Here is a 144,179-nt window from a genome sequence, read left to right as displayed (position 1 = left end):
AAGACAGGTAGGTGGACAGAGGAGGTGGGGTGGGTCTGTTGATACAAAAAATGTAATCAAATCCTTAGCAAGTAGTGACATAGGATAAGAATATATTGAATCCTTGAAGAAGTTAAGAAACTGCCAGGTAAAAAGACCTTGTACAGGCCTCCAAGTAGTATGTAGGATGCAAGGTACAAAGACGACTGGAGATAAAAAAAGCATGCAAGAAAGATAATGTTGCAGGAGTCACAGAGGACTTTTATATAGGCAGATAGACTGGGAAAATCATGTTGACGCTGATTTATTTTGAAAAGAAGTAATTTGTAGAATGCCTACAAGATGGCTTTTGGAGCGGTTTGTGGTTGAGTCCACAAGGAAAAAGGCGATCTGGATTTAGTTGAAACATTTGAATAGGGAACTTCAGACAAATGAGCTCTTGGGAATGGTGATAGAATTCACCCTATAAAGGGGAGAAGCTAAGATCAGATGTTTCAATATTACAATTGAGTAAGTGTAACTAGAGAGGCATAACAGAAGAGCTGGCCAATGTTGTCTGGAAGGGGACCCTAACATGATTATGGTAGAGCAGCAGTGACAAGAGTTTCTGGGAGTAATTGAAAAGTAATTGTCACTCTTCTCTGTGGAAGACACCAGCAACATGCCAGAAGTTTACGGTAAGAAGTCAGTGTAGTCAATGTTGTAGAATACACCTTCTGGTGTTACTTTGACATGTCTTCAGAGATGTCAAAGTGAGGACGTAGGGTGTTTTGGGCCTTATAATCATCAGATACCCTCACCCGGGTGACCCAGCCTGGGGTGATCAGCCCCCGACTTGTGTCCATGTGGTGCACTAATCTATGGATCCCCCTCCAGATCCACAGCAACTGCGAGGCCTTTTCAGCAGCCTCCAGAATGTTCTCAGTGGCTCTTCTGCACTGCAGTCCTTTGACCGCAAGGAGTTTAAGAGTCCACTGTAATGAATGGCCGGCAAAGCTCCAGCACCCAGCTCCAACTGGCTCACAGCAAGCTCTCCAGCCATTGCTCCAGCATTCTGCAACAAGATCTGTGTATTTAGCCCTCTTGTGCTCGTTGGCCTCTTCAATCCAGTCTTCCCAGGGCACAGCAAGTTCCAGCAGGACCACTTGCTTTGTAGACTCCGATATTAACACTATGTCCGGGCAGAACGGAGTAGCTGCGATGATCTCTGGGAACTTGAGCTGCCTCCCTAGGTAGAATTTGAGCTGCCAGTCTCGTGCAGTGGCAAGAAGCCCTCCCGAGGAGCTAGGCCGATATTGAGCCTTCTCCCGTGATCTAATAAAGGTGATGGACTGTTAGGGAGCGTGCTGCTTTTTGCTGTCTTGAATCGCTGTGCTGATTGCGTCCGCCATAGACAGGGCGTGGTCATGGTGCCAGTGGTATCGCCCTTCCCCCAACGCCTTCGGGCAGCAACTGAGGATATGCTCCAAAGTGCTCCTCTTCTGGCACAGTTGGTACACTGGAGTGTTTGCCATGTCCCACCTGTGCAGGTTGGCCAGGCTTGGGAGAACGTCATAGACTGATTGGATGAGAAACTTGATGGTAATGGCTTGGCTCTCCAGAGCTCTGTCCAGGTGAACTCGAGGTTCCGCACGCTCCCATCTAGTCCAGGCGCCTTGTTCGTACATGCCGACCATCTTGCTGTATCGTTCTTCCTCTACTTCTGCTCGTATCTCGTCCTGAACCAATTGACACTTCTCCTTTTCGTGGGTTTTGTCATAGCGTGGCTTTGGAAAACAGCCCTGTCCTGCCCGCCCCACCGCCCACCAAAATGTTGGGCCGCAGCCGAGCCTCCGCTCTGTCACCAGCTTCCTGTGCCTGCCACTTCCTTCCGGTCTTTATGTGGATTCCTGCCGAAGCGACTTTAACATTAGAGGAGTCTCGGTACATCATAACCTCCCTGGCTTGAGTGACTGAATTCCTCTGATAGGCCACTGATGGGGAGCTGCAGCTTGGTGGAATGCCCAGATGGGGCAACACTGCTTAAGGTCCGGGGGAGCCCCAACCACCTCCGGAGAAACCGACTGATGGCCTTCTCTCGAGCCTCCACTGTTGACATCGGCACCTCGTAGACTAGAAGGGGTCAGAGTGGCCTTGGAAAGACTTTGTGTTGGTACATCCAGCCTTTGAATTTTCCTGGAAGCCCCAATTTGTCAATCGCGGTGAGCCAGGTTATCAAGTCGCTCCTGGTTTGTTGAAGTGTGGCTGTGTCCTTCAGGGAAGTGTCGAAGATCTGGCCCAGGCTCGACTGGTTTTTCTGTCACCGTTGGAATCTGGATCCCTCCCAGGGTAAAGCGGAACCGGTTGGCCACTCTTCCCTTCTTCAGGGCCAGGGACCTGAACTTGGCTGATTTAAAGCTCATTCTTGCCCAAAATCACAAATAAAACTCAACTCTAAGGAAGGGAGGGAAACAAAGACAGAATGTTATAGGCCAGTTGGCCTGACTTCTGTGGTTAGGAAGCTGCTATTAAGGCCAAAATCAGCATGGTTTCTTATCTAAAAAAAACTGTGTTGAAATATTTTGAGGAAGTAACAGGGAAGATAGACAATAGAGAGTGAGTAGATATTGTAAGCTTGGATTTTCAAAAGGACTTTGACAAGCTGCTGCACATCAGTCTGTTAAACAGACTGAGGAGCCAGTCGTATTGCAGGAAAGGTACAGCCATGGATAATTGGCTGATTGGCAGCAGGCAATGAATTGGAATACGGGGGGATTTTTCTAGTTGGTGGCTTAATTGTTTTATGGTCAACTATGTTTACTACATATTGGCATGAAAGATGTTAGCTCAGCTGACTGATCTTGAACAGACCCAATTTAAGAGCAATCTGGTGCCAAGCAAATTTGCACCATTGCACCAACCTTTCACTCCTCAGTACTGCAATGATATCATGAGTTTGAGATGATTGGCCTCCAAGAACCACAACCATTTCCATCATGCAACTTATGACTAATGCTATTGTTCACTCTGTTACATATTGACATCAATTTTACAGTGATATCACATTGAATTCAGTCTCGATTTCACCTCAACTCTAGCTTGTTGATCCAAGTATGAACCATGGCTCTGATGATGTCCAAATCTGAGTATTCTTGATGAAATCCAAACTGGGCAATGATGCGCAATTTACTGGTAAGAAATGCTTGATTCCTTATATTGACGATGACATGTCCTATTACTTTGCTGATAATTAACAGTTAAATGATTGGGCAATAATAGCTAACTGGATTGTTCTCACAAACAAGAGAAAAACTGCAGATGCAACACACACAAAATTCTGGAGGAATTCAGCAGGCCAAACAGCATCTACAGAAAAGAGTACAATCGACGTTTCAGGCCGGGACCCTTCAGCAGGACGGACATACAAACAAGAGAAAATCTGCAGATGCTGGAAATGCAAATAACACACACAAAATGCTGGGGGAACTTAGCAGGGCATGCAGCATCTACGGAAAAAGAGTACAGTTGACGTTGCAGTCTGATCCTTCAACAGGACCTGCTGAGTTCCTCCAGCATTTTGTATGTGTTAACTGGGTTGTTCTGATGTTTTTGAATGTGGACAATTTTGTGCATTGTAGGGAAGAAAGCAGTATTTCACATTTTATGCCTCAAGTGAAGATAGCAATATTGCAAATTCAATTTAACAGCTTGGCTAAAAGCACAGCTATTTCTGGAATATACAGTAGGTCTTCAATACTACAGCTGGAATGTATTCTGATCCTGCAGCCTTTGCTATATTCAGTACTCTCAATCATTTAATAATATTATGTTGTGAATCAGGTTGCCAAGAAATTGGCTTCTGTGATGGTGGGGACATCAGGAGGAAATTAAGGTGCATCATCTATCCAGGATTTTTGTCTGAACACGATTGTGAATAGAGTGGGTGCAAGTTAAATGGGACATATCGGGACCAGTACATTTTGGCCCAATTAGCCAAAGTTTCATAGAAATAGATCAAAAAATATAAAAAGACCAACTATCTTTTAAATGAGTAACAAATTGTGTAGTTAAATGAAATGCAGAACAAATTGGAACACTCAATTCTACTACAGTACTCTGAAATTGTATTAGATCCTGATTGTTATCAATAGAGGAATTCATCCAGTGTACCTGTAAGCTGCCAAGTTGCTTTCATTGACTGTAAATGAGCAACTTCAGCACAAACACCTAGTGTAGATAATGGACTGCCTTCATACTATGCTATTTACTACTACATCCTCCAAATCTTCATTTTCATTGTAACATTCAAGATGATTGTTGATACCTTCAAATTCTTCATAGTTCCTTACTTGATGAAGTAGTGAAACCATTTCACTTTCACTCCCAGCCTTTTCTGGCATCTCTGGCATCTCCTAAATGCTTGAAACCATGGTCAGCAAAGCAGTTCTGAGCTGTCTGTATATTTCTTGCTAACTATCAGTGACAAAAATATCACTGCTTTTTGAATAGCTGATGCTATTTAAAAACAGTTCACTTTAAGCATGGTGTAGTGTCTAACAGCCACACACGTGCATGTGTCTGACGCTAGTTACAAACTGTTTGACAACAGTCTCCCGCGTAAGTGGTGCAGTGTCCCAAATAAACTAGGAACCCCAGCTATTTTCTTGATTGGTTTTTGTTCTTTAAGAGTTATCCCAAATAAGCGGCCACCCCAATTCACTGATGGCCCAATTAACCAGAATACACTGTTCTTGGAATTGCTTCATCGTTGCATGTACCAAGATAAATTGAGAAGCTTGTCATGCTTGCATAGTTCATACAGATCAAATTATCACACACAATACATTGGGGCAGAATAAGGTAAAACAAAAACAATGAAGAGTAAAGGGCAACAGCTACAAAGAACGAGCAGTACTAGTAAATAATAAGGTACAAGATCACAATGAGGAATATTGGAAGGTCAGGAGTCTGCCTTATTGTACGAGGGAACCATTCAATAGTCTTACAACAGCAGGCTAGAAGCTGTCATTGAATCTTGTGGTAGATACTTCAAAAGCATTTGTATCTTCGGCATGATGGGAGAAAGTAGAAGAGAAAATGTGGGTGGGTGGGTGGGGTCTTTGATATGCTGGTTGCTTTACTGAAGCAGTGAGAAGAATAGACGGAGTCCACGGAAAGAAGGCTGGTTTTTGTGATGCGCTGAGCTGTGAGCATGACTGACTGCACCTTTCTGCAGTCACACACACAGCAGTTGCCGTACCAAGCCATCGTGCATCCAAGTATGATGCTTTCTATCATGCATTGATAAAATCTGGTGAGTGTCCAACAGGATATGCCAAGTTTCTTCAGCTTCCTGAGGAATTAGAAACACTGATGGGCCTTCTTTGGTGTAATACCTACATGTTCAGACTCGGACAGGATATTGGTGACGTTCACTTCTAGGAACATTAAGTTCTCAACTGTTAACCTCAACACAGTTGATGTAGACAGGAGCATGTGCACTGTCCCCTTTCCTGAAATCAATCACCAGTTCTTTTGTTTTGCTGATATTGAGGGAAAGGTTGTTGTCATAGCATCATGTTACTAAGCTCAATATTTTAACCTATATTCAAAGTAAATTTATTATCAAAGTACATATATCACCAGACATTAATTTTCTTGCTGATATTCTTAGTAAATACAAATAAATACAATAGAATCAATGGAAGACAGCACCCAACAAGATGGATAAATGCCAATATGCAAGAGACAAACTTTAAATACAAAAAGAGAGAGAAAAAATAATTAAGCAATAAATACTGAGAACTTGAGATGCAGAGCCCTTGAAAGTGAGTCCATACATTGTAGGAACAGCTCAGCGTTGAGATGAGTGAAGTTATTCCCTCTGGTTCAAGAGCTTGACGGTTGAGGGGTCATCACTGTTCCTGAATCTGGTGGTTTGAGTCCCGAGACCTCCTTCCTGATGGCAGCAGCAAGAAGAGAGCATGGCCTGGATGCTGCTTTCCTGCGACAGCAGGACTGGACATTTTATATACAATGACTCATTGTCATATGGGATATAGCCCACTGCAGTGGTATCATCTGCAAACTTGTAGATAGAATTAGAGTAGAACAAGGCCACACAATCATGAGTGCACAGAGTGGAGGCTGAGTATGCAATATTGTGGGAGCACCAGTGTTTAGACTAATTGTGGTGGAGATGTTGCTGCAAATCCTTACTGATTGCCCTCCGTTGGTCAGGAAGTCAAGGATCCTGTTGCACAGGGAGCTGTTGACTCCCGGGTCTCAGTATGGTGATGAGTTTGCTTGGAATTATAGCATTGAAGGTGAAGCTGTAGTCAATAAACAACAGTCTCACTTCAATTGTTTTTGCCTGTTTAATTGTTCAATATCATTCATGACTAAATGTGTATGGGCTGCAGAGCTTTGATTTGATTTGTTGGTTTCAAGTTGTTTATCACATGTTGTTTATGCACAAATGTAGTTCTATGTCGCTACTTGACTATTCTGCTATCTCATCATCTCTAGGTATGCTTGGTTCTGCCCTTACCATAACTTCTGCACTCCTTACAGAACCAGTGTTAACCTCTTGGCTAGATAATAATGATGGAGTGCAGATATGAAATGTTGGGCCACATTATCACCTTGTAACAATGTACATTTCCATTAATGATTCATTTTGAACTTCCTGATCTCTTCTATCGATCCCATTCAGCTTGTTGTGACATATCCACACATCATGTTCCCTACCTAGCCCTCCACTACACAACAGTGCCCCTATCTTAGGAGCCACATTCCAAAGCAAATAGACATCAGAAACGAAAGTCAGCGTCTCATTCAGTGCACCACCACAACCTTTGACCATCTCAGTGAAAGAGTATTTGAGGATCAACACCACAAACCAAACAGTAGTGATTCCTATCCTTCTGAGATGCTGGCTCCCTACAGAAGACACTTCCAAGTGATAAATCCTCTGCTATCTCCAGAAAAATCTTCTAAAGCCACTAGCATATAACACAAGCCAACATTAACATCCATTCCCACACTAACATCGCTCGCATCAAAACTCTGACTAGACTTAATCATCTCCTATGTGTGTGCCACACTATGGATTAGCTGACACCAGGCACCTGTAACTGGCACCAAGATCAGCAGATTACCAATAGGTAAAGAAATTGATCCAAGAATGATCTCAAGGCTTCAAACTTCAACTTCCACACTGACTTGTGAATCATCCTCAACCTCAAAGCACTGTCGAAGGGGGAAGAAGTAATTACAGGCTGAGTACTCCTTATCCAAAATGCTTGGTGCCAGAAGCATTTCAGATATTTTTTTTTTAAAAAAAAACAGATTTTGAAATATATTACGAGATAGACTGGGATCACCATTTCCAACTCTGAATTTATGTGCCATTGGTAAGCAGTCTTTCTCTTACATTTGTTCATCACACATACATATATGTACTTAACAGTTAATATGGAGGAGCAGCAGGAGGAGGAGGACCATAGTCCTCCATACACCTACCATCCAGGTAACTATCCATGACACTATGACACTTCCCCTCACTAGTACCACCACCCCTGCTCCTCTATTCCCTCCTGCTCTGTGGCATCTAAAACAATGGAAACCTGGAGTATTGAGCTGCCAGTCCTGCCCCTTCTGCAACCAAGTCTCTCTAATGACTACAATTTCATAATTCCATCTGTAGAATCCATGCTGAGCTCACCTGCCTTTCCTATGATACTTCTTGCATCAAAATATATGCAGCTCATGACATTTGTCACATCATGATCGACCTTTTGATTCTTGACTTTGTCTGAGCTCTTAACATCTGTCTCCAAAACCTCGCCACTAACTGTTCTGGCACTCTGGTTCCCATCCCCCTGTAACTCCAGTTTAAACTCCACCGTACAGCACTAGGATGTTAGTTTCCCTTCCAGTTCAGGTGCAAACTGTCTGTTCTGTGCAGGTTCCATCTTCCCTGGAACACAGCCCAATAATCCAAAAATCTTACACCCTCCCTCCAACCCCAATTCCTTAGCTACATATTACAATGTATAATCTTCCCATTTCTGGCCTCACTAGCACATGGTATGGGTGGCAATCCTGAGATCACAACCCTTGAGGTCCTGCCCTTTAACAGCACCTAACCCCCTGAACTCACTTTGCAGAACCTTGTCACTCTTCCTAACAGTCAATGGTGCCTACATGGGCCACGACCTCTGACTGTGAACCCTCCCACTTAAGAATGCCAATACTCAATCAGAGATGTCCCAGAGCCTGGCAACCGGGAGGCAAAACACCATTCAGGAATCTCACAGCCAAAAAAATAAGTTTAGATCAGATACCCCTGAAAGGTCAATGGCCTAATTCACTAGCACAGAAATGAGAAAGAGCCCTCTATCAGACTTATTGCAAACAAACATCAAATTGTCAAGAGTTTGATTCTTATAAAGTAGGAACTTAAAGGGCAGAAATTAGCAGCTTTCAAGGGAACAATGACAGGCGTGTGACCTGGGACAACGTATCTTGGAAACCATTTGCAGTTGAAGAGAACTGCAGATGTGAGTAACATTTAAAATTAAAAGGAAACAGTGTTAAAGGAAATATTATTCGGATATTTAAGAGCAATAAATAGATGCGTTCCTTTTTAAGCCGTGTTTAATATTACCTTACCTAGTCATTTTTTAATGAATTTAGGAAAGGCAAGTGAGGATTATGAGTCATAGGACCAATTACATGTGGGTAATTTAATAATAATAATTAATCCGGAGGGGACTGGTGATCGGAGCAGTGGTGCCTTTTAAACACTCTGCTTAAATTCAATGGAAAGGAAAATTGACAGCATGTGAAATAGACATCACATTTGATTTAGTTTCCCACCAGTTCAGTTAGGTTCAACTTTTCCATAGGTTTATTTATAGTTGAAGCAAATAAGTTACAAATGTGTTAACCTGAGCCCAAGTTAAAATCATAACTTCATTTACAAAAAAGAACATAATTCTCAGTATGTGAGATACATTAAAATGCACTGGTATAATAAGACGCAATATGTTCACTCAAAGCCATTTTTCATGTTGAAAATATTCTGTTGGGCTACTAAGTTTTAATGGAACACATTACTAAGCAATAAGCAGATACATGTGTGTGCTATGTACATCAAAATATTAAAGTGATTAAGATAAAGAGAAGTAGGCGTTAATTACCGGAAAAAAAACAAAATGACAACCATCTACAAAACCACAGGGCTAGGAATTATCACTGCTTATTCTTCATCTCTGATGCTGTACAAATTTCCTTTGATGATTTTATTCATTGTCTCTAGATTCATTCAGTTTAACACATTTGTGCATTTAATTTACACAATAAAGTACAACTATTGCTGATGGAAATCAAGGAATCAGTGATTACATCACCCATAATTTTCTCCATTTGAAACAAGTTAATGAATAACAGAATGCTGATAGTTGTCAACCACTTCATGGAAAATGGAACAAACTCAATTTAAGTTTTAAAAGCCTTTACCAATTGTCTTTTCCAAGTACAAATGACCTACTTACAACTTCTATGCCAAAAAACAAGCAATTGTGGTAAACTACATCTTTTCTCTTTAACTATTTGCAGGCAAATTGAAAATCAGTAGCTTCTTTGGCCAGAAATGTCTTTATAGCTGCCCCAACACGCCTGCTGTGCAAAACAAACTAACTGTTGAGTTTTCTCCCCCTCAACATTATAGCACCTACAATCTCTTGTATCTCCTCTGCTGTTACTTCAATTCAATTGGTGGACCATACTGTTAATTCAAGTGGTTGATGCTCTCTTGGTTAGAAAAGATAATATATGTACAACAATCTGCTGGAAGAACTCAGCAGGCTGAGCATCCATGGGGTAGAGGAATTGTCATGTTTCAGGAAGCTTAAATTTCATACTGACGTAGCATTTTAAAGTTCCAGCAGTTCACTTATTGGAAGTACTGCAGTTTAAAGTTCAGAGAAAATTTATCATCAGAGTCACCACATACAGCCCAGAGATTCATTTTCTTGCACGTATACTCAGTAAGTCCAATAACCACAACAGGATCTATAAAATATTGTACCCAACAGGGCATACAACCAGTGTGCAAAAGTCAACAAGCTGCAAATACAAAAGAAGAAATAATAATAATAATCAACAAATATCGAGGACATGAGACGAAGAGCCCTTGAAAGTGAGTCTATAGGTTGTAGGAACAGGTCAGTGATGGTACAAGTGAAGATGAGTGACATTATCCCCTCTGATTCAAGAGCCAATGGTTGAGATGCTGCCTGACCTGATGAGTATCTTCAGTGTTTTCTATTTTTATTTCACTTATCTGCATCAGTTGAAAAGCTTTAAAGTGAATGGAGCTTTCCCTAAAATGTAATATTGCTCTTCTGGTGAAAACTGTCCATTAACGAATCAAACACTTCAAAATAATGTTTGGTACATATAGCACAAGGAATTTACATTAAAAAGGTGCACTTATTTAGTACTGACAATTCAAACACATGATATCAAACATGGAGGATCACCATGTTTTATCATAGAGTCGGGCAGCTTCCATGGAGGAAAGTGTACAGCTGATGTTTCAAGCTGAGACCCTTCATCAGGACTGGAAAGAAAGGTTGCAGCAGCCAGAATGAAAGGATGGGGAGGGGGAAGAGCATGAGCTGGCAAGAGGGGGGGGGGGGGAAGGTAGGTAGGTTTGGAAATTGTCGTTAAAATATGGAGGTGGAAGGTGAAGGAGGCAAACAGCTAAACAAGAGGACAGTAGGTCACAGACTAGAGGAAGGAGATGTGGAACAGGAGGGAGGAAGGAGACGGCAGATCATGAGAGTGGGAGAGGAAAAGGGGTGAATCTGTGTTGGTTCTCAGTAATGCTGAGAAGGCTGCAACAGAAATGCAATAAATGACACCAACAGATTCTCATGTGAAGTGGTGTCTCACTTAAAAGGACTGCTGAGGGCCCCGGAATGTGGTGAGGAAGAATCATAGGGGCAGGTGTAACATTTAGCAAGTTTATCCCTGCAAAGTGATCAGGCAAGGGAGTTGTGGGGAGTGCCACCCCTGTGGAAAGAGGAAAAGGATGAGATTTAGCACTAGTACAGATGCTAAACTTAGATAATACAGCAGTGGCTGCTACACCTTCCAGGTGATAGTGCCTCACATGTGAATCCATCAGTGTCATTCAATGCATTTGGTGCCCATGGTGCAGCCTCCTCTGCAGTGAGATCTGATGCAGATTGAAGGATCACTTCCTTAAGCACGTTCACTTTATCCACCATAACAGCCAGAATCTTCTATTGGCAAGCCATTTTAATTCCATTTCCCATATCCACCCTTACATATCTATCCATGGTCAAGTTGATGCAGATTAGAGGAACACTACCTTAAGTTCCCTCTTGACAGACTCGAACACAACGGCATTAACATTAATTTCTCTAATGTCTATTCCATCTCCACTCCTTTTGTTTCCACTCACTTTAGTGGCCCTTTCACCCCTGTTCTCCTTCTATCCATATGACCCATACCTTCCTCCTGTTCCCATTTCCTTCACTTTATTCCACTGACAATTGTTCTCTATTAGATTGTACCTTGTTCAGCTTTTTGCCTCTTTCACCTATTACCTCCATGCTTCCTCTTCTCACCTGGATTCACCTACCTGCTCATGCTCCTCCCCCTATTCCCACCCTTTAACTCTGGCTTCTGCCCTCACTCTTTCCAGTCCTGGTCTGAAAACTCAGCTGTCCTTTTCCCTCCATTGATGCTGTAAGTGCTGCTGAGTTTTGTGTGCTGATCCAGATTTAAGCATCTTTCTAAGCACTGTCCAAGCCATAGTTATGAACATAGTTATGGACTGTTTGATCTGCTTCCGTCTGGTAGGCGCTTCAGATCCCTCCAGACTAAGACTAATAGGCACTGGAGAAGTTTTTTCCCTACTGCGGTCACTTTGCTGAACAGTTAACTGCCGGCTAACTATTACTTGGATTGCACTACCTGTATGTATAATCTATATTTTCATTTATATTTATCATCATTATTGTTATGAGCAGAGAGACAACATCTGCCGGAAGTAAATTCCTTGTATGTGCATAGGTACTTGGCGATTAAAGTCTGATTCTGATTCTGATGGCTATGAAAGTAGTGTATATTTTTAATGTCAGTGTTTTGTCAGCAATTCCAGCCATTAGCAATAAATAAGATAACAAAGATCTTTTAAAAAAAGGTTCCAAACATAAACCAGTAAATTATAGGCCAGTGAGTCTAACATCAGTTGTGGGGAAGCTTGATGAGCCTAAGCCACTCTAAACAATGGCACACTCACCTTGTCTACTTATGCTACTGGTGCCAAAGCTCAGCAAGACTTCTCTGAATGCCCGCTGTGCTTGCACCTGTGCAATTTTCATTAGCCTTTTCTAACAAATCCCTCTTGCAGACTGGTGACTCCTCTGCTCAGCAAGCGCTGAGCAAGTTATGCCTTCCTGATTGAAAGCTACCTCCTTTTACGCACTCCCTGACGTCGAATGTCCAGGTCAGTAATGGACTCCAAAATCTTCCCAGTCACTGAAGTCAAGCTAACCGGCCTATAATTTCCTTTCTTCTGCCTCCCTCCCTTCTTAGAGTGGAGTGACATTTTTGATTTTCCAGTCCTCTGAACCATTCCAGAATCTAGTAATTCTTGCCTTCACAATCTCTTCAGTTTACCTCTTTCACAACCCTGGTGCAGTATAATCCATCTGGTTTAGGTGACTACCTGCACTTGAAGGCCTCTCAGCTTCCTAAACACCTTCTTAGTAATAGTGGCTACACGTCTGCCCCGGATACCCTCGAATTTCTGGCATATAAGACCCACAATGACCGATAAATTACTTTTTCAGCTTGTCCGCCATTTCTTTGCTTCCCGTCACTACCTTTCCAGCGCCATCTTCCAGCGGTCCGACGTCCACTCTTGCTTCTCTTTTACTCTTTATCTGAAATAAACGTTTGGCATTCTTTTTTATTGGCTAGCTTACTTTCATATTTCACCTTTTCTCTTATTGCTTTTTTTTTTAAAGTTGCCTTTGTTGGTTTTAAAGAGCTTTTCAATCCTCTAGCCTCCACTAATTTTTGCTAAATTGTATGCCATCTTTATTGATTCACACTATATGATGTGAAGAATTCATTTAGTGCATTCTATGGCAGACAAAGACAGATAACAACCCAAGCTCTAGTACTGAAAGCCTGTGCTCCAGGTCTAGCAAAGCCTTGTGTATGCTTTTTTTCTCCCCCAGTAGCTACACCACTGGCATCTTTTCTAACACAAGGGAAATGGTCCCAGTATGGCCCACTCACAAAATTCAGGACAAATCCAGTCTGCAGATTACAACTCAATCCATCTAATCTCAATTAACAGCAAAGTATTAAAGGTATAATCATGAAGCACTTTCTAGAAAACAACTCAGTGATGCGCATAATGGGTTTCCCCAGGAACACCAGGCTCCAGACTTAATCACAGCTTTGATCCAAACATATTACATGTTTCCTTATGACACAGGAGACCCTCTGCCATTGGATTCATGCTAATACTCACAGCAATCAAATCCATACGATTTTCCCACTTATGTCCTTAAAATCTATTGTCTCATATTCCCTTCTCCCACCAAGTACAACAGACAAGTTACATTAGCCAATTAGCCTACCAACCAGCACACCTTTGGAACATGGGAAGAAACAGAGCAAGCAGGGGAAATGTGCAAGATCACAAGGAGAATGTGCAACCTACATAAACAGTGCCCAAGATCAAAACTGATCTCAAGTTACAGGAACTATAAGACAGCTGACTACTGCAGCACCAAATATGGAACAAAGGACTGAGCTCTGTGGTGATGTGAAACTGACTGCCTTTGCCATCAAGGGACAGTTTGACTGATTATGGTATCAAGTTCTGGTAACACTGAAGTCAGAGGACATCAAAACCTGGCACAGAGGAAGGTTGTTATGGTTGGCACAAGTCAATCATCCCAATCAATTAAAAAAAATACTCAAGGCAATATTCTAGAATCAACCATAGCAACTCCTTCATCTATTCTTCTTTCTGTTTTAAGGTCAGAAATTAGAATGATTGCTAATGATTACAAAATTATAAATTCTGTTTGCAATTTTCATTTGCAAATGAAACAGCCCATGTCTATCGACCTGCAGTAAGACCTAAACAACATTCATGATTAGACTAATAAACGGTAAGTAATATTTATGCCACCAAAGTGCCAGGAATGACCATCTCTGGCAGGAGAGTCTAAACACTCATCTTTCATATTCAATGACATTCCCATTTCTAAATCCCCACTATCAACACTCATTGATGAGAAACTAAACTGGCCCAACCACATAAATTCATTAGCCACAAGAGCAGATAAGATATTGGACATCTTGCAGCACATGTCTTCTCCTAACGTCATAAGATTTTTCACCGTACATGAGGCACCATTTAGTAGAATAATGGAATACTCTATTTACCTGGCCAAGTGCTTGAATCTATCCACAACAAAACAACGTCATGAATTGACTGGCGCACTTCCATCACCATACACATCCATTCATTCCCTGCACTACCGGTGCTTAGCGGCTGCATCATTCACACATAGCACAGTTCTGACAATTACTTGCCTAGAATACTCCCAAAACAATTCCCAAACCCAAGATCTTCATCACCAAGGACAAGGGTAGCAGGTGAATGGGAACACCACTTGGTTCCTCTCCAAGTCACATAACACATTGATACAGAAAAATATCTCACAATTCCTTCATCCTCCATAACCTTAAATCAGGAAATGCCCCCAACAGCATTGTAAGAGTATATTCATTTGAAGGATTCAACTGGTTTAAGAAAGGAACTCATCAGGAATCACCTTGTTATCCATTCACTAAATCACAGGAAGGACGTAGCAGCAAAATAAAAAATGCAAAAGAGATTCACTACCATTCCATCTAGAATGAGGGCTTAGGTTTCAAGAGATTGGATGGGCTGGGCTCATTCTCACTAGAATGTCAGGAGCATATGGGTGACCTTAAAGAGGTTTATAAAATTATGAGATGCATAGATAGGTCAAATAGTCACAATCTCTTCGCCAGGATAGGTGAACCTACAACTAAACAACAGAGCCTAATGCAGACAAATAGAATTAATGTAGATAGTCAATCAAGTTAGTTTGGATGAGATGAGTTTTTATGCTGTACATTTCTATGATGCTACAAGGTTGATACCAGATTATTGTAAAGTTACCAGAAAAGAATGAGTGTGTGCCCTCCAGTGACACCTGTAGTACAGAGGTACAGTAAATACTTTCACCAGAAATCTATAGGCAGCCATAATTCAATCTCAATTAATGTCACCTCACCTTAACACCACCCTACCTTCATACAGTGGATTCCAGTTAATTGGGGCAGCTGCTTATTTGAGACAACTCTTAAAGAACAATAACAAACTGAGTAAATTGCCAGTATTCTCTCAGTTTATTTGGGACACTGTGCCGAACATTTTTTAAACTAGTATCAAGTCATGTGGCCATAAGACACAACTTGCTTAGAGCAAACAATTTTTAAGTAGCAACATTTGCTGTGTTCAAAAACCAGTGATTTTTGTCACTGAAAGTTGGTGAGTAATAAACTGTATGGCAATTCAGAACAGTTTTGCTCACTGCAGTTTCAAGCATTCAGGCTTGAAGATGTCAGAAATGGCTGGGTATGAAAATGAATTCATTTCACTACTTCAATAAGTTAGGAACGTGAAGAATTTGAAGGCATCAGCAACAATCTTGAATGTTACAATTATAATGAAGATTTGGAGGATACAGTCAGCAAAAGCACAGTGTGAAGGAAACCCAATATCTGCACTAGTTTAAAAACACAAACATGAGGAAATCTGCAGATGCTGAAAATTCAAGCAACACACACAAAATCCTGGTGGAACGCAGCAGGTCAGGCAGCATCTACAGGAAGAAGTACGGTTGATGTTTCCGACCGAGTGCCATCTGCACTAGTTGTCTGCACTGATTTTGTTAATTTACAGTTAAAAGAACACATCATCATACACTGAATGAATTCATCCATTGATAACTATTAGGAATTAATACAGTTTTATACTGCTACAGTAGTTTGGGTAGTATTCTAATTTATTCTGTATTTTATTTAAATACATAATTTGTTACTCAGGTAAACAGTAGTTTGCCCTTTTTATACATTTTAACTATTTCTACGAAACCCTAGACAGCCATATCTAGATATCCCTCTGATCAAACCCTTTAAATATAATGTGCTTCAAAGATTAACCATGCCCCCAAAATATCATTCCCCATTGCTCTCGCCCTGTGGACAAACCATCCGAATATCATAAAGCAATATTAACCACCCTGAACCCCATTAACTCCCTGCTTAAATATCAACCCCTACTGAACAACAGCATTCCCGATCAGTCCACCTCTCTCCATTTAACTTGAACAACAACCCAGGACTAACATGTCTGCTTGAACATCAACCTACCCCAGTCATCTCCATTCCCTCCCTGAACATCACCTTCTGCTGAACATCTCCCTGAACATCGGCCTCTACTATTTGAAACCCACTGAACATCATTTCATTGAATATCAATTCCCCCTCCATATCACTTCACACCTAAACATTAACTTATAAACATTACCTCTCATTGACCAATTGCCACTGAACTCAGAGCACTGCCCTCTCTAAAGTGCTGTAACATCAACTAGACAGTCAGCCAAACTTCATTCAAAAATGACACGAAAGTCAGGGAATAACCTCCTAGCTCTTTGGTTTTATTGCAGACTCAATGACATGACATAGTGAATAAAGAGTGAAACTGAAAAACAACAAAATACAGTGCAATTATCATATTGTTCTAGTCACACAAGTAAATATTAGAGATAAGTAAGAACTTAGTTAAGTTTCTTGCAGGTAAATACAAGATTCCAGCAGTTAAATACCACAGGTAAATATTATGTGTAAAACATTAGTATCTAGGTGAGTGTCTAATAAACACAAAAATAACATTCTATTTCATCAAAATCTTAATGATACCTGCAGATTAACTTCTAAACAATATAACATCAACTTACAAGCAATGCTTCAGTTGGGGAAACAGCACATTAACTTTAGATAGATACTTCTTTCACTCCTAACATAAACCTCTGGCCTCTTCTTCTTTTGACTTTTAATGGCACTTGGCAGTCCAACCTAAAAGTGTATTACTGCCATCAGCCGGACTTGGACTGTGGTGTAGAGAACTGGGAAATAAAAACCTCTACTAGTTCTTTATAAAATGAAAACTAAATTAATCAAAGGAGCCCTATAGATTGTAATTAATGAAAGACAATATAGTGAATTAAATTAAAATCACTTCCATAACGTAGTAAAGTTTTAAAATTAAAACTGTCAACCCCCAAAGCTAGTAGTGCGGCCTGCGTTTGTTTTCTTTCAACCTTCTATGTTTCACATTGTAAAAGAATGTGTTCATCATCATAATGATGACAAAGCTTACACACCCCAGAGTGATGTTTTCCAACAAGATACAAGGAATAATTAAGCATGGTATGCCCAATTCCAAGTCGAGTCAATAATTCCTTCCTTGTCTTATTCCCTTCTCCCATCAATCCAGTAGTTTTATGTAAGCTGTAAAGGAGTTTCCCCTTATGCCCATTATCCCACATCTTGCCATAATTCCCTAATTCTTAGACCCACCAACCCCTTAGCTTCTGATTTACTAAATGGAAGGCCTATATCCATAGATAAACCTTAACAGCTTTTTTGGCCAATCAACCCACTCATTCCTCTCAACACCTCTATGTGCAGGCACCCATAAGACGACATGAATACCAATAAAGTTTGAAGAGCTTCCAGCAGTAAATCCGACCTACTACTAGAATGATCTGTTTTAAGATTGGTCAAAACTGAAAAAGAATCTCAACAAATTATACCTTTGCAAGGACAGATTTCCTCCACCCACTGTAAGCCCAAAAATGATGGCAACCATCTCTGCACTATATACTGATAAATGGTTAGTAAGATATTTCTTTATTGCTACCTGTAACTCAGGCACAAAAACAGCCACACTGACATCCTTTGTTAAATTATCTTTTGATCCTTCCAGTAAAAATGATTAACATAGCTCAATAATTTTCTTTAACATATCGATGAACCAACAAATCATGCAACTTAAAATCAGCTAAAGTAGTTGGGGGAAAAAACACAGCGATTACCAAAAAAGCTACAGTGGATCACATCCAGCAAACCCATATTCCTAGCGTGGTATGAACCCAACCACCTAAGGATATGTAATACCCACAGAGAGTACCCACATAGACACCCAAGTATATTTAATGTCCCTTTGCATTTGTTAATTCTCTTACCTATATGGTGCTTCCATGTCAGTTTATTATCCAGCCACATATCAAAAAGTCTTACCACTGACACTTCAAGAGTTTGATTCCATAATTTTAAATTAAGTGCAGGTCTATTGATCCTTTTTGTAAAACATTAATGTGTTTTAGCTACTGAAAGCTTAAAACCCCATTTACTTGCCAACTGTTCAACCTTATTAATCACTAATTGCATCCTATATACAGTTAAATTGAAATTTCTACCTGATCTATAACGCTCCATCGTCTGAAAAAACTGATTTACCCACCCCAGTACCTATCTCAGAGAAAATATCATCATAATATTAAATAATAGAGCTACAAGTACTGACTTATGGGGTCCCATTCTCTATCTCATAGAAGCTCAAATATACCTTGCCTACCCTTACCTGCATAAACCATCCAAATAAAAAACTCAAATTATGTAGTCTTCTCTCACTCCTAATTTCCATAATTTAATTAAAAGACCTTCCCTCTATAACATATTATATGCTTTTTCTAAATCAAAAAATACAGCTATTTTTTATTTATCTGGGCTTTCCTAATATCATCTTCCAAACATCAAACTATTATTCTACACTTCCAAAATCTGCTCTGGTAAAACACTATATCACCTCTTTTTTCCAAAGTATAATTCAACCGCTTTATTACCATATGTTCCAAAAGTTTACAAAAATGGGACATTAATGATATTGGTCTATAACTAGAAGGAACCAATGGGGGTTTTCCAGATTTCAGAATAGGCACTACTACTGCCATTTTCCATGAGGAGGGAAGATGGCCTAAAGTCCAGATACGAATCAAAAATGTTATTACCTGAAAAGAGTTGTCGGCCATATGTTTAAACATACAATAACAAATATCATCCTTTCCTGGAGCCATCTGACCTGTACTATTAATAGCTTTCTTAAATTCACACAAAGAAAACTCCACATCATTAATACTATCATTGCTACAGCTGGCTTTCAACACACCAGGTTTTATCCCTACAGTGTTTAGCCTCTTCACTTAAATTATCTTGACTATGAATTACAGCAAATGGTGGAGCCAGTAACTCAACCTTCTCTAGTGCAATAACAATTGTATTACCTTCTTTTATCAATATTGGAATGTTATTAGCTCTATGAATTCCCCTCCCCCTCCCATTTTTAATCATTCCCCAAAACATCTCCAGGTTTAATATCCCTTCTAATTCTATCACAATATGACCTCCAGTAAACCTTTTCGCAACCTTTACCAGTTTCCTCACCACGGCCTAAGCCCTTATAAGGTCACTCAGAGAGTGATAGTTCTCATCTTTCCTAAACGCCTTATTACTCACCCTAATTTCTGGTGCACACTCCTCAGCCAACCATGGTACAGTCTTTCTTCTATTAATAGGAATCACTTCCAATACAGTTGGATGAATAATAACCTTCCATTGCATAAATCCATATCATCTTCAACATTCAGGCCTGACAGATGTTCATCATATAAAACCTTAAACTTCTCCCAAATAGCACCTCCTAAAAGTGGCCTCTTGTCCCTTATACAAATCCAAACCCAAGCTTATAAATATAGGAAAACGATTGCACTCCAATGTTTCCTTTCCCATGATATCTCACTCACTCACTCCAGCCAGAATGTTTGAAACTAAAGTTAAATCTTTGGCAGTTTGAGAACTATTATGACCATTAAATCTCACACCCTTCCCATCATTAAGATACACAAGATGTGAAATATCTAGAAATTCTACAATTAAACCATCCATCATTCTTCAAAGAACCCCACAGAGAACTATGTGCAATAAAATCCCCGTATCATGTAACACAGAGTAAGCTAGGGCTACATATATTTCCAACAAATCAATTGAAAGCCTTCCACAAGGGTCGTAAAAAATTACCACCTTAATGCCTCTACCTGTTGAATCAAATACTTCTACCACAAGTGCCTCATATACTTCATTTACATCCACACCTCTCTGTCCTATCCCTTTCCTTATAAAGCTTGCAATACCGCCCCCTCTATCAACTAGTCTATCACACCTAATTGCAATACAATCCTACAAGGAAAAACTTAAATATGGCAACAACCAGGTTTCCTGAATACATAAAATATCAGGTGGATTTGATAAATCATAATTAAACTTCTTGAAGTCTTGACCATTAGAAATCAGGCTTCTTGCATTCCACTGCAATATTCTTTTACTCATTATGTTCCTTAACAAGGAGACTGAAATTCAGACACCTCACCCATCAGAGCTTCATTTACAGCCTCCCACACAACACCAACTATACCCAGATACTTTTCAGCAGCTTTCTCAGCACAACTAGATGTCTGAGCAGTACAATTCACCACATCCATTATAAGCATCACAAACTTCATTTTATCAACTAGTGAAGTATCTTTAGTAAGAGAAGTATGATGCCAACATCTAGCCCCTGACTTCACATTCTGTTCTCTGACTGGTAATACTTCATCAACGTTCAGTTTAACTTTTTGCAAGGCCTCTGCATAAGACACACTTAACTGTACTTTAACCTGTTGAACTTCAGCTGCCTTCTTAAGCACTTCACATCCTCGATAAGCTGCACTCTGTTCTCCTCTGCAATTACGACATTTAAACCTTACACCTTCACAATCTTCATACTTATGTTCCACACCACACGTACTACATCTTAGTTTCTCATGACATACTGCTGCAACATGCTGAAGTCTCTTAAATTTGTAAAATCTAAGTGGTAGTGGAATATAAACTTGTACATTATAACTAACATACCTCAAACTAACTTTTATCAGGGAGCTTCACTTCATCAAAACATCAATATAAAAAAACTATCCATCCTTTCCCCATTTCTGACTACTTGCAATCTCTTTGCCTCCTTAACCTTGCCTCCCAATAAATGAGATTTAACCTCTTCTATCAAAGTTTCCACAGGAATACCCATTATAACACCCGTAATACCTCTATTTTCATTGGGCAACATAGACACTATATTTTTGCTCAGTAAAGTCTTCAATCATGCCTTCTAACACTATTTCTTATCCTTACAAATGATTAACACATCACTTTCTTTTAACATACGAGCACAATTTACATTCCCTAGGGCCAATTTCAACTCTGCTGTTAATTTAATGGGATTGATAGAAGAAGAAGGCTATTTCGGGTCAAATTTAAACAATACCTTGAAGTCTTCCTACCTTTTTTTCAAAATATCCCACCATTCCTCTCCATCACTTGAAATCATTCCAATATTATGTTTCTTTTTCCAGTTTCCAGATCTCAATTCAACTTCATTCCAAACTCCTCCAATCAACCCACACTCACCTTATTTATGGTTCCTTTTCCAGATCCTCTCCCCTACCAGTGAATGTGCTTTTATACTTAATACTGCCTGATGTCGCAGGAAGTGACCTAATACAGATCTGAAACTGCTCATTAAAATAAAAGTTGAATGTGCTTAACATAAATCAATTGTCTGAAATGCAGAAAAATCAGTCATTTCGAGCATTGCTTTCCTCAGTCTGATCAACCTCCGCCAAACATCAATGCCTGTACCAGCCCACACCCCACCCTCTCTCCCAAATGAATAGCAGTGTCCACTTACCTTCAATCAGTTTAGCTTTGGTTCACCAATGCCATGACCATTAACCCCCCCCCCCCTTATGCTTAACATCCTGAACATCACTTCAGTGAACTCAGCCTTGTAAACATCAACCCTCTCTAAATTCACACCCTTCTGAACATCACATCCCACTGAATATCACCTTCCCTTGAACATTCATTCCAACTTATTCTCTTGCACATTACTCCACTTTGAACATCACTCCACTGCAAGACAGCCTTCAATGTCACCTTCATGAACATTAAACTCTTAACATCATCTCCATTGACCATGAACTTCCTCCCCAAATATAATCCCACTTCCAAGTATCACCACCTTAAATGTCACTTAAATATGAAGGTGTTACATTTGAATGCACGCAGTATATGGAATAAGGTAGATGAACTTGTAGCACAGTTACAGATGGTCATGTATTATGTTGTGGGCATCACTGAATCGTGGCTGAAAGAAAATTATAAAATTATTGCACCCCCTCATTATTTTTTATTGATAAAAAATGAAATCAAATCATTAGAAAGCGGTGACACAGGATAAGAAGGCTTAGGATCTTTGTGGTTCAAGTTAATAAATTGCAAGGGCAAAAAGACCTCCAAACACTAGTAAGGATGTGGTCTACAAATTATCAAGTCAAGTCGCTTTTATTGTCATTTCAACCATAACTGCTGGTACAGTACACAGTAAAAACGAAACAACGTTCCTCCAGGACCCTGCTGCTACATGAAACAACACAAAACTACATTAGACTTCAAACCTACACGGGACTACATAAAGTGCACAAAACAGTGCAAGACAGTACAATAATTAATAAACAAGACAATAGGCACAGTAAAGGGCAAATTACAATATAATAATAAATGATATAAATGTAAACAATGTTTTAGCAGGAATCGAGAAAGAAGTGAGCAAAAATTGCAAAGGGACTGGAGTGTGTGTGTGTGTGTGTGTGTGTGTGTGTGTGTGTGTGTGTGTGTGTGTGTGTGTGTGTGTGTGTGTGTGTGTGTGTGTGTGTGTGTGTGTGTGTGTGTGTGTGTGTGTGTGTGTGTGTGTGTGTGTTTTGGGGGAAGAAACTGTTACACAGTCTGGTTGTGAGAGCCCAAATGCTTTGGTACCTTTTGCCAGATGGCAGGAGGGAGAAGGGTTTGTGTGAGGGGTGTGTGGGGTCCTTCACAATGGTGTTAGCTCTGCAGCATGTGGTGTAATGGGATTTAGAAAGTACATGTCAAAAGGGCAGTGTAACAATAGTCATGGGGGATTTTAATTTGCAGATAGAATGGTGAAATCAGGTTGGTGCTGGATCCCAAGAGGGGTAATTTGTAGAATTGCCTATGAGATGACTATTTAGAGCAACTTGTAATTGAGCCCACTAGCAGATCAGCTATTCTAGATTTGGTATTGTGCAATGAACAGGAATTGATTAGAAAGATTTAGGTAAAGGAACCCTTAGGGGCCAGTGATCATAATATCTTAAAATCCACCCTGAAATCTGAGTAGGAGAAGCAGTCAGATGTATCAGTATTACAGTGGAGGAAAGGGAATTACAAAGACTTGAGAGAGGAGTTGGCCAGAATTGGTTGGAAGGGAACACTGGCAGGGATGACGGCAGAACAGCAAAGGCTGGAATTTCTGGGAGCAATTTGGAAGGAGCAGGATAAATAGATCCCAGAGAAGAAATATTCTAAAGGCAGGATGGTGCAACCATGCCTGACAAGAAAAGTTAAAGCCAACAAAGCCAAAGAGAGGGCATATAATATACCAATAACTAGTGAGAAGTTAGAGGATTGGGAAGCTTTTAAAAACCAGAGGGCAACTAATAAGGTCATAAAGAAAGAAAAAATGGAATACGAAGGTAAGACAGCCAATAATGTTAAAGAGGATATAAAAAGTTTCTCCAGATATATAAAGTGTAGTAGAGAGAGGAGAGAAGATATTGGACCACTGGAAAATGATGCTGGAGAGGTAGTAAAAGTGGGACAAGAAAATGGCAGATGAAATGAATAAGTATTTTGGATCAGTCTTCACTGTGGAAGACACTAGGAGTATGCCGGAAGTTTGAGAGTGTCAGGAGGCAGAAGTGAGGGAAGTTGCTATTATGAGGGAGAAGCTGTTTAGGAAACTGAAAGATCTGAAAGTAGATAAGTCACTTGGAACAGATGGTCTACATCTTAGAGTTCTGAAAGAGTTGGCTGAAGGGAGCGCAGAGGCATTAGTGATGATCTCTCAATAATCAATGGATTCTGGAATGGTTTCAGTAGACTGGAAAATTGAAAATGCCACTCCACTCTTCAAGAAGGGCAAGAAGTAGAAGAAAGGAAATTATAGGCAAGTTAGTCTGACATCAGTGGGGCTGGGAAGATGTTGGAGTTGATTGTTAAGTATGTTGTTTCAGAGTACTTTGTAGCTCATGACAGAATAGGCTATAGTCGGTCAACAAATGGGCTGTGGTTTCCTTAAGGAAAACTCTTGCCTGACAAAGATGTTAGAATTCTTTGAATAAATAACAAGCAGGGTAAACAATCGAAAATTGGAGAATAGTGTGCTTTGGATTTTCAGAAGGCCTTTGACAAGGTGCCACACATGAAGCTGCTTAACAAGTTAAGAGCCCATAGTATTACAGGAAAGATACTAGCAGAGTTAGAGGATTGGCTGATTGGCAGGAGGCAAAGAGTGGGTATAAAGGGTACTTATTCTGGTTGGCTGCTGGTGACTAGTGGTGTTCCACAGGGCTCTGTGTTGGAAGTCCTTCTTTTTATGTTGTATCAATGATTTGGTTGACAGAATTGATGGCTTTGTGACCAAGATTGCAGACAATATGAAGATAGGTGGTGGGGCTGGTAGTTTTGAGGAAGTAGAGATGCTGCAGAAGGACTTAGACAGATGAGGAGAATGCGCAAAGAAGTGGCAGATGGAATCCAATGTCGGGAAGTGTATGTTCATGCACTTTGATAGAAGAAGACTCAATAGAGATAAAATTCAAAAATCTGAGGTACAAAGGGACTTGGGAGTCATTGTGCAGGATTCCCTAAAGGTTAATTTGCAAGTTGAGTAGGTGGTGAGGAAGGCAAATGCAATGTTAGCATTCATTTCAAGAGGACTAGAATATAAAAACAAGGATGTAATGTTGAGGCTTTATAAGGCATGGTGAGGCCTCACTTGGAGTATTGTGAGCAGCTTTGAGCCCCTTATCTCAGGATGCGCAGACAGTGGAGACGGTTCAAAGAAGGTGCACAAAAATTATTCTGGAATTGAAAGGCTTGTCATATGAAGAGCGTTTGATGCCACGGGGCTGTATTCACTGGAATTCAGAAGAATGAGGTGGGGAATGAGGGCAAACTAGCCCATAATATAAAGCAGGATATTTTCAGTTATATAAGGAATAAAAAGGTGAGAGTTTATATTGGAGCACTGGAAAATTATGCTGGTGAGGTAGTAATGGGGGACAAAGAAATGGCGGATGAACTTAATAAGTACTTTGCTTCAGCCTTTAATGTGGAAGACACTAGTTGTATGCCAGAGGTCCGTGAGTGTCAGGGAGCAGGAATGAGCATCACTGCTCTTACAAAGGAAAAAGTACTAGGCAGACACAAAGGTCTTAAGTTGGATAAGTCACCTGGACCAGATGGACGACATCCCAGAGTCCTGAGAGAGGTTGCTGAAGAGATAACGGATGCATTAGTCATGATTTTTCAAGAATCACTTGATCCTGGCATGGTCCAAGAGGACTGGAAAATTGCAAATGCCACACCACTCTTTAAGAGAGGAAATGATAGGCCAGTTAGCCTTTCAGTGGTTGGGAAAGTGTTGGTCCATTATTAAGGACATGGTTTCAGGTAAGATATGAGGCTGCTTAACAAAATAAAATCCTATGGTATTACAGGAAATACACTGGCAAGTATAGAAGAATGGCTGACAGGCAGGAGGCAGCAAGTGGGAATAAAAGGGGCCTTCTTTGTGGAAAAGTTTGCAGATGATACAAAGATAGGTTGAGGGGTAGGTAGTGCTGAGGAAGCAATACGATTGCAGCAGGACTTAGATAAATTGGAAGAATGGGCAAAAAAGTGGCAGTGTTGGGAAATATATGATAATACATTTTGATAAAAGGAATAATACTGCAGATTATTATCTAAATGGGGAGAAGGTTCAAAAATCAGAGGTGAAAAGGGACTTAGGAGTCCTCATGCAAGACTCTCAGAATGTTAATTCACAGGTTGAGTCTGTGGTAAAGAAGGCAGATGCAATGTTGGCATTTACTTCAAGGGGAATAGAAATTAAATCAAAGATAATGCTGAAGCTTTATAAGACACCAGTCAGGCCACACTTGGAGTATTGTCAACAGTTTTGGGCCTCACATCTCAGAAAGGATGTGTTGTCATTGGAGAGAGTCCAGAGGAGGTTCACAAGGATGATTCCAGGAATGAAGGGGTTAACACATAAGGGACATTTGTCAGCTTTGGGCCTGTACTCACTGGAATTTAGAAGAATGTGTGGAGATCTCATTGAAAGATGTTTCCTCTGGTGGGGGTATCCAGAACTAGACGGCACAACCTCAAAATTGAGGGGCAACCCTTTAGAACAGAAGTAAGGAGGAATTTTTTTTAGCCAGAGAGTGGTGAATCTGTGGAATGCTCTGCTACAGACTGCAATAGTGGCCACGTCCATGGGTATATTCAAAGCGGAAGTTGATAGATTACTGATCAGTCAGAGCATCAAAGGATATGGTGAGAGGGCAGGTATATAGGGTTGAATGTGATCTAGGATCAGCCATAATGAAATGGCAGAGCAGACTCGATGGGCTGAATGGCCTTATACTGCTTCTATGCCTTACAGACGTGCAAGGTGCATGATATTCAATAAGTCATTAATGTTCAGAGGAGGTGATGTTTAAAGGGATGCTGTTTGGGGATGTTTACAAGGAGTTATTTTCAAGTGGGCTAATTATTCATATTTAAGGGAGCTAACTTTCAGGAGAACTGATGTTCAAATGGTAGAGAGTGGATTGACATTTGGTTGATGGGTGATGATGTTTATAGTAGTTGATTTTGAAAGTAGCTTGAGTGGATGAGATGGGGCATAGGTTTATGTCAGTGTGTTGATAATCATGATCTGGGGTGAAGGCGTTTGAGGCAGATGATTTTATTGGGGGGGGGGGGTGTTGAGAAGTTCATCACTACAGGGTTGGTGATGTTTCAGAAGTTCAGGGTCGTATTCAAATGGAGATTAATGTTTGTGCGTAGGCGACGTCCAAGAATGTTGATGTAAGCGTGACAGAGTGAGATTAATAAAAAAGAGGCGGTAGTCGAAGAAGGTGCTCACGGGTCTAATAGGGTGGGTAAAGTAATCAAAAGTAGCTGATAGTCCCTCAGACCCTTCCACCTCTCAGTCCATAGCGCGTAATCCAATCTTGGGCTCAACACCAGTTCCCTTCGGCCCTCCTGCAAAGTAGGTGCCCCTTCACCTACCACGGGAATGTATACAATAACAACACTCACCCATTCCTTCACCCACCCCTCCCCCCAACCCAACTTTTCTTCTGCAGCTCTCGGCGGTAAATATTCCCTCGGAGAAGTAATCATTACCTCATTGTCTCAGATGGACAACGGGAAAGATGGGTGAGAGAGAGAGCTGGGGTGGAGGAAGCATCTACCCACGGCAACAGCTAGCAGCCCGTAACTCACCAACTCCAGCTCACTGTGAGTTGTCCCCGGTCGAGCGTCAAGTGTGCCCAGAATATGCACTCCTACCGCGCGCTCCCGCCGCCCCACACCTACACACACAGCCGCGAGCTCCCACCCCATCCCACGCGCTCAGATACCCCACCACAGCCCGCGCGCTCCCGCCGCCCCACACCTACACACACAGCCGCGAGCTCCGACCCCATCCCACGCGCTCAGATACCCCACCACAGCCCGCGCGCTCCCGCCGCCCCACACCTACACACACAGCCGCGAGCTCCCACCCCATCCCACGCGCTCAGATACCCCACCACAGCCCGCGCGCTCCCGCCGCCCCACACCTACACACACAGCCGCGAGCTCCCACCCCATCCCACGCGCTCAGATACCCCACCACAGCCCGCGCGCTCCCGCCGCCCCACACCTACACACACAGCCGCGAGCTCCGACCCCATCCCACGCGCTCAGATACCCCACCACAGCCCGCGCGCTCCCGCCGCCCCACACCTACACACACAGCCGCGAGCTCCCACCAGACGTCGCCCCCCGCGCGCTCCGACCCCACAGTTAGTTTGCGGTTTATGTGTGTAATTAATTTAGATGATTTTGTAGAGATCTGTTTTCACTTTGACAGGAAAGAGACTTTATCTGTGGATCAGTGTCGAAAAAGCCAAATTTAATCCACTGTGGTTCAATGTTGTAAAGCAATACAACGTGAAAACTTACGGGACCGGGATGGGGGTTGAATACTTTCAACGGGCACTGTAAGTACTTAATTGACCCTTGTGTAATTGTAAAACACTTTCATTTTCCATTCTTCAATCCACATGTACAAATACAACCCAAACCTTTCGATAACCACTTTCCACATTCCCAACTGTGTAAGCCTTCTATTTACCATTCATTCACTAGAGCTCATTAGTTCCTTCATTCACTCACCCCACCCCCAGAGCATTTGCATTTCCTTACAATGTGTCTTCATTCACTATTGTCCCTAGTTGGTATTGTATCCCTTGAGCTCATGCACTGGGAGCAAAGATGCCCACACATCTGCCCACTTGGCCATCTCCTGTCCCGAGCCGCGACAAGACTGCAAGTCCCACATTAGCCTTATTAGTCACTTCAGAACTTACAAGTCATCGTCAATCCCCAATACATAACTTTCCATTCACCATTCTCCTCAAAGTATAAACTTTCCATTTACCATAATCCCTTGTGCAGAAAACTGCTATTCAGCCATTCCATCACTTCTATGCATCTGAATGAAAAAAAATCTTATTTGCCTTTCCCATATCTCACATTCACTCTGGTCAAAGCCATAACACCTAGGATTTCACCTGGAAATTTCTCACTTTTATGAGGAAAAGCATTGTGTTACTGTAAAGAAAAGCATTGTAGGACTTTGGAATTAATTGTTCTACTCCACGAAAAAGCTAAAGAGCTTGTGGGATCTCCTCCGACAATTTCCAAAATTAATCGTGTAAATTTTATTTACTGTAACACTAAGTGGTTTGCCTCTTCAACCGCGACATATTAAACTATTCCAGTTCAGTCAGAAAGTTGTGTTAATTGAGAAACTCCTTGTCTAAAGGCTGTGATCAACTGTCCACAAGAGGTTTTAAATGAACACAACGCTGGAAGAACCCAGCAGGTCAGGCAGCATCCGTGAGAAAAGAGTAGCCAACGTTTCGGGACCCTCCAATGAAGGGTCTCGACCCGAAACGTTGGCTACTCTTTTCTCACGGATGCTGCCTAACCTGCTGGGTTCTTCCAGCGTTGTGTTCGTATTCTTTGATCCACAGCATCTGCAGTTGTATTTTTGAGGTTTTAAATGGACAGGCACTAGACAAACCGAACGGTTCCGTGGGATATGTGTAACGAGACGCCCCCTAACTGCGCCAGCTGCCGGGATTTGGACGCTAAAAACCAAACCCCGGAGCACGAATAGCTGACGCGGCCCCTTTAAGGGTTCAGGGCAGTCCCGCTGATTGGTAATCGTGCTTCGAGTTCCAAGAATTGAGTATTTAAGGAACAGCTGAACTGTGGTTTGATACTCATTTGCAAGTCTGGTAGTGATATCGTCTAGCACTTGTTTTGTGCTCAGAGCCAGTTTAATACCGTGTCTCAAACCCTGCTTCGGATACCCCAGCATTTGGGTCCAAACCTTCCTGATCAATGACTCTCATCACAACATGTTCATGCATTTGATGACATCTTGTCTGACATATTTCTCAATTCTATTCCTCTGTCTTTTATTTCTCTTTATAGAATTATCTAACAACAGATTATCAACGTCAGGTGAAAAGAGATTCTTTCAGATAGCATCTATAGATTTCTTGTGGGAGGTGGTTCCACAGTTTGATTATCCTTTGTCTGAAACGCTTCTCAATTCTTAATGACTTGGTTCTGATTTTAAGCCTTAACATCAAAAATAGGAAAATGTCCTTTGGGCCCTCCCACCTCCTCCAACATTTAGTATTGTCTACTTTTCTACCAGTCCCCCTTTGCCCTGGTGTCTAAAAATCTACCGATTTGCACCTGGGATATACTGAGGATCCATTAATCTATAGGGCAGACATTTCCAAACACAAACTAATGGCGGATAAGCGTTCCGTAAAAGTTGAAAGTTAATGACAAATGAGGAAATTTGTCCATCCCTGAAAATCAAAATTCGAAGTTCAACCACACATGCAAGATGCTGGAGGAACTCAGCTGCTCAGGCAGTACCTATGGAAAAGAGTACAGTTGAGGTTTCAGGCCGAGACCCTTGAGCAGGACTGGAGAAAAAAATGCTGAGGAGTAGATTTTAAAGGTAGGGGGAGGGGAGAGAGAAATGCAAGGTGATAGGTGAAATCTGAAGGGAGAAGGATGAAGTAAAGAGCTGGGAAGTTGATTGGTGAAAGAGATACAGAGCTGGAGAAAGGGGAGTGTAATAGAAGAGGACCGAAGACCATGGAAGAAAGAAAAGGGGGAGGAACACAAGAGGGAGGCAATGGGCAGGCAAGGAGATAAGGTGAGAGAGGAAAAAGAGGATGGGAATTGGTGTACTGAGGAGGTGTATTATCGGAAGTTTGAGAAATCAATGTTCGTGCCATCAGGTTGGAGGCTCCCCAGATGGAATATAAGGTGTTGTTCCTCCAACCTGAGTGTGGCCTCATCACAACAGTGGAAGAAGCCATGGATTGACATATCGGAATGGGAATGGGAAGGGGAATTAAAATGGGTGGCCACTGGGTGATCCCGCTTTTTCTGGAGGATGAAGCGTAGGTGCTTGGTCGACATTTTGAGCTGAGTCTCTTCATCAGGACTGGAGAAGAAAAGGTGAAGGGTAGATTTAAAAAGTGGGGGGAGGAGGAGAGAAAGAAATTCTAGGTGATTGGTGAAGCCTAAAGGGAGAGGGATGAAGTAAAGAGCTGGGAATATACAGGATATACAGTTGGCCACACCAGGAGCACCGGACACAGTGTATGACCCAATAGACTCACAGGTGAAGTGTTACCTCACCTGGAAGGACTGTTTGGGGCCTTGAGTGGTATTAGGGAAGGAGGTGTAGCACTTGTACCGCTTGCAAGGCTAAATGCCAGGAGGGAGATCAGTGGGGAGGGACGAATAGACAAGGGAGTCATATAGGGAGCAATCCCTGCTGATAGCAGAAAGTGTGGTAAAGGGGAGAGGGAATGATGTGCTTGGTGGTGGGACCCTGTTTGAGGTGGCAGAAGTTGCGGAGAATTATGTGCTGGACATTTAGGCTAGTGGGTGATAGGTGAGGACAGGAGGATCCCTATTCCTCGTAGGGTGGTGGGAGGATGGGGTGAGAGCAGACATACATGAAATAGAAGAGATGTGACTGAGGGCAATATAGATGGTGGAGGAAGTGAAGCCCCCTTCTCTGAAGAAGGAGGACATCTCCTTCATTCTGGAATGAAAAGCCTCATCCTGAGAGCAAAAGTGGCGGAGACAAAGGAATTGAGAGACACAGATGGTGTTTTTACAAGTACCAGGGTGGGAGGAGGTATAGTCCAGGTAGCTATGGGAGTCAGTAGATAAACTGTCTCCAGAGAAAGAGACAGAGATCAAGAAAGGTGTAGGAGGTGTCAGAAATGGACCAGGTAAATTTGAGGGCAGGGTGGGAGTTGGAGGCAAAGTGGATGAAGGAAGCATCACCAATGCAGTCGTCGATGTAGCAAAGGAAAAGAACGGGATGGTCACCAGTGGAAGGTTGGAACATAGACTGTTCCACATAGCCGACAAACAGGCAGGCATTGCTGGGACCCATGCATGTGCCCGCGGCTACACCTTCTGTTTGAAGGAAGTGGGAGGAGCCAAAGAAGAAATTATTTAGAATAAGAACAAGTTCCACAAGGCAGAGGAGAGTGGTTGTGAAGAGAAACAAGTTGGGCCTGGTGTTTAGAAATAAACAGAAAGCTTTGAGGCCTTCCTGGTGGGGGACGGAGGTGTATAGGGACTGGACATTCATGGTAAAAATAAGATGATGGGGGCCTGGGAACCTGAAATCATTGAAAAGATCCTGACAATGTGAAGTGTCACAGATGAAGGTAGGAAGGGACTGAACTAGCGGGCTAAAACAGAGTTGAGGTATACAGATATGAGTTCAATGGGACAGGAACAAGCTGAAACGATGGGTCAAAGTAGATTTTATTATCAAAGTACATATATGTCTCTAGATTCAACTTTGAGATTCATTTTCCTGTGGCCATACTCAACAAATCTATAGAACAGTAACTATAAAGGGATCGATGAAAGGTCAAGCAGAGTGCAAAAGACAACAAACTGTGCAGATGCAAATGTAAATAAATAGCAATAAATAATGAGATAATGAGATAGAGTCCTTAAAGTGAGATCATTGGTTGTGGGAACATCTCAATGGATAGACAAGTGAGTATAGTTATCCCATTTTGTTCAAGAGCCTGATGGTTGAGAGGTAGTAACTGTTCTTGAACCTGGTGGCGTGAGTCCTGAGGCTCTAGTACATTCTATCAATGGCAGCAGCTAGAAAAGTGCGTGGCCTGGGTTTTCAGGACCTCCAATGATGCTGCTGCTATACTATGGCAGTATTTCATGTAGATGTACTTAGTGGTTGGGAAGGATTTACTGGTGATGTACTGCACTGGTCCAAATTCACTACCTTTTGAAGGCTTTTCCATTCCAAGGCATTGGTGTTTCCATACCAATCCATGATGCAGCCAGTCAATACACTCACCACTACACATCAAAAGAAGTTTGTTGAAGTTTTAAATGTCGCGCCGAATTGTCACAGACTCCAAAGCAACTAGAGGCGCTGCTGTGCTTTCTTTGCAACTGCACTTATATGCCGGGTCCAGGAGAGACGAAGTCTTGTGAGATGTAATTAAGCTTTGGGACAACAAATAGGGTGAACCTGTGACTGACGAACAGGCAGAAAACAAACATCAAAAGACCCAGTTTGGAGTAAGCTTGCATTTATTGGTTATCCTGGTGTCCCTGAGAACATATGTTGAGGTATTTCTTTGAGTTGCAGTAGTTCATACAATAAAGTCACTTACATACTAGTAGGAAAGGAATTTGCTCTAGATGCAATGAACCATGGGAATGTATTTCCAAAATCTGGATATTTTACGATTTGTAACCTGGAGATAATAGTATTCCCATGCGCTTGCTGCTTTTGACTAACAGTGGTGAGTAGGGTTTGGAATGTATGATTTGAACATTTTATAGAAAATATCAGTTCTGTTAATAATATGAATACTGCAGGTCTTCCCTGTTTAACTCATATGAATTTTCATGGATTTTAATTGACATTTAAGGTGAATACACAGAGATTAAATGAAATAAAAATGATGAAATTCACTGATCTGGGGCATCATGACTTTGTAATATTGGATGAAAAGTATATTGTTCAGACTCCTTAATAAATCTGAGGAAAGTTGTTTCGTTCAGTTGTACATATGTACAGCCAGATGACAATACGCGGGAATTTGAACTTAATGTAATTAAAGGTGAATGAATAAATGTACTAAGAAGCATTATTTTGTGAGTGAAGCAGCATCTAATGAAAGACCAAGGTAGGGTTATTATTTCAGATCACTCCTTTGTTGTAACCTCTGCTATGGTAATGAACCACAGAGATCTGTAAAGTTATGAATTCAGTCTCTGCAGTGACACCACTGGATTAGAAAGAGAAAACCAGTCAATGTTTTCAAACTTCTTAGTCATGAGACCAGATGATTTGCCCTATAAAATTTGAATAAAGATGGAATAGGCTTGGAACAGATGACTACATATGACCTGCTCCGTCCAGATTTTAGATTTAAAATGTTCATTTTACAAGGGTTTGGGGATCTAACCCAATACGTCAGATCATTCAGGACATGAGAAAGGAAAGTGGAAAGATTGGATGAGAAGCATTGTAAACCTAACATAAGAAGATAGAAACACATTTGAACAGAATTATGCACCGAGGGAAAGCATAAAATTACTAAATAGAATTTAGCAACTGTTTGTATTATAAATATTTCAGAAGGTGAATATCTTGCAAATAAAATTATATTTATCTTATGATTCAGTAAACACAAAGAATACATTAGTGCAAATAAATTACATTCAAACGAAAATATTACATTAACTTTTCTGTAAATGTGAAGTAACGGCATCAGTCTGATGGGAACACATAAAAACTAAATGGCAACCCAGTGATTTCAGAACAGATGCTTACAGGTTTTTATATGTGAGGACTGCCCGGTGCTCCAAATGTCAATACAGAAGAGAATATTATTTTACAGAGTTGAATTGATCTTCACAGAGAGTATTATATTATTGTGACAAAAGTACCTATGTCACCCAAGATCCGTCCTGAGGTCCAGACCTGCTCCTGTTAAGTATTTATGCACCCTATGGAGTCATTGGTGCCATAACTCTTATGATTAAAGTCCTTTCTCGGTATCTTGTCATGAAGTAAGTACAATAGCATATAGTTACTATTGTACTATTACTAATAGTGCTGGATTGGGGCACAAATAGGAAGGTCCCAGGATGTAGAGGATAGCTTTTCTGCCAATTTTTTTTCACCTTAAACTTTCAGTCTCTCTCTTTGGAGCCTGTCCGTATCCACTAATTTATGCACCCGGATAGGGAACTGCTAACATGTGCCACTCTTGTTGGGTGCCTTCATTCTCCCCCTAATTATGTAACAGACTTGAGGAACATTACTTCACTTAACAGTGCAATGTAACATTTGTTTACATAATATTTTACCTCTTATGAAAAGAGGTTTCATTAGATAATTCCAAATTAGGAATATTGCATCTGAACATCAGACAATGGACATACAACATGTCCAGTAACCCATCTCTTGCTGATTGAAACATTGTACCGCGGGACTAAATGCTCTTATATAAATAGTGTAGTGAGCTGTAAGCATTATCCCCTCTCCCAACCAAATGAATCAACCAAGTCTACAGCAGGAGAGATACATAACAATAAATAATTTGCACCCGTACCATTGATAGTCCTTGAGTTGTATAGAAGTTATTCCTCCAGAATTCAAAACCCTGAGGTTTGTTAAAGTGCTGCCTGTTGTACAATCGGAGAGAATCTAACTTTATATCAGAAATGCTCCAAAATACGTCTGATCACTATCCAGTGAGACATTATTCTGCTTCAGACCGTGGATTGTGGCTTGAATCCAGCTCTTGTGTGTCATGTAGACTAGTGTGCTAGACTCATCAAACGCACCCTCTGCTTCCTGCAACAGCTTCGTCTCCATGCTCAATAATTGATTGCAGTCATTCCTTCCTGTGCAATGCTTGAGTTCTAACTTGACTTGCGAAGTGTTTCTGCAATGATTCAGGATGGTGCATCTCACTTTCAGTTTGGTGTATACATAGTACATCCCATCCTTGGTGCTGTGTAACTCTTGATCTTCTAAATAGAAGCCAGCACCCAGGTAGCTACCTGGCAGCCCCTCGGCGGCTAACCATTTTACAGTGTGGTTGTAACCTATAGACAGAAACAAAACAGCCATTAAATTACTGCAAGTGAATTTGCTGCAGATTCAAATACAAATACTGTATATTAGCACCATTTCTAAATGCTATAAACTTTGGGTGAAAGCTTCACGGGGCTTCCTCACTCCAAGGCTTGTGAAAGTGCTAATGAACGACTACAATATAAAGCCAGCCTCGGAAGCTCGAGTGCTTGACTAATCTGTGAAAGTAGCGCAACTAGTAGGGATGAAATTGCGGTTTCCCCCTGTTGCCTGTAAAGAGTTTATACATACACCCCATGACTCCTCCGGGTGCTCCGGTTTTCTATGTTACTGTTTCATTACAATTTATTTTAACAAATGCGATAGACTCCTCAGATCAATAAAACTAGCGTCACGCACTGGGCATGGTGCTGAGCAAAACTGATGGAAATTCTTCAGATTTCAGGCATGTGATGGGCGAGTTATGAGTGTGATGTCAGCAATATTCAGTATAAGAACTGAGAGCTGGGGTAGGATGAGGAAGGAGCTGTAATCGTGGAAACTACAGCACAAAAGGAATTATTTGGTAATGTCTTTGACCAACTGGAATCATGTAACGCTTCCGCTACAGTTATATACTCTATTTACAGGTCTTATCAAATCCCCGTACATCTACTAGTGTTAAAACTTTCCCTGTCCGTAACATTATCAGCATGAAAAAAACCCTCTATTGACAATCATTAATATCGTCTAGCTTCCTCTACTTTGTCCCGTGAACTCCATCTAAAGAGCCGCCTTCGTTCTCTTAAACACCCCCATGTCTAGCCCCCGTTACGCATACAGACAAGGTAATTTTATAGATAATTAAAAATATGCTTACCAACTTCTGGTAACAGCCGGGCGGCATACTGCTAAATAAACAAAAACAAAAGGAGAATGTGATTAGATATTGGAATTTCAGAAATTCGTAAAGAAATACATTAGATCTGAGTTTAAACTTTATGACTGTGTTCATCTCGGTGTGTGCAAATTCCCACGGGTATGTTTCGGTCATCTGAATTCACCCCCACCCCCACCCCCGTGAGCGTCCATGTAAATCAGTGTCGCGGACGATGCTGACTCTAGCCCAACTGCCCATTTGAGTGAGTGAGCCTGCACTGGAAGCTGATGTACCCAACCCATAAATCCTGGAGTTGCACTCCATCCGAATAGCTTTGGATCCACCGTTCGGTCTGGAGCAGTGCAGACCGCGTCTAAGAGTTCGCAGCGTGACAACTACGCAAGGTTTTCGCGGAGACACAGAAAGCGTGAGATCTTACTTTGTCTTTGACGTCTGTGGAAAGCTTGGGATAGACGAAGAGGCAAAAGGCGCAGAGAAGACCGACGATGGTGATGAAGAGCAGGAGTACAGAAACGAAGACGGCTACGAGTAGGCGGCGCTGGCACTGGGGATTGCACTGGCTCGATTCTTGGGGCTGCTTAGACGGCCAGCTGCTGTGGGTCGGGATCACTGTCACTTCTCTCAGATCCTCCTGGTGAGGCATTTTTTGCAAGCTCCTTTCACTCTGCTCGGATGTGCTCTCGAACAGGCACCGTGTGTTCTGCGACCAGTGCATCGGCTGAGCCTTTTTATGTTTCCCTCACTCGGGGAAGTTTCCGTGATGACAGAGCCCGTGAGCCGGACTTCCCCAGCACCTAGAGGTCGCTAGATTCAGAAGTCTCTAGGATTCACCCTACACAGTCAGGAGAGGAAACGTGGGTGGAGGAAAGGGACGTGTCAGTGGAACCCAGCGACAGTTGGAAGGGAGGGAAGAGAGTTAAGAGTGGGAAAAGGAAAAAAAAATAACCCAATAGCAGAAGAGCGTGGAAACGTAACGGGCTGTAAAAGGAACGGAGAAATCATCAGGCATGTGAATTAATGAGTAATTAATGAAAACAAAGTGATCCAAAATTGGATGTGACCCATGGGTAAAGGGAGAGAGTTACATAAAACGAACAGAAAAAGGGGGCAGGAGGTGATAAAAAAGGAATGTAAGCAGAGTGCTGGAAATCACTTGGGAGATTTCGAAATAGAATAAAAAACCTAGGCTCAGAGTGAAACCCGTCAACGTAGAAACAAGACTACAGACGAAGATAAACCTGGGATCATTGAGCATAGAGTGAGGCAACAGAAGAGAAGAGGGAGTACAGACTCGAGATGGAAATTATAAACTTCAAGTAAAATAACGACAGATAAAATACATAAAGAGAAGCAATGTGTAAAGGTATTGGATGAGCGTTTATGTCTCTCTATCCCTGTCTGCTGTTTATTTTCACCGTCCATCTCCTCCGATATTGGAACTACTGCCCGCGACGTTGTTACAGTAACTTGAAGAGGTCTATTGAAGTTAAAGCGGCTGTCAAATACACGGGAGATGTTGTAGATGATGGAACACACGCACACAATGCTAGAGGTACTCAGCAGGTCAGTAACATCCATGGAGGAAATAAACTGTCTACATTTTAGGCAGAGACCTTTTATCAGGGCTGCTCAATCATCAGGACATTATTATCTTTGGACGCTTCATTAGGACATCACATCCGTCAAATACGGGCAGATCATTTCAAATTATTTGAGATGTCAGCTGTATAACCAGCGCCGAAAGAAACAACCCAAGACAATATTATATTCAACTGTAAATATTAGAAACTGCAACTTGTAGACTTACCTGTCTGTCTCCAACTCCCTGACTTTAATTCATTTTTTTATTACTAGGCTTCTATATCTTCCTGTTCATTTTCTCTGCCCTTTTATCTCCAGATCTCATTGACCATATCATTTCTCTTTAATTTTTATATTTATATTTTTCTGTGCATCTTTGCAATTTCTCTCTGTTATTATCCTTTTCTTTCTCTTTCTGTCTGTGATTTAACATTTGGCCAGATCTGTTCATCTTTGTGTTATCTTTGACATGCCATTTACTAGACAGTTTCCCATAGAAACATGAGTACAGATCTGAAATATGAACAAAATGATGCGGAAATACTCAGTGGACAGCTACAGCATCAAGATTAAAGTTAATATATCATCAGAAAACCCATCGGTATCCTGAGGGGAAGCATCAGCCTAAAATGTTGACTATTTCCTCTTCATCATCTGCGTATCTCCACCATTTCTTTTCTTAGAAGTTCACCTTATGCCCTTCATTATTCCATTATTTCCTCTATAGGTTCATCCTATATAATTCTGTCAATTTGTCTTTCCAACTCTGTCGCTTCCTGCACTGTTGTTACTATACGTGCAGTACAAATAGCGAAGAAACTCAGTTGGGTTTCTGGAAATCAGAAAATCCCTGAACGCCTTGCAGAAAAGGGATACTGGAAGTCCCAGAGAAACAGGAAGGGCTGCTTGTTTTTAGATTTAAATTAGAATGATGTCACAGCTGTCGAAAAACAACTCTGGTTTTACTTACAGTTTTTCCTCATTTTGTGGTTTCATTACAAAAGTAGGATGCAACTTCAACAATGTGAAAAGGGAAAGGTAGACATATTTCAGAGAGAGTCTACACATCCTCTTGGATTTTAGTGGCTGTTTGATAAGGTTCTGCATAGTGGACTGGTCTAGAAGGTTAGAACTCATGTGGTCCAGGGTGAGAAGGAAAACTAGAAACAAATTTAGCTTGGTGGTAGGACCCTGAGTTTGTTTGTGGTGGGTTGCTTTTCAGATTGCTCCAGCAACATGCCATCTACTGCAAGGATAAGTGCTGGGTCCTTTATTGATTGTCATATATATTAATGATTTAGAAGTGAGTATAGGTGGGCGTATTTATCACCCAAATTGGTGGTGCTATGGACAGTCCCAGTTCAAGTTTAAGTTTTCACTGGACAACAAATTTTTTCAAAAGTGTTGCTTCCTCAGAATTTTTTTTTGTTTATGATAGACTGCTTGAAGATGAACACAAATATAACTTCAGACTACTTGTATCATGTAGGAATTTGTAGAAACAACAAATTAACTTTTATTGAATATAATGTGTTTAATTGCATAATGGTGCTGATGCTTTGCAATAGTTCAACTAAGTTAAAAATATTTTGTTAATGATTTTCATTTGTACTCAGTGTCTGAGGCTTCTCGCTTAAGTGTCTGACAATAATTCGCCAGCATTGATGGATTCCAGTTGCCCTGGTATCTTTTCTCCATGACTGCAATGTCCTGGTGAAACCTTTCACCGTGCTCATCGCTGACAGCACCAAGATTTGCAGGGAAGAAGTCTAAATGGGAATGCAGAAAATGAATCTTTAGTGATATGTTGCACTTCATGGTTTTATATGCTTGAAGCATGCTTTCAACCAACTGCATGTAGTTTGGTGCTCTGTAGATGGAGAGAAAAATTTCAACAACTTCCTTGAACGCCTTCCATGTGATTTTCTCTGGTCCCACTAGAAATTCTTCAAATTGCCTGTCATTGATGAGCTGTTTGATTTGTGGACCAACAAAAATGCTTTCCTTAATCAGTTATTCTGGGAAGCATCTGTCTGAAATATCAAAATCCTTCATAGAAATTCTTGTGCCTGGTGATAGCAAATTCCATCCTTACAGTTCTGAACCCAATAATTATTACGAAAACCTGTCCTGCCATGCAGCAGCCGTGCCACCTATGCATGCCCAAGCATGCCTGGACAAGATAGGAAACTTTCCAGCTTACATTGTAGGCAACATTTTAATTGACTTGCATTATGAATTGAAATAATAAACTTAAGTTTATTAAAAAATGGTGCATGATAGGGAAATTTCATGGTGATTTTCATGATCAGTAGCCCAAAATTCATAAGATACACCTAAAGGTATTCAGGAAGCAAGATCTTTGTCATTCAGTGTTATCATTCAACCATACATAAATACTTTTGAATACAGCCAAACAAAACAGTGATACTCTGGGGCCATGATGCAAAATACAGTACCACAAGTCATACACAACATAAGGCTCATATTGCACATATAAGATAGCAGTAAGCATACATTCCCATGAAAAAAAATATAGCCTAAGTTTCTAAGTGACATGTCTGACAAGAACAAACAGTTCTCAGCAACTTTTACATATCTTTTACATTCTGTGTATTAGATACACCTGTACACCCGCTCATTAATGTAAATATCCAATTGTGGCAGTAACCCAATGCATAAAAAAATGCAGACATGGTCAAAAAGTTCAGTTATTCAGACTAAATGTCAGAATGAGGAAGAAATGTGATCTAAGTGACTTTGACTATGAAATGATTGTTGATGTCAGATGGGATGTTTTGATTTCCTGGGATTTTCAAGCAAAACAGTCTCTAGCGTGTACAGAGAATGATACAAAGAACTACAAAAAAAAAAATTCAGTGAGTGGCAGTTCTGAGGGCAAAAATATGTTGGTAATGAGAGAGGTCAGATGAGACTGGCTGGACGGATTCAAGCTGACAGGAAGGTGACAGTAACTCAAATAACTGTGTGTTACAACAGTGGTGTACAGAAAAGCATCTCTGAATGCTCAACACATTGAACATTAAGTGGATGGACGACAGCAGCAGAAGACCAGGGGGTACCTAATAAAGTGGCCACTGAGAGCAAGGCGGATGCGATTGAACAGGAGATCGTACAGAGCAAATTCATAGAAGACTTGAGTTACAGGGAAAGATTGGATAGGTTGGGACTATATTCCCTGAAATGAAAGAGGCTGAGAAGTGACCTTATAGAGATCTATAATATCATGAGGGGCATAGATAGGGTAGGTGTTGGCGCGTGGCCAAGTGGTTAAGGCATTCATCTAGTGATCTGAAGGTCGCTAGTTCGAGCCTTGGCTGAGGCTACGTGTGTGTCCTTGAGCAAGGCACTTAACAACACATTGCTCTGTGATGACACCGGTGCCAAGCTGTATGGGTCCTAATGCCCTTCCCTTGGACAACATCGAGGCGTGGAGAGGGGAGACTTGCAGCTTGGGCAACTGCCGGTCTTCCACACAACCTTGCCCAGGCTTGCGCCCTGGAAACTTTCCAAGGCGCAAATCCATGGTCTATCGAGACTAACGGAGGCCTACACACAGATAGGGTAGATAGTCACAGACTTTTTCCCATGGTAGGAATTCTAAAACTTGAGGGCTTAGGTTTAAAGTGAGAGGAGAAAGATTTACAGAGGGTTGGAGCAGTAAATATTTTCACGGAAGGTTGTGGGTATGTGGGTTCTTTATCTCCACCGTGATATTTATGAACGATTTACAGACACAAACTCATTATTTATTGACAACACGAGTGAATCTGCAGATGCTGGAAATAAATAAAAACACAAAATGCTAGCAGAACTCAGCAGGCCGGACAGCATCTATGGGAGGAGGTAGTGACGACGTTTTGGGCCGAAACCCTTCATCAGGAGGATTATTGGTTTTGTTTTTGCACTATTTATTTATTTTGTGACTTATGGTAATTTCATGTCTTTGCACCGTACTGCTGCAAAACAACAAATGTTACATCATATAAGACACATAATAAATCTGAATCTGATTCTGGATTCTATAATGAGCTAACAGAGCAAGTAGTGATCACTGGTATGGTTACAACCTTTAAAAGACATTTGGACAGGTACAGTGTGATAGGGACTAAGTGCAGTTAAATGGGATTAGCGTAGATCAGTGTCTTGATCAACACAGACAAGTTGAGCCAAAAGACCTGCTTTTGTGTTGTATAATTTTATAAATCTAGGTGAATCTATGACTTTTCTTCAGAAGATTTCAGTACTAAGCACCTATTTCCTTGGTATAGCCACAGAGAGCAGGCCATCATGGCGACAAGGAGGCATACAGGAGTGGGATAGATCAGCTGGTTGACTGGTGTTGTGACAACAACCTAGCACTCAACATCAGTAAGACCAAGGAATTGATTGTGGACTTCAGGGAGGGGAAGCTGAGGGAGTGACAATGAAGAAACTCCTGAACCCTATCTCACTATTTTTGCTCTCTTATGTCATTACTTAATTAATGTAATTTTTAAATATATTTCTCATTGTGTTTAAAGTATTTGTATTGTATTGCCCTGTAATGCCACTGAAACAACAAGTTTCACAACATATGTCAGTGATATTAAATCTGATTCTGACCATCAGAGAGGGAAAAAAACTTGGAGAGAAGAAATGCTAACAAGAGTGTTAGAGAAGTTGCGTTGAGAGAGAAAATAACATGGGGATGTGAGAATGAAAGAAAAGTAATCAAGAGACTAAGGGAGGTAATGAAAAAATAAGGAGCTTGAGTGAAGACAGGAAGGATACAAAGTAAATAGAATGAGAAAGAGGATAGGCAATATGGGAAATAGCAAATAAATTGATAGTGTTGGGGCATATTCTGGAGTTATGGTATATAGCAAATATTAATTTCAACAGCAACCAGTCTTCAGATCTGAATGTGGATTGCAGATTGAGGTTAAAATGCAGCTCCGGACAATGGTGTCCTTGGAGCTGCAGACTGGGGTTGATTGCAAACCAAGAAACACTCATTGACATGAGATGTCGGCATATGCATGAATGCAACTCAGAGGCAATGGTGATTAACATTCATTTTGGGTGTCTGGACTGTAGGTGTAAAGATCTAAGTGTTTAAAAATTATATGTAATTTTAAAAAAAGGTTGTGGATACATTGTAACCATAGAATTGTCATGCTGTTACCTTTGATCTTTAGCTTATAAAAATGTCATGTACGGTGCCTGTTAAAAGTATTCACTCTCCTTGGAAGTTTTCATGTTTTATTGTTTTACAACATTGAATCGCAGTGGATTTAACTTGGCTTTTTTGACACTGATCAACAGAAAAAGACCCTTTCATGTCAAAGTGAAAACAGATCCCTACAAAGTGATCTAAATTAATTACAGATATAAAACACAAAATAATTGATTGCATAAGTATTCACACCCCTTTAATATGGCACACCAAATCATCACTGAAAGCACATAATTAGGTAAATGGAAATCACCGTATGCAGTCAAGGTGTTTCAATTGACCGTAGTAAAAATACACCTGTATCTGAAAGGTCCAACTGCTGATGAGTCAGTATCTTGGCAAAAACTACACCATGAAGACAAATGAACTCTGCAAAAGAAAGTTATTGAGAAGCACAAGTAAGGAAATGGATACAAAAATATTTCCAAGTCTCTGAATATTTCTTGGGGTACAGTTAAGTCAATCATCAATAAATCTGACTGGAACAGGCTGCCCTCTAAAACTGAGTGACCGTGCAAGAAGGGCACTAGTGAGGGAGGCCACCAAGAGACCTATGGCAACTGCGGAGGAGTTACAAGCTTCAGTGGCTGAGGTGGGAGAGCCTGCGTGTACAACAACTGTTGCCCGGGTGCTACACCAGTCGCAGCTGTATGGAAGAACGGTAAAAAGAAAGCTACTATTGAGAAAAAAACTCACATTAAATCTCAGCTAGAGTTTGCAGAAGGGAGACTCTGAAGTCAGTTGGAAGAAGGTTCTATGGTCTGATGACACCAAAATTGAGCTTTCTGGCCATCAGACTAAATTCTATAAGCCAAGCACTGCATGTCATCAAAAACATACTATCCCTACTGTGAAGCATGGTGCTGGCTGCATCATGCTGTGGGGATGCTTCACTGCAGCAGGCCCTGGAAGGCTTGTGAAGGTAGAGGGTAAAATTAATGCAACAAAATACAGGGAAATCCCAGAGGAAATCCTGATGCAGTCTGTGAGGGAACTGCAATTTGGAAGAAGATTTGTTTTCCATCAAGACGATGACTCCCAGCATAAAGCCAAAGCTATAGAAGAATGGCTTAAAAAGAACACAGTTCCAATTGGGAATTTGTGGCTGGACTTGAAAAGGGCTGTTCACTCACGATCCTCATGCAACCCGATAGAGCTTGAGCAGATCTGTGAAGAAAAATGTGGAAGGGGGGAAAATTGCAGTGTCCAAACATGCAAAGCAGATAGAGACCTATGCTCACATATTCAAGGCTGTAATTTCTGCCAAAGGTGCATCTATCAAATTTTGACTGGGGGGAGGGTGAATATTTATGTAATATATCGCGTTTTATATTTGTAATTAGACCACTTTGTAGAGATCTGTTTTCACTCTGACGCAAAAAAATCTGTGGTCTGTGGATCAGTATCAAAAAAGACAAATTCAATCCACCGTGATTCAGCGTTGTAAAGCAATAAAACATGAAAAATTCCAAGGGGGTGAATACTTTTCTGGGAGCCTCTTCTCAAAGTGTCTCCATTATGATGCCTGCTTGTGTGCTGAATATCACCGGCTTAATGCCTCCCAGTGACTTTAATCACACTCACAACAGATAGCATAAGGGAAAATGAATTACAAATGATTGAAACGGGGACTTGGCTGAAAAAGGCTGTGCCATTAGATTGAATGATGTAATATTAAAACAGTAAATGCCGACATTCTAAAGATGCTTCAGTAAGCCAAGTGGCAGTTTGGGAATAGAAATGGTAATGATTTGGGTACAAGATTATCTGTCAGAAATGGGGATGTGAAAGCAGCGTAGTTTTACGATGAAGAGAGAGTGGTGTGAAATCTTATTTCATGAGAATGAAAAATGTGATGACAAACAAACAGTAACAGGCAAATAAGGAAATATTTCAGGATACTCAAGCAAGCCACACTCATTGTGAAATAGTTTTCCAAAGAAATTAAGATGCTCTTAGGTCATTAGCATGATGGATGATGGTAAGCCTGAGAACGAAAAGTATTTTAGGAAAGAGCAAAAGATAACTACAATAGAGGAACTAACATATGAGTATCAATTAGCAAGAAATATGAAATATCTATCATCAATGACTCCCACCAGCCAGGACATGGTCTCCTCCTGTTGCTACCATCAGCAACGGGGTACAGAAGCGTCGGGATCTGCGCCACCAGGTTCAGGAACAGTTATTACCTTCGTGCTCTTGAACCAGAGGGGACAGAGGGGATAACTTCACTCAGCTTCACTCGCCCCATCTCGGAACTTATGGACCTACAACCCATGGACTCGCTTTCAAAGACTCTTGATCTCACGTTCGATATTTGTTAACATTATTGTTATACTTGCAGCTTGTTATCTTTTCTACGTGTAGTGTTGGCGCGTGGCCTAGTGAACAAGGCATCAGACTAGTAACCTGAAGGTCACTGGTTCGAGCCTCAGCTGAGGCAGCGTGTTTGCGTCCTTGAGCAAGGCACTTAACAACACGTTGCTCTGCGACGTCACCGGTGCCAAGCTGCATGGGTCCTAGTGCCCTTCCCTTGGACAACATCGGTGGCGTGGAGAGGGGAAGGCTTGCAGCTTGGGCAACTGCCGGTCTCCCATACAACCCTGCCCAGGCCTGTGCCCTGGAAACCTTCCAAGGCGTACATCCATGGTCTCACTAGACTAACGGATGCCTATATAAAAAATATCTTTTCTACGTTAATTGTCTGCTCCTTCCATTGGGTGCAGTCTTTCAATGATTCTATTGTGTTTCTTGGACTTACTGTGAATGCCCACAAGAAAACATATCTCAGGTTGTATATAATGACATATATGTATTGATTATAAATATACTAGGAACTTTGAAAACAGATTATAAGAGCTACAAGTGTGTAATATTTATGAAAATAGAACAAAAGTAAATATGGACCTATAAAGAAGTTGTGCAGATGTTACAACATGTATTTGAAAGAACATAGATTGGTGGTTAACTGATAGGATTAAAATGCGATGGATGAAGTATCATGCAGGAAGTATAAATTTTTTTCTAATTCTGTAGGAAGAATAGAAGAACAATATTATTTAACTGGAATAAAACTGTGAACTTTGTTGCTCAGAGAAGTCATAGATGGCTCATGCCATCCAAGATGACCATCTAAGCCAGTCCAGATTGCCTGCATTTGGAAAGCCGAGAACCTCAGAAAGTTAACATGCAGGTAACTGCAAAAGCAAAGAGACGGGGGATACTACACGAAGATGAATCGAAGGGTAAGAAAATCTTGCTGCATCAACGTAGAGTCCACCAAAAGTCTTGAATGTCTACTGTCCAGAGGCCCTGACCTCACGTATCGTGAAGACCCTAGAGAGGCTGGTCCTAGCTCACCTCTGACCCCTGGTCAGATCAGCCCTCAATCCCCTGCAGTTTGCCTACCAGGAGCACATTGGGGTCAACGATGCTGTCATCTACCTGCTGAACAGAGCCCACTCCCTTTTGGCTAAGCAGGGCAGCTCTGTATGAGGATCATGGTCTTTGATTTCTCAACTTCCTTCAATACCGCACTGATGCACCATCAATAACTCTCGGAGACGGGAAGTGAACGATAGGCTTTTGTTAGCAGCAAAAGGGAGCACGACATCTTGGAGACTGAGGGAGGAGCAGTGCCCCAGTCGCCTTTATACAGGGGTCTGTGGGAGGAGGCACAGGAGCAGACAGCGGGGAGGGGGGCGTGTCCAGACAGGTATACATAGTTTACCACATTCACCACCCCTTTGTTTTAAAAGAGAGTCCCCACGGGGCGAAGTTTCTTACAAATATATTTAGAGGTCAAGTCTATCAGGCGGTCAAGTCTGTCGCTGCGATCTACGTAGCACCGGTGGTGATTGCACCGGTGACGGTGGTTGTGCTGGCTCTGGCCTGACTTGAGGTGCCAGCCTGTTAGGCATCAGTAATCCCTCATGCGTGTGCGTGGCGCCCGGTATGGGAGTGTCATGAGGAGTCTGTGTAGGGCTTGGTGTGTGTGGTGTCTCGTGGGTATATACATCGGTGGGTACGGGGTTCATAGTCACCGTGGAGTGTTCGGGGTAGGGGTCTGGTTCTCCTGCGGGCGCCAGGTCGCAGATGGAGACCGTGTCCTCCCGCCCATCAGGTAAGACCACGTAGGCATACTGGGGGTTTGCATGAAGTAGGTGAACCCTCTCGACCATCGGGGAGTATTTATTGCTCCTCGCATGTTTCCTGAGCAGCACTGGCCCTGGGGACGTCAGCCAAGCCGGTAGGGTGATCCCAGTGGCAGACTTCCTGGGAAAAGAAAAGAGTCACTCATGAGGGGTGGCATTGGTGGACGTACACAACAGGGAGCGGATGGAGTGGAGTGCCTTGGGGAGGACCTCCTGCCAGCGAGAGACCGGCAATCCCTTTGACTTAAGGGCTAAGAGTGTGGCCTTCCACACAGTGACATTCTCCCTCTCCACCTGTCCATTTCCCCAGGGATTATAGCTCGTGGTCCTACTAGTAGCAATACCCCTAGCCAGCAGGTACTGGCGCAGCTCATCACTCATAAAGGAGGACCCTCTATCACTGTGGATATAGCAGGGATATCCGAACAGAGTGAAGAGCTGACGCAGGGCTTTTATGACGGACGTGGCAGTGGTATCGGGGCAGGGGATGGCAAAGGGGAACCGCGAGTTCTTGTCGATTATGTTGAGAAAGTACACAATGCGGTCGGTGGAGGGAAGGGGGCCCTTAAAGTCGACACTCAGTCGCTCAAAGGGGCAGGTGGCCTTGATAAGTTGTGCCTTTTCAGGACGGTAGAAGTGCGGTTTGCACTCAGCGCAGACTTGGCAGTCCCTGGTCATTGTCCTGATGTCCTCCAGGGAGTACGGCAGGTTCCGGGCTTTCACGAAATGGTAAAGCTGGGTGATCCCCGGGTGGCAAAGATCTGCATGGAGGGCGTATAGCCAGTCGAGCTGTGCACTGGCACACGCTCCCCGTGATAGGGCATCAGGGGGCTCATTGAGCCTTCCAGGCCAGTACAGGATGTCATAGTTGTAGGTGGCGAGTTCTATTCGCCACCTCAAAATTTTATCATTTTTGATTTTGCCCCACTGTTGGTTGCTAAACATGAATGCAACTGAGCGCTGGTTGGTCAGCAAGGTGAACTTTTTGCCGGCGAGATAGTGCCTCCAGTGCCTAATAGCTTCCACTATGGCCTGGGCTTCTTTCTCCACCGCGGTGTGCCGAATTTCAGGGCCTTGAAGGGTACGAGAGAAGAATGCTACCGGCCTTCCTGCCTGATTGAGAGTAGCAGCAAGCGCGAAATCGGAGGCGTCACTCTCTACTTGGAAGAGAATGGTCTCGTCCACCGCATGCATTGTTGCTTTGGCAATGTCCCCTTTAATGCAGCTGAAGGCCGCGTGGGCCTCGGCTGAGAGGGGAAATGCGGTGGACTTGATCAGGGGGCGGGCCTTGTCTGTGTAGTGAGGGACCCATTGGGCGTAATAGGAAAAGAAGCCCAGGCACCGTTTGAGGGCTCTGAGGGTGGTGGGAAGAGGGAGTTCCAACAGGGGGCGCATATGTTCGGGGTCAGGGCCAATGACCCCGTTCTCCACGACATACCCAAGGATAGCAAGTCGGGTGGTTCCAAACACACACTTGTCCCTGTTAGAGGTAAGGTTAAGAGCTTTGGCCACTTGGAAAAATCATTGGAGGTTAATGTTGTGATCCTGCCAGTCGTGACCGTAGATAGTGATGTTATCCAGATATGGGAACATGGCCTTCAGTTGGCACTGGTCCACCAACCGGTCCATTTCCCTCTGGAAGACAGAGACACCATTCGTGACACCGAAGGGGACGCGCAGGAAGTGATAGAGCCTGCCGCCCGCCTCGAAGGCGGTGCAGGGGCGGTCCTCTGGGCGGATGGGGAGCTGATGGTAAGCGGATTTCAGGTCTATGGTCGAGTACACCTTGTACTGAGCTATCTGGTTGACCATATCTGCGATGCGGGGTAGGGAGTACGCGTCAAGCTGCGTGAAGCTATTGATGGTCTGGCTATAGTCCACGACCATCCTATCTTTCTGCCCAGTCCGAACAACGACCACCTGGGCCCTCCAAGGACTTGTGCTTGGCTCAATGTTCTCTCCCTGAGTAGCCGCTGCACCTCCGACTTAATGAAGGCCCGGTTCCCCGCGCTGTACCTCCTGCTTTTAGTTGCCACAGGTTTACAGTCAGGGGTCAGGTTGGCGAACAGCGGTGGGGGAGGGATCTTGAGGGTGGAGAGGCTGCAAGTGGTGTCCGTAGTGCAGCTGTCAGCACGGTGTTGGGTGGGATGCGCGGGTTGGTGTGTGTGTGTGGTCAGTAGCGGGGTATATGACGAAGTCCCACAGAACTGAGGATTTCTGACAGTGATTGGTGGGTGGGGCCCGTCATACTCCATTGTCACATTTTTCAGGTGGCTCTGGAAGTCGAGCCCCAATAGCACAGGGGCACACAGTTGAGGCATGACCAGTAGCGCAAAGTCCCGACATTCTGTGCCCTGCACCACCAATGTCGCTACACAACCCCCCGCCGGATGTCTGTGGAATGTGATCCAGAAGCCATGGTGACCTTCTGGCTTACCGGCCGTGTCACCAGTCCGCAGTGTTGCACCGTGTCCGGGTGAATAAAACTCTTAGTGCTGCCCGTGTCAAACAGGCAGCTAGTCCTGTGCCCCTCCACCAGGATGTCCATCATTGATCTTGTGAGCTGGTGTGGAGCACTTTGGTCGAGGGTCACGGAGGCCAGAGTTGAATCGCTGTCTTGGTGCCCGGTAAGCACCTGTGGGTCGGAGGCGGGGTGTGTTGGCGCCGACAACGATGGCCACCCCCATGCCCCGCACACGGCGGGCAGGCAAGATGGTGACGACCAAGATGGCGACCCCTATGCCTCACACGCGGCGCTGCTCAACCCCGCTCGCGGTTTGGACGTACAGGCCTTGGTGAAGTGGCCCTTCTTACCGCAGCTGGAGCAGGTAGCTTCTCAGGCCGGGCAGCGTTTTCGGGGGTGCTTTTCGAGTCCGCAGAAGTAACACTGTGCGGACTTGCGACTGGCAGCAGCCATGGTCGACTCGCCGGCGGGTTGCGGGGACTTCATGGACTCGTGACGGGCAGCAGCCGAGGTCGATTCACTGGCGGGTTGCGGGGTCGGCAGCATCCATGAGGCCGGTGGGAGATTGCGTGCCTGGACAGCGTCAGCGTTGTGCAGAGCAGCCTCCAGCGTGTCGGCCAGCTCGATCGTTGAATGTAAAGTAAGATGGCGTGTTCCAGCAGCCGCTGGCGCACGTACACTGACCTGATCCCCGTAACGAAGGCGTCTCTTACTAGCAGCTCCGCATGCTGTTCCGCCGTCAGTCCCCTGCAGTCGCAGGCCCGCACGAGTGTCTGTCGGGCTCGGACAAACTCAGCGCTTGACTCTCCGGCCCGCTGCTGCTGTGTCGCTAAGCGATGTTTTGTGTAGATGGTGTTCACCGGCCGCCGGTATTGTCTTTTGAGGGCATCTATTGCACCTGGTAGTCCGTTTGGTCTCTGCTCATGGAGTAGACCCTTGCACTGACTCTGGAGAGGAGAACCCTGCGCATCGTGGCAGGGTCAGTCACATGAATCTCCTCCAGGTATGATTCAAAGCATGCTAGCCAGAGTTCGAAAGCGTCGCTGGCTTCCTGGGATTGAGGGTCGAGATCCAATCTGTCTGGTCGTAAAATGCTCTCCATGTTTTAAAATTGCTGCTAATAAAATTGATGCACCATCAATAACTCTCGGAGACGGGAAGTGAACGATAGGCTTTTATTAGCAGCAAAAAGGGAGCATGACATGTTGGAGACTGAGGGAGGAGCAGTGCCCCAATCGCCTTTATACCGGGGTCTGTGGAAGGAGCCACAGGAGCAGACAGCAGAGGGGCGTGTCCAGACAGGTATACATAGTTTACCACACATACAGCCTCCATTGCTGGGGGGAAAGCTCCATTCAATGTAGGATGGCACTTCCATTGTATTCTGGATAATGGGCTATCTGACTGGCAGACCACAGTTTGTGTAACTTCAGGGCTGTGTGTCAGACTTGGCTATAAGCAGCACTGGGGCCCCACAGGGGACTGTATTGGCTCCCTTCCTGTTTACCCTGTATACCTTGGATTTTAGATATAACACTGAGTCTTGTCATTCGCAGAAATTCTCTGATGACTCAGCAATAGTTGGGTGTGTAAAAGGAGGATGGGAGGATGAACAGAGGGCCCTGGTGGAAGACTTGGTCAGATGATGCAAGCTGAATCATCTGCAGCTCAACATTAGTAAGACAAAGGAGATGGTGATGGACTTCAGGAAGACTAAGCCTGCACTGCTCCCAGTTACTATTGATGGTGAGGATGTGGATGTGGTGAGGACCTACAAGTACCTGGGGGTGCACCTGGATGGCAGACTTGAGTGGAACACCAACACAGAGGCTGTGTATAAGAAGGGCCAGAGTCACCTCTATTTCCTAAGAAGGCTGAGGACCTTTGGAGTACGCAGGCCTCTCCTTCACATGTTCCACCAGTCTGTCGTCGTCAGCACAATCTCCTATGCGGTGGTGTGCTGGGACAATGGCATCAACATGGGTGATGCCAACAGGCTCAATAAGCTGATTAGAAAGGCTGGCTCTGTTACAGGAGTCAAACTGAACACACTGAGGCTGTGCTAGAACAAAGGACCCTCCGGAAAATCCTGGTAATTCTGGACAATGTTTCTCACCCTCTGCATGCCACCTTGGCTGATCAGTGGACCACTTCTAGTAGGTAGATAGATAGATAGATAGATACTTTATTCATCCCCATGGGGAAATTCAACTTTTTTCCAATGTCCCATACACTTGTTGTAGCAAAACTAATTACATACAATACTTAACTCAGTAAAAAAATATGATATGCATCTAAATCACTATCTCAAAAAGCATTAATAATAGCTTTTAAAAAGTTCTTAAGTCCTGGCGGTAGAATTGTAAAGCCTAATGGCATTGGGGAGTATTGACCTCTTCATCCTGTCTGAGGAGCATTGCATCGATAGTAACCTGTCGCTGAAACTGCTTCTCTGTCTCCGGATGGTGCTATGTAGAGGATGTTCAGAGTTATCCATAATTGACCGTAGCCTACTCAGCGCCCTTCGCTCAGCTACCGATGTTAAACTCTCCAGTACTTTGCCCACGACAGAGCCCGTCTTCCTTACCAGCTTATTAAGACGTGAGGCGTCCCTCTTCTTAATGCTTCCTCCCCAACACGCCACCACAAAGAAGAGGGCGCTCTCCACAACTGACCTGTAGAACATCTTCAGCATCTCACTACAGACATTGAATGACGCCAACCTTCTTAGGAAGTACAGTCGACTCTGTGCCTTCCTGCACAAGGCATCTGTGTTGGCAGTCCAGTCTAGCTTCTCGTCTAACTGTACTCCCAGATACTTGTAGGTCTTAACCTGCTCCACACATTCTCCATTAATGATCACTGGCTCCATATGAGGCCTAGATCTCCTAAAGTCCACCACCATCTCCTTGGTCTTGGTGATATTGAGACGCAGGTAGTTTGAGTTGCACCATATCACAAAGTCCTGTATCAGTTTCCTATACTCCTCCTCCTGTCCATTCCTGACATTACCCACTATGGTAATAGACCAAGAGAACTGTGCTGCTCCAAAGAGTGCTGTGTGAGGTCATTCTTACCCTCAGCCATCAGGCTCGATAATGAGTCAACCCATAGCCGGGGAAATGATCACCCCTTCTCCTCCTATTCACTGTTAGTGGTAACTTATTTTTTATTCTTTGTACTTCTCTTCTAATATTTATATCTGTGCACTTGTAATGCTACAGTGACACTGTAATTTCCTTTGGGAGATCTCTACCCATCTATCTATAGAGATTCGATGAGATCATATCTGCTATAGTGCATGCAGTAGTGTCCCCTTTGAAGGACCCTAACCCTAACCCTAACCCTAACCCCTTTGAAGGACAGACAGAGGTCTTGGAAGTAATGCAGTGTACTAGACCGATTCTTGCTAAAGAGGATTGCCTTATGAGGAAGGATTGAGCAGATTGGGTAGTGCTCTCAGTGGTAGGTGCACATTTCTGAGGGAAGTATAAACCCAGATATAGCAGGAAATGTTTAACAGGTTAGAGAGTATTTTTAGAAAGAGAAATTGTGTTTCAGGTCAAAGACTTCACTTTCATGAAGGGACTTCAGCTTGAAATTTTAACAACTTCTCTTACCACAAATGTTATCTGAGCCACTGATCAATTCCAGCATTTTCTGTTTCCACGTTAAGATTAGCTTCTCTTTACTTCCAAGATTTTTATGGAGTTTGCCAAGATACATGTTGTGAAAGTATTTCCCCCACAGTCTGTGGGTTGAAAATAAGCGGCCCCAAGTCAGTAAACTCTAAAGTTCCCAAATGGCATGCATGGTTATGTAGCATCTGGGCAGCAGCGGCCACCTGGACTCTGGCTGCAAACTTCAGTTGTGCCTGAGACCTGAGACCTTGGTCAGGGATCAACCACTTTGCTGGGTCTGGAGTCTCATCTTGGACAAGCTGGACAAGGCACAAACATCTGAGAATTGCTGAGCTGTGAACAGCTATTGACTAGCATGAATAAGCCCGTAATGTAGAAGTAGAAAGTTGGTGAGCCTATGGAAATGAAAGGGAAGACTAACATTTGGGAAGTCCCTATGTTCCAAAAAAAAGGGATTGCATAAACATGACCTTTCTACATACATAAGTTGGGCTGTTTTTTTTTATGTCATTACAGTAAATATTCTTACAGTGGATATAGTTTACTAAATATGTACAATTGAGTAATCATATCAGATTATGACACAGATATACAATAAAAATAACTTGTTTGGAAATGTATAGTACCCATAGGTTAAATATAGTTTATACCATATAAGGAGTATAAGGATTCATATGCAATACTGTGATAAAGGATTGCATTTATAAGACCATAAGAATATAGTAAATAGGAGCAGAATTAGGCCATTTGGCCCATCGAGTCTGTTCTGCTGTTCCATCGTGAATGATTTATTAACACTCTCAACCCCATTCTCCTTCCTTCTCCCCATAACCATTGACACCCTGACTAAACAAGAACCTATCAACCTCCGCTTTACGTGTACTCAATGACTTGACCACCACAGCTGTCTACGGCAATGAATTCCACAAATTCATCACCCTCTGGCTAAAGAAATTCCTTTTCATCTCTCTTCTAAACGGACGTCCCCTGTGCCTTCCGGTCCTAGATTCACCCAATACAGGAAACATCCTTTCCGGTAATACTCTACCTAGGTCTTTAAATATTTGATATGTTTCAATGCGATCCCTCCTCATTATTCTAAATTCCAGTGAATACAGGCCTGGAGCTATCAAGCGCTTTTCATAAACTAACCATTTCATTCCCAGAATCATTTTTGTGACCATCCTCTGGACTCTCCAATGCCTGCACATCTTTTCTTAGAAAAACTGCTCATGAGATTCTGAACAATGCCTTATGAAACTATAGTATTATAATTTTGCTCGTATAGTCTAGTCCTCACAAAATGAACACAAATATTACATTTGCCTTTGATACCACAGACTCAACCTGCAAGTTAACCTTTAGACAACCCTGCACAAGGACTCCCAAGTCCCTCTGTACTTCTGATTTTTGAATCTTCTTCCCATTTAGGTTTATATCTTTATTCCTTCTGGGATACATACATGTCCACACACTTCCCCACACTATGTTCCATCTGCCACTTCTTCTCCCATTTTCGCAATCTAAGTTCTTCTGCAGACTCTCTGCTTCCTCGACACCATCTGCTCCTCCACCTATCTTCGTATCATCTGCAAACTTGGCCACTAAGCTGTTAATTCCATCTTCCAAATCATTGACATATAACATAAAAAGAAGCGGTCCTAACTCAAAGGTGGTATGGTAGTGACATGGTTAGCCCAAAGCTTTACAGTACCGGCGACCTGGGTTCAATTCCTGCTGCTGCCTGTAAGGAGTTAGTACATTCTCCCCATGGCCATATGGCTTTCCTCTGGGTGCTCTGATTTTCTCCCACAGTCCAATGACGTACTAGTCGGTAGGTTAATTAATCATTATATATTGTCCTCTGATTTAGGCTAGGATTAAATCAGGGGTTGCTGGGTGGTGCGACTCGAAGGGGCAGAAGAGCCAATTCCATGCTGTATCGTAATAAGATAAATAAGCAAATAAAAAACATGAACAGAAGCAGTCCCAATGCCAACTCCTGTGGAACATCACTAGCTACTGGCACGGCTTCATTTATTCCCACTCTGCCTCCTGCCAGTCGGCCAATGTTCTATCCATGCTATATCTTTCCTGTAATACCAAGGGCTCTTGCTAATTAGCTTCACGTGTGGCACCTTGTCAAAGGTCTTCTGAAAATCCAAATAAACAACATCCAACGACTCTCCCTTGTCTATCCTGTCTGTTATTTCCTCAAAGAATTCCAATAGATTCGTCGGGCAAAATTTCCCTTTAGAAAAGCATGACGACTTTGGCCTATTTTGTCATGTACCTCCAAGTACCCCAAAACCCCATCCTTGATTATGGATTCAAACATCTTCCCAACCACCGAAGTCAGGCTAACTGGCCTGTAATTTTCTTTCTTCTTCCTCCCCCCAATCTTAAAGTGTGGAGTAATGTTTGCAATTTTCCAGTCCTCTGGAACCATTATAGAATCCAGTGATTCTTGAAAGATCATTACAGATGCTTCCACAAGGCTACCTCCTTCAGAAATCTGGGGTGTTGTCCATCTGGTCTAGGTGACTTACCAACCTTCAGACATTTCAGCTTCCCCAGCCTTCTCCTTAGTAATACAACTACACTCACATCTGCCCCTGACACTCTTAAATTCCTGGCATGCCTTGTGTCTTCCACAGTGAGCCTGGTCCAAAATACTTATTCGTTCATTTGCCATTTCTGTGTTCCTTGTTACTACCTCTCCAGGGTCATTTTTCAACTGTCCGAGATCCACTCTTGCCTCTCTTTTACTCTTTATATATCTGAAAGAACTTTTGGTATACTCTTTTATATTACCTTCATATTTCATCCCTTCTCTCCTTATGGCTTTTTATTTGCCTTCTGTTGGTCTTTAAAAGCTTTCCAATCCTCTAACTTCCCACTAATTTTTGCTTTTATGCTGTCTTTGGGTTCCCTTATCAGCCACAGCTGTCTCATCCTCTCTTTAGAATACTATTGCACCTTTGGGGTGTATCTAACCTGCACCCTCTTGAGTTGCCTCCAGAAAGTCTAGCGATTGCTGTTCTGGTGTCATCCCTGTTAATGTCCCCTTCCAATCAACTTTAGCCAGCTCCTCTCTCATGCCTTTGTAATTCCCTTTACTCCACTGCAACATTCCGGCTGGTTGTGTGGTGCCGCACCAGACTTCAAGGTGAGTGGTCGTGGGTTTGAATCCAGCCAGCTCCTTGCACGCTTTCCATTCGTGCTGGGTTGAGTGTCGAGCTAGCAACTTAGTAAAAAGCAGACGAATGATAAAAAGAAATGGGAAGCTTGTGCCCAACGTGTGGAAAGGAACAACTGCTGTAATACTGATATTTATGACTTTATCTTCTCCCTTTCAAACTGCAGGGGTGAATTATATCATATTATGATCACTCCCTGCTGAGAGTTCATTTACCTTAAGCTCCCTAATTAAATCTGGCTCATTACACAACATTCAATCCAGAATTGCCTTTCCCCTAGTGGGCTCAACTGCCAGATGATTTAAAAAGCCATCTCATAGCCATTCTACAAATTCCCTCTCTTGATATCCAGCACCAACCTGATTTGCCTAATCTACCTGCATAGTGAAATCCCCCATGACTATAGCAACATTGCCCTTTTGAAATGCCTTTTCTATCTCCCCTTGTAACTTATATCCCACATCCAGGCTACTGTTTGGAGGCCTGTATATAACTCCCTTCAGAGATTTTGCCCTTGTAGTTTCTTAACTCTACCCACAAGGATTCTACATCTTCCGATTCTATGTCTCCTCTGTCTAAGGATTTGATTTCATTTTTTACCAACCCATCCCTTCTGCCTACCTGCCTTTCCTTCTGACACATTGTGTATCCTTGGACGTTAAACTCGCAACTGTAACCGTCTTTCAGCTATGACTCAATGATGCCCACGACATTGTACCTGCCAGTCTCTATCCATGCGATTTGCCTAACCAACAGCAACAGAAAGGTGTCTATGTGGTGTCGAGTGAATCGGATAATTAGTTTGGTGGGAACAGTGTTGATGGATCAGGGATGCTGTTTACATGGACAGACAGGAAAGAGGGAGAATAAGAAGGAAACGTGTGAAAGATGTTTGGAGCTAAGGTTTGGGAAACATGATGTTGTGAAGGCAGAGGAAGCAGGGGAGGGAGGATTATGAGAAGACATTGCAAAAGCAATGTTATCTTTGTATTCCAGAATGCCCCTGAACTAATATTAATTTTAACAGAATTATTTATTTATTGAGCTGTAGCTCTTCTAGTCCTTCAAGCCGTGCTGCCCGGCAATCCCCCAGTTAATCCTCGCCTAATCACGGGACAATTTAAAATGACCAATTAACCTACCAGCTGGTACACTTTTGGAATGTTGGAGGAAACCAGAGCACCAGGAGGAAACCCACGTGGTCACGGGGAGAACGTACAGGCAGCAGTGGGAATTGAACCTGGGTTGCCTGTACTGTAGAGTGTCGTGCTAGTTACTAGGCTGTTGTGTTCTGCCACCTACCACATCTTATGTGGTGTAGCCAGCTGACATTGCACCCATTATACGAGATGCCTCGCAGACCTCTTGAACCCTATTGAGGAAATGAAGGGGCAGGTTGAATCTGAAGAAATAATAATATTTGACTCAAAAATAGAAAGTACTCAGCAGATCAAGCAGCATTGGTAGAGAGACAAAGTGATGACATCTTAGGTCAGTGATACGCCATCAGATGAAAATTTATTTTAGTTTCTTGTATCACAGGCACTGCCTGACCTGTGGAGTTTCTCTGTGATTTTCCATTTTTATTTTGGATTTTCAGCATATGCCTGGAATGGGCTCAACTGTAGTTGCCTGGTGACTCACTGTCAAAGGTCCTAGAGAGTTTGTGGTTGAATTAATGAGTAGTAGTCCAATAAGGTGCTGGTGGTTTGATGCTCGGGATTTTGAAACTACAGAATTAAGAGAATTGGGTGAGCATTTTCATTCTCAGAGCAAGCGCCAAAGGGAGTAGAGGGTGGGGGCGGAGAGGAAGTTGGGTCTGGTGAGAAAAGTCCAGACGTTGGTTCCACATTGCAGCAGTGACACAGTGTCCATATAATCGCTGTTAATATGTGAGCATTGGATTGTGGCCACGTTAATTATTCTGAGAAACGACCACACGTATGTCTGAACTGACATCTGCACCAGGAGGAGAGAGTTTTCTCTTTCAGAAATGCCAAGACCGATTATAGCTCCTGAACAGTAAGAGCTACTCGGATATGTTATACCGGCGCAGCACAGACATGGGCGCTGCTAGTGCGGGTACACACTGGCTCTACCAACCGAACATTTCTGAAATTTGCATTAATTTATCCACAAGCCCGTATATTCAGACTCCATAAAAGTTATCTGTAGCATTTTAATTGTTCAACACCAATAAAAACTCAACAGAAGCAGAAGTGAACTTTTTTTTATTTCGGTAAACGCTTTGATAAATCACACATTGGAGATTGGTCAAGTTCTCCTGCTGCTCGGCTCCCTGATCTTCCCACTTTTTCCCCGAGTTCCTGACAAATTGATCCCTGCTTGCTTTTGCATGCCAATGTCACATTCGCTTCATGGTTATTGAGGTGGTAACTCGTGGGAATGGACTTTGTTTACTGCCCAGAGTTCTGATCACTTCATGCTGTTTCAGTAATGTGCTGCTGATTTTCCAGTTCTGGTTTTCAGTCAGATCATGTGTGTTGTTGGAACAGAATTGTGCCTGCGCACTCAGACACTTCATTTTCACTTCTTATATCATTTTCCAGCTTTGAGCAACACCATTTTCATTTAACTCTTCCAGACACCCCTCTCTGTAGTGACTAATCCCTTCCTCTCCTCTTTTCCATGGTTCCTGAAAATGTCTCATCTTGTTTATGACTCCATGTGAAATTATTTCCACTCTCTGTATCTTTCTGTTTCTTTCTCACTTGTCTTCATCTGTCTCTTGCAGTAGTCCAAAACTTTTCTAACAGTTCTTCCACCCACCTCAGCCACCTACCCACCCACCCCATACTCCACTACCTGCTCCTCCAGCAAGAGCAGACAACACATTACCACAGTTTGTACCATCTCACTGAAGACTGCAAAGAATCATTCAACCCTTATTTATGGTTCAATGCAGCACAACTGAAGAGCTGCTATTGCGGTCTTAGAATCAAAGTCAGAATCAAGTTTAATATCACTTGCATATGTCCTGAAATGTAGGTATTAACTTTGTGGCAGCAGTACAATGCAATACATCATAATAGAGAAAAAAAAAACCCGAATTACTGTAAATTAAGAAAGTAAGGAGGTGGTGTTCATGAGTTCAATGTCCATTCATAAATTGGATGGTGGAGGCAAAGAAGCCTCTATTCTTACTCAAACCTTTCCCTTGACTCTTTCCGGTATTTTGATGAATGTGTCTATGGTGCTCCCCCCACTCATATGGAACTTAAAATTGTCATTATTTTTGCTTCAAATTTCAACTATGCTCTCACCTTCTTGTGATCTATCAATAACTCTCTTTCTCTGGATTTGTGCCTCAATCTTAAAAAGATGGGTTAGTAACAATTATCTATTATAATCCCCAGTCTCCTACCCTGGCTCCTAAAAGAATCCATTATGTCAGCTCTCTGTCTCAGTCACATCTACTCAGTTGACAAGAGTTTCTACATGAGTTTCAATATGACGTCTTGCTTTTCCTAAACTGTGGCTTTCTCTTTACGCATAGGTGATAGAGCCCTGGACTACGTATCCTTGTCCCCCTCACTCTATTCTAAATATTTTTGTTCAGGAGCACCAGTGAGAGGTTCCTGACTAGATGCATCACCATCTAGTACGGGAATTACAAGTCATTTGACTGAAGGACCCTACAAAAGCTTGTGAGGACTGCTGAGGGAATCATCGGGGTCTCTCTACCACCCATCTGAGAAACTAACCAGGAGCTCCGCATACACAGGCTGCTGAGGGAATCATCGAGATCTCTCTTCCACTCATCCTAGATACTTACCAGGACCTCTGTATACGCAGGGCTCTTAGCATTGTCAATGATCTCTCCCATGCAGTTCTGTGGGCAAAAACGTCTCGTTAATGAGAGAGGCTAGACTGGTTCAAGCTGACTGAAAACATCACTAACTCCAATAACCACACGTTACAACAGTGGTGTGCAGAAGAGCATCTCTGAACACAGAACATGTCAGACCTTGAAGTGGATGCGCTTCAGCAGCAGAAGACCACACGGGGATTCCACCCCTGTAGCTAATAAAGTTGCCACTGAGTGTGTGCTCCCTTCCCCTTTTTGTGATTCATGATGGGCTGTTTTCTTCACAACTCTCCGACCTTCTCTTTCATCTCTACCACCACTCTACTTCTCGCAGTTTGAAGGAGCGGAATCAAGCAGTTTCACGGTGACTATTACTCAGGCCAGATTTTTTAAAATTTCTACAGATATCTCCGTGGTCCAGGACTCTGGCTGCCACCTCAGTACCTTACCTTACTGTACTCTACCTCGCTGTAACTCTTTTGAGTGCCTTACAACTTCCTGTGCTGTATCAGCCTATGATTCTAAGGATAAGTTGTTGTTGGGGAGCAACCCTAAACATTTCTAATGAAGAAAAGAGCATCAAAATGCCAAAAAAAAAACCCTAAATGGATGTGCCATTTGAATTTGGCCTGTTGTTTCTTGGGTGGTTTAAAACTCTCATAAAACAGTGGTTCCTCCAAATCTTGTGCAGTTTCCAGCAGCCTCAGTGATTTTCTGTTATTCATCAGTTTGGAGGAGATTTCCTTCTTGTGACACGTTAATGCAGTCTTTTAAATTCCTGTCTCTGCCGTTCACCATAGAAAGAATTCATTTAGAATGGACGTACAGATGGGACTTAAGGCGATATGAGATAAACATGAGGCAGAAAGGACGAGATGGACAGAGAATGAAGAATAAAGGACTTATTCTGGCATCTTTTCCCTTCCTTCTCAGTCCTGAAGAAGGGTCTCGACCCAAAGTGTCAACTGCTTATTTATTTATGTAGATGCTGCCTGACCTCCTGAGTCATTTTGTGTGTGTTGCATAGGGAAAAAGTAGACTGGTCTTCAATAAGCCAGCATGTACTCAATGGGCTGATTGGCTTGTTTTGTGCCATAATGATTCCATGATTCTAGTTTAAAGTAAGATAAATAATAGCACTCAGCAGCCTCTAAGAAATGTATTTTTTATTCAGATACTGGAACGCACAGACCAGAAAGATCTGATGCAAAGGATGTCAAGCTCAGTATCTATAAGTATCATAGCCTTCAGTGAAAATAATTTCCAGTTTCTACCTTTCTTTGTGTGTTAGGGGTGGCACAGTCGTGTAGTGGTCAGCACAATGCTTTACTGTACCAGCGACCGGGGTTCAATTCCCGCCGCTGCCTGTAAAGAGTTTGTACACTTTCCTGGTGACTGTGTGGGTTTCCTCCGGGTGCTCCGGTTTTCTCCCACGGTCCAAAGACGTACCATTTGGTAGGTTGATTGGTCTTAGTAAATTGTCCCATGATTAAATTGGGGGCTGCTCGGTGGCGTGGCCTGAAGGGTCGGACGGGCCCATTCCACGCCATATCTCAATAAATAAAACAGAGGGTTTCTCAAATTCCCTGATTACACATCTAACTCCAGTTTTGTTATATCTCCTTGTCTTTGAATTGTTCATAAGGAGTTTAGTACCACCCAGGCCTCCGCTTGGCCAAGGTTTTGGTTTCCTACCTCCAGTTCCTCTTGCTTTCTCCCACGCCTTTTCTCTCTGACATGACTACTCTCCTCTCACTCACTAGTCTCCTAGCTTACTTTCTCACACAGGCCCTTCACTCGGTCTCTCTCCCTAGCTCAAATTATTCCCTCACACTCTCCCTTGATCTTTCTGTGCACCTTTTCTCTGACCTATCTCACTTGCTCTATCTCTGGTTTCCTCTCTTCTTGTATCTTCTTTCCCCCTTTTGCTTTCACTTTCCCTTTTTCTCTCTCTCCCTCTCCCTCAAAATCAAAAAATTTAAAGCCAACAGACATAACAGTGCAGTTTTGGTGAGATGGTTAACCTTCAACAAAGTGTGACAGGAAGGGAATGGTAAGAGTACAGCCTTGTATAAAGTGTTAAAATTAAAGGCTTCTTTATCTGAAAGCACTAAGTATTCATAAGACATTAATGGTAGCACAAATAACAAAAATGCTTATAATTTACAAATCATTGTAGAGAATTGATTACAAGGCAACTTGGAATGGAACAGAATGTATCAATATCCTTGTAAAATTAGTCAGCTCCAACATGGGCATTAGCCTCCGTGGTATCCAAGACATCTCCAAGGAGTGATGCCTCAAAAAGGTGGTATCTATCGTTAAGGACATGCCCTCTTTTCAGTGCTACCATCAGGAAGGAGGTACAGGAGCCTGAAGGCACACACTCAGTGATTCAGGAACAGCTTCTTCCCCTCTGCCATCTGATTTCTGTATGGACATTGAACCCATGAACACTACCTCACTACCTTTTTTTTAAAATTTCTGATTTTTTGTGCTATTTATTTGACTGTTTAATATAATTACCATAATACACAGTTTTCTTGTTCTCTCTATTATCTTGTATTGCATTGTACTGCTGCCGCAAAGTTAACAAATTTCACAGCATGTGCCAGTGATACGAATCCTGATTCTGATGTTTTGGAAAGGAGAAGGTGCACTAATAGAGAATGACGTTAGGAGCTAGTGAGAAGATATCCTTGCTCAGAAAAAGAACTAATATTCTAGTCTAGGTTTGTTTATTCCCCCAAGCCATCAGACTCCTCAATACTCAGAATCCAGACCGACATCCACATCATTTATTAATATATTGTAATTTGTCCTCTTTGGTGCCTATTGTCTTGTTTATATAATTATTGTACTGCCCTGCACTGTTTTGTGCACTTTGTAGTCCTGTAGTCTAATGCAGTTTTTTATGTTGTTTTATGTAGTCTAGTGTAGCCTTGTGCTGTCTCACATAGTCTAGTGTAGTTTTGTGTTGTTTCATGTAGCACCAGGGTCCTGGAGGAACGTCGTTTCATTTTTACTGTGTACTGTATCAGCAGTCTATGGCCGAAGGGACAATAAACTTGACTTATTGAGCTATTGCACGGAACAGGCCCTTCAGACCTTTGAAACCGCGCCACTCAACAACCCGTAACCACAGGACAATTTGCAATGACCAAATAACCTCCAAACCGGTATGTTTTTGGACTGTAGGAGGAAACCAGAGCACCCGGAGGAAACCCACATGGTCGTGGGGAGAACGTACAAACTCCTTACTGGCAGTGGTGGGAATTGAACCCAGTTCACCTGTACTGTAAAGCATTATGCTGACCATGCTGCCCCAGTAAAAGAGCTTCATTAAGTAGAGGATTACCATCAATATCACAAGATAGGACATGACATTGCAGTGTCATACCTCTGTATGATGACAATACTCAGCACTTTAAACCCTTCATTCCTCCTAGGTCAAGGGTTCCCAACCATTTTTATGCCATGGACCAATAATACCATTAAACAAGGGGTCTATTGATGGCAGGTCGGGACCCCCTGCTCTATAGAAACTGTTTATCTGACATTCAGTATTCTGAGAAAATATTTCCTCCAACAAAACTTCCAGAAAACTGCAGGTACCAACTTCAGTCTCTGTGACAAATAGCATCCCCTGACCATGACACTTCCTCTTTCTGGCAAATGCCTGAAGCTGAACCAGACTGTCAAAAACTCTGACAGCAATTTTCATTCTAAGTCAAACTTTAGACATATCCATGCATAATTTTTTCTACTTCTACTTTCATAATTGTCCGAATATGTCGCATTTCAGGTTTTCTGCTGCAGAAACCCTAATCCCTCCATGAGGACCACAACCTTGTCATGGTTTGGAGGTTTCCATGCCTCAATGAGCTGGAGAGCTTCTTTATTCTGGGTCACCCATGACAAACAGGTCAAAGGGTAGAGATCAGACTAAGATTGGTCCATCAGTCCTCCAGGATCGGTGGGGGGGGGGGGGGGGGAGTTCAGCTCAGGGCTATCAACCCTGACTGGTAAAACAAAGTTGTTACGGGAACAGCAACTCTACATCTGAATGCGACGGTATTCCTGAGTCTCCACCCGGGACTCGCATGACTGACAGTAGTGAAAATTGAGAGGAAGCTACTGACATGGAGCACAGAACATCGGGAACAGGGGGGTTAGCTACCATGGGCTGTGGGTCTGGAGATCTGAGCCCTGGGGCCGACTCTCTGGGCGCAGAGCTCGGAAAAAGCGACGCACCAGACTTTTAACATCGTAAGTCAGCGAGTTGTTTGTTACGCCTCCCCTCTCGCTGTGAAATGGGACACCCCTTTTCCCTTCATTAGGAAGAAAGAGAGAGAGAGAGAGAGAGAGAGAGAGAGCCTGCGGTATGTCGAATACTGGGTGAATGAGTAGTCTTTGGGGTACTGCAAGTCTGTGTCTTTGTTGATACATTGCTGCATGCTTGAGGGCTTGGTGTGGGGGTGCCGTTGCTTTATCGCTGGCCTGTGGGGGCGGGGGGTCGTTGCTTTGCTGCTGCTAGTGCACGGGAGGGGGGAGCTGAGGTGGGGGGGGGGCTTCGGGGTTCTAACATGTAACTGTCGTTCATTCTTTGGGACACTCCTCTGTTTTCGTGGATGGTTGCGAAGGAAAAGAATTTCAGGATGTATACTGTATATGTTTCTCTGACATTAAATGTACCTATTGATTGAAGACAATGAAGGAAGCCCTGAACACCGGCAGAGATGGAGGACCTTCATTGCTGCCCTAAATGGCAGTTGTGTAACAGGCAGTAAATAAGTAATTCTAGTCCACTCTATTGATAACCGGATGAATGTCAGTGATATCATAGGATGGTATTGTGGTTCTGCAATTACAGATCGGACTGCTGTGCTTCCAGATTGTGGCCTTGTTTAGACTTACTGTTTTTATCTTCTGTTTTTTTAATGCCTGCCCCTTTTCCATTTTGTTGTGTTGGGAGGGGGGTGTTTGGGACTTGATGTTCTGATGTGTTCTGGTGGTTTTTGTGCTGGGGAGGGTTTTTTGGGGTGGTTGATGTTCCTGTTCTGTTTGGTGCAGAGGAACAGGGCTTTGGGGGTGGGTTGATGATTAGGATGTTGTTCCTTTTTGTATGGGGATGTGGGTTTGATTTTCTGTCGGAACAACTTTCATGTTCTTTCTCTGCTTTGTAGCTACCTGGAGGAGTCAAATTGCAGATTTGTATGTTGATAATAAATGAATCTTTGAACTTAACTGATCTAGCCTTAGATGGCCTTATTAATCCTACTTCCCACAAACTTGAGAGAATCTGAAACTGTGCTGTTCCAATTACCATTCCCTACTGGGCTTTCCCACCGACACCGTTCTTATACAAGCAATACCTCAATTTTAATATGCTTTCCATTGTTTTCAAACGCTCCCCAGATTCACCTCTTTCTCGTACTACCACTTTATCTGTTTTTATAACCTTCCTAATTCTCTGAACTCCTGCCATTCTGGCCTCTTGCCTGTTCGAGCACATAATCCCTCCAGTTCTGGTGGCTTTGCTTTCAGCCACTTGAGTTTCAAGTTCTGGAATTCCCTGTCTAAATCTCACTGTCCCTTCATATTGCTTTCATCCTATGATGCTCTGTGCAATCTAAGTGTTAGAGCAAACATTTGCTCTTCTCTCGAGAGACTCAATGTAATTTTAAAAACATTTATAGAACTCAATATGAAGCACTTTGCTGTATTAAAGGTGACATATAACTTTTTTGTTAAATGCATCTTCTCTGAAGATAAGTAAGATATTCCTTCTTTAAACATACTACTGCTGAGAAATGGATGCTTGATGCCTATGATATGGAAGGAAAGCACGGTGACATCAGATTTACACTGTTCAAAGGTTCATTTATTATCAAAGTATGCATCTCTGAAATTCTTCTTCTCCAGATAGCCACAAAACCGAGAAAGAAAAGACCGGCAGCAGATCATCAACCCCCAAATCCGTCCTCCCCGCACAAAAAAAAGTGTGAAAGACTGGGAGAAAAACACAGAATATAAAAAATTATAAGACTGGAAAACAATGTTTCTAGTCCAAGTCCATATCCAAAGTGCAGAAAACCTGGGCAACATTCTCTGGGCACAGCAGCAGGTTCTCCACTCTCCGGCAGCAGAGCATTCCCACCAGCAATCAAAAGGCAGGCAGCCACTCTCACCTTCTGCACTCGCCTCGGCATTTCCATCTCCCCCCTCGCTTTAATCGGCAAACAATGGAAACTTTATTTGTTGAAATGGAGCCACACATCGGCTTGTGCCCCGTCCTGCAGTCTTCTCACCGCGAGGTTCGTTCACGTTGCCTCTGCCTCCTGGAATCTTCCTGGAGACCGCAGAGGGCTGAAGCAGTCAAACAATCTCCAAACTGCAAACCACAGGCTCCAGTATTTCCAGAATCCCATTCAAGATGTAAACAACATAAAAGAAGTGAAATATTTGGTTTCCTGATCTATCCCGAAGATGCTGACAGAAGGAGCATCATAAGCAGGCGTCATCTTGACGAGCTGTGTCACGCCCTTTGAGGCAATAGAACTGCTTCTACCAGGAAAGGCTGAGGAAGCTTGACCCAAACACAGAGCAGCTGCAATGATTACACAATAGACAATAACTTTTATAACAGATTGCAAAACTACAAGCCAAGTGGGGCCACTAAACAAGAGAGGACAGGATCAGAATCAGCGGCTTATGTTGTGAAATTTGTTGTTATGCAGCAGCAGTACAGTGCGATACATTGAAAACTGTAAGTTACAGAAAGGAGTGTGTGTATATTTATATATATATATACATACACACTTCTTACTTTATATTACAGTTTTTAATATATTATTTTTAAATTAAATTAAATAAGTAGCTCAAAAGGAGAGTAAAAAAGAAATAAGTAGCGAGGTAGTGTTCATGGGCTCAAGGTCCATTTGGAAATTGGATGGTAGAGGGGAAGAAGCTGTTCCTGAATCAGACTGTGTGCCTTCTGGCTCCTGTACCTCCTGCCTGATGCTAGCAATGAGCAACGTCCTGGGTGATGGAGGTCCTTAATGATGGACGCCACCATTTTGAGGCATCGCTCCTTGAAGATGTTCTGGATAATGGGGAGGATAGTGCCCATGATGGAGTTGACTGAGTTTACAACTCTCTGCAGTGTATTTCGATCCTGCGACAGAAACTAAACGCAACAGAGAACAGGGTCAGCTTTAGGCAGGGTGATTAAAAGGTACGAGGAACTGGCTGAGGCTGACTAGTTTGCTGAGCGAACAAGGACGGTGGATGGGAACAGGGGTTAAACAGGCTTCAGGTGATGAATCTGGAATGAACGGCAGATAAATCCAATTAGCTGAGTGGACACAGAAGTCCCTGCACGTGCAGGCCTGACAGGAAGACCACCTCATCCTCCTACAGCCAGCCCCTGATAGCCCAGGGCCATCCAGGGTGGAACGCATCAATGAGCGATGGATCCAAGATGTAACTGGGATGGCACCCGAGACCTCTGGGCCGTACTCTTCCCGGTAATCAGGTACTGCACACCCTGTCCGTGGCAACGCGACTCATGGGAGTCAGTGCGCAGGAGCATATCTCAGGGTGACAGCCAGACAAGCTCCCCATGCCTGTGTAGTCTGGTTGGATGCCGTTGGCAGTAGGTGAGGTGGGTGGCTAGGATGGCCCTCCAGCACCTCTTCCATGCATGCCGGCATCGGTGAATCAGGGCCCTGGTGGACAGGACCTCCACTGTTGGCTCTCCATGGGGAACAAAGGGGGCTGGTAGCACTTCAAAGGATGACCTACCTGTGGCAGAGGAGGTATGTAGATTGTGGGACAGCTCAGCCCAGAGCAGATGCTTCTTCCATGTGGAAGAGTAGAGGTGGCAAAGCATTGCGGAAGCTTCTCCGCTCGCTGCCTGGCTCTTTCTGGTTGTCCATTGGTCTGCGGATGGCAGCCAGAGGACAAACTCCCTGAGATGCGGAGGAGGGAGCAGAAAGCTTGCCAGAAGAGGGAGGTGATTTGTTGGCCCCGGCTGACACAATGTTCTGAGGGAAGCTGTGGAGGTGAAGTACATGTTGAGGAACCAGGTCCGCTATCTTGGTGGCAGTCGGAAGCTTGGGGAGGGCATCGAAATGATGTCTTAGAGAACTGGTCCATCACTGTCATGATCACAATGGACACATTGGAAGGTGGCAAAGCAGCGAAGAATTCCATGGCATTATGGGACCACAGGTGTTGAGGGACCAGTAGGGGCTGCAGGAGCAGGGAGTCCCGCTGGTTGCTGGAATTGGACCGTGCACACTGAGGGCAGACACTAATGAACTGACGCACATCTGCGAACATGGTGGGCCACCAGAACTGGCATTGCAGAAAATCCAGAATCTATTGTGTACTTGGATGGCCAGAGAGGGGTGAGGAGTTAGCCCACTGGCCAGAGTAGGCTCGGCCACTGGCACATATATGTGGTTGTCAGGTTTGTCGGCCAGAGTAGGGCATGGCATATCTGGTTCTCAGGGTCCCGGATGACCAGAGCAAGAATCTGAGAGAAAGGAATGATGGGGTGAGTGTTGGCCTCGGTTTCAGCTGGGTCAACTGTCACTACAGACCGTCCACCTTTGTGTTCTTGAAACCAGGCTGGCAGGAGATGGTGAAATTGAACTCTTCAAAGAGGAGGGTCCAGTGAGCTTGACATGGGTTGAGTTGGTAGGTCTGTTGTAGGGATATGAGGTTCTGGTGGCCAGTCCAGATCAGGAATGGCTCAGTGTTTCTCATCACTCAATCAGCCATTTAATACCAAATAGCCCCCTGTCTCCTACTCCACTACAGTATTATGTAAAGTTGAACTTGTGGGAGAAGAAGGCACAAGCATCAACCCCCCCCCCCCGCCCAAACCTTCCATGTGAGCAATAGCAAAACCCCCAGAGACCATGGTCTAGACAACAAAAACTACTGTCCATCCCAACACTTCGACATCTCAGACAGAACAAGACATGAGAAGAGGAGATTTAAACTATTCTGTGGATGCACTGGAAGTAGTTGCCCAGGTCCGCAGAAGCCTCTGGTACCATCTTTAGCTCCTCCCACTGCATAGACTTGAACCAAACATTTATTCTGATATTCCTGGCGTAATAACGAGGGGCACTGACTATGAGGCTCAGAAGTTCATGTGAGATTTTAAACCAATTTCCTGTCTGGCTTGTCAGGTAGGGTATAAAACAACGGTATGTTTGGTAGTGTAGTGGTTAGCACAATGCTTTGCAGTACCAACAACCTGGGTTCAATTCCCACCGCTGCCTGTAAGGTGTTTGTGTATTCTCCCCGTGAGCACGTGTGTTTCCTCCAGGTTCCCCACCATTCAAAGACATATCAGATGACAGGTTAATCGGTCATTGAAATTTATCCCATGTTCAGGCTAGGATTACATCAGGGAATGCTGGGCAGCCTGTCACAAAGAGCCAAAAGGGGCTCTTCCTTGCTGTATCCAAATAAGTAATTAATAAACAAACAATCAACTCCCATGTTCACTATTGAAAGAAGAGAATGATTATCCACATCATTCTCCAATATTGCCTCGAGCAGCCTGCATGTGCAGGCTCCTCCCAGTCTTCCCCCAGCTAACAGGATTCACCTGCCACTCATTCCAGACACATCACCTGCAGCCTATTTAAACCCTGCTCTCATCCACTGTCTCTGCTCACTCATCGATTCAGCCGGCCACAACTAGTTGCACCTCGCGTTCACTCTCCCCGCCTAAAGTTCAACTTCTTGACTGTTGTATTTCGTTTCTGTTCTCTCTTGATTTGTGGTCCCTCCTGGCTTGTTATTTTTATGTACAGATACAGTGAGGAGTAGGCCCTTCTGGCCTTTTGAGCTGCACTGCCCAGCATCCCACCATCCTAACACTAGCTGAATCACGGGACAATTTACAATGACCAATTAACCAACTAAATGTTATGTCTTTGGACTCTGGGTGGGAAACCAGAGCACCCAGAGGAAACCCATGCACACACAGGAAGGAACATACAAACTTCCTTACAGAGGATGCCAGAACTGAACTACGAACTCTAACTCTAACTCTAACGCTTAGTAGCATTGTGCTAAGTGACACTCCAGTTAGTAATTTTGGGGTCTATAATGCAAGTTATTGTTTACTGATAAATTGTTTCCGCTGCTCTGCTTTTGGGTCAAGTGGACCATCGACTGACCCAGCAGAGTATGCTCACTTAAAGGAAGTTACCTGCTGATGTGACCACATGATCCAGAAGCAGCGGGAAACCATTGACCATCTGCTCGTGACTCTCATCCAACTCTCTGCATCAGCCCGACAACTCCACACCTGTCAACCTCCTCCCTCTGAGTCCTGGAATTCCCACGCCTGAACGATTCAATGGAACTCCAACCCAATGCCACAGCTTCTTCTCCCACTTCGAGCTCCAGCCGTCCTTGTGTTCCACTGACTGGTCCAAAATTGCCTTTCACGTCTCTTTTTTGACTGCGCGACCTGTGGCCTCTGCCACTGCTAAGTGGGGCAATAAAGTCATCACCTGCAACAAATATGAGCACTTTACCGCTGAAGTGCATCAGGTTTTTGACCATTTGGGAAATGGGAGGCAAGGGATCTGAGTCAAGGCTAACGTTCTATGCTGGATTACACTGTGGATTTCAGGACCACAGAATGTAGCTGGAGTGCAGAAGCTCCACTGGCTACAGCCTCTCAGAGTGATTGAAAGATGAGCTGTCTACCTAGGGATACCCAACAACCTCGAACGTCTCATCACTCTGGCTCTCTGTAATCTCATGTACCCCCTCCCCCCAAGATGGAACCCCAATTCTGTTCCCAGAACCATTTCAGGCTTCACCACGCCTCCAGTGAGGGAGAGCTCCCCTAACTCCCCTCGAGCGCGAGCATTGGTGGAGAAACAAATTGCACACCTCCTGCGGAGCAGACAACCACCAATGCATCAGATGTCCACTGTGTTCAGGAAATGGCGTCTCCAGGTAGAATTGGGGGCTTTCTATCAGTCAAGGTCTCCCCAGCCCCTCGTTCCAGCACCAGAGCCCATCTCACACTCTTTGTCCTCCTCCGTACTCTGTCGGTGCCGGTGGATTCTGGCACAGCAGACAACTTCCTAGATCAGACACTGTGTGTTCAGCTTGGACTCCCTACAGAAGCTGTCCCTCAGCCCTTCAATGTCATGGCCATTGAAGGACATCCCTTGGGGTCTGGAATGATCAAAGTGTGCACACTACCTGTGCATAGGAGCACCACGAGCCCATCCAATTCCTCCTGATCGACTCACTCAACACTCCTCTCATCCGCTGACTCTCCACTCATGACTCTCACTTCATCTGGTCATCCAATTCACTGCTGAATTGAGGACCCACTTGACTGCACCCTCAACTGACTTCACCCCGTAAGTCTGTGGAGACAGAGGAAACCCTCGACCTCACCAGACTCCCAAAGGAATATCACGACTTAGCCATTGCCTTCAGTAGAAGGGAAGCCGGCACCCTGCCACACCACTGCGAAATCAACCTTCCCCAAGGTCGTCTATTCTTCCCCTCTACTCTTGAGACCCAAGCTATGAATGACTATATCACCAAAGTGCTACAGCATGGCTTTATTTGCCCATCACAGTCTCCAGCCAGTGCAGGGCTCTTCTTTGTCAAAAAGAAAGATGGGGTCTTCACCCTTGCATTGCCTACTGTGGACTCAGCAAAATCGCCATTAAGAACTACCACCTTCTCCCCTTGATGGGTAGTGTATCCAAAACACTCCATGGCACCCAGATTTTCACCAAACTGGATCTACAGCGTGCATACAACCTGATCTCCATCCACCAGGGGGAAGAGTGGCATATGGTGTTCATAGCACAAACTGACCACTACGAATACTTGATGATGTCCTTTGGACTTTCCAACAGTTCAGCCATTTTCTAAGCCTTCATTAATGAGTTCCTCCAAGACACATCACACAGGTATGTGTTTGTCTATGTCAACAACATCCTCAGGAATTGAACCCAGGTTGTTGGTACTGCAAAGCATACATACCATTGTTTTATATCCTACCCGACAAGCCAGAAATGAAATTGGTTTAAAGTCTCACATGAACTTCTGAGCCTTATAGCCAGTGCCCCTCGTTATTACATCAGGAATATCAGAATAAATTTTTGGTTCAAGTCTATGCAGTGGGAGGAGCTAAAGATGGCACCAGAGGCTTCTGTGGACCTGGGCAACTATTTCCAGTTCATCCACGGAATAGTTTAAATTTCCTTTCTCACGTCTTGTTCTGTCTGAGATGTCGAAGTGTTGGGATGGACAGTAGTTTTTGATGGACTCTAGATCATGGTGTCTTGGGAGTTTTGCTATTGCTTGCGTGGAGGGTGGTGGGGGGGGGGTTGATGCCTACTGGAGCTAGTACAGGGAGGGGGAGAGGGGAGTGTTGATGCTTTTGCTTTTGCTTGTGTGTGGGAAGAGGGAAGGGGGGGCTCTGGGATTCTTATGTTTTCTGTCATTCATTCTTTGGGTTATTTTTTCTCTGTTTTGTGGATGTCTGTGAAGAAGAAGAATCTCAGGTTACATGTTGCATACATTCTCTGATACTGAAAGTGTTTTGCATTGAACCATTGCTGACATACTGATATAGAAATGAATTCTACTCTCGTTGGTCTGCTCGGTTCACACACATTGGCCCTCTGGGGTATAATTCAACAAATTGTACAGTTTTATCAAATGAAATGAACTGGAACTTTAGGGATTGGATTCTCTGTTCCCAGATATAACCAATTATTCAGTCACTGGAAATAACTGAGTGTCAATAAGTTTGTGACAAGTCTTATGCAATAAACAGGATAAATTAGAACTGTGGGCTTGAGGTCTAATTTAATCTTACCAAATATAGTTAGGCCTGTACTGTGCTGTAGTATTCCAGTGTCTAGTTACTAAGTTATAAATCTTTATATCCCTTGAATAAAAAGGTCCGGCACAGTTTATTAAATAGTACGGTAGTTCTAGTTAAGTGCGCCCAACAGCTGATTTTAGAGATCATTAGAAATTAACACCAGACATAAACCCGTGCATTTTTAAAGGGCTCAAATATCCCTTTGATCGTGTTACTGTCAGCCGAGTATACACAACAGCCATATATAGATATTCTAAAGTGTCTCCTAATTCAAATGTACACTCTGTTTCCCTTTCCACAGATGCTGCCTGACCTGCAGATTATTCCGTGTTTTGTGTCCATTTCTGTTTTCCAGCATCTGCAATATTTTAAAGTTTACACATTGTCAGGCTTCGGTGCAGACTTTATGCATCACCTCATCCCACCGACGGTTCATGACCACAGCACTCTTACAACTGGACTCAGATCACTGACTCTAGGTCTCTCTAAGAATATAACAAATAGAGGCAGGAGACCCTTGAGCCCTCGTGTTTATTGTATAAGATCATGGCTGATCTTTCAATAGAGTAACGATATAGAAACATAGAAAACCTACGGCACAATACAGGCCCTTCGGCCCACAAAGCTGTGCCAAACATGTCCTTTTCTTAGAAATTACCTAGGGTTACCCACAGCCCTCTATTTTTCTAAGCTCCATATACCTATCCAGATGTCTCTTAAAAGACCCTATCATATCCTCCTCCACCACCGTCGCTGGCAGCCCATTCGACACACTCACCACTTTCTGTGTAAAAAACTTAACCCCAACATCTCCTCTGTACCTACTTCCAAGCACCTTAAAACTGTGCCCTCTTGTGTTAGTCATTTCAGCCCTGGGAAAAAGCCTCTGACTATCCACACGATCAATGCCTCTCATCATCTTATACACCTCTATTAGGTTACCTCTCATCCTTCGTCACTCCAAGGAGAAAAGGCCGAGTTCACTCAACCTATTCTCATAAGACAAGCTCCCCAAACCTGGCAACGTCCTTGTAAATCTCCTCTGTACCCTTTCTATGGCTTCCACATCCTTCCTGTAGTGAGGCGACCAGAACTGAGCACAGTACTCCAAGTGAGGTCCTATATAGCTGCATCATTACCTCTCAGCTCCTAAATTCAATCCCACAATTGATGAAGGCCAATGCACTGTATGCTTTCTTAACCACAGAGACAACATGCGCAGCAGCTTTGAGTGTCCTATGGACTCGGACCCCAAGATCCCTCTGAACCTCCACACTGCTAAGTGTCTTTCCATTAATACTATATTCTGCCATCATATTTGACCTACCAAAATGAACCACCTCACACTTATCTGGGTTGAACTCCATCTGCCACTTCTCAACCCAGTTTTTACATCCTATCAATGTCCCGCTGTAATCTCTGACAGCCCTCCACACTATCCACAATACATCCAACCTTTGTGTCATCAGCAAATTTACTAACCCATCCCTCCACTTCCTCATTCAGGTCATTTATAAAAATCACGAAGAGTAGGATACACCACTGGTCACCAACCTCCATGCAGAATATGACCCATCTACAACCACTCTTTGCCTTCGGTGGGCAAGCCAGTTCTGGATCCAGAACATGGTAAACTTTACTGGTTTACCATGCCAAGGAAACTGTGGCTCTCTGATATATCTGTGGGTTGTTCCATGTTCCGAACTCCTGCCAATTTGTCTGAATCTGTTTGCATTCCCTCTGAGGACAGTTGGTGGCCTAAGAACCTCACATCCAACTCTGAAATTTTGCATTTCTTTTTGTTCAGGGTGATTCCAGCCTGTTTCAGTTTCTCCAAGGCAGCTTCCACTCTTTCGTCATGTTCCTCAGTTAAGCCTCCGAAGATGAGTCCATGCGGTAGACTACTCCTTCCAGTCCCTCTAGAATTTGGTTCATCCTCCTCTGAAAGAGTTCAGGGGCTGATGAGATACCAAAAGGGAGTCTCTCGAAGGCATTCCATCATCTAGTGTGACCCTCAGGTTTGGCTAGCGGCTTAATCTAGGGGGAGACAGTACCCGGCCCAGCCAAACTTAAGAAATCCTGTTTGGGTAGATGCTGTGTGATGTGTTCCCTTGTTACAAATCAGTACTACAAAATAACAAACAGTACACAATATGCAACTAAACGATTGAGCTTTATAATTCTTAATTTGACTATAGGTTAGTAAAGAAACAAAAAAAAGGGCCCATTCACATGAAACAGTCTAACATGCACGTTGGAGCTCATGGTTCTGTCCAATCATTCCCCATTTACTTCGTCTGACCATCGCGGACCCTCAGACCCACACTCCGTCCACTCCTTCTGGTAGTCGACCAACTCCCTCTGCTCGCGTCCTCTCTCTCCCTCTGTTGCCTGGTTGACATCTGCCAGTTCCCTTCATATCCTCTCTTGCTCATTTGATGGTGTGCGAGAGCCTGTCGGCCCTCGAGTGTGGGGACTCAGAGAAGCAAAGCAGAAGATCGTAACGTTGAAGTGATGCTGAAGATTGTAACATTGCCACAGCAAGGGGCTGATCTCCCACTCTCGTTTATCGCAGGAGCAGTCCCTCTCTCTCCCTCACTACTGAGAGAGAGAGCCTACCTGAGATACCCAAATGTTGGCTTGGACTCTAGACCAACGTCTCTTTGGGGGCTTTGCTATTGCTTGCATGGCAGGGGAGGAGGAGGAGGGAGGGTCGGTGCTTTTGCTGGAGCAAGTGGGGGGGGGGCAGGCTGATACTTGTGTGTGGGAGGGGAGGGGGGTAGTTTTGGGGTTCTGATGTTTCTGTCATTCGTTACTTGGGGGTTTTTTTCTGTTTTGTGGATGGCTGTGAAGAGTATGAATTTCAGGTTGTATACTGTATACATTCTCTGATATGAAATGGAACCACTTGAATCATTGATCCTATTGACTGAGCATCCACTCCTTGGGTTCTGAATGAATACATTTCTTCCCATCCCTGTCCTTACTAGCCTAGTGCTATTCTGAGCCTTAGTTCTGCCCCCGCCCTTCCCACCCAGCCAGAGAAAACATTACCCATACATCAACCCTGTCAATAAAATTCAAATCAAAACAAAAAATGCAGAAGCTGGAAATCTGAACTAAAAATAGAAATGGTTATAAATACTCAGTATACCAGGCAGCATCTTACTCTAACCATAATTATGATGCTGTGATCTGCTCACTCTTTCCAGCATTTTAGGTCATCCACGCTGTCAAATCTGGTAAGAATTGTTATGACAGATTTCAGTAGCAACTGGAATGAGGTGGGCTAATGGAGGATATCAACTAAAAGCCACTATAGGACTGAAATTGCAAACTCCAATTATCAACTGCATATGCCCTGGTATCCAGATCAGGATCTCCAATAAACTTCACAAGGTTTGAAATTATTTATTTGACTAGTTCAAGTCTACTCCACCTTCCTACAGTTGCAGGCCCTTTCTCTGATCCTCAGGTTTTTTTTAAACTAGAAAAAAGATATTGTCTGATCTTCACCCTTAACATTTAACATTTACGTTGTACTGAAATAATGGGGGAAGAGTAGGTCCATTAGCCTCTGATTAAAGATCTTTAAAATATCACTCTCTCACTCAAATGCAAATCGTTTCTACTGAAAATTTGCAGAATTTACTATTGTTTCAGAATTGGTACTTTTGAAGTTTTTTCCCACTAGCGATGACCTCATTGTGTTTCCTGGTGTGGGCTGATGTAGAAAACTCTGAGTCTGCTGCACAGACTCCAACGGGATTCTAATCTACTGCTTGCTTCAAATTACCACATGCTGCAAATCATTCCATTCCTCCTTCACTCAGTTCCTCTGGCTACCTTCTTGGACCGTTACAAGCTACCTACAACCTGCGAGCCAGAGGCACAGCAGGACTAGCGAACAAGGATGGGACGAGGCAGAGGGCTTCCTTCATGAGCCGATCTGTGTTTTGCCTTCCTCCTTTTGGGGCGAGACTTCCTCTTGGTTTTCCAATCAACAATCTGCTGTGACTGTCGCTTCAGCATTGCCCTTGTGATAATGTCACCAGTATTGTCTCCACTGTCATTATCTTCATCAGTGTCATCATCGTCATCATCATCATCCTCGGCATCTGCAATAGGAAATCCTTCGGTTACTCATCACTGAGAGATAGGGGGTCCTTCAAAATTCCGAAAGGAGACATGGTGGAGGAGAAATGCAAAGAAGCAGGCATGCAGAGATCCCGTGGCAGAAGGAAGGGAGGGGGAGAAAGAGAGAAAGGGATGTGGGGGGAGAGAGAGGGGGTGGGGAGAGAGGGGAGAGAGAGACAGGAGAGGGAGAGAAAGAGAGAGCGAGAAAGAGAGAGAGTGGTGAGAGAGGGTAGAGAGAGAGAGAGGAGAGAGTGAGAGAGGCAGAAGGAGAGGGAAAGAGAGAAGGAGAAGGAGAGGGAGAGAGTAAGGGAGATGGATAGAGAGAGAGAAGGAAAGGGAGGAAGAGAAATATGAAGATAGAGAGGTGCAGTCACAGAGTGAGAGACAGAACAAAAGACAACAAAACTGGATGCACATAAACACTTCAAGCTGCTCTTAATAAGCTCAAGGCTGATTTGATAATTAGCCCTTTCTTTGCTTTTCAATCTGATCCCCATAACTATTAAACTGCCTTGGTTCAAAAATACTGCATATCTCAGCTATCAAATATACTCACAGCTTACAGAACGGGGAAGTCCCACAACCCTCAGAAAAATTCCTCATCCTTTCAATTTTAAAAGGATATCCTTTCAGTCTTAAAAGGATTCCAGTTTTAAAAAAGGATATCCTTTCAGTCTTAAAAGGATATCCTATCAGTATAAGACTATGTACCTTAGTTCCAAATTCCCTGACGGGTAAACATCTTCACAGCAAACACTCCGTCAAGCACTGTCAGAATCTTCCATGCTCTAATAACATTACCTCTTGTTTTCCTGTTTTTTCTAAACTTCAGAAAGCGTAGGACAACATTTTTTCCAAGAGTGAAATCGCAGAGTAGTAAAACAGAAGTCATTGTGTCATATTACATGGAAACAAATGCTTTAGCCTGCCAAGTCCACATAAACCATCAAGCAGATCCTTTAGCTCACCGAGTCCACAAAAACCATCAAGCAGATCCTTTAGCTCACCGAGTTCATACAATCCATCAAACAGGTCCTTTAGTCCACCCAGTTCATACAAACCATCATACAGGTCCTTTAGTCCACCCAGTTCATACAATCCATCAAACAGGTCCTTTAGTCCACCCAGTTCATACAAACCATCATACAGGTCCTTTAGCCTACCAAGTTCATACAAACCATCAAACAGGTCCTTTAGCCCACCGAGTTCACACAAACCATCAAACCATTCACAATAATCGCACATTAATCCCTTGTCATCACCCCCCCCCCCAAAGATACCACTATTTGCTTCCAGACTTGGGGCCAACTAACCTCCCAACCTGCATGTCTTTGGGATGTGGGAGAAAACTGGAGCACCCTGAGGAAACCCACAAAATCACAGGGAAAAACCCACAATCCACATAGAGAGCACCTGAGGCTGTTTGATCCTGAGTTTCAGGCTTGCTACTATAGCAGGGGTTCCCAACTTTTTTTAGGCCATGGACCCCAACCACTAACCTTGAAATGCCTCGATAGAGTGGATGTGGAAAGAATGTTTCCTATGATGGTGGAGTCAAAGACCAGAGGACACAGCCTCAGACTAGAGAGACATCCATTTAGAATGGAGATGAGGAGGAATTTCTTTAGACAGAGAGTGGTGAATCTGTGGAATTCGTTGCCACAGGCAGCTGTGGAGGCCAAGTCACTGGGTAAATTCAAGGCAGAGGTTGATGGATTCCTGATTGGTCAGGGCATGATGGGTTAGGGGGAGAAGGCAGGAGATTGGGGCTGAGAGGGAAAATGGAACAGCTATGATGGAATGGCAGAGCAGACGATGGGCCAAATGGCCGAATTCTGCTCCTATACCTTATGGTCTTACGGTCTCACTAACTGAGAGATCCATGGACTCCAGGTTAGGAACCCCTGTACTAGACAAGAGTTTGTGAAATACTTGCAATACTTTACTCAGTTTTGTCAAAGAGTGTCATATTCCTTTTCGGAGCAGATGTGAGCTACTGAGGAACCGGGTAAAGTGTAGGTTGGCGATGGGAGTTACACCTGTTGCTGGATGCAGGGCAGATGCTCAATTTCTGCCTTTGCAAAAGAGACAAATTTAGAAACTTGTTCTGGTTTTGTTTGTTCTCTCCTGGTAGGGAAGTAACATGAAGCTGCAGGAAGGTCTGGATCAGACAGAGGTAGGAGGAATATCGGATCCCTGTTTCATTATGAAGCATTCTTCTGTTACAACTTGATTCCTCGATTATTTCATTTTCAAAGCTTTTTCTGAACAATTTACTGACACTCACAGTTAGAATATACAGTTGGTTACAGCCAAGCAAATGAAACAGAACTTTAGTTTTATAAAGCTAATGAAACGATGTGCCGTAAATAATGTGATTTTTAAAAAAAACCTAAATGTGGATTCTCACCCTCGTATACATCAAGCTTTTGAGCCACAGGTAGCTTCACCCGCATATTGTAGGGAGGGAGTTTGTCTTCCACACTGGCGTGGAACTGAAAGACAAAAATAATATTGTCAACATCCAACTCACTGCCAGCAAATGGGTCAACAACAGGAACCGACAATCACTGGGGATTTACCCAGGCTTTCCCCGACCCACACCCCCTCCTGGCAATCCCACCCAGGGTCTCCCCCATCCGCCCAAGTAATGGAGCATATCCTTGTTACCCTTTTTCTTTCTAGTAGTTAGGCACACACCTATCATCTCCAAGTAAATAGATCCCTATCCCCTGAATATTGTAGGTCTTGCTCCATCACTACTAATGAGAAGTCTCCAGCGCAGTGGTGAGATATACACCTCCTTTCCATAAATAGGACATATTCCCCTTTGCCCCAAGGAACTGGATGTATATACCTCTTTCCCATTACTGCCCCCTCCACCCATCCAAAATAGAGAATGGGAACAGCGGGTTGCCAATCACTTAGTGAAAAGATTGAATGATCTCACACCTCATCCTCCTCCATCAACTGCAGCATGTTGTTCCGGTCAAGCGTACTGAGCTGTTGATGGAGTTGCAGCAGCTTAGCCTCGGTTGCTGACAGCAGGTCCAGCACGTACTCATCTGAGCCGGGACTCAGGACCATAGCGGGAATGCTATCCTGCGACTGCACAAAGTAAACGCTTTAGTCATGTGTCAATCTGCAGCCGAACAGTAACGTGAGCATTTACAAGTGCAGGGACTGGCAGGATTATTCCAATACAAAGCCAACCTGTATCAAATAATCTGGATTTCACCATAATATTCACTAATAATAGGAATTCACCAGATTGCTCCTGAATACAGTGTCTGAAATCAACGGGATTATTCCCATGTTTAGAATACTTTGGAAGAAGGTGCTCATTGTCTGGAATGGAACTGATTATGTACCTGGAATATCTGTAATTTATCAATTACACTCTGTCTGGATTAATTCCCTAATGGAATTGATCATCTAGAACACACTGGAATTAATCAGATTATTCCCTATTTGAGTTACTCTGAAGTCCATAACATTACATAGTCCCTGTCTGAAATCAATCAGATTAGTCAGTTCCAGAACACTCATCATCATTATGTGCCCTGTCGTATCACGAGGGCAGTTATGGTCTATTCATGACCGTGATTGTTCTCGGCAATTTTTTCTACAGAAGAGGTTTGCCATTGGTCTTCCTCTGGGAAGAACACTGTAGAATGCATCCAATAACTCTCTGTCTGCAATACTTAGATGAGTTTTCTGACTCTCTGAAATACTCTGGTGTGATGATTCGTCCCACTACGGCATCACTTACGACTTCCACATGTTGCATTTTTTCAGAGAGATGCTCCATGCCAGCTTTAATAGACAGAGTGATACGGCTGATGTACTCGAGACCCTCCATTAACTTGTCTCGTCGTTTTTGCTCATCCTCCAGGTGTGCTTGCAGCTCCATTAACAGCTTCTGCTCACTGTGTCAAAAACCAGAAAAAAAGTGGAAGCGTTAAGTGATCAGGAAGGGTAGGGTCCCAGTCCAACAAACAGGCTCTTTCTAATCTTCCTTACAACCGTTCTACATTTCAATATACTGATTGTAAGGAAGAAATATGAAATAACTGTCAAGTTATAGTTTTGAGTCGGATTGATGTCCATATGAAGCAACAGTGACTGTTCAGATTAAACTGAAAAATCTGTACATTTTGTTTCCTTCTCACGCCTTCACTTCTTCCCTGTAGATCACCTCCGTCTGGTGCTCCTCCCCCTTCCCTTCCCTTTCTTCCAAGGTCTTCTGTCCTCTGCAATTCGATTCCCCCTTCTCCAACCTGTTATAACTTTCACCAATCAATTTGCTCTTTCCTTCAGGCCCTCCCCCTCTCCTGGTTATAAGGAAAGATTAAACAGGCTAGGACTTTATTTCTTGGAATGTAGAAGATTGGGAGATTTGATAGAGGTATACAAAATCATGAGGGGTATAGATAGGGTAGATGCAAACAGGCTTTTTCCCACTGAGGTGGGGGGTGGGACTACAACTGACACCTTACTGCCCTATTGCCTTGTCTATTATTTATTGTAATGCCTCCACTGTTTTGTGAACTTTATGCAGTCCTGGGTAGGTCTGTAGTCTAGTGTTTTTTTTTCTGTGTTTTTTTTACGTAGCTCAGTATAGTTTTTGTACTGTGTCATGTAACACCATGGTCCTGAAAAACGTTGTCTCATTTTTACTATGTACTGTACCAGCAGTTATGGTCGAAATGACAATAAAAAGTGACTTGACTTGACTTGAATTTTCTAACAAATATGTGGGCTCCTTAAGATCTGATGGAGACAATCATCAGATCTTATTTTACAAAGGCAAGTGGGGGAAATACAGCCTAATTTCTGTTTCAGTGAATGCCAGAGCATTATTAAGGATAGAGGAAGTGAATACATGGAATTTTATTTTCATTCAGAGACAGACCTGATTGAATTTCTTTGAAGAACTAACTAAAATAGCGGATAGGGGAATATCTACGGATGCTATTTATGCACACTTATCCAACCGTTTACCTTTAAAAACTGTCAAAGTTTGTTATGAAGGATAGAACCTGGAACAGGAACAGTCCCATCAGCCCACAATGTTGTGCTGAGCCAGTGGAAAAGTAAATCAAAAACTCCCTAAGACTAATCCCTCCTACCTGCACCATGTCTGTATCCCCCATCTTCCTCATATCCACATGCTTATCTAAACCATAGAACCATAGAACATTACAGCACAGAAACAGGCCTTTTGGCCTTTCTTGGCTGTGCCAAACCATTTTTCTGCCAAGTCCCACTGACCTGCACCTTGGCCATATCCCTTCAAACCCCTCTCATCCATATACCTGTCCAAGTTTTTCTTAAATGTCAAAAGTGAGCCCGCATTCACCACTTCATCTGGCAGCGCATTCCACACTCCCACCACTCTGTGTGTGAAGAAGCCCCCCCCCAATGTTCCCTTTAAACTTTCCCCCTTCACCCTTAACCCATGACCTCTGTTTTTTTTCTCCCCTAGCCTCAGTGGAAAAAGCCTGCATCTATACCCATCATAATTTTATACACCTCAATCAAGCCTCCCCTCATTCTCCTACGCTCCAGGCAATAAAGTCCTAACCTATTCAACCTTTCTTTGTAACTCAGTTTCTCAAGTCCCGACAACATCCTTGTAAACCTTCTCTGCACTCTTTCAACCTTATTAATATCCTTCCTGTAATTAGGTGACCAAAACTGCACACAATACTCCAAATTCGGACTCACCAATGTCTTATGCAACCTCACCGTTACATTCCAACTCTTATACTCAATACTTGGATTTATAAAGGCCAATATACCAAAAGCTCTCTTTACAACCCTATCTACTTGTGACGCCACTTTTAGGGAATTATGTATCTGTGCTCCTAGATCCCTCTGTTCTACTGCATTCCTCAGTGTCCTACCATTTACCTTGTATGTTCTACCTTAGTTTGACCTTCCGAAGTACAATACCTCACACTTGTCCGCATTAAACTCTATCTGCCATTTTTCAGCCCATTCCTCCAACTGGTCCAAATCCCTCTGCAAGCTTTGAAAACCTTCCTCACTGTCCACTACACCTCCAATCTTTGTATCATCAGCAAATTTGCTGATCCAATTTGCCACGCCACATTATCATCCAGATCATTGATATAGATGACAAATAATAAAATAATAATGGACCCAGCACTGATCCCTGTGGCACACCAGTAGTCACAGGCCTCCACTCAGAGTAGCAATCTTCCACTACCACTCTCTGGCTTCTTCCATTGAGCCAATGTCTAATCCAATTTACTACCTCTCCATGTATACCTAGCGACGGAATCTTCCTAACTAACCTCCCATGCGGGACCTTGTCAAAGGCCTTACTGAAGTCCATGTATACAACATCCACTGCCTTCCCTTCATCTACTTTCCTGGTAACTTCCTCGAAAAACTCTAATAGATTGGTTAAACAGGACCTACCACACACAAAACCATGCTGACTTTTTCTAATAAGTCCCTGTCTATCCAAATACTTGTAGATCCTATCTCTTAGTACTCCTTCCAATAATTTACCTACTACCGATGTCAAACTTACCGGCCTATAATTTCCCGGCCTACTTTTTGAGCCTTTTTTAAACAACAGAACTACATGAGCTATCCTCCAATCCTCCGGCACCTGACCTGTGGATATCGACATTTTAAATATTTCTGCCAGGGCCCCTGCAATTTCAACACTAGTCTCCCTCAAGATCCGAGGGAATACCCTGTCAGGTCCTAGGGATTTATCTACTCTGATTTGCCTCAAGACAGCAAGCACCTCCTCCTCTTTAATCTGTATAAGTTCCATGACCTCCCTACTTGTTTGCCTTGTTTCCATAGACTCCATTCCAGTTTCCTTAGTAAATACAGATGCAGAAAACCCATTTAATATCTCTCCCATTTCTTTTGGTTCCATACATAGCCGACCACTCTGATCTTCAAGAGGACCAATTTTATCCCTTACTATGCTTTTGCTCTCAAACGTCTCTTAAAAGTCACTAATGTATTTGTCTTTACCACCTTACCATGCAGTGCATTCCAGGCATCCATGACTGCGAGTAAAAAACTTACCCCTTACATCCCCTTTGAAACCCCTCTGATCTTCAATGCATGCCCCCTGGTATTAGACATTTCGACACAGAGGAACAGGTAATCTCTGTCCACTCTATCCATGCCTCTCAAAACCTTGTAGATCTCTATCAGATCTCCCCTCAGCCCTGACACCCCAAAGAAAACAACCCAAGTTACTCCAGCCCCTCACGCCAGCATCCTGGTTAACCTCTTCTGCACCCTCTGCAAATCCTCGACACCCTTCCTATAGCGGGGGCGACCAAAACAGTATGCAATACTCCAGATGTGGCTTTACCAGAGGTCTATAAAGTTGATTTTTTAACTCAATGCCTCAAAAAATAAAAGCAAGCATTCCATAAGCCTTCTTACCTACCCAATCGACCCGTGTAGCCATTCTCATGGAGCTATGAACTTGAACCCCAAGTTTCACAACATTGTTGAGGGTCTTGCCCTTAACACTGTACCGTCTCCTTGCACTTACCCTACCAAGGTGCAGTGCCTCACGTGTATCTGGGTCAAACTTCATCTGCCATTTCTCAGCCCACATCTGCGACTCATCTATACCACACTGTATTCTTTGCCAGTCTTCTGCACTGCTCACAACTCCACCAATCTTGGTATCATCTGCAAATTTCCTAACCCACCCATCTGCATTTTCATCCAGGTCATTTATATACATCACAAACAACAAGGGTCCCGGCACAGATCCCTGTGGAACACCACTAATTACTGACCTCCAGCTCGAGTTAGTCCCTTCAACCACTACCCTTGTTCTTCTATGTGCAAGCCAGTTCTGAATCCAAACAGCCAATTTGCTGCAGACTCCATACATCCTAATCTGGATTTGCCTCCCATGAGGGATTTTGTCAAACAACTTACTAAACTCAATATAGACAACATCCACTGCCCTACGCTCATCAATCTCTCTTGTCACCTTCTCAAAAAACTCAATCAAGTTGGTAAGACAGGACTTGCCCCGAACAAAGCGGGCTCTCCCTAATTAGTCAAGTCAAGTCAACTTTTATTGTCATTTCGACCATAACTGCTGGTACAGTTTTATGGTAACAGTAAAAACATAACAGTAAAAATGAGACAACGTTTTTCAGGAGCAAACACGAGGAAATCTGCAGATGCTGGAAATTCAAACAACAACACACACAAAATGCTGGTGGAACGCGGTCAGGACTAACCGAAAGGAAAGATAGTAAGAGATTTCAAATCTCTTACTATCTTTCGGTTAGTCCTGATGAAGGGTCTTGGCCCTGTTACGTACCCCGTAACTGGGTCACTTACCAGCAAAGATAGAGAGGTCCGTTGAAGTCTGATGGTACTATTTTTGACAGTATTTATTGATAAAAATGCACAAAAATAATATCAATGCAAACATACAGATAATATACGTCATCAATACTAAATCTAAAGTGTGGGTATAATAATAATCAATAAGAAATAGCTCTATCGTTGTCTAGGGGATAATGTATTGTCCGATGGAAATATAAAAGTCACTCAAGTTCATTCAGGCTGCAGCTTTCGGTTGGAGAGAGAGAGACGATGTTTTTAGAACTTGCCCGTTTTCCTTTTTATGATGTCGATCCTTCGAGAGTTCCGTTTTTGTAGTCGGTCCTTTTAGCTAAGCCGTTCCGTGGAAAACTCGTCATCCGGGCAAGGATGGACACACACACGAGTCACCACCAGCTGTCGCTATTAAATGCTGTCACGGGATTTCTAGCGTTTCTCCTGGTGCGTCTAAAGGGGTTGTTCCCCAGACCCTCTTTTATCCTGACTCACGGGGTCTCAGATGTCAATCAGGTCGGGTTGATGCAATCCCTCAACCAGCCCACTCTGGTCATTCCCTGAGGGCTTCCATGAAGTACAGTACTCAATACACAATTCCGTCTCCAAGAGACAATGGCCGTTATCCGTGGCTTTGTATCGCGGAGGCCAGGACACATTCCAAACGTCTCTCTCTCATTTCCTGGGTCTCCTGACCTGACTTAATAGTGATCTTGCGATTCTCAAAAAGGAGGGGGCTACTTTGTACCCTTTGGCCCCTCAGAGTTGGGGCACAGGCGTAACAGCCCGAAACGTCTACAGCGCTTCTCCCTATAGATGCTGCCTGGCCTGCTGTGTTCCACCAGCATTTTGTGAACGTTTTTCAGGACCATGGTTTACATGACACAGTACAAAAAACTAGATTGAACTACGTAATAAAAAAACACAGAGAAAGCTATACTAGACTACAGACCTACAATGGACTGCATAAAGTGCACAAAAACAGTGCAGGCATTACAATAAATAATAAACAGGCCATGGATTTCCAAGTGTTCATGTATCCTATTCCTAAGAATTTCCAGCAATTTCCCTACAACTGATGTGAGACTCACTGGTCTATAGTTCCCAGGATTTTCCAAAGTGAAACCTCATGGAACTGAAGGCAATCATTCACTTGGTTAGCTAAACAACAGAAAGCACAGAGGACAGAGAACGGCAGGTACTCAATTGGTAAGTAATGTTAACTCAACATATTTATAGATTACATCTGATAGGATAGAAAGCCAAGTATCCAATCCAAGTTTACCAGTAACACAAAGTGACACTGTCAGCAATACGGATGGCTGTACAAAATGCAAGGGGTCAGCTGATTGGATGAAACTCTGACAAATGGATATCATTTGCAGGCAAATGTCAGCTTACTCAGTTTTGACTTACAAAAAAATTGACTTTCAATTTGATGTGAAACTGGAACCAATGAATTTCCAAGGAGAGTTGGCGGCGCTTTATGCATCAAGATCATTAAAATGTGACCGAGTTATAGAAAAATCATTGGAATTTACAGTATAGTGGATGTAACTTGTCCAGTGATGTTCCCAGAGGCTGAAAATGCCTGTTTTTGCTTCCTGGGGCTATCGAAAGCCGCGTCATTTTTCTTTAAGGTTTAATAAAATCTTTAAGGTTAAGTGAATTAACCTCAGAGCCCTGTTTCAAGGCATCGAAATACAATTATTGAAGCCTCTGGCTTCCTTAGCAGTGAAGCCTAGTTACTCTCAGTTTGGCTATGACCATATGCAGACACTTTACTCTTTTTGTGGGAGGAGATTATCAAGTGGACAGAGGACGAGTTTTCAGTACTGGAACATCACACTACTGTACCTACCTACACCATCAGTCACTTCTTGTCCAATTTGTGGAATACTTTCGTTTCCATTTCGGTCCTATTACAACCACAAAACTGGTTCTTTTTCAATTAGGAAGTCCTTGCCTCCTAATCAGGAACCGAATTTTAAGATGAAGACACCATGTTAGGTAAAATTTGGGGTGGCTTTACAGTGGCTGTACACAACGCTTTACAGTGCAGACGACCAGGGTTCAATTCCCACTGCTGCCTGTAAGGAGTTTGTACATTCTTCCTGTGACCACAGGGGTTTCCTCTAGGTGCTCCGCTTTCCTCACACAGTCTAAAGATGTACCGGTTAGTAGGTTCATTGGTCATTGTAAATTGTCCCATGATTAGGCTTGGATTAAATCGGGGGATTGTTGGACAGCATCTGCGCTGTATCTCAATAAATTGGCGGCAGAACAGCAAACGTGGGTTACTCACAATGCAAGGGGTTATGTCAACTTTGGCACTCAGGCCATACCTTGTATATCAAAAATCTCTCATTGAATTATACTGCAAGGATAAGCATTTTAGTCCTTAGACTGTGAATTCACACAGCATTGTTTCAGTTACTACAACTCTGTTGACCGTAGTCGATACCAAATTTTGGACCAACTTGTCAGCTTCCCTTGGATTGGATGGATTTTCACTTTCGTGGTTAGCCATACAGAATGTTGTCAAACACCTTGTTAACATCATAAACTCAAAGTACACTGCAGATGCTAGGGTCAAAGCAACGCACACAACACGCTGGAGGAACTCAGCAGGTTGGGCAGCATCCGTGGAAACGAACAGTCAACAAAGGGTCTCGGCCCGAAACATTGACTGCTCGTTTCCATGGATGCTGCTGGACCTGCTGAGCTCCTCCAGCATGTTGTGCGTGTTACCTTGTTAAGATCCATGCGGATATACCAAAGTACAGTCGGCCCTCCTTATCCGCGAGGGTTGGTTCTCGGACCTCCTGCAGATGCTCGTCCCTTATATAAAATGGCGTAGTACTTGCATATAACCTACGCACATCCTCCCGTATACTTTAACTCCTCTCTAGATTACTTATAAAACCTAACACAATATAAATGCTATGTAAATAGTTGTTATACTGTATTGTTTAGGGAATAAGGACGCTGTGGAGGAGGCTCAATAATACTAAAGTCAGGAATCGTGGAGGTTGAGGGCTGAGGATCTTCAAGCGTTGAACGTCGAGACTTCAGAATAGCAGATCAAAAGATCCAATATTTCTACTTTCTCGGCAAGGGATAGCACTTTATGCTCCCTCTTAGCCTTCGGGGAATTGCATTGACCACCTAATTGCTTTTTAGGAGCCATTTTTTCCACAGGAACAAAGTAGCGAATGAATGAGACGCGAGGCGAACAATGCTCGAACAACAAGTGCTGGAAGAGCACTTCGGGTTTTCTCAATTCGCTGTTGGTTGAATTCGCACATGCGGAACTCGCGGATAAGGAGGACCGACTGTATTACCAACACCTCATAAATATTAGTCAGGCATGACTTTCTCTTAACAAGTTCACAGCAATTGACCTTAATTAATTTGTACTATTCCAAATAATGATTTACACCAGGGTTCAGGAATTCTTTCCCAATAATTTGATATTAAGCTAACTGGCAAAGAAAGTACTTTAAAAATCACAGAGGTAAAGGAAATCTTTATCTGGAATACAGGGAGATAAAAGTTATACTTAACTATATACATTCAGTGGTCACTTAATATTAAGTACACCTGCTCGCTAATGCAAATATATAATCAGCCAGTCATGTGGCAGCAACTCAATGCATAAAAGCTTGTAGATGTGGTCAAGAGGTTCAGTTCTTGTTCAAGTCAAACATCAGAATGGGGAATAAGTGCGATCTAAATGACTTTGACCAATGAGTGATTGTTGGTGCCAGACGGGGTGGTTTGAGTATCTCAGAAATTGATCCCCCCAGGATTTTCATGCATAATAGTTTCTCGAATTTATTGAGAATTGTGCGGAAAACAAAAAACTTCCACTGAGTGGCGGTTCTGAGGGTGAAAACACCTTTTTAAAGACAGAGGTCAGGGGAGAATGGCCAGACTGGTTCAAGCTGACAGGAAGGAGACAGTAACTCAAGTAACCATGCATTATAACAGTGGTGTGCAGAAGAGCATCCTGAACCTTGAAGTGGATCAGCTTCAGCTGTTATGGTCCGGTCCAGAGCCCGCATTCCGGGTCTTGATCCGGTCCGTGGACTCCAGACTCCAGGTCTTGCAGCCGTCCCTCCTGTCACCCTTAAGCCAAATAGGATCATCTTGGCTTAAGAAGGTGCATCTGTTGCCTATCAGCTGGCAGGTGGATATAAAGGACTCTGGGACTGAGCCTAGTTGGGGGGTTGTTTTGTATGAGCTGGTTTGCCATGTTATGAGGTGCTTTGTCTGATTGGCTCTGTTTGTTCTGGTTGTCCTGGCTTGGAGGCCCATGGCTTCATCCTCAAGTTCTGTGAGTCAGCCTTGTAGTCACCCTGGACCAAGTTTCCTTCTGATCCCTTGCCTCTGTTGGGTAGCAGACTGGACTGCTGTTGCCTGGTGGGGGGGGGGGACTCTGTCCCCTTCCTACCCCTCACCTCTGATGGGTTGTGCCTGCTACCTGCCCAGGTGTCCTGTGTCTTGCCTGGGCCTCTGTGTTCCTGCCTGGGAGGTGGCCCTGCCCAGGAGTATGTGGCTGCCTAGGGGGCTCTCCAGCCTAGCCATGGACTCTGGGATCCAGCCTAGCCACGGACTCTCTCTGAACCCCAGGATTACCTAGCATGCCCTGGTCTCCCCATCTGGTTCTATCCTTTAGTTATTCCCGTCCTGCCCCTAGTACTTCAGTGCCTGCATCCTGCACTTGGGTCCAGCCTCCTATCCCCATGTGACATCAGCAGAAGAAGACCACAAACATAAACTCAGTAGCCACTTTATTAGGTGCAAGAGGTACCTAATAAAGTGGCCACTGAGTGTAAAGTTCTTATTAAACTATAGCTGGAATACTTTGGGCACTACAGCTTTGGAAGAATATGGATATAAATTTACTGGAGTTACACCAGAGAAATCATGATGTTGCTACTCATTGAAGATTATGGAAGCTTCAAAGCTATTAATAAAATATAATTAGATGGTAAGCTAGAAATTACAGTCCCCTGGTTGGAGAGTCTAAGACTAGGAGGCATGTTCTTAAAAATTACAGCCAAGTAATGCAGGGAAACCCTCCTGCAAGGATAGAAGAAAGTTGGATGTCTCTTCCACAAGCATTAATTATGGCTAGGTCAATTGTTAATTAGATACACAGTATTTTTGGTTAAGCAAAAGTAATAAGAGACCTGGGGAGGTGTTGGTTATATGCAGTTGGGACAGTCAATGTTTTAATTACTGCTAAAATTGATAGAGAGGGCTCCTGTTGTTAATATGCAAGGATATGGATAAGGAGAACAGAAATGTAATCTACATATTCTGCATTCTTCATACCTGGAGAGTTTGCTTTCCCCAGAATATTTCAGATGATCATACTCTTCCTTCAGCCTCTCCTTCTCCTCCTTTAACTGTACCAACTGTTTCTTATTCTCCAGCTCCAGTTGCTGCAGGTGCTTCAAGGTATCGCCCTGCATTATGTAGTGTTTCGTTATGTCCTAAAGTCAACAGTGAAACCAGAAAACCTCAATATACTGTACATTTTAACTCTAGCCCTCAAACACCCAATGTCATGTTCTACGGCAACAATCACTTACACTTTTATCCTGAGTCTGGCTCAGTGGCCTAGGCTTCACTGGTGTCTAGTAATACTTTCTCTCATCAAGCCAACTACATGAATATGCATACTGCCCATAAACTAACAGGAAATCTTCTTCCGTTTGCTTCAGCCTCTGAATTTCCCCTTTGAGCTCAGATCAAGCGGCAGAATCACATTGTGTCATTGTTATCTTAAGAAAGTGATTTTATTAATGTTCAGTCAATTTCCAAATCTCCAGACATTGAGGATTGGCTCAACACTGATTACCTTATATTAACCAATACATAATGACTGACTGATTTTCAGAGCACCCTCTCCCCTAACAGGCCCAGACACCTCACCTGGACGTCAGTAACACCAGTGACTGCTTTGATCCATTGGAAGGATTCTGCTAGTGTGTTGTTGGACCTTCCCTCAGCTGCAGTGTCCTCAGTCTCTGGTCTCTCATAGTGCAGCTCATCTGAATGAGTAGTTGCTCGCAATGCCTGAGGGAACCACAGCAGAAACAGTTTATCGTCACCTCAGATATTAAAGGAGTTCTTCAACCGTACTAATTATAGGTCAGGTTTCACAATATGCCATCGCTGGCTTCTTTACGAGGCCACAGTACCACTGCTCCATGTGGGATCAATGGACAGCAGATTATCCACTTGGTTTCCCCTGGACTCTGAATCAGTCAAAGCAAAGCAGAACATCAAGTCCTACTAAGGTCTGCACCAATCAATAGGGTCAAAGCAATAAGATTATACAGTTATCCGCGGGGGATTGGTTCTGGGATTCCCCCGCGGATACCAAAATTCGTGGATGCTCAAGTCCCTTATTTAACATGTATCACTGCGGTGGTCCTTAGGACCCAGCAGAACCCTGGACTTTATTTAATATGTCTCTGTGTGGTGGACATTAGGACCTGGCGGTACAGCTCTGAATCCGCAGTGTTTCTGTTCACGAAAATAATCACGATCGCGATTGAAAATAAGGTGGAAGTAATAAAGTGATCGGAAAGAGGTGAAACGCCATCGGTCATTGGAAAAGTGTTAGGCTACAGTCGGTCAACGATCGGAACAATTTTAATGGAGAATATGAAAGGCCCTGCCCCGATGAAAGCTACAATTATTACTAAGCAATGCAAGTGGTTAAATTATTGAAATATGTATGTTTCTTAAGTGTTTTATATGCATAGAAAGGTAAAATATGTACTATACACTAAGAAAAATGTTTGACTAACTGACGCTAAATAATACCGGATGTACCTGTTCCGACCTCAAATCTGACTTAAAGATGGACTCAGGAACGGAACTCATTCATAACCCAGGGACTGCCTGTACTTTTAAGTCATTTCTAGATTACTTATAATACCTAATATAATGTAAATGCTATGTAAATAGTTGTTATATTGTATTGTTTAGGGAATAATGACAAGAAAAAATAGTCTGTACATGCTCAAGCAACGAGTGCTGGAGAGAGAACTTCCGGGTTTTCCTGATCTGCGGTTGGTTGAATCCCCGCATACGGAATCCGTGGATAAGGAAGGCCGACTGTACAATCCCTTAGAGCCAATGACAGCAAAACAGTGACAGCAATAGTTCAGTCCAGTGGGATTTGCTCCAGGAAAGTGAGGTTCCTTTGCTTAAACAGCTTTCATTGTGGTGCATGTCAATGATTCCATGTTCAGGAATAGTGTCCTGTCTGGGAATATTGGAGTTTAGCTCTGGGAGCTTGAATTAAAAGCACAGGATCTGGTGCTTTCCTGGTGTAAATGACAAATGAACTCTTCTCGGGCCTCACTGATGATGAAGCTGGCAGAGTTTGTCATTGAAATGTCAGTTAAAATCAATACCTGTACCCGGCTGGAAGCCCGAGAAGAGTTTATTTGACGACCTTTATAGTTTAAAAGAGAGCAGGATACTCAAAAGGAAGCAATTTTCAGGGCTATAGGGAGAGTTTGGAGAGTGGGATAAGTTGGACTACTGTTACAGAAAGCTGGTAAAACACAACAGACAAATGGTCTTCATGTTGGAACCAATCTGTGATTCTAATAAATTCATCAGCAGCAGCATTGATTAAAGAACCATACGATGTGATTCTTACTCGTCTCTCTGCACGCTCCGCTTGTGTTCTCTTTTCTTCGGCGAGCTTCTTGTACTCACTGAGTATCTTTTCTCGTTCCCGGCGTTCCTTCTGCATAACCTCTTCCTGCTGTCGGAGTTCTGCCTGGACAACAAATTCACACAGTAACCATTTCAATATGAAAGCAATGATGGTTCAGAACACCAACACAACATGCTGGGCCATCATCAGAACTACAGGGAATTTGTTTCTGCCACTGACCACATACATGAACTCTCAAAATCTCTCCCTCACCAAAGTACCATAATCTTCGTTGGGAAAAAATGCATTACAGACTCAGAGTACAATTAAAAATTATCTCTCTTCTCAACTTTGCCAACCACACGTTTTCTATGGGCTCCCAGAAAACAATTTAAAAATTATCATCCTTGCATTTCCATTATTCCTTAGGCTTGACTTTCTCTATCACTACCATTTCCTCCAGTCATAGCAATCCCATCCCTCTATCCAAAACACGGCTCCACAGATTCAATAGCTCTATATTAGGAGTGTTAAGATATTGGTCAACTGCTCACTTGTGTTGAGTCAATCTGCAAATTCAGAATTAAACTTTCCAATTGCAGTAACGGTGGGATCTTGGGGTGCAAGTCCATAGCTCCCCAGAAGTGGCAACGCTAAAAGATAGGCTGGCAGGGCATGCCTGCCTTCATCAGTTGGGGTATTGAGCATGAAACCTGAGAAATCATGTTGTGACAGCATAAAACTTTAAAAATATTGTGTGCTGTTCTGGTCACCACACTGCTAGAGGAATATGGAATATTAGGAGAGGTGCAGAAGAGATTCAAAGTTCAAAAGTAAATCAAAGTTCAAAGTAAACTTACTATCAAAATACATATGTGTCACCATATACAAGTTAATTTAATTTAGCTTAATTGTGGGCATACTCAATAAATCTATAGAGTAATAACTATAATAGAATTAATGAAAGACCATACCAACCAGGGTGTTCAATCAGTGTGCAAAAGACAACAAACTGTGCAAATAGAGGATGAAAGAATAAATAAATAAACAAACAAACAAATAAATATTGAGAGCATGAGATGAAGAGTCAGTTTGGGAACAGTTCAGTGATGGGCCAAATGAAGTTATCCCTTTGGTTCAGGAGCCTAATAGTGAAAGGGTTAATAACTAACTGTTCCTGAACTTAGTAGTGCGAGTCCTGATGCTCCCGTACCTTTTTCCTGATGTCAGCAGTGAGAAGAGAGCCTGTCTTGATGATGGATGCTGCTTTCCCACGACAGCATTTCATGTAGATGGTGGGGAGAGCTTTACATGTGATAGACTGGGCCATACCACCTACTTTTTGTAGGATTTTCCACTCAAGGGCATTGGTGTTTTCATACCAGGCTTTGATGCAGCCAGTCAATACACTCCCCACTGCAGATCGAAAGAAGTTGTCAAAGTTTAAGATGCCAACTCCTAAGGAAGTAGAGGCTCTGCTGTGCTTTCGTTGTAATTGCACTTACCTGCAAGGCCCAGAACAGTTTTTCCAAAATAATAGCATCGAGGAATTTAAAGTTCACCAGGATGTTGCCTACATTGGAGATTATTAGGTATAAGGGGAGGTTGATGAAGCATCAGATGCTGAGCAGTGACATGATAAAAAGTATATAAAATTATGACAGGCATGGAGAGCGTAGATAGAGTCTATTTACCAGGGGAGAAATGTTAAATATTACATGGCATTGCTTTAAGATTATGCAGAAAAGTTTAAAAGGTGTGTGTGGGGCAATTTTTTAGATGCCAGGAACATGATACTGGAAATAGTGGAGGAAACAGATTTGATGGCAACACATAAGAGGTATCTAGGCAAACAGGTGAATGGGTTGGGAGTTGAGAGGGACAGTATACACCACATGCAGGCAGATGGGCGGTTTAAACCGGCATCATGACATCGCGGCCGATACGAAGGCGAGTGAGAGTTCAGTGCCGTCTACTAGGAGGGTATCTGCGAGTGACGATATCTCGCTCTCTCTTGCTCGACACTCCCAAAGGAAAGTCCTTGCGTTTGAAGTCTCCCTCTCCCACGATGGTACCAGGGCAAGGTTTAATCAACACCTTCTATTTTCCTGGTTGCTCCATTTTTTCCCTATTTTTTGGGTGATTTTTGAACCGGGGCGGCTTACAGATAATGAACTCTGGCGTTGGCGGCAGACCGACTGATTCGCAGAGAGAGAGAATGTCGCACAGGTTGAGGAGAAGAGTTTAAAAAAGGAGTATTTAGTGGGGATTGGAGCATTAGCAGCGGACCAATGGATTTGCGATTCATTAGCAGGAGCAAATAAAAGTAAAGCAGGGTCAAAGCAGAGCGGCCGTTGTGTGAGTGGTCCAGTGTAGGAGTGGGGATGAGGCTTTGGAGAAGAGGGACAGGTAATTAGCAAGTAAGGCTTTTGTAGTGGTTCAATAAAATGTCACTAAATTATAGCTAATTAAAGTAGGGATGATGCAGGATCGGGTGATGTGCTGTAGCTGCACGATGTGGGAGCTGGTAAACCCCAGTGACCACATCAGCGGCAAGTGTTGGCTGCTCAAGGAACTCGGTTCAGAGTTGCTGGCCTGGAACCTGAGCTTCAAACACTGCGGCACATCAGGGAGGGGGAGAGTTACCTGGATTCTCCGTCTCAGGAGGTAGTCACACCCGTTAGATGAGCTGCCTCAAATTCAGTCTGTGTCAGGGACAAGAGGGTGTGACTGTGAGTGAGGCGGGTAGTGGGATCTGAGAGAAGGTGCTGGAGGAGCCTCAGACCTTGAGCTTGCCCAACAGGTCTGAGATTCTCGCTCCCTGTGTGGATGGGGGGGGGTTGTAGGAAGGATGAACAAACTAACTGTGGCACCGTAGTTCGGGGAGCCATTCAAGAGGGGGGGATAGAAGAGAAATGTAGAGGTAATTGGGGATAGTATAGTCAGGGGAATACACAGAGTTCTCTGATGCAAGGACAGAGCATCCCGAAGGCTGGTGCCCAGGTCCAGGACTTCTTATCTGACCTGCAGAGGAATTTGCAGTGGGATGGGAAAGATCCAGTTGTCGTGGTCCATGTGGGTACCAATGACATAGGTAGAACAAGGAAAGAGGTAATTTGAGCAGCTAGGGACTAAATTAAAAAGCAGAACCAAAAAGGTAGCAATCTCTGGATTACTACCTGAGCCACGTGCAAATTGGCATAGGGTCAATAAGATTAGAGTTAAATGTGTGGCTCAAAGATCGGTGTGGGAGAAGTGGGTTTGAATCCATGGGAAACTGGCACCAGTATTGGGGAAGGAGGGAACTTTTCCATTGGGATGGGCTCCACCTGAACCATGATGGGACCTGGATCCTAGTGAACCACATAATTAGGGCTGTGGATAGGGCTTTCAACTAAGTAGTAGGGAGGGTGGGTTCACCAGATTGGAGAGGTATAGATAAAGTAAAAAAGAAAAGTGTGAATAAGGATAAAGAAAAAGAAAAAAAAGAGAGAAGTAAGAGTGAAGAAAAGTCAAATGGAAAAGAATAAAAGATTACAAGATTTTAAAAGCACCAAGAGTGTAAGGGCACTTCATTTGAATGCCCGTAATGTTCGAAACAAGGTCAGTGAACTTGTGGCATAAATCAGTACAAAGAGGTATGAGTGACCATTACAGAGACGTGGTTGCAGGGTGGAGAGGATTGGGAATTAAATATCCATGGATATCAGGTAATACAGAAGGATAGGCAGGAAGGTAAGGGAGGTGGGGTAGCGCTCTTAATTAAGGATGAGATCAGGGCAATAGTGAGAGACAATATAAGATCTATGGAGCAGTGTTGAATCCATCTGGGTAGAAATTAAGAATAGTAAAGGGGAAAAAAATCACTGGTGGGAGTTGTCTATCGGCTACCGAATAATAACATTACAGTGGCACAGGCAGTAAACAGAAATATCTGAGGCATGTAAGAATGGAACAGCGGTTATCTTGGGGAATGTTAACTTGCACATGGACTGGGTGAATCAAGTTGGTCAAAGCAGTCTTGAGGAAGACTTCATAGAATGTATCCGTGGTAGCTTTCTTGAACAGCATGTTATACTGAACCTACAAGGGAATGTGCTGTCTTAGATCTGGTTCTGTGCAATAAAAAATTAGTGATCTTGTAGTTAGGGATCCTCTTGGAAAGAGTGATCACAGGATGGTTGAATTTCTCATATAAATGGAGGGTGCAATAGTTCAATCTAAAACCAGTGTATTATGCCTAAACAATGGAGACTACAATGGGATGAGGGAGGATTTGGCTAGTGTCGACTGGGAACACAGGTTATATGGTGGGACAGTTGAGGAACAGTGGAAAACTTTCAAAGAGATTTTTCATCGTGCTGAACAAAATAATATCCCAGTTAAAAGCAAAGACAGTAAGGGTGGGGAGTTCCGGCATTGGATAACTAAGGAAATAAAAGAAGACATCAAACTAAAAGCTCGTGCATACAAAGTCACCAAGAGTAGTGGGGAATTGGAAGATTGGGAAAACTTTAAAAATCAACACAGAACCACTAAGAAAGGGAAACTAAATTGTGAAAATAAACCAGCACAAAACATAAAAATGGATAGTAAGCGTTTTTATAATTATATAAAGTGGAAAAGGGGGGCTAAAGGGAATGTAGGTCCCTTGGAGGACAAGAAGGGGGCAGTGATATTGGGTAATGAGGAAATGGCTGAGGCTTTGAATGACTATTTTGTGTCAGTCTTCATGGTGGAGGACACATCTAATATGCCAAAGAGAGATGTGATAGATGCAATGGGAGGTGAGGAGCTCGATACAATAGCTATCAATAAAGAGGTTGTGCTGAGCAAACTTGTGGGCCTAAAGATAGACAAGTTCTCTGGTCCTGGTGGAATGCATCCCAGGGTACTGGAATAAATGGCAGAAGTTAATAGAGGCTTTGGTGATGATTTACTAAACTTCTCTGGAGTTTCTGGCAGATTGGAAGATGGCAAATGACATGCCACTGTTCAAAAAAGGATGTAGGTAAAAGGCAGGTAACTTTAGGCCAGTTAAGTTTAACATCTGTAGTTGGGAAAATGTTTGCAGCTATCATTAAAGAAGAAATAGTGAGGCACCTGGAAAGAAATGGATCCATCAAGCAGACACAGCTTGGATTCAGCAAAGGCAGGTCCTGTTTGACAAACTTACTGGAGTTCTTTGAGGATACAACAAGAACAGTGGATAGAGGGGAACAGATGGACGTTATTTACTTAGATTTCCAGAAGGCGTTCGATAAGGTGCCACATAAAAGACCTATCCATAAGATAAGGATGCATAGAGTTGGGGTGATGTATTAGCATGGATAGGGGATTGGTTAACTAAGAGAAAGCAGAGAGTTGGGATGCATAAACGTTACTCTGGTTGGCAATCAGTGGTGAGCGGTGTACTGCAGGGGTCGGTGCTGGGCCTGCAACTGTTCACGATATACATTAATGATCTGGAAGAGGTGACCGAGTGTAGTGTATCTAAGTTTGCTGATGACACTAAATTGAGTGGCAAAGCAAATTGTGCAGAAGATACGAAGAGTCTGCAGAGAGATATAGACAGGTTAAGTGAGTGGGCAAGGATTTGGCAGATGGAATACAATGTTGGTAAATGCGAGGTCATCCACTTTGGAAGGAAAAATGGGAGGTCAGATTATTATTTAAATGGTAAAAAAAATTACAGCATGCTGCTGTGCAGAGTGACTTCGGAGTGCTTGTGCATGAATCACAGAAGGTTGGTTTGCAGGTACAGCAGGCTAACAAGAAGACAAATCGGATGTTGGCCTTCATTGCTAGAGGGAAGTTAAGAGCAGGGAGGTTATGCTGGAACTGTACAGGGTACTGGTGAGGCCACATCTGGAGTATTGCATGTAGTTCTGGTTTCCTCACTTGAGGAAGAACATACTGGCTTTGGAGGCGGTGCAGAGGAGGTTCACCAGGTTGATTCCAGAGATGAGGGGGTTAGACTATGAGGAGAGATTGAGTCAGCTGGGACTGTGCTCACTGGAATTCAGAAGAATGAGCGGAGATCGTATAGAAACATATAAAGTTATGAAAGGGATAGATAAAATAGAGTCAGGAATGTTGTTTCCACTGATAGGTGAGACTAGAACTAGGGGAACATAGCCTCAAGATCAAAGTAGATTTAGAATGGAGATGAGGAGGAACTGCTTTTTCCAAAGAATGGTGAATCTGTGAAATTCTCTGCCCAATGAAGCAGTGGAGGCTAAGTCAGTAAATATACACAAGACAAGGTGGGATAGATAGAGTTTTACATAGTAGGGACATTAAGAGTTATGGGGAAAAGGCAGGAAGGTGGAGATGGGTCAATGGTCAGATCAGCCGTGATCTTATTGAATGGTGGGGCAGGCTCCTGCTCCTATTGCTTATGTTCTTCTGAGCTGACCTGAAATATGCCTTTAGTGTTTTTTTTTGTTTTGTATTCTGTGTTTTTACATTTTTTTTGCCGTTTGGACGTGGGCGGGAGGGAATTTGATGTTTTTCTTTGAATCTGTTCCATGGTTCTTCTTTGTTTCGTGACCGTCTGTGGGAAGACGAATCTCAGGGTTGCATACTGCATACATGCTTTGATAATAAGTGTACTTTGGATCCTTTGAATAACTGAACAAACACAGTGGGCCAGAGGACTGTTATTGTCCTGTACTGTCTGTTAAGTTAATACTGTCACTTCCTAATAAGTAAAGCTCCTCTCATGATCATTGTTCTCAGTGGGGTTTTGCTTCCCTGGTGGTGCTTGGCCAACACATCATGCATGCCACTCTGTGACAGTGTGTTGCCAAGAGGATGGCTGGAAGGGAAAGGCGGGTGGGGGGTGATGGAGTTGACAGAATGGGAATTTTAGTCGACGAAACTTACTACTAGTGAAAAGTCCTTTAAGTCACGGGACCTTCATTTGTAATGGTACAAAGAAGCTAGTATTCAGGATCTCCGTGATGCTAAAAACATGGACCAATACTTCAAAGATGTCAACATCTTGAGATGTTTCTTGCTCTTTTTCTTGCTCTCTCTCTCTGCTATCCCTGAACCATACCACTTGCAGCCGTTTGGTGCTTGGCTTTGTGCCAATTGTCTCTTTAAGATGCCTGCAGCCAACGCAGAAACTGACCGAAGGATCAATTGAAACTCCTGGCTCAAGGTGCTGCGTCAGAGCTGAAGCTTTGAACCAGACTCTAAACTGGAAAGGAACTCTGATCAGGGGTCTCCACCTAAAAAACTTCGACTGTTTACCCTTTCCCATAGACGCTGCCTGGCCTGCTGAGTTCCTCCAGCATTTCGTGTGTGTGTGCTTGGATTTCCAGCATCTGCAGGTTTTCTTGCCTGCGTAAATTCAGTGTTCTCTGGCCAAACGCTATGTTACAAGCCACTGATGTAAAAAACAACACATTGACTGCAGACTGTCTGTCCTCAAAGGAAGTTTGATGGTGTGAATATGGGTGGAAAATGTTAGTTAATAAGTTCCAAATTGCAGATAAGTTCAAAAAAGAACTTTTTCTCATAAAATCATCACTGTTGTGCTGATAGACCATAGGACATAGGAACAGAATTAGGTCTATTGGACGACCTCCAGAGACATCTGTGGAAATGAATTCCACAGAATCACCATCCTCTGACGAAAGAAATTCCTGATAGTTGAACACTATGCACTCCTAAATGGAATCTAACAGTATACAGATGGTGCATTCAAACAGCAAGGCTGCGTTAGTCAAATAATAACCCAAAAATCACATCCATGTGTTGGCAGAGCGATGCAGTTGCAGTTAAAGGTTAAAATGTAATTGAGGACACCTTGCGAGAAGTCAGAAACAGAATAACTTGAGTGGTGCTTTCTATTGATTGAATAATCCAATATACCAATTAAACCAATTATTTAAGAAAAGCATGTCATGCATTCTGTCTGTACAGATGATTTCATTACAACAGTGCACTGAGGTAGTAGAAGGTAAGACATTAACAGAGTGCAGAGGAAGTGTCACAGTTACAGAGGAAATGCAGTGCATGTACACAATAAGGTGCAAGGCCAAAATGAGCCAAAAGTCCATCTTCTCGAACCAGGGAGTGGATGAATAGTTTTATAAAAGTGGGACAGAAGCTATCCTTGAGCCTGATGGTCCTTTCAAGCTTGTGCATCTTCTGTCCAGTAGGAGTGGGGGGTGGGGGAAGAGAGAACGTCTGGGACGGGTGTGGTCTTTGATGATGTTGGCTGCCTTACTGAGACAGGAAGAAGTGTCCATGGAGGGGAAGATGGCTTCCTCTAGTGTGCTGAACTGTGGTCACAACTGGTCGTGGTCCCGGGTGGAGCTGTCGCCACATCATATTTTGCATCTGGGCAGAATGGTGCGTTGGCAAAGGTCAAAGAGGACATGACAAATTTCTTTTAGGCTCCTGAGACAGGGAGATGCTGGTGAGCTTTTCTTGCTCATAGCACCAGGTGTTGGACTTCAAAGTTCAAAGTAAATTTTATTATCAAAATACATATATGGCACCATATACAACCCTGAGATTCATTTTCCTGTGGGCATACTTAGCAAATCTATAGGGTAGTAACTACAACAGGATCAATGAAGATAATGATAAGATAATGACAACAAGATCATCTAGAGTGCAGAAGACAACAAGCTGTGCAAATGCAGATAAAAATCAGTAGCAATAAAGAATGAGAAGAGGAGATAATGAGAAAACAGAGTCCTTAAGAGTGAGATCATAGTTTGTGGGAACATATCAATGACGGGCGCAAGGGAAGTTGAGTGTGGTTATCCTCTTTCGTTCAAGAGCATAAATGTTGAGTAACTGTTCTTGAACTTGGTGGTGTGAGTCCTGAGGCACTTGCATCTTCTACCTGTCGGCAGCAGTGAGAAGACAGCATGACCTGGGTTGTGGGGATCTCTGATGATGGATGCTGCTTTCTTATGTCAGCATTTCATGTAGACGTGCCAAATGGTAGGCTTGGTAAGTAAGTGACGTTTAGAGTTAGAAGGAAATGCAAAGAAGATTGACCACCCGTAGGAGGAGAGCGAGAGATCAGTGTTCCATTTAAGGGTTAAAGATTGTTAGATAGAGTATGCAGAAGTCCTGTTAGAGTGCAATAGTTTTCACCATTGTGTATCATACTCTCACTAATTCCATGCCACGTCTTGTATACTGTCACTTGTGGGTTCAGACCAAACTCAGGAATGCAAAAACCACTTACCGGCTGACAGCTGAGCAAAACTGAACTGATTAACGTCAGACGGTCTTACCATGTCAGAGGAGAGATCTACAATTCCACTTGCCATTCAATTGTCCTGTACACTGAGACTCATTGCATACCAGTCCTCAAACACACACTCCTCTAACACTGCACGGCCACGTCCCCATACAAAAGTGATGCTGAGATACAACTTAGGTACACTGGGACACATCATCAGCGATGTAACCTGGGGTGGTCGGGTGTTTCCGGCCTTTCAACAACAGACACACTTGCCCCAGTGACCCAGCCAGGGCTTGTGTCCCAGCAGCACTGGTCCATGGGTCACACCTCTCGATCCACGGCCATCTGGAGCCTCTGTGATGGTCCTAATGGTTCTTCTCTGACAGCTTCCATGATGACAAAGAGAGGGTAGGTTCTGCAGAGTGAACGGGCAGCAAAATCACTACATCCCACCTCTATGGGTTCACATTGTGCCCTCCAGCCCTGTCTTTGCCAATTCCCCACCAGCTCCTGTTAATTAGCCTTCTAACGCTCAAATGCCTCATCAATCCTTCCCAAGGCACTGTCAGTTCTACCTTGACCATCTGACAGAATGACCATGTCAGGCCTCAGGGATCATCATGATGTGATAAAGTCAGGGAACTTTCAAGATCGACTTTCTGTTACCAGTCAGACGTCGCGATGAGCAAGCCCGCTGGTGATCTGGGGCGAGGCTGTGGTGGGTATCTAGCACTGACAAAGGCTATGGGTTTTCTAAGTTGGTGGAACTGCTTGCTGTTGTTAGTGACAAAGGAGATATTTTCTGTCACTACCTTCAGCACCTGGTCATGGCAAGGTGTTAGCGGACTTCTCCCAGGGCTTTTGGGCAGCTACTGAGGATGTGTTCCAGGGTCCCTCCGCCAAGGCAGAGAGGACACGATGGTGCCTTGCTTTTGTCCGAAGCAAAAATGTTCGCTGGACTAGGCAGGATGTTGTACATAGCCTGGATTATGAACTTCTAGGGATCGGCCTGCCAGATGTTGGGCCAGGAGATCTTCCGCTTCAGCGCACTCTCCCACCTTGCCCAAGCTCCCTGTTGCCCCTTTCCTATCATCCTGGTGGTGTGCATTTCCTTCACAGCTGCTTGCACCTCTTCCTGGATCAGTTTGCAACCCTCCCTGCTCTGGGCCCTGTTGCATCAAGTTGCAGGGAAGCCTGAGCAGACGTCACTGTCCCTACCAGAGTCATCTGCCTCAGCTGTGACTCAGGCATCTCCACTGACCGCTGGGTCTTCCACTTCCTGCCTGCCTGGACCTCAATGCCAGCTGCCAAGGTTTTGTGGTTGCTGGATTGTCTATACAGCATAAATTCTCTTACATGGGCGACCATAAACTGCTCATCCAGGCTGCTGAGGGGAAGTTTTAGTTTATTCTTCCTCCTTTCTAAGTAGCTTAGAAAAGTAGAGGGCTATGGGCAAGTCTAGTAATTTCTAAGGTAGGGACATGTTTGGCACAACTTTGTGGGCTGAAGGGCCTGAATTGTGTTGTAGGTTTTCTAACGTTTTTACATTTCATAATGAGCAATGCTGCTCGGGCTATTAGGGAGGCTCAGCCATCTTCCAAGGTAGCCATTGATTTTTCATTTCATTTCATTTTTCAATCTTTTTTATTGATTTTCCAGTAAAAAATATACAAATCAGAGGAGAAGTTTAGCAAACAAATAATATAAAAGACGTATAAGCAGCAGTAAAAAAAATATATTGTCAAAATCAGGTAGGTAAAATGTTACGCTGTTATGTATACAATATAATCAAGAAACCACAACTCCTCTTAACAAATCGTAAAAAAAAAGATTGGAAATTTTAATAAAAAGAAAAAAAAACACTAACCCAAACTAAAACAAAAAAAAAAGAAAAGAAAAGAAAGATTGGCAGTCCATTTGAGGATAAAATTAGAAGGAAAAGAAAAAGGAAGCGTTTTCTTTCAAGACCCTAAACTGTTGACATGGGTACCTCATATACCAGCCTTCTCCATGGATTGTCACCTTGTTGTGGGGGAGAAGCTTGTGTGACCCTGTGATCCCAAGAGCGATGCCGTCTGGAGCTATGCTCCTGGTAGGGTCACCCATGGCGGTAAGGTCGAGGGTGAGGTCCCTGACAAAGAACAATCCAACCAAGACCTCAATAGCGGAACAGGCGGACGAAGTTACTTTGAACTCAATGGCCGTGAAGGTGGATGAAGGCTGCAACAAATCCATCAGCTCCAATCGCCGTGGTTTCCATGCCACTGGAATCAGTTGGTTGATTTGTGAAGTATCGTGTGCTTCTTGGAGTGCAACATCAAGTACATGTTAAACAAATACACACACTGGTGTCTTTGCTCTGTGATAGATCAACAGAATGAAGACCATCACCCTCGACCTTGAGGGATAGCCACGACGATATACCAGCTCTGGCCAGAGGTTTCAGGGGAGGATATCATGCTGGTAGATCCAGGCCTTGATCTTGCTAGGTAGGCCTCACTTGTCCATACGAGTGAGCCAGACTTCTTGATGGTCTTCTGGATGTAAGCCACATCTCTGAGGCTGCAGTCAAATACTTCCTCAGGCTTCTGACTGATTTCTCAGAGAATTGTTAGGATAGCAATACATTCAGGGAGAAATGTAATTTGCCCACAAGTCTGCTTTTCTTTTACACCAGAGTCCTGGATTTCTCTGGCTTAAAGGTCGCCCTTGCCCATGCTCCTTGCCTAGCCCCTGGAGGATCCGTCTACTACCAGGGACTGATGTAGTTGTCATCGATGAAGGCTTTTTTTGGGGTGGTTGTATGCCTGGTTCAGTCAGAGGGCCTCTACACTCCACTTGGGCTGCCTTAACCAGCGTATTCATGACCGGGTAAAGGAGGATCACTGAGAGTGTACATCCAGTTAGAATACCCTTCGCAGGCCGCTAACACCGTGATATGGTCATTCCTGAGGAGACTCTCAATCTGAAGTTCCCACAGTAGTTCTGGATGAGGTCCTTTATCTTCCTCAGAGCATGATGTTGGTTCAGGGGGGGATCATCACCAACTTCTGTGGTAATGGCCCTACGCATTGGCAATGTCTAGCCTTAGTACCACTAGGTCTCCCTTTCCCTTGCGTACCTCCTTGATCAGCTGGAAAACCACATCCGTGTGTCCCAGGCACCCTGGGAACCCCTCCTTTCTGTACGGATGTATCAATGTAGCCATCTTTGAGGAGAAACTCGGTCTGGTGACAGGAAATGATACTGAAAAATATCTTCCCTTCCACACCGAGCAGCGAGGTGGATCTAAACTGATCAATATCCTTGGCGTTCTCCTCTTTGGGGATCCATACACCCTCTACACACATCCACTGTTCTGCGACCCTTCCCCTATGCCAGATAACCCTGAGGAATTTCCAAAGTAGCTGGAGGAGCTTAGGGCCGTGCTTGCAGACTTTGCAGGGTACTCCGCTGGGACACTGGCTGCTCGGACTACTTTCTGGATTGCCTTCCAGTCGCAGTCGAGGTAGCAGGAGGAGGATATACTGGGGCACTTTGGAGTTCTAGCTCCCGCACCCTCTCTCAGTGGCAGAGAAAGTTCTGAAGGTGTAGATCCATCTCTTGTTTGGAGCACGCGAGGTGACCACTACGCTTCTGTCCTAGCGGTTGCTAAGTGCATCTACGGGGGTTCACAATAAAGGCAGCTCGACTCTTGGCTCTTTCTCTTCACTATCGTCTATGCCCTTTTGCCTCGCACAGTGTAAAAACCTAACTTCTTGAGGGTGTTATGAAGCTCGGCAAGTGGCGCTTTCTCTTCTTCACACGCGCCCCCAGACTGCCTAGCCAGGTATCAGAGCTCTAGATGTACCTGGTGTATTTTGGCCACTCTATGGTTCATTGTGATGGGAGCTCTGCTGGCTTTCTTCTCTACTAGGATGAATCTCTCAGTAGCAAAGATGACAATGAAAGTTGGCACGGTCTGGAGTCATCTACTGACATCTCCCATGGCTTTTGCCTCAACGATATGGACTACGTCCTTCTCGAACTGCAGCCACTCCCTTCGATGGCTTGCTGGAGGCCACTTAACCTGCTGATATTCTGCTACTGTGCCTGGAACGGGAGTTTCCGGTACTTGGAGGTTCTGGGCAATGTGGGGTGACTCTGGGCCGGGCTCCTCCTGTGTCTCACCAGGAGTGAATCCCAAATGCTGCAGGAAGTTCATCTTGGCCTGATACATTTTTAGGCGACATGAGTTCTTGCAGACCTTGTCGCAAACGCATCTCTCACTCGTAATCAATGATCTGTTTGCAAAGGTTGACATTCGTAGGTCTTTTCTGGTGGGGTGCTCATCCTGCCCTCCCCCCCCCCCCACCCATCCACCCTGCGTTATCCTAGAGGAATGTCTCTGTAGGTCTGCCCACAGCTTGTAGGATTCCCAAATACATTCTGTCCTACACTGCACATCCACATGCTCATACAGAAAGCTAGACACACGTACACATCTTCAGTTTATACAAGAGCTTTGGTGTTCATTCATAATTGGCGGGTGGCACAGCAGAGAGGAGGGTCTTGTGCTCAGCTTAACTGGGCTGAAGGAGAGGGTTGTTAAGGTGTTTTGGAACCCACTGAAGAAGTGATGAATCCAAGTACTTAGATGAATCTCATGACAGGGAAGCATTCAGGAGAATTTAGTGGGGATACGTAGTGAAATGATTGCACAACAGACAGTATGTCAGAAATATCAGGCTTGTTAAAAAGAATACATGTGGCAAGTGGCCTGGAGGAGTCAGGCTCCAGTTTCATGCAACAGACCTTTGTAGAACAGGAGAGGACCACTTCCACTCTCACACTGGAGAATTTTAACATGAGGAAGCCAATGCCAGTATCTACCAAGAGCCTGGTGTTCCCATAATTTTTATTCAACACTGTGATTTAAGTAAGGAATCTGAAGCCAGTGGAAAGGATAACTCTCATCTTCAAAGATTTGCTAGGACATCAGTATGCTCAAATATGGAGTTAAGGTGGTTGGCATCCGTCTGTCTCAAAGGACAATGGGTGATGATGATCATCATCATAAGTCTGGGCAGAAGGCATGGAGATCCTGAGATGCCCAGTTGTCAAGCTGCCCCTCTTGGCCTCACCAGTGAAGTCAAAGGAAGGCTTATGAAGCTATACATTTGGCACCAGCTTGGCTGCAGGAGCTGCTGGAAGGATGTTCAATGACGTCCAGCTGCCTTACGGGCTCCACTCCGGATTTGCTCTGGGTCCACTCCTGTAGTCTTTGTCTCTCCCGAGGCTGCCCACAAGACAGTAGAACTATTTACCCATAGCTGGGGATCTGGTTCATGAGCACGCTACGGTTCATTGTGTAGGTAGGTAGATGGCTGACATATGACAACATTAACTATATGAAAGTTCAACTCGTGAACTAGAAGTAATATGGACAATTCATGAGCCAAGTCCAAACTAATCAGAATTTGTGGGCCAGTTTGTGAAAGACTGCATTTGATTGGCAGCATCGAGCTGGCACTGCTCCGGGGCGGTGTGGTGTGGTGTCCAGGACGGGGTCAGGGCTGCCCCCAATGTTTGCTTGGCAGAAGGCGAGCTGTACTGTGGTGGGCTGCAGATTTCGGTGGCACTCAGTTGGGCTCAGCTCCTCGTGCTGTGGTGTCACCTGTTTACGGTGCGCTCCACCAGGGTCAACGAGGTGCAGCTTTCGGGCTGGAGGGAATCTCCAGTCCTGCTGAAGAATCTCGACCCGAAACGTCGACCGTACTTTTTTTCCGTGGATGCAGTCTGGCCTGCTGAGTTCCTCCAGCATCTTGTGTGTGTTGTTCCGATACATGCTGGCTATCTTCTATGTGCGAGGGCTAGACCGCAAGTTGCGGTATCAGTTGTTCAGAGTTGCCAGGAGAGAGGTGTCGGAGTCGGTGTTACTGGTGCTGCCCCCACCTGCCCCCCCAGTGTTCGCTCGGCAGAAGACAAGCTCTGCTGTGGCTGTCTGCAGATTCCGGTGGCATTGGATGACTTGAGTTTGGACTCTTTTATTGAGTGGCTGTGTCTTTCCATCTTATACACGCTTATGTGTGCCTTGTGCTGTGCGTGACTGTTGGTGCTGTGTTTTGCACCTTGATCCCAGAGTAACGCCGTTTTGTTTCACAAGCATTCATCTATGGTTGAATGACAATTAAACTTGAATTGAATTGATGGCGTCAGAGGGTGACTTCTTTGAGCTCATTTGCAAAACAGCTTAAATTCCACTCTTTGGTGTATTTTTTTTCCTTTTCGAAGTGGCTGGGGTCTGTGATCTACAGCCACAGTCAAACTGCGGTTCTTCTCAGAGGTGGGTTCCTGCTGTTGGAGCTTGCTGACCAGCCGTTTTTGATATCATATTAGATATTAGATATTATATCTAATAAAACTGATGCACCATCAAATAACTCTCGGAGACGGGAGGCGAATGATAGGCTTTTATTAGCAGCAAGAGACCACCACACAACATCCTGGAGACTGAGGGGGGAGCAGTGCCTCCAATCGCCTTTATACAGGGGTCTGTGGGAGGAGCCACAGGAGCAGTCAGCAGGGGTCTGTGGGAGGAGCCACAGGAGCAGTCAGCAGAGGGGCGTGTCCAGACAGGTATATGTAGTTCACCACAGAAACCAGCACAATGTCTCCCCCTCCCCACACCATTGAGAGAGAGGGAGCGATCGCTCGAGTGCAGAAGCCTCCCGCTGTCTCAGTGCTCTGATCACCCGCGATGCTTCAGTTGGAGTCAATGCCAAGGAATCAGACATCCACAGGGGCCACTCAAGGCCTCACCCCAAAGGTGCACATTATTAAGTTGGAGGTGCAGCAGCTACTCAGGGAGGGGATCATTGAGCCAAGCACAAGTCCTTGGAGGGCCCAGGTGGTCGTTGTTCGGACCGGGCAGAAAAATAGGATGGTCGTGGACTATAGCCAGACCATCAATAGGTTCACGCAGCTTGACGTGTACCCCCTACCCCGCATCGTGGATATGGTCAACCAGATAGCTCAGTACAAGGTGTACTCGACCATAGACCTGAAATCCGCTTACCATCAGCTCCCCATCCGCCCGGAGGACCGCCCCTACACCGCCTTTGAGGCGAGCGGCAGGCTCTATCACTTCCTGCGCGTCCCCTTCGGTGTCACGAATGGTGTCTCTGTCTTCCAGAGGGAAATGGACCGGTTGGTGGACCAGTGCCAACTGAAGGCCACATTCCTATATCTGGATAACATCACCATCTGCAGTCACGACTGGCAGGATCACGACACTAACCTCCAACGATTTTTCCAAGCGGCCAAAGCTCTTAACCTTACCTCTAACAGGGACAAGTGTGTGTTTGGAACCACCCGACTTGCTATCCTTGGGTATGTCGTGGAGAACGGGGTCATTGGCCCTGACCCCAACCGTATGCGCCCCCTGTTGGAACTCCCTCTTCCCACCACCCTCAGAGCCCTCAAACAGTGCCTGGACTTCTTTTCCTATTACGCCCAATGGGTTCCTCACTATGTCAACAAGGCCCGCCCCCTGATCAAGTCCACCACATTTCCCCTCTCAGCCGAGGCCTGCGCGGCCTTCAGCCGCATTAAAGGGGACATTGCCAAAGCAACGATGCATGCGGTGGACAAGGCCATTCCCTTCCAAGTAGAGAGTGACGCCTCCGACTTTGCGCTGGCTGCTACCCTCAATCAGGCAGGAAGGCCGGTAGCATTCTTCTCTCGTACCCTTCAAGGCCCTGAAATTCAGCACTCCGCGGTGGAGAAAGAAGCCCAGGCCATAGTGGAAGCTATTAGGCACTGGAGGCACTATCTCGCTGGCAAAAGGTTCACCTTGCTGACCGACCAGCGCTCAGTTGCGTTCATGTTTAGCAACCAACAGCGGGGCAAAATCAAAAATGATAAAATTTTGCGGTGGAGAATGGGACTCTCCACCTACAACTATGATATCCTGTACCGGCCTGGAAGGCTCAATGAGCCCCCTGATGCCCTATCCCGGGGAGCGTGTACCAGCACGCAGCTCGACCGGCTATACGCCCTCCATGCAGATCTTTGCCAGCCGGGAGTCACCCGACTTTACCATTTCGTGAAAGCCCGGAACCTGCCTTAGTCCCTTGAGGACATCAGGACGATGACCAGGGACTGCCAAGTCTGCGCTGAGTGCAAACCGCACTTCTACCGTCCTGAAAAGGCACAACTTATCAAGGCCACCTGCCCCTTTGAGCGACTGAGTGTTGACTTTAAGGGCCTCCTTCCCTCCACCGACCGCAATGTCTACTTTCTCAACATAATCGACGAGTACTCGCGGTTCCCCTTTGCCACCCCCTGCTCCGATACCACTGCCACATCTGTCATAAAAGCCCTGCGCCAGCTCTTCACTCTGTTCGGATATCCCTGCTATATCCACAGTGATAGAGGGTCCTCCTTTATGAGTGACGAGCTGCGCCAGTACCTGCTGGCTAGGGGCATTGCTACTAGTAGGACCATGAGCTATAATCCCCGGGGAAATGGACAGGTGGAGAGGGAGAACATCACTGTGTGGAAGGCCACACTCTTAGCCCTTAAGTCAAAGGGATTCCGGTCTCTCGCTGGCAGGAGGTCCTCCCCAAGGCACTCCACTCCATCCGCATCCTGTTATGCACATCCACTAATGCCACCCCTCATGAGCGACTCTTTTCTTTTCCCAGGAAGTCTGCCACTGGGACCACCCTACTGGCTTGGCTGACGTCCCCAGGGCCAGTTCTGCTCGGGAAACATGCAGGGAGCAATAAATACTCCCCGATGGTCGAGAGGGTTCACTTACTTCATGTGAACCCTCAGTATGCCTGCGTGGTCTTACCTGATGGGCGGGAGGACACGGTCTCCGTCCGCGACCTGGCGCCCGCAGGAGAACCAGACCCCTACCCCGAACACTCCACGGTGACTATGAACCCCGTACCCACCAAGGTGTATACCCACGAGACACCGCGCACACCAAGCCCTACACAGACTCCTCACGACACTCCCATACCGGGTGCCACGCACACGCATGAGGGATTACTGATGCCTAACGGGCTGGCACCTCAAGTCAGGCCAGAGCCAGCACAACCACCGTCACCGGTGCAATCACCACCGGTGCTTCGTAGATCGCAGCGACAGACTCGACCACCTGATAGACTTAACCTGTAAATATACTTGTAAGAAACTTCACCCCGTGGGGACTCTCTTTTAAAACAAAGGGGGGGGTGAATGTGGTGAACTACATATACCTGTCTGGACATGCCCCTCTGCTGACTGCTCCTGTGGCTCCTCCCACAGACCCCTGTATAAAGGCGATTGGAGGCACTGCTCCTCGCTCAGTCTCCAGGATGTTGTGTGGTGGTCTCTTGCAGCTAATAAAAGCCTAACGTTCGCCTCCAGTCTCCGAGAGTTATTGATGGTGCATCAGTTCCCGAGTCAGGTGAGCGCAGATAAGCATCACATCAGACTGTAACATTGAAAGCGGTTTGTTGGTCTCCCCTCTCGCTGAGAAAGGAGTGACATCTCTCCCTCCCTTGGTAGTGAGAGAGACAGAGCCTGCGGCATGTTGAAGTGCTGGGTTATGGACTATAGATTTTGATGGACCTAGATCATAGTCTTCTTGGGGGCTTTGCTATTGTTTGCTGGTGGGAGGTGGGTGTTTATGCTTCCTGCTAGAATAAATAGGGGAGAGACAGGGGCGAGGGTTGATACTTTGCTGCTGCTTGTATGTGGGAGGGTGGAGGGGTCTTAGGCGTTCTAACGTTTTTCTACCATTCATTCTTTGGGGTTTTCCTCTGTTTCGTGGATGTCTGTGAAGAGTAAGAATTTCAGGTTGTATACTGTATATGTTCTCTGATATCAAATGGAACCACTGAACCACTGAATTGAATTGAAAAGGTGGTGTTTCAGGTAAGCAGTATTCATCAATAAAAACCCCTCATTATCTGAGTTCCTCTCCTCAGTATCACCATCGAGGAAGGAGGTACAGGAGCCTGAAGACTCACACTCAATATTTTAGGAACAGCTTCTTCCCTCCACCATCAGATTCCAAAATGGTCCTCTCTGCTATTCCCTCCTTGCACTTACTTATTTTTGTATCTTACCGGTAATTTTTATATCTTGCACTCCACTGTTTGTGCAAAATAACAAATTTCACAACACATGTCAGTGATAATAAACCTGATACTGATCTGATTCTTAAGAACCCACAGTTTTTCGTCAATCACAAGAGTCATCACTCTTGACTTCCATATTGTGGTTGAAAATAAGGAACTTTCAGATGGTAAGAAAATCATGAGAATCTGTTTTCCCTTTAGCACTGCAAGGGGCAGAAAGCTGCGGGTTATGACAAAGTTCAGCTGCAATGCTCAAGGGTCTGGAGAGTAAGGTTACTGTGCCAGCAATATTGGCTTAGTAAATATCTTGTGTGTTTAATATTACAATTGATTTGAGTAATCTTGTACATATATTGTTTGATTACGTATTCTTGTTCATTTAAATAATTCATTCTGGGTTATATGTAAAAATGTGTGAATTGCATACGTCATCATGCTACCAGGCGGTACGTGCGCGTCTCATTTAAAGTAAACTTGAAGTTAGACATGCATTTCAGACCCATGTCTTCCTTTGAATTAGTTTAATATTTTGAAATTGCAAAACGTAACACCGGGAACAGGGTATTTTTACAATGAACCCGATGCAGCTAACAGAGGACAAACAATATGGCTTACACCAGAAGCGAACAAAAAATTAACAGGCTTGGCTGTGTCCATGAAATGAGTTTGAATGTCATTTCATACTAAAGCCTTTAGTTATCCAACTATACTGTAGAAAAGACAACTCCTGTGGGAATGACATTTGTAATGGTGAAATACAACAACCAACAAGTTACACAGGGCTTATATGTGATAAAGATCGTGGGCACCAGCTTTTTGGTTCTGTAATTGGCTAAGACAACTACAACTTGATTGGAGATCCATCCACCATTTGCATGCCACATCCCCTGCAACAGAGTCAGCTGAAAGTTGCTGGATGATGCCACAGCAGTGCCAAGGGATGACGTTGGAAAACTCAAACATATCAAAGGTAAAAGAGTGTTGCATAAAATGCCACATCCAAGTTTTACAAAGCCTGTCTGGTTTTTCATATCATCTGTGATAAAGAAACCAGTCAGCTAGATTGCATGGAGGCTAGAGGAATTTTTTCCAAGTTTGAGTGGAGCCCATGGGCAATGCCGCTGTTCCAAGTAGCATGAAGAATGGGTCTGTCTGAATCTATGGTGACTTTACGGTCAACATCAACCCAGTACTGAAAGTAGATCAATACCCTTTGCCCAGGATAGAAGATATCTTTGCAAACCTTTCAGAAGGAAAACGTTTCAGCAAAGTGAACTTAGCTGAGGTCTACCTGCAGATGGAGGTGGAAGAAGAGTCCAAAGTGTTTCTCACCATCAACACTCACAAATGGCTTTGTAACTATCTTAGGCTTCTCTTTGGAGCAGCATCTGCACCTGCACTCTGGCAGGGAGTTATGGATCAGGTGCTGCAATTTTGCCCAGGAACTCAGTGTTACCTGATTGACACCATTGGTAATGGTGAGGCTGACAAGAAACATCTCCAAATTCTCAGGACAGTATTAAAAAGATCAGGAAATTATGGGCTCAGAGCACAATGCAACAAGTGTGAATTATTTAAACCAAGTATCATCTACTGTGGTCACACCATTGATGCACAAGATTTTACACAAGTGTTCTAAACAAATTCAAGCAGTGGTAGATGCCCCAAGGCCAAAGGATGTGTCACAATTTTGATTCTTTTTAGCATTTGTCAATTACTATAACAGGTTCCTGCCAAACTTGTCTACTGTGCTCCACCCCTTGAACTCATTACTGCAGATCAAAGAGAAGAGGCAATGGACAAAGCAGAGTGAGCTGACTTTTGAAAAGGTGAATGAAACGGAGACCAGACACTGTACTCACACATGGTGATCCACATTGTACAGTGAAGCTTGCCTGTGATGTCTCGCTTTATAGTGTAGGTGTTGTCACATGTTATGAGTGACGGAAGTGAATGTCCCACAGGCTTTGAATCATGCTCCCTTACCACCGCAGAGGGAAATTACACACCGATTGACGGAGAGCCCATGAGTCTGGTTTGGGGTGTAAAACATTTCCACCAATACTTGTATAGGAAAGAGTTTACCCTCACTACTGATCTTTAACCACTAGTGTCAATTTTCAATCCACATAAGGGTGTTCTACTAACAGCAGCAGCACAATAGACAATAGACAGTAGGTGCAGGAGTAGGCCATTCGGCCCTTCTAGCCAGCAACGCCATTCACTGTGATCATGGCTGATCATACACAATCAGTGCCCCGTTCCTGCCCTCTCCCCATATCCCTTGACCCCATTATCTATAAGAGCTCTATCTAACTCTCTCTTGAATGCATCCAGAGACTTTGGCCAAATATGGAGATGGGCTGTTTCTTGGAGGACACAAATACAAGATCGAATTCAAGAGGACAACTAACATGGAAATGCTGGTGGACTGTCATGTTTATCTTTGGAAAAGGAAATACCAGAAAAATATTACAAAAGAAAAGGGCAATCCTCCTGATAGGTTCTCCCAAACACAAATCGAAAGTCAACCTACTACGGCAGAGATGACCCAAACGGAAACCAGAAAAGACCCCACCCTGTCTCAGGTCTACATGCTCACCCAGAATGGCTGGAATGTGCAGCAGAAATCCATTTCCCCTATTTTTACCAGTGCCGGGACAAACTTGTCCTTGGCAGAAGTTGCCTAGGGGATTGCCAGTTTTTGTACTATCCAAGCTGAGAGTTAAAGTGTTGGAGGAGCTACAGTGCATGCTGGTCTTCTAGGCATGGTCAAAATGAAAGTGATGGCTTTGTCTGGTGGCCTAGGAGAGGTCAGCAGATCAAGCAACTTGCGGTATGCTGACATATCCAGAAAATGCCAAGAGCAGTGCCTCTCCATCCCTGGGAATAGTCTGTATTGCCCTGGAGGAGGATTCACGTGGATTTTGCTGGACCGTTCATGGGCACAATTTTCTTGGTAGTAGTGGATGCACCTACAAACAGGCCAGAGGTCTTCCCAACAGCCTCCACCTCAATGTTGCATACTGTTGATGTATTGAGAAGCCTGCTTGCAAGGACTAGTGTTTCAGAACACTTCGTCAGAGACAATGAACCACTGTTTTGTGGTGGAACAGTTGCAGATATTCCTAAAGATGAATGGAATAAGACACATTACATCTACACCGTACCACCTATTTACAAATGGCTTGTTGGAAAGGTTTGCCCAGTGTCTAAAGAACGCACTGTGAGCAGTGTCAGTAGAACACACTACACCGACACCGAACCACAAGCTCACCGATTTCCTCCTTGCATAGTCGTAATGCAGCACACTCCACAAGCATCAACTCACCAGCTATGCTGTCCCTGGGACACCCTTGCGCTCACACTTGATTCTCCCCAAACCCAGTCTCAGGAGGACTATGCAGGAGGAAAAGCTGAGACTATTTGAAGGGTCCTCAAACAAGGAGGTTCATTGCTGGACAAGCAGTCCTGGCAAGGAACTGGGTATTTGGAAAGATTAAAGACTGAGCTGGACCACTCTCCTACACAGTGGAGATTATGCCTGATATCATCTAGAGGTGACACATCAATCAGTTGAAGAGAGCATTGTCAATTGTTAAGAGACAAAAGCTGGCTGCAGCTATCAAAACCACTTCCTGCAGTCTCAGAGTCAATTCCTACAACCACCACAGATGAGGCCCCAGAACCTGAGATTGTTTTACAGCCACTAGTCTCACCTGCCAAGCAGAGCGATCCCCCCGTCAGGAACGACATTGTCCCACAAGAATAAGAAATCCTTCATAATGATTAAATTGGACAATTTAAAATTTACTATGCTGTGGATAAGACCATAAGACATACGAACAGAATAAGGCCATTCAGCCCATTGAGTCTACTCCATCATGGCTGATCCCAGATCCCACTCAACCCCATCCACCTGTCTTCTTGCCATATCCTCTTTTGCCCTGAGCAATCAGGAAACTATCAAATTCTGCCTTAAGAATACCCAAGGACTTGGCCTCCACAGCTATCTGTAGCAGAGCATTCCACAGATTCTCTGGCAAAAGAAAACACTGCTTACCTTTGTTCTAAAGGGTAGCCCCTCAATTTTGAGGCTGTGCCCTCTAGTTCTGGACACCCCCACCATAGGAAACATCCTTTCCATATCTGCCCTACCTAGTCCTTCCAACATTCGGTAGGTTTCAATGAGATCCCCCTGCACTCTGCTAAATTCCAATGAGTACAGGAACAAAGCTGCCAAACACTCATATGTTAACCCCTTCATTCCTGTAATCATCCTTGTGAACCTCCTCTGGACTCTCTCTAACGACAACACATCCTTTCTGAGATGTGCAGCCCAGACCTATAGACAATACTCCAAGTGTGGCCTAAGTAGTAACTTATAAAGCCTCAGCATTATCTCCTTGTTTTTATATTCTATTCCCCTTCAAATAAATACCATCATTGCATTTGCCTTCTTTACCACAGACTCAACCTGTAAATTAACCTTCTGGGAGTCTTGCACGAGGACTCCTAAGTCCCTCTGCATCTCTGATGTTTGAACCTTCTCCCCATTTAGATAATAGTGTGCACTATTGTTCCTTTTACCAAAATGCATCATCATACATTTCCCAACACTGTATTCCATCTGCTACTTTTTTGCCCATTCTTCCAATTTGTCCAAATCCTTCTCCAATTGCCTTGTTTCCTCAGCACTACCTACCCCTCCACCTGTCTTCGTATCATCTGTAAACTTTGCCACAAAGCCATCAGTTCCACCATCTAAATCACTGACAAACAATGTAAAAAGTTGCGTTCCTAATACTGACCCTTGAAGAACCTCAACAGTCACTGGCGGCCAACCAGAAAAGGCCCCCTTTGTTCCCACTCACTGCCTCCTAGCTGTCAGCCGTTCCTCTATCCATGCCACTATCTTTCCTTTGTATAGAAGATGTCAGTATAGTAGCTGTATTATATAGTATACTGTATATCAATGCATTCTGAATTGAGTTGGAGGTTATAGTTAAGCAGGGAAGAGTGTTGTGTATTTAATATTTCAGTTATATTTGAGTAATCTTGTATTATATGTATATATATAAATACAAGATTACTCAAGAATACTTAAAGGAACAATATATATTTAAGTATTCTTGTTGGTTTAAATAAGTAATTACAAGTTGTATGTAAAGAAATACGTAAATTGTATATGATATTTTGTTACCATATGAGACGCATGCACCTCGCTTAAAGTAAACTCAAAGTTAGGCTTGCATTTCGGACTCCCGTGTCCTCCTTGAATTAGTTTAATTACAAAACAAGACAAAAGCAATCCAGATCCAAGTCTCTATTGATCTCTGGTGAGTACTGCAACTACATGCCTCCGAAGAAACTGAGACTAGTGGTGCGTAGGAAGCAGAGCTTTGCAAGCACGGTTCCATTCAGAAGCTAGTTCTGAACAACACAATCCTAATAACGTGAGGAATGACATCATTAGGTCTGTGTCTGACGCTGAAAATGCGTTATCACTGCATTTGTGATTCTGACAGGATATACTGTACTCAATTCAATTTCCGTCATAATGAAAAATGACCCGGAAAGTAGCATCACATTTTACTGCAAGATAATCAACAATCAGTGTGATGCACAGTACTTGTAGGCATTTACTTCCTTACTCTGGCATTCACTGAAGCCCTTCCATAACCTTTGGCTGCTTGTTTATTATTACTTCAAGCTTTCTATAGGAAATGTGCAATGTACAATTGTAGAAGTAGGCGGCACAGGAGGTCACAGCCCTTGTCAATTAGTATATAGCTATCCATACTTCTTGGCCAGTTTCACATTTGTCTAAATTCTTTTTCCTTCAGGTATTATTCAATTACCAGAACAATGCAGAAGCAGGAAGTTGTGTGTTCCGTACAGATGGTATTGATACTGAAACTTCTGGGCAAGCTGTTGAATGCTTTGAGTGGTTGCTGGTGCAAATGAATGATCTTCCTGTGGAAGCAAGGACTTCAAAAGTCTGAATCTGTGAATAATACACTACAGCAAGGTATCATTGGCCACATTGAGCCTGTGCTGGTTGCATACTGAAGCTCTACAATGAATCACACTCCACTGCTTCCCACACAATTCACAACCACATAAATGTTTTCTTAAGAAGTATTTCCAATTCCCTTTTGAAATCAGTTGAAGAACTTGCTTCCACTACCCTTACAGGTTACAACAACAAGCAAAGTGGTTCTTTTTTGACCCTCCTGCAACTGAGAGAGATTTCCATTATTTACCCCATCAAAACTTGCTGTGACTATGAACAGCAAACAAAGCACTTCACCAAAATGGATAATCCTATCAGCCTAACATCTCCGGTCTCCCATCCTACAGCTAAACAAAACAACGTTCCTCTGGACCAACATGCACAACACAGTACATATGCTCATGCACATCAGAATCAGAATCAGGTTTAATATCACAGGCATATGTTGGGAAATTTATTGTCTTTGCAGCAGCAGTACAATGCAATAAAAAAGTAGTGAGGTAGTGTTCATGGGTTCATTGTCCATTCAGAAATTGGATGGTAGAGGGGAAGAAGCTGTACCTGAATCATTGAGTGTGTGGCTTCAGGCTTCTGTACCTCTTTCCTGTTGGTAGCAATAAGAAGAGAGCATGTCCTGGGTGATGGGGGTCCTTAATGATGGATCCCACCTTTCTGAAGCATCGCTCCTTGAAGATGTCCAGGAAGCTATGGAGGCTAGTGCCGTTGATGGAGCTGACTAAGTTTATAACTCTCTGCAGCTTATTTCTATTCTGTGCAGTAGCCACCCCCCCCCCCCCCGATACCAGACGGTGATGTAGCCAGTTAGAATGCTCTCCACACTACATCTGTAGAAATTTGCAAGTGTTTTAGGTGACAGATCAAACTTCCTCAAACTACTAATGAAATATAGCTGCTGTTGTGCCTTCTTTGTACCTGCATCGATATGATGGGTCCAGATTAGATCCTCAGAGATACTGACACCCAGGAACTGGAAATTGCTCACTCACTCCACTTCTGATCACTCCATGAGAACTGGTGTGTGTTCCCTCATCTTACTCTTTCTGAAGTCCACAATCAGTTCTTTGGTCTTATAGACACTGAGTACAAGGTTGCTGCTGCAATGCCACTCAGTTAGCTAGTATACCTTGCTCCTGTACGCCCTCTCGTCACCATCTGAGATTCCGCCTGCAATGGTTCGATCATCAGCAAATTTATAGATGCCATATGAGCTGTGCTTAGCCACCCAGTCATGGGTGTAGAGAAGATAGAGCAGTGGGCTAAGCACACATCCCTGTGGTGCGCCAATGTTGATTGTCAGTGAAGTGGAGATGTTACTTCCATTTAGGAAGTTTAGGAAGTTGAGAACAGTTGTAGAGGGAGGTACAGAGGCCCAGTTTCTAGAACATACAGTAGAACATAGAAATTTACAGCACATTACAGGCCCTTCGACCCACAATGTTGTGCCTACCATGTAACCTACTCTAGAAACTGCCTCAAATTTCCCCACCGCATAGCCCTCTATTTTTCTAATCCCCATGTACCTCTCTAAGAGGCTCTTAAAAGACCCTAACGTATCCGCTTCCACCACCGCTGCCAGCAGTGCATTCCACGCACCCACCACTCTCTGTGTGAAAAACTTACCCCTGACATCCCATCAGTTCCTATTTCCAAACACCTTAAAACTATGCCCCCTTGAGTCATCCATTTTTGCCCTGGGAAAGAGCCTCTGGCTATCCACATGATCAATGCCCCTCATCATCCTATACACCTCTATCAGGTCACCTGCCATTCTCCGTCGCTCCAAGGAGAAAAGGCCAAGTTCATTCAACCTATTCTCATAAGGTACACTCCCCAATCCAGGCAACATCCTTGTAAATCTCCTCTGCACTCTCTCTATAGTATCCACACCCTTCCTGTAGTGAGGTGACCAGAACTGAACACAGTACTTCAAATGGGGTCTGACCAAGGACTTACATAACTGTAACATTACCTCATGGCTCTTGAACTCAATCCCAGGGTTGATGAAAGCCAACACACCATACACCTTCTTAACAACACTGTCAACCTGCGCAGCAGCTTTGAGTGTCCTATGGACATGGACCCCAAGATCTCTCAGATCCTCCACACTGCCAAGAGTCTTACCATTTATTTTATATTCTCTCTTCAAATTAAAACCTACCAAATCTTCAAACCTACCAAAATTTGGCTTCACGCTTATCTGGGTTGAAGTCTATCTGCCACTTCTCAACCCAGTTCTGCATCCTATCGATGTCCCGCTGTAACCTCTGACAACCCTCCAGACTATCCACAGCACCCCCAACCTTTGTGTTATCAGCAAACTTACTAACCCACCCCTCTACTTCCTTATTTAGGTCATTTATAAAAATCACGTTGAGGAGGAGCCCCAGAACAGATCCCTGTGGAACACCACTGGTCACTGACCTCCATGCAGAATATGAACAATCTACAACCACCCTTTGCCTTCTGTGGGCAAAGCCAGTTCAGGATCCACAAAGCAAGGTCCCCTTGGATCCCATGCCTCCTTACTTTGTGATTGAGCCTCACATGGGGAACCTTATGAAATGCCTTACTGACACCCATATACACTACATCTACTGCTCTACCTTCATCAATGTGTTTTGTTACTTCCTCAAATAATGCAATCAGGCTCGTAAAGCAAGACCTGCCCTTGTCAAAGCCATGCTGACTATCCCTAATCAAATTATGTCTCTCCAAATACTCATGAAATCCTGCCTCTCAGGATCTTCTCCAACAACTTGCCCACCACTGAAGTCGGACTCACTTGTCTACAGTTTCCTGGATTATCTCTACTCACTTTCTTGAACAAGGGAACAACATTTGCACCCCTCCAATCCTCTGGAATTTCTCCCGTCCCCAGTGATGATGCAAAGGTCATTGCAAGAGGCTCAGCAATCTCCTCCCTCGCATCACACTGTAGCCCAGGGTATATCTCATCCAGTCCCGGTGACTCACCTAACTTAGTGCTTTTCAAAAGCTCCAGCACATCCACTTTCTTAATGTCTATATGCTCAAGCATTTCAGTCCACTGTAAGTCATCCCCACAATTGCCAAGGTCTTTTTCCCTGGTGAATACTGAAGCAAAGTATTTATTAAGTACCTCCGCTACCTCCTTCGACTCCATGCACGCATTTCCACTATCACACCTGATTAGTCCTATTTTCAAAAGGGTCATCCTCTTGTTCTTCGCATACCTGTAGGATGCCTTGGGGTTTTCCTTAATCCTGCTCACCAAGGCCTTCTCATGGCCCCTTCTGGCTCTCCTAATTCCATTCTTAAGCTCCTTCCTAGCAACCTTGTAATTTTCTAGAGCTCCAACAGTACCTAGTTTCTTGAACCTTTCGTAAGCTTTATTTTTCTTCTTATACTTGATTTTCTAAATCCTTTGTACACTGTGGTTCTTTAACCATCCTTTCCATGCCTCAGTGGAACGTATCCATGCAGAACTCCATGCAAATTTTTCCAGAACATTTGCCACATTTCTGCTGTGCATTTCCCTGAGAACATCTGCTCCCAATTTATGCTCCCAAGTTCCTGCCAAATAGCATCATATTTCCCCCTATCCCAATTAAATGTTTTCCTAAATTGTCTGCTCCCATCCCTCTCCAGCACTATGGTGAAGGAGATAGAGTTGTGGTCATTATCTCCAAAATGCTCTCCCACTGAGAGATCTGACACCTGACCAGGTTCATTTCCCAATACCAGATCAAGTACAGGCTCTCCTCTAGTTGGCTTACCTACATATTGTGTCAAGAAACCTTCCCGAACACACCTAACAAATTCCACCCCATCTAAACCCCTTGTGCGAAGGAGATGCCAATCAATATTAGGAAAGTTAAAATTTCTCATCACAACAACCCCATTATTATTTCACCGTTTAAGAATCTGCCTCCCTACGTGCTCCTCGGTATCCCTGTTACTATTGGGGCTGGAGCTTTTCGGTCAGAACTGTAGGAACGACAGTGTTAAAAGCTGAGCTGTAGTCAATAAACAGTATCTTGACACAGGTATTTATATTGTTCAGGTGATCCAAGGCCACGTGAAGAGCCAATGAGATTCTTTCTGCCGTAGACCTATTGCGGCGATAGGCAAATTGCAGTGGGTCCAGGTCCTTACTGAGACAGGGTTAATTCCAGCTATGACCAACCTCTCAAAGCACTTCATCACTGTAGATGTGAGTGCTGCTGCACGATAGCACAAAATGTAGTACTACAACAAGTAAATTAACAAATAATAAGGTGCACTTACGATGCAAGTTAAATACTAAACAGTGTAACGCTACTGGCACTTCACGTGTGATGAGATCTGTGTGGTGTCAGGGAGTTCAGTAATCTTACAGCCTGGGGGAAGAAACTGTTTCCCATCCTAACAATCCTCGTCCTAAGACTATGTACCTCCTACCTGCTGGTGTTGGGGGGGGGGGGGTCAAAAGATTGTTGGACAGATGGGAGGGATCATTGACAATGCTAAGTGCCTTGTGTACTCAGCACTCCTGATAAATATCGGGGGGAAGGTGGATGAGAGACCCCGATGGTCCCCTCTGCATTCTTGCAATCCATCGTAGGGACTTGTAGTCAGGTACCTTGCAATTCCAGATGATGATGCAGCTAGTCAGGGCACTCTCAATGGTGCCTCTGTCAAAACTGGTTAGAATGGGGCTGGGAAACCTCACTCACCTCAGGAAGTAGAGAGGCTGCTGATCAAACAGGTGGTGTTGAGGGACCAAATGAGGCTGACCATATGTGCACTCTCAAAAACTTCTAACTCTCTCTACAGAGGAGCCGTGTGTCTGCAGTGAGGAGTGATCAGCCTGCATCTTCCTAAATTTTCTCATTCTTCCAACCAAAGTTTCATACATCTCCACGTTAAAGTTCACTTGCCAAGTGTAAACTAACAGTTGTCTTTAAGTCCACAATTCCTCCATTTTTAATCTAACTTTATCAGTAAACTTTGAAATTATGTTCTCTCTGTTCAATCAAGCCTAAAATTATATCAAAAAGACCAGCATACCAACTCCAGGAAGACATTATATGCTTGACTCATTCTAAAAATAAAATTAGCTCTGATGTTTAGCCAATTTTGAAAGTTCCCCTTTATAGCCTCCTAACAGAGTTCTGGATCATTAATACCAAGACACGAGCTTGATGATGTCAGGAGAATTTAAATTGATACAATTAATCTTGAATTAGATCAAAGCCAATAAAAGCTAAGTATGAAATTACTGGATTACTGTAAAAACTCATCTATTTCCTTAATGCTCCTAAGGAAAGTTTTCTTCTTTCCCTGATGGGAAGAAAGTCTGCCATCCGTACTGATCTGACCTATCAGTGGTTCCAAACCCCCTAGTGTGGTTGATTCTTCACTACATCCACAGACACGATGACCCTTTCAGTCCCAATCGCAAGCCCATCTTAGGTTCAAAGTTCAAAGTACCTTCATTATCAAAGTATGCATAAATAATACAACCCAGATTCGTCTGCTTACAGGCGGCCACAAAACAAGAAACCTGAAAGAACCCAATTTAAAAAAAGACCGACACCCAATGCTCAGAGAGAGAGAAAAAAAAACAAATCATGCAAACAGTAAAGCAAGCCATTGAGCCCATAAACCCGAAGCTTCATCACACAGCGAGGCAAATCACTGCAAAGCTTGTAGATGCTAAGCCCAGAGCAGCCTGAGCAGGGCACAGCCTCAGCGCCGACGAGAGCGCAGCAAAACGTCGTGGGGCAGAACCGGCCCTGACCCTAGCCTCCTGGTCCCGACACCCTGCCTTTTCAGTCCATCCGGCCCAGCATACAAATTGTCCCCCACGCTCGGACCTGAACCCCACCGCGGCGATACGCTCTGGGCGTTGCACCCTGGGCCCTGCATTCCGGCCTTCGAGTTCCTTGATTACTCCCTGATTGCCCCTCCTATTTTACACCTCTTGTCTCTCCCAGTCCTCCATGTGCCTTAGAGTTGTACAGCACAGAAACAGACTAACTCATCCATGCTGACAAAGACTCCTTATTGAGCTAGTCCCACTTACCTGGATTTGGCCCACATCCCTCAAAGTCTTTCCCATCCATTGATCTGCCCAAGATGTCTTTGATTGTACCTTCCTACTTCTACTATTTACTCATTTTCTGAGTGAAAACCCTGACCAAAGTCTCCTTTAAATCTTTCCCTCCCACACTCTGGTTTTTGAATCCCACACCCTGGGTAAAAGATTGGGACCATCCACTCTTCTACATCCCTCAAGATTTTATTAACCTCATTAAAGTGAGCACTGATTCTCTTTCACTCAAGAAAATCAGTCCCAGTCTTCATCAATCTCCCCTCATAACACCAGCCCGCTAAAACCAGCAAGGTCCTGATCAGTCTTTTCTGTACCCTCTCTAGCTTAATCACATCCTTACTATAGCATAATGTCCTATTGAACTGGAACATAACGTTCTGACTTTCGAACCTAATGCCATGTGCCTTCTTCACCAGTTTATCTACCACTGTGTCGCCATTTGCAGGTAACTCTGCATTTGTATCACTAAGCTGCTCTGTTCTACTTCACTCCTCAGGGTCCTGTCATGTATAGAGCTAGAACTGCTTTGGATTCGGTACCCAAAGTGCATCATTTCACACTTACCCATGTTAAGTTCCATCTCCCATCCCTCTGCCCAATTTCCCAGTTAATCTAGATCCTGCTGAAACGTAAAATAATTTTCTTCACTGCTCCCTACCACCATTTTGGGAATCTGCAGACCTACTAATCATGCCAGCTGCCTTCTCATCAAAATTGTTCATATAGGTGACAGACAGGGGACCCAGCACTGATCACAGACCTTTAAACTGAAAAACAACTCTCTAACTATTGCCCTCTGACCCTTCCAATATTGTATCCATCCGGGCAGCTCACTCTGGATCTCAAGGAATGTCCTTAGCCAGAGACCAGTGAATCTGTGAAAATCGATGCCACAGGTGGCTGTGGAGGCCAAGTCATTGGGTATATTTAACGCACAGGTTGATAGATTCTTGATTGGTCAGGGCATGAAGGGTGACAAGGAGAAGACAGGAGATTGGGGCTGAGAGGGAAATGGATCAACCATGATGAAATGGCAGAACAGACTCGATGAGCCAAATGGCCTAATTCTGCTCCTATATCTTATGATCTTAAGATGATCTCACCTTCCAGACCAATCTACCACACAGGACTTTATAGACAACATCTACTGCCCCACTCTAATCAATCCTCCTGGTCGTCTCTTCAAAACAACTCTGCCAAATTCATGAAATGTGATTTACTATACAAAAAGCCATGCTGACTATCCATTGATAAACAATTCCTGACTTTCCAAGTGAAGGCAGATCCTGTCTCTTAGAATCTCCTCCATGAACGCCCACCATGGAGGTTAGGGTCACTGGCCTGTAATTTCCTGGCTTGTCCTCACAGCCCTTCTTAAATAAAGGCCCAACGCGAGCCACCATCTAGTACTCCAGTACCCCACCTGTGGCTAAAGAAGATATAAAAATCTCTGCCAAGGCCCCAGCAGTTTTTTCTCTCATTTCCCACAATATTTTAGGTGCACTTGGTCAGGCCCCAAGGATTTATCCTCCTTTATGAACCTCAAGAGTGCCAAAGCCTCTTTTGTAAGAGGAGTCCTTGCTTCTCCATTGTGTCATGTAGGTTGAAATCTTAACCCTCCGTACTAATTAACCTAATCATGAATGCATTGATCCCTGTTCTAGGTTGGTGGTCCATAAAGAACCAGGCTCATTACCCTTAAATCAAAAATCCCTCCGTTGGCACCAATTTCCCAGTTGTATGCACTTTCCTGTGAAGTTGTAAACTTGGTCAGCTCCATCACGGGCACTAGCCTCTGAAGTATCCAAGACATCTTCAAGCAGCAGTGCCTCAAAAAGGCAGCGTCCATTATTAAGGACCACCAACTCCCAGGACTGCCCTCTTCTCATTGTTACCATCAGGAAGGTGGTACATAGTCAATGATTCAGGAACAGCTTCTTCCCCTCTGCCATCCAATTTCTGAATGGCCATTGAACCCGTGAACACTACCTCACTACTTCATTATTTCTGTTTTTTCATTACTTATTTAACTATTTGATATACATATATATCCTTCCTGTAATTCACAGGGAAGATTTTTTTCTCTATTATGATGTACTGCTGCCTCATAGCTAACAAGTTTCATGACATATGCCAGTGGTATTAAACCTGGTTCTGAGCAGCATGTGCAGAGCGGAATTGAAGTTCATCACTTTAACCTTCTGCTTATTATGGGGAACTGGGCCTACGGGACTACTTTTTCCTCCTGATGTCACCCATTCTAACATGGGACATAACTTCTGGCTCTGTGGGGAAAGGCCACAGTTTAGAGCCCTCCTGACACGGGACAGTAAGGAGCTGAGCGCTGTCCCAAAACTTCCCAGGGTTATCAGTCATGAATTGTTCGGGAAGGAAGAATTGTTACAATGTTAAGATAACATAAATATTGTAAGCAAATATAACATGTTAGGTCCAGTGAGTATCTTATATAATTGCAAATTTTATGAATAGAATATATTTTGGGGAGGATATTCCTAGCTATTAACTAATATCTCTTTATTTACTTAACCATTTTCTCATGCTTCTCAACACAGTCGCACCTGAAATTAGAGCCTAGTCTTGCAACTGGTGCTTAGCCCCTAACTCTACTTGCTTTATACAGGTTTCCCCCGCTATTCGAAGGTAGGGCGTTCCTATGAAACGGTTCGTAAGCCGGAACGTCGTAAAGTGAAGAAGCAATTACCATTTATTTATATGGGAAAAATTTGTGAGCGTTTGCAGACCCAAAAAATAACCTGCCAAATAACACATAAAACCTAAAATTACAGTAACATATAGTAAAAGCAACGATCTGATAAATACACAGCCCATATAAAGTAGGAATACTTTTCTGCAATTATTGCAGCACTGTCCACTGTAAAGAAAATCTCACGCAAGCGCTGGCGGCAGCATTCGCGGCAAAAACACTTGGCGCAAGCGCTCTCGGCAGAAGCACTCTTTCCAGTAACCTTTAAGCTATGAAGCTGCCAAATCAAACCAAATAACACATAAAAATACACAGCCTATATAAAGTAGAAATAACGTACGTCCAGTGTAGTTTCACTTACCGGAATCGGGAAGACAGTGAGGACACTGATGATGGTGTGTTAGGCTGAGTCGTCGGAGGTTGGGATGGTGGGACACTAGGGTGTCATCTCATCTTTGTCTGTTTCCATCAGGGCAGGCAGGTCACCTTCTTCTGTGTCTGCCTGCCTCGATGTCGAAGGTCGAGGTTCACCGTCTGCTGTGGCTGATGTGGAAGGCTTGAAAAACGACGGTATGCTTGACTGCTTAGCCTCGCGCATTTTTCTATCATACAGTTCTTTGTAAGCACTCAAACCATCCTACAAACCTGCCCTAAACCTACGTACCCTTTCAAAATTAAAGTCATACTTTTCTGCAATCATTGCAGCGTTGTCAATCGCAGCGAAAATCTCACGCAATTGCTTCATGTTCAGTTCCAGGATGACTTCACTTTCGCTACTGCGTTCGGCATCAATTGTTATCCTTTCCTCTTCATCAGCTCTTCATCTGTCAGTTCTTGGTCATGAGATGCCAAAACCTCTTCAACATCATCTTCGTCAACTTCCACAAACCCTTCGCCAAACTCACTATGTCCCTACTTCGTTCACCACGATCGAAGCGCTTTATTATGTCTAGTTTTACGCTAAGTGTAACACCCTTGTCATCTTGCTAACAGATGCACAAAATAAATCGACATAAAGCACAGATGCTCACAGGCACGTGTTTAAGCAATGCCGGCTAGAATGCAGTTTCGGGGGAGGAACTTGGCTGCTTGGGGTGTGCACTGCCTTTTTTTGTAACAGTGAAAACACCTTCTGTTGGCAAAAACAGGTAACTAATGTAGGTCTTTCGTAACAGCGAGGTGTCGTAAAGCGAACGTTCGAAAAACGGGGGCTATTTATGATTGTGGGGCTAAGCACAGTTCCAATGCCATATTTAAGTTTGCAGTTGTCTTAATACCCTTCAACCATCTGGACACAGAAAACTAATTTATTTGCATACACACAATAACTGCCCTGTGGGAATACTGGGAGACCCAGTGCCAACTTTAGAGTTCAACACTATGCTTACACTTTGTGAGGAAGGAGCTCAGTTCAGGCCTCCAAGCTGTAGGATTGGCACACAATGGCACAGTTAGCAGAGCTGCTGCCTCACTGTTTCAGCACCCCAGGGTTCAATCCTGACCTCGGGTGCTCCCTCTATAGAGTTTGCACACCCTTGCCGTAACCGTTTGGTTTCCCTCGGATGTTCCCGTTTCCTCCCACGTCCCAAAGCCGTGCACGTCAGTGGGTTATCTGCCCACTCTAAATTGCTCCTAGTGTGAAGGAGGGTGACAGATCTGAGGGGAGAGAGTGTGTTATAATGGAGGAAAGCAATAGTCCTTTGAGCAGACAAAGGTACGATGGGTCAAAGTATCGTACGGAAGTAGGTAAATCAGTGCCCGGTACACTTAACAAGCATGGGACTCCAACATCTCTGATGGATGAATTAAGCACTTTGTGACTTGTACCTTAGCAGCGTCGCGAGAGAGCTGAGCATCGTTGTTTATGGCCTGCAGCTCCTTCAGCTGCTGCCGATGCTGCAGGATCTCAGCTTCCAGTGTGTCCAGTTGCTTCTGAAAGGTCACACTCTCCTCCTGCGATTAAAAAAAATGTATTTCAAAACAAATTGAACATGGATAAGCATCGAGAAAACATGTCATAATAGACACAATATACCAGAACCAATTAAGCCATCAATCATTCACCTTAGTATCTCTAAACGTTTCTGGCTGCAGCCAGGTCAAGTCAAGTGGAGTTTATTGTCATTTAAATACATACATCTGTGTCATCAAATGAGATGTCGTTTCTCGAAATCAAGGTGTAAGGCACTGTAGTACACATAACACACAATAACTTATGAAAGTAAGGATGAAATCTACAGATGGATTACAGAGAAATAAACTAAAGTGCATAAATTAAATATTGTAAGGTACAGAACAGATTAACACTTCAAATGCGATGCATCTGGGAGTTCAGAAGCCGAATGGCCTGAGGGAAGAAACTGTTTCTCATCCTCACCGTTCTTGTTTTCATGCCTCAGGGTCTCCTGCCTGATGGTAGAAAGTCAACGAGGATGCTGGATGGATGGGTGGGATCCTCGATAATACTAAGAGCCCTGCGTACGCAGAGCTCCTGATAAACGTCCCCAATGGATGGTAGAACCAGGGAGCTGCATGAATTTACATTTGCTCCTAGCTAAGATTTGTTAGATTTCTTGATAGTGTCCACGAACCCAAAGTTCAAAGTCAATTTTATTATCAAGGTGCATGTATGTCACCATAAACAAACCTGAGGTTAAATTTTCCTGTGGGAACCCTCAGCAAATCTATAGAATAGTAATTATAACAGGATCAGTGAAAGATCAGCTAGAGTGCAGAAGACAACAAATTTCAAATGCTGATATAAATATATAGCAATAAATAACGAGAACATGAAATAACAAGTAAAGAGTCCTTAGAATGAGATCACTGGTTGTGGGAACATCGCAATGGATGGGCAACTGAGCGTAGTTATTCACTTTTGTTCAAGAGCCTGATGGTTGAGGGGTAGTAACTGTTCCTGAGCCTGGTGGTGTGAGTCCTGAGGCACCTGTACCTTCTACCTGATGGCAGCAGCAAGAAAAGAGCGTGGCCTGGATGGCGAGGATCTTTGCTTTATCTCACTACTTTCCTTTTGAATTATTTATCTATCTATCTATCTACTTATTGTAACGCAGTAAATTTTCATGTATTACACTGTACTGCTACCACAAAACAACAAATTTCACTCTGTTGTGCCTATTATTCTATGGATTTATTGAGTATGCCTGCAAGAAGATAAATCTCAGGGTTGTATATGGTGCCACATAGGGTTGGTGGTCAGGAAGGCTTCGTTGGGCAGGCAGTCACACACCACAGAAGGACTGAGTTCGGGCTGTCGCTCTCCTCTGTACTGACGGAGGATGTTTTCAAACTTCCGAGACACGTGATTGTTGGTGTGGAGGGTAGTTTACATGGCCTCCTTCAGTCTTCTGTGTTTTCTTCCTTGTTGCCGTCTACCAGGTGTTAGTTTCCATGCGAGGGAGGGGTCGGGGATTTGGGGGTCTGGTTTTCTTGTTGGCGTTTTTCCATGTGGGCAATCTGCTGGTTTTTCTGTGCGCGAGAGAGGGGGTTGAGGTTTCACGTTATTGTCGCTGCTTTTATGTGTGTGGGAGGATGTTGGTGGCTTAGGGTTTGATGTTCGAGCCGCTGTTTTCTGGGTGGGCGATCTGTTAGTTTTTGTGCGAGGGAGGGGTCGGGGGAGTTTGAGGTTTGCGAGTTTTGTTTCTTTTCATGTGGGGGGGGGTGATGTTTTTTCTTTCAATGACTTCCATGGTTTTTCTGTACTCCATGGCTATCTGGAGAAGATAAATCTCAGAGGTGTGCTCTGCATTCATACCTTGGCAATAAAATGTAGCTTTCTCCTGTGATAATAAATTTACTTTGAAATTTGATATGTCAGTGATAATAAACCTGATTTTGATTCTTGGTTCTTTCTCTCCAAATATCTCTTGAAGGGAGCCTGCAAACTTGTCACAGTAAATACTCCTCCTCAAGAAGGTTGTACCTATGCTGATTTGTACAGGACATGTAACCAGAACAGGGTGTGGGTGTGAGCTTTTCCGCTCTCCGCTGCAGTGGCTTTAAAAATCGTGGGGCTTTAGCAGAAAAAGGTGACCATACCTGCAGGTGGGCCTTGAGTCTCTCATACACCTTCATCACGTGTGATGCCTCACCATATTTCAGCTGTGTTTTCTCCAAACGGTTCTCGAGCAGCCGCAAAGTCTAAAACACAAAGTCAATGAAGTGTTGAATTGTGGCAGAAAGTACAAAAGATTTAAAGTTGCAAAATGCTGCTCTATACAAAGAACATTAAAGTAACTAGCTATCATTCAGTGGCAATGAGGCAAAGTGGAACGAGTGGTTATGAGATGTAGAAAGACCAAGCATTGTTTTGTACACGAGGAAATCTGCAGATGCTGGAAATTCAAGCAACACACACAAAATGCTGGTGGAACGCAGCAGGCCAGGCAGCATCTATAGGGAGAAGCACTGTCGACATTTCAGGCCGAGACCCTTCATCAGGACTCATTTTTGTATAGTCATGAATCCTTTCATTCATAAATATCAGTATATTTATGGACGATTACACTTCCATTCATAAATACCTCAATCTCCTCAATAAGTTTAAATTCTCTGGTCCTGACCACCTCATTTTCACCATGGATATCTGTTGTCTTTACAATTCTATCCCCTATTAAGAAAGCCTTAACTTTCTTCACTTGTTTCTCTGCAAAAGACCTGAACAGTTCCCCTCTACCACCATCCTTCTCTATCTGGTAGAACTGGTCCTCACACTCAACAATTTCTACTTCAGCCCCTCCACTTACTCCAAACTCATGGGCATCTGCAAGGGCCCAGCTCTCCCTGCCTTTTTGTTGGCAGCGTAGAACAGTCCATGTACCAAGCCTTCCCTGGTAATGCTCCCCAACTCTTTCTCCACTACAACGGTGCTGCTTCATGCACCCATGCTGAGCTTGTCAATTTCATCAACTTTACCTTACTTCCGTAGATACTGCCTGACCTATTGAGTTCCTCCAGCATGTTGTGTGTATTGCCCCAAAGATCCTTGTATCCTCACTGAGAAGAGGTGAATTCCTGGGGATCTAGGGAATGGATAATTTTGTTCCTTTGTTTAAGAAGGAAAGTAGGATAATCCAGGAAATTATGTCAGTAGGCTGGTAAGTCAGCTATTGGAGAGGATCCATAGGAATATAATTCATGAAAACTTGACTAAGATTTTTGAGGAGTGTTTGAGGTTAAGGGTAGGGGCAGTAGATGCTGTCTCCTTGGATATTATTAAAGACTTGACAATGTCCTTTACGGTAGTCTTATCCAGAAAGTTAAGATGCATGGGGTACATTGATTCAGAATTGGCTTTACCATAGTAGACACCTTCTTTTGGAGTTGTTACTAGAAGCGGATCCTACCTGTGCTTCCTCCGACGAGTTCTCCTCCACTGCCTGCAGGAAGGCAGCCTCCTCCATGTTCTTGTTGTACTGTAGCTCCAGGTTCATCTGCTGCTTCTTCTTGATTTCTGTCTCATGCTTGAGAGCGTTGAGGCGCTTCGCCTTTTCACACACCTTCTGATCCATAACCACCACGATATCCTGGGCAATGAGGGAGATCTGATAAATCCTCAAACACGGATTGTCACAAATCCTGCCAGGTTGCACAGGAGATGTTTATTAATTTGTGTACTAAATAAAAGCAATCCAAGCAGCATAAACATCTGCCAATGCAAAGTCTGGCTATCCAACAATCAGAGTACTACTTGAATCAGACAGTAAGTCCAGTAAAGAAGGTACTTGAAATAACTCAAGTACCTTCATTACTAGAAAGTTTGTGTCCTCAACCTTTTGGATAGCAAGTGTTAAACATCCTGATACGCTCTGTGACACACATCAGAATTAAAAGTACATTCAACAGAAAATCAATGAATACAATTTCATTAATTGCAGCAGGTTAAACGCAGACCAATTCCTCAGATGCAGAAACATTAAGAGACAATAGTATTCAGAGATTTTAATTCAATCCAATAGTTGAGAATTTTTATTCTGTTTGATTTTATTGAGAAACAGCGCGGAATAGGCTTTCTCAGCCCTTTGAGCTGCACAGCCCAGCAACCCATATAACCATATAACAATTACAGCACGGAAACAGGCCGTCTCAGCCCTTCTAGTCCGTGCCGAACGCTTACTCTCACCTAGTCCCACTGGCCCGCACTTAGCCCATAACCCTCCATTCCTTTCCTGTCCATATACCTATCCAATTTTTTTTTAAATGACAAAATCGAACCTGCCTCTACCACTTCTACTGGAAGCTCGTTCCACACAGTTACCACTCTCTGAGTAAAGAAGTTCCCCCTCGTGTTACCCCTAAACTTTTGCCCCTTAACTCTCAACTCATGTCCTCTTGTTTGACTCTCCTCTACTCTCAATGGAAAAAGCCTATCCATGTCAACTCTATCTATCCCCCTCATAATTTTAAATACCTCTATCAAGTCCCCCCTCAACCTTCTACGCTCCAAAGAATAAAGACCTAACTTGTTCAACCTTTCTTTGTAACTTAGGTGCTGAAACCCAGGTAACATTCTAGTAAATCTCCTCTGTACTCTCTCTATTTTGTTGACATCTTTCCTATAATTCGGTGACCAGAACTGTACACAATATCCAAATTTGGCCTCACCAATGCCCTTGTACAATCTTAACATTACATCCCAACTCCTACACTCAATGAAAACACAAAATGCTGGCAGAACTCAGCAGGCCAGACAGCATCTATGGGAGGAGGTAGTGACGACGTTTCGGGCCGAAACCCTTCAGGGTTCATACTTCCCATAGATGCTGTCTGGCCTGATGAGTTCTGCCAGCATTTTGTGTTTTTATTTATTTCCAGCATCTGCAGATTCACTCATGTTGCTCCTATACTCAATGCTCTGATTTATAAAGGCCAGCATACCAAAAGCTTTCTTCACCACCCTATCCACATGAGATTCCACCTTCAGGGAACTATGCACCATTATTCCTAGATCACTCTGTTCTACTGCATTCCTCAATGCCCTACCATTTACCACGTATGTCCTATTTTGATTAGTCCTACCAAAATGTAGCACCTCACACTTATCAGCATTAAGCTCCATCTGCCATCTTTCAGCCCACTCTACTAACTGGGCTAAATATCTCTGCAAGCTTTGAAAACCTACTTCATTATCCACAATGGTACCTATCTTAGTATCATCTGCATACTTACTAATCCAATTTACCACCCCATCATCCAGATCATTAATGTATATGACAAACAACATTGGACCCAGTACAGATCCCTGAGGCACACCACTAGTCACCGGCCTCCAACCTGACCAACAGTTATCCACCACTACTCTCTGGCATCTCCCATCCAGCCACTGTTGAATCCATTTTACTACTTTAATATTAATACCTAACGATTGAACATTCCTAACTAACCTTCCGTGTGGAACCTTGTCAAAGGCCTTACTGAAGTCCATATAGACAACATCCACGGCTTTACCCTCGTCAACTTTCCTGGTAACTTCTTCAAAAAATTCAATAAGATTTGTCAAACATAACTTTCCACGCACAAATCCATGTTGACTGTTCCTAATCAGACCCTGTCTATCCAGATAATTATATTTACCATCTCTAAGAATATTTTCCATTAATTTACCCACCACTGACGTCAAACTTACAGGCCAATAATTGCTAGGTTTACTCTTAGGACCCTTTTTAAACAATGGAACCACATGAGCAATACGCCAATCCTCTGGCACCATCCCCATTTCTAATGACATGTGAAATATTTCTGTCAGAGCCCCTGCTATTTCTACACTAACTTCCCTCAAGGTCCTAGGGTATATCCTGTCAGGACCCGGGGACATCCACTGTTATATTCTTTTAAAGCGCCAGTACTTCCTCTTCTTTAATCATCATAGTTTCCATAACTTCCCTACTTGTTTCCCTTACCTTACACAATTCAATATCCTTCTCCTTAGTGAATACCGAAGAAAAGAAATTGTTCAAAATCTTCCCCATCTCTTTTGGCTCGGCACATAGCTGTCCACTCTGATTCTCTAAGGTACCAATTTTATTCCTCACTATCCTTTTGCTATTAATATAACTGTAGAAACCCCTGACCTGCTACTCGACGTAATTGACATACGTGCTCCAAAGTTAAATGGAGACCCAGTGAGAATGAGTCCACTGTAGACCTGTCGAGGCAATAGAGAAATTGTAGTGGTGCAAGTCCTCTCTCAGGTAGGAGTTAATTTTAGCTGTGACCAAACTCTCAAAGCACTTCACCACATTAGGAGTGCTGCTGGGACCTGGTTCTTCAGGCAGTTCACCCTGCTCTTCTTAGGCACCATTATGATTGCTGCCCTTTTGAAGCATGGTATTTTTGAGATAGAAGAGAATGTGTAAGCAGCCTGATGTCAGAACCTTAACAGTGGCAATTCTTCACTCCGGGTTTAATTAAATAGGAAAATTGGTTTATTTTTTTCACAACTGTTTGTTGTTACTGGTATTCAGGGCAGCAGTGAAGGTCCTCCATCTCTGTCTGCCTTTGGCTGTCTTCTCTATTGTGCTCCAGGATCCTCACTTCTGCCTGCACGGTACAGCGCCAAGTTGTCTTTGGTCTCCCATGTGTCCTCCACCCTTCAGAAGTCCAATGATGTGCTGTCTTGATGATGAAGTTGGCTTTTCTTCTCATCATCAATCCATCTCCAAAATTTCCTCATGGTGACTGTGGTCATGTCCCCTTGGTGATACTGAAGGATTAGGACGTGGGTGGAGATCTTTCTTGGCCAGATAATACAGAGCATCTCTGGAGTCTCATGGTGTGGAATGAAGACAGCTTGGGAAGGTCGTACTCTGTCACGTGCCAGCATTCCAATCCACACAAGAATGTGGACAGAACACAGCTCTGGTACAGCTTCACCTTGTACTTGGTTGATCCCCATACGTTGCTGCACATGCGCCAAACTACGGTGAAAATTGTCTTCCATACAGATCATTCAACTTCAGCAGTACAATGAAGTAGTACAAACTAGAACAGTTAACAGAATGCAGAATAAAGTGTAGCAGCCACAGAGAAAGTGCAGTCCAGGTGGACAATAAGGTACAAGGCCATATCAAAGTAAATTGTGAGGTCAAGAGTCCATCTTATCGTACTGGGGACCATTCACTGTGAGGGTCATGTGAGTGCTATCATGTTTGCTGTTGTGTGCTGGGGCAGCAGGCTGAGGGTAGCAGACACCAGCAGAATCAACAAACTCATTCGTAAGGCCAGTGATGTCGTGGAGGTGGAACTGGACTCTCTGATGGTGGTGTCTGAAAAGAGGATGCTGTCCAAGTTGCATGCCATCTTGGACAATGACTCCCATCCACTCTATAATGTACTGGTTAGGCACAGGAGTACATTCAGCCAGAGACTCATTCCACCGAGATGTAACACTGAGCGTCATAGGAAGTCATTCCTACCCTGTGGCCATCAAACTTTACAACTCCTCCCTCAGAGTGTCAGACACCCTAAGCCAATAGGCTGGTCCTGGACTTATTTCCACTTGGCATGATTAACTTATTATTATTTAATTATTTATGGTTTTATATTGCTATATTTCTTCACTATTCTTGGTTGGTGCGGCTGTAACGAAACCCAATTTGCCTCGGGATCAATAAAGTATGTCTGTCTGTCAATAGTCACATAACAGTCCTTGAGCCTGGTGATATGCGCTTTCAGGGATTTGTATCAGGGATGGGAGGAGGGAGAAGCGAGAATGTCTGGAGTGGGTGGAGTCTTAGACTATGTTGCTGCTTTTCTGAAGCAGTGAGGTCTAGTCAGAGTCCATAGAGGAGAGGCTGCTGTCCTTGTTGAGTGATGTCCACAACTTTTCACAACTCCTTGCTCTAATTAATGAGCTACCTTTCCACATCATCTTGTAGAATCCAGCAACTTCAGAGTCAATGCTAAAGACTAGTTGAGACCTTCTTGGTTCAGACCAACCTCAAAATTCTACTTTCTCTAAGCAGGTCATTGGATTTACAATAAGGCTTCATTTTTGCATCTTTCAGCAAAAGCGGAAAAGTCTGGAAACGACCACCTATAACTGTGTAATAGTCAAAGAAATCCAATAAACGTTTACCTTTCCACTCTTGTTCCTCAGAGCTACTTTGTCATGGTGATCTTGAAATGAAGCTTGCACAAGCTTCTTATCACTCTGAAACACAAATTACAAATTCATTCTAACCATTCTGTCTTCCAATATTCAGCCTGTCATTGATTTGAACTTGAATAGATGCACAAGGGACAGACAAAGCTAATTTAGCGACAACTGCAACATCACCTTTATTCATTTAGTACCTTCAATTTACAAAGGTGCTCTGTATTGTTGTGTTTGACATTGAGGGAGAGTGCAGAGCACACCAGGATGCCAGCATGCAGGATATTCAACTGAACTTTACCGATAACCTTGCTTGTACAATATGTGAACTCCTCCCATGTGGAAGTGGTCAATGAAGGGGCATGGGATTAACACTATTAACTACCACTATAATTATTAAGCAAAATTATAATTGGAGCTAAAAAGGCACAGTAAAAGAAGTAGGTTTTAAAAATACATTAAGATGTAGAGAGGGAGGCAGGGAGAGTTTACAGTGGAATTCCAGAGCTTAGAACACTTGCAGCTGAAGATATGGGCATTCTGACTGGCTGCATCACTTTTTGGTATGGGGGGGGGGGGGGGGCTACTGAACAGGATTGAAGTAAGTTGCGGAAAATTGTAAATTTAGACAGCTCCATCATGGATATTGACCTCCATAGCATCCAAGGATTGGTGCCTTGGGAAGGCAGTGTCCATCATTAAGGACCCCCACCACCCAGGACATGTCGTCTTCACATCGGGAAGGAGGTACAGAAGCATGAAGCACACACTCAGTGATTGAGGGACAGGTTCTTTCCCTCTGCCATCCGATTTCAGAATGGACATTGAACCCGTGAACACTACCTCACTCCTTTTTTATTTCTGTTTTTTTTGTACTACTTATTTTAACAACTATTTAATAGACAGATATACTTACTGTAACTCAGTTTTATTCCCTCTATTTATTTATCATGTATTTCATTGTACTGCTGCCATCAAGTTAACAAATTTCATGACATACGCTGGTGATATTAAACCTGACTCTGACTCTGATTCATGGTTGAGCAATTAAACTATGGGTTGATTGAAGGATCAAAGGTGGAGAGCTGAGGACTGGTAGAGCTTACAAGGACCGGGGGAAAGGGATATGAATAAAAGGATGACAATTTCATGTAGGACGAAGTACAGTCGACGTTTCGGGCCAAGACCCTTCGTCAGGACTAACTAAAAGGAGAGGTAGTAAGAGATTTGAAAGTGGGAGCGGGAAGGGGAGATCTGAAATGATAGGAGAAGACAGGAGGGCATCCCTCCTCCTCCTGTCTTCTATCATTTCAGATCTCCCCCTCCCCCTTCCACTATCAAATCTATTACCATCTCTTCTTTCAGTTAGTCCTGATGAAGGGTCTCGGCCCGAAACGTCGACTGTACTTCTCCCTATAGGTGCCGCCTGGCCTGCTGTGTCCCACCAGCATTTTGTGTGTGCTGCTTGAATTTCCAGCATCTGCAGATTTCCTCGTGCTTGTGATGACAATTTCATTATTGCGGCTCGATAGTGTAGTAGTTTGCACAACACTTTACAGTACCAGTGAACCTGATTCAATTCCTGCCGGAACCTGTAAGGATCTGGTACATTCTCCCTATGACTGTGTGAGTTTCCTTCCACAGTTCAAAGACGTACTAGTTTGTAGTTAATTGGTCATTGTAAATTGTCCCATGATTAGGCTAGGATTAAATCAGGAGATTTCTGGGCGGTGTTCCTCAAAGGACTGTAAGGGCCTATTCTGCGCTGTATGTCAATAGATGATAGATAAATAGATAGATATCCCAACAGATAAATAGATAGATAGCAAGATAGATATATAGTTAGATTAGATAGATAAATAAATACACTGGAGATATGTATAGGTCAGTAAACAGAGCTAATGGGTATCTTCTTTCATACTGATGACTTAGAACAACAGCCTAGGTTAATAATTAATTGATTAGTCTCAGTCTCTTTACAAAAACAGTCACTTTCGAATTTGTAAAGGGGATACCTTTACCATATACTCCATAGTCGGTTCAGGATTGCCACATTTCCTAAAACACTATCTGTGCATAAGAGACTGCAGTGGCTATTCCTGATGCATGACAAGTCAAAATGTGAACTGTTTCATGTTGGATTGGCAAGTGTTTACTCTGGATGGTGGTTTTATTCCACGCTTTCCTCCAACCTGCTGCACTGTCATGTTTGTACGTTTGACCAGAAAGTGGCGAGATGGGAGCTTCTTCAAATCTCTACAGACAGAGGGATGTAGGGCAGCACTTGTGAATGATCACTCCACATGTGACATTTGTTGTGGGGAATAGCTACTGAATTAACGTAAGCCTCAGTTCTGACAATAGCAGACACTGTAGAATTTAGCTGGATATCTGGTGTGAGTTCTAATAACCCAGAGGTGTACCATCCCTGGCTGAGAGAAGATCAATACTATAACAGAGCTGCAAGGTTCAACCAAGGTGGCAGCTTAGCTCATTCCGAGTAGTTTTTGTAATTCTCACCGTACTCTTGATCTTCAAAGCATTTTCTTTGGAAGATCATTATGAAAGCCTATGATCAAATGTTGCAGCTAAGTAGGATGGAGTTGTATCATGCTAATTTTTGTTTTGGAATTAGTGATGATGTTGAAATGAGCATATATTTTGTGAATGCTGAGGAGAAATACAGATATGACAGATGCCAAGACATTGACAAACGCAAATTTCTTCAGGGAAGGCATAACCATTAATCAAATGTTGAAGAAAGAGTGGGCGAGAAAACTTCCCAGTGGGTAGTAATATTTAAAACCCTTAGCCTGCTTAATTTGCCTCCTGGGTAGATACACATTCTTCGATTGCCCAGAAATATCCAAAATAGGTGCAGAAGCCTGAGGGAAATGAGATAGTGGGAGGTTTTTAGTAGCATATATTTAACAACAGTATTGTATTTATTATCTTTCCACAGCATGCAATATCAGGATTAAGATTGTGCTGGTAGGCGTTCACAATGTTCAGGCACATGGGTCTTAGCAGTCTGACGTGTATAGACAAGAGAACATGGCTTGTTCTTGAGCTGTGGATAGCTAGTTATTTTGACTAATCCTTTAGAGGATGAGATGCTGAAAGCAATGATAGCCATCTGTAGCTCCTGCATTCACTGGCCGGTTTCCCAGGTTTTTATCACTAGAACACAACTTTGTGACAGATTTGGTCACATTCCATCATGTTTGAACAATGGTGCAGATACCACATTTGAGCCAAAGGTTTGAGTTGCTGGAGGAATTTTTCACTGACTCTCAGCTCTTCTACATCCCCTTTCTTGTAACATCATTGGCAAATTATTCTTCTGCCAACTTACAACTTCCTTTTGGATCTCCCTCCCACAATCACCCTCACTGTAGTCGTACATGGTTCCAGATCTCTCTCTCTCTCTGCACAGTGCAGCTTCTCATTCATTCCATTCCCCTCTGTGCAACAACCTCAAGATTTTTCTTTGTAAGTGGCTTGTCAGAGATGTAACCTTGACTTTCTCTCTGTCACTGGGGCAAAAACAAATGTAGTTGTCCCAGTGATCAAGACTTGCGAGTCTGGGAGATCTTCAGGGTTGTGCATCCAAAAGTTTGTCCAGTCTTACCACCAGTGCTCCAGCTAGTGCTTTGTGCAGCTGCTTGATCTCTTGTCTCAGGTGCTGAACAGTCTCCTTGTTTTTCTTGATTTTATCTTGCGAAGTTTCATAATAAGCCTTCCGATCACCCTCTGAAAGACAGCAAGAAGTAATGTTAGGATCTTGTACAGGTAGACACTATCATGTGTAGCTGATACCATAACTTCAGAATCATGACATGTTTACTATCACTGGCATATGTCACGAAATTTATTAAGTTTGCGGCTGCAGTACAATGCGACACATTATAATAGAGAAAGAACTGTGAATTACAGTAGGTATGTATATTAAGTAGAGCAAAAAAAAAGGAATAAAATAAGTGGTGAGGTAATGTTCACGGGTTCAAAGTCCATTCAGAAATCAGATGGCAGAGCGGAAAAGGCTCTGAATCATTGAGTGTGTGCCTTCAGGCTTCTGTACCTCCTTCCTGATGGTAGCAATGAGAAGAGGGCATGTGTTGGGTGCTGAGGTCCTTAATGATGGACGCTGCCTTTTTAAGGCATCGCTCCTTGAAGGTGTCCTGGATACCATGGAGGCTGGTGCCCATGATGGAGCTGACTGAGTTTACAACTCTGTAGCTTATTTCGATCCTGTGCAGTAGCCTCACCACCCCCCACCATCCCAGGCGGTGGTGCAGCCAGTTAGGATGCCCCCCCACGGTACATCTGTAGAAATTTGGAAGTGTTTTTGGTGACATACCAAATCTCCCTCAAACTCCTGATGAAGTATAGCCACTGTTCTGCCTTATTTATAGCTGCAAATGTGGGTGCAGGTTAGGTCTTCAGAGATTTTGACACCCAAGAACTTGAAATTACTCACTCTTTCCACTTCTGATCCCTCTATGAGGACTGGTGTGTTGGCAAAATGGAGGAACCTCATAGTGTTGTTGAAGCCATGGGAAAAAATGTTACGGAATTTTAAGTCCACATTAAATGAAGCTTGATTTTTCAAGGTAAATAGCTAAAGAACTGGCTACAGTTAGGCCTAAGAGAGTGGCCCCTCCAGTTGCATCTGCTAATCAAACAACTCACTATTTTCCTCCATCCTTCTCCCTTGCATCTCGGGCTTTATCCAGCCTCCCTCCATCCCTCTTCTCAACACTACCTGTGGCAGTGGTCTTCAGTCCGTAGGTCTCAATCTCTCTGCACCTTTCTCTTTCCAGTCTTTTTCCTTCACATTCTTTCTCCCATAAAGAAACACACACACACACACACAAATCCCAAGTAGAGGCAATTCATCAGCATCCCCAACAGCTCAAGGTACAGTTATTATCAAAGTCCGCATATATTATACAACCTTGCGACAGGTAGCCACAAAAACAGAGAAACCCAAGGGAACCCATTGAAGGTCGTTTATATTTCTGCTGTCAGATTGTGCTTAGCGTCTGGAGACTCAAAGCTGGGTGCTCACCCTCCACACGGGATTTCAGCTGTACTGCATATTGAACAGGTTCCCATTAATCCAGTCAACCCGAGCGCCAAACCAGGCCGTGTTTTACAAACCCGCTGTCCCTATTAAACCAAACACACACCCAAGAGCTGAATTTTTTTCTGCAAATCCCAGATCTGCTCCTGTACGGGGAGTCGCACTCGTGAACACTGTCCCGGCATGGTCGCTCGTCTGGCCGAATATCCCGGTGTCCTCGTCTGTACAGAGTGTCGGGTCACTCTCTGTCCAAAGAGAGGGGTGCCCCTCTCTCTCTCTCTTTCCCAGGGTATCCCCTTCAGTTAGTCCCTTTGCTTCTGGACGTGGCTCTGCTCGCTCGCTGCATCCCTCTGCCGACAAACAACTAACAAACCGGTTGCTGTGAGACCAGAGCTTCCTGTTCCCGTTCAGCCGTGTCCGGGTTTCATTTCCTCAGAGCGGGCATCGCGCAGTCCGGATTCAGAAACGGAAGGAAGTCCGCAGGTGCTGGAAATCCGCAGCAACACACACGCGCGCGCGCGCGCGCGCGCACACACACACACACACACACACACACACACACACACACACACACACACACACACACACACACACACACACACACACACACACACACACGCACGCACACACACGCACGCACACACACACACACACACACACACACACCCGGAGGAACTCAGCAGGTCAGGCGGCATCTATGGGAAAAGAGTAGACAGTCGCCCTTTCGGCCCGAGACAGAGAGTCACAACTGCTCTGATGGGTCTGGGCATGAAACGTCGACTATATACTCTTTCCCATAGATCCAGCAGTGGGTGAGTGTTGCTGCGGATTCAGGTTCCCCTGCGGGGATTCCAGTTCTACACCCAGACAATTTCTGCACAACAATCCCCGGAACACCCCCCCCCCACCCCATCCCATCCCATCCCATCCCATCCCATCCCATCCCATCCCATCTCCTCATCGTGCACCATTTTTATCTTACGAGGATTATAATTAATTTATAATTTACAAATTCTTTAATTTATAATCAGCATCTAAACGGCCACTTGACGGATGTCATGCGCTTA

The 144,179-nt window shown here is 43.8% G+C and overlaps 1 protein-coding gene across 1 annotated transcript; it reads right to left on the bottom strand.

Moving 5' to 3' along the window:
- Positions 1-75,690: 75,690 nt before the first annotated feature.
- On the bottom strand, positions 75,691-143,598 carry odad3 (outer dynein arm docking complex subunit 3). Its single transcript, XM_073069273.1, has 13 exons — positions 143,219-143,598; positions 141,658-141,779; positions 138,009-138,083; positions 133,279-133,458; positions 131,972-132,073; positions 129,740-129,865; positions 93,740-93,862; positions 91,993-92,136; positions 91,390-91,550; positions 81,446-81,602; positions 80,626-80,781; positions 80,084-80,168; positions 75,691-77,654 (listed from the first exon to the last, which is right to left on the bottom strand). The coding sequence occupies exons 1-13, from the start codon at positions 143,295-143,297 to the stop codon at positions 77,437-77,439; spliced, it is 1,728 nt and encodes a 575-aa protein (XP_072925374.1). The 5' UTR covers positions 143,298-143,598; the 3' UTR covers positions 75,691-77,436.
- Between the last annotated feature and the right edge of the window lie 581 nt (positions 143,599-144,179).

This window comes from Hemitrygon akajei, chromosome 16 (assembly GCF_048418815.1).
Source record: "Hemitrygon akajei chromosome 16, sHemAka1.3, whole genome shotgun sequence".
In the NCBI taxonomy this organism is placed as follows: domain Eukaryota; kingdom Metazoa; phylum Chordata; class Chondrichthyes; order Myliobatiformes; family Dasyatidae; genus Hemitrygon; species Hemitrygon akajei.
The sequence above is the reverse complement of the archived record's forward strand: the minus strand, read 5'-3'. Positions and strand labels throughout refer to the sequence as shown.

Excerpts from the sequence above, each read along its gene's own strand:
- odad3 (XM_073069273.1), bottom strand. The coding sequence starts at position 143,297 with ATGCCGGGACAGTGTTCACGAGTGCGACTCCCCGTACAGGAGCAGATC. Across the intron at positions 93,863-129,739 it reads TCTCTCGCGACGCTGCTAAG|GCAGAACTCCGACAGCAGGA; the intron begins GTACAAGTCACA and ends TTTGTTGTCCAG. Across the intron at positions 77,655-80,083 it reads AAAGCTTGATGTATACGAGG|ATGCCGAGGATGATGATGAT; the intron begins GTGAGAATCCAC and ends TTCCTATTGCAG.